The following is a 140286-nucleotide window of genomic DNA, read 5'->3' as shown; positions in this document are numbered from 1 at the left end:
GATCCTAGGAGTTTAATTCTAAGTTCAGTCCCAAAGAATTCATTATGCTATGTCATGACTTGAGTAAAAGCATCTTTGTAACTTCAAAAATATGACGGTAAACTTCTGAAGACGACCCAGTTCCTGATCACCTCTGTACAGTTTGGGTAAGGAGTGATTAAACTCACACCAGCTGTTCCCCTTATTTCCCTCTGCATGCCTGAGCTCTGAGGCAACACGTGGCCGTCCCAGGAGGAGAGTGTCCCAACACAGGAGACCAGGGCCCAAACAACGTTGAGCTGAAGAAACAACCTAAATGCAGGTACAAAGCGATGCTGCCCGCGACAGCAGCCACAGAACGAGGTCCACTGCAGCTGCGTGGAGCCCTGCCCCGGGTCCTGCACGTGGGGGGGTTTGGTGACTCATCTGTCCCAGAGCTGAACTCTTGTCGCTGCCCAGTCCGGTTACACACAGTACCCTCACGCCCCAAAATGTCACGCGCTATCCTCTCTCACGATGTCCTAGCCCTCGCTAAAGGCCGCGCAATGTCCTAGCCCTCGCTGAAGGCCGCGCAATGTCCTAGCCCTCGCTGAAGGCCGCGCAATGTCCTACCCCTCGGTCCTACCCCTCGGTAGTGCCCCGTGCGATGTCCTACCCCTCGCTAATGCCCCGCGCGATGTCCTACCCCTCATTAATGCCCCGCGCGATGTCCTACCCCTCGCTAATTTACCCCATGCCGTCCCATCCTGGACTATGAAATCTCTACCAAACTGAGCTCAGTAAAAGCAAATTTTATGCCATTGATGTGAGAGAACCGCCCCCCAATCCCCCCCCCCCCCCCCTACTCCTGCAACCACCGTCCTGTCCTAAACCTCCCCCCTCCCCCCTAAACCTGTAACCACCGTCCTGTCCTACACCTCCCCCTACTCCTGTAACAACCGTCCTGTCCTAAACCTCCCCCTACTCCTGTGACCACCATTCTGTCTAACACCGGCCCTGTCACACCAATGGCAGCAAATTTACTTCTCTGACGACTAATCAGCTTTTCGTAGGGTCCGCTCGCCGCAGAGGCCCCTCCCACCCCACCGTGCGGGACTCTGGGGTCAGAGGCTTCCAGACGCAGCTGCAGGTCCTCGCTCTGTGGCCCGCTGTCGTTCGAGCAGCATCGTCCTTGTACCTGCATTAAGCTGTTTCCTCAGCTCAACGTTGTCTGGGCCCTGGTCTCCTGTAGGGGGCGCTCTCCTCCTGGGATGGCCGCCTGGTGCCTCAGTGCTCCAGCCTGCGGAGGAAACCAACGGGAGCTGAGATGTGTGTTTATCCCTGAGAAGAATATCTTCATATTTTAGAAGACACAGTTTTCATTTGACCGAACAACTTTTACTATTAAAATAAGTTCAAGCACTTTACTTGAGTAAAAGCATCTTTGTCACTTCAAAAACAGACAGTTCCTGATCAACTCTAAACATTTGTCATACATTCTTACTCTCTTACCCAAACTGTACAGAGTTTAAGAGGGAAGGAGTGATTAAGCTCACACTGTTCCCCTTATTTCCCTCTGCAGGCCTGAGCTCTGAGGCAACAAGTGGCCGTCCCAGGAGGAGAGCGCCCCCTACAGGAGACCAGGGCCCGACAACGTTGAGCTGAAGAAACAACCTAAATGCAGGTACAAAGCGATGCTGCCCGCGACAGCAGCCACAGAACGAGGTCCACTGCAGCTGCGTGGAGCCCTGCCCCGGGTCCTGCACATGGGGGGGTTTGGTGACTCATCTGTCCCAGAGCTGAACTCAGAAAAGCTATCTTGTCGCTGCCCAGTCCAGTAACACACAGTACCCTCACGCTCCATACTGTTACGCCCTATCCTCTCTCGCGATGTCCTAGCCCTCGCTAAAGGCAGCGCGATGTCCTAGCCCTCGGTAGTGCCCCGCGCGATGTCCTAGCCCTCGGTAGTGCCCCGCACGATGTCCTAGCCCTCGCTAAAGGCCGCGCAATGTCCTAGCCCTCGCGCTATGTCCTACCCCTCGCTAATTTACCCCATGCCGTCCCACCCTGGACTATCAAATCTCTACCAAACTGAGCTCAGTAAAAGCACATTTGATGCCATTGATGTGAGAGAACCGCCCCCACCAACTCCTGTAACCACCGTCCTGTCCTAATCCCCCCCCCCACTCCTGTAACCACCGTCCTGTCCTAAACCTTCCCTCCCCCCTACTCCTGTGACCACCATCCTGTCCTAATCCTCCCCCCGCCCTCAAGTCCTACAACCACCGTCCTGTCCTAACACCGGCCCTGTCACACCAATGGCAGCAAATTTACCTCCCTGACGACTAAAGCTTTTCGTAGGGTCCGCTCGCCGCAGAGGCCCCTCCCACCCCACCGTGCGGGACCCCGGGGTCAGAGGCTTCCAGACGCAGCTGCAGGTCCTCGCTCTGTGGCCCGCTGTCGTTCGAGCAGCATCGTCCTTGCACCTGCATTAAGCTGTTTCCTCAGCTCAACGTTGTCTGGGCCCTGGTCTCCTGTAGGGGGCGCTCTCCTCCTGGGATGGCCGCCTGGTGCCTCAGTGCTCCGGCCTGCAGAGGAAACCAACGGGAGCTGAGATGTGTGTTTATCCCTGAGAAGAATATCTTCATGTTTTAGAAGACACAGTTTTCATTTGACTTAATAGTAAAAGTTATAGTAAAGTTTTGAGTTTAAGTAATTTTGACCTATTTACATATTAATTTGTTGATGCTTTGGTCTTAGTGGCACCATTTCTACAAATGTCACTGAAGGATCGTTCAGAAATTGTTCTTGTTCGTGAGCAAAGCGTGGTTATTGTGGCCTTCACTCATGTTGGCGCTGTTCGCTGGCTCAAATGTTTGCTGGACGTTTTCTGCTCCTGAATCCTGTGTGTTCGTCGTCTGAGGGATGAATATTTCTGATGTTCTTTCAATTTCGATGATGAGATGCCTTTCATCCTCTTTTACCACGTTTAAGAGAAGCTCCTCACGTGCTGCAGACTCTCGTGCGGCGCTTTCAAAGTCTTGTAACTGTGACTTTCACACCAACGTCTTTCATTCTCAAATTGCGTCTCTGACCACTGTCGTTCTCTGGCATGAAAGAACGACAGCCAGAGCCGGTCACGCTCCTGCCTCCATCTTTCTCTCTGAAGGAGACCTGATCTCTCCTCTCTCCACTGACACTCTCTGTCATGGAGCTCCTGGATCTTTTGTTTGAGTTTGTCTTTTTCAGAAAACGCTTCAGCTCCTTCTGTAACACTGTCAGAAGTGTCTTCCAAGCGTTTTCCATTTTGCTAATGTCACAAATGTTTGTAAAAGTCGATCAAAACTGTGAGAAAGTGCTGAGCGTTTGCTAAGACGGTGTTGCAATGTGAACTAAACCAGCAGTTTGGCAGAAATGACCTGGACTCACCATAGCAACAGACACAGCATTCCATATGGAGCAGGAAGGAATGTGTCATGACACATTTTGGAATATGACCTGTTGCTAGGTTACAAGGTAGATTCCACTTTCCCAGGTCAAAGGTCATGGTACATTACACCAACGTGGCTAACACTGAAAATTGTAAATGGTCTCAACTTATAAAGCGCTTTTCCACTTACATTAGGCACTCAAAGCGCTTTACAGCAAGGATCATACTCTCATTCACACACCGATGTACGCAGACACTGGGGGCAATGTGTCTTGCCCAAGGACACAACGACAGTGTGCACTTTCAGGAGGTGGGATCGTGAGACGACCCGCTCTACCAGCTGCACTAGTGCAGTAAAGGCAGAAAGATGAAATGTGTTTTAATATGTATTTTTTATACTAATACATTGTATACATTCTTACTTCTTTTAAATACTATCTGTCTATACTACTATTTATACTATCTATCTGGTGTGCTTCAAAATGTCTAATAAAGTATGGGAATTAAAGTGAGGGAGTAACCCTTGGTTTTATTTATTGGCACATGACACAAAGTAATTACTTTAAATGTGTTAGCATATAAACTTGGATTATAAAATTCCACAACTTGGGTCAACCTGGATATGTAGCAAACGTGTTTCGATTGTGTGCTTATTTATGCAGTATGTTTGAGATTAAGTAGGTCTAATCTTAACATATTTCAAAAGGAGCCTCAAGAAGGTGACTGTGAAGGAGAAATGGAGGAAAACTGGAAGAATATGGAGAGAAATTTGTAAAAACAGCCCCATTCATGACAAAACCGATGGTGGGCCCAGTGGAAGAGAGAGCTTGTCGGTAATGAGGTGATGTAACGGTTTACTGCTTTTTGTTTTGTTTTTTTGCGCACTTGCTAATATACATTATTTGTATTTTGTTCTCTGATAAAAGCTGAATTTCAATAAGTGGCTGTAACTGAACTGCTGGCTTCATTTCTGGATGGCTTTGAGGACATTTTTCCCCGACTGCTAGAGCTTCAATAATGTTCTAGCAATTCCTGGAACTCCTGGAATTTCTTGTGCCATGTAAAAATGTAAGTATAGTGGGAAGTTAAGTTATCCTTTATTAATCTCTGAAGAGTAATTTGTTCTCTGCATTTGAGGGGGGAGGGGGGGTCGAGGGGGGGGGGGAGCAGGGATTCAAACCTCCAACCTTCCGATCACAAGACGACCAATTTTACCAACTGCATAATAAATGACTCATCAATTATACATTTTAAAATAAAATAAAAATAATCTTATCAATAATTAAGACTCTGGAACTTCTAAATACAGTAGATGCCATTGTATTCCTCAGTGTCTCATCTCTTCGCCACATAATGAAGGAAAGTTGCTCATAAACAACATGTGTCACTTTTTGCAGAACACAAGAGGAACAGGACTGCTGCTCTGGTGGTGGGATCAGCACTGCCTCCGAGAAGATCCATCCAGTGTTTTTGAATGTGTATATGTGAATGCCTCCAAGTTTGTCTACAACACAAGTGTCGGCCTGTCACAATCACACAATTAAATTCATTATATTGAAAAAAAATATTGCCATGAATGATATTGTTGACCACTTGATGCGACTAAAACAAAATCTCAGAAAGCAGTTGTTCTAAAAGTACGTGTTAAGATCTTCAACAACACGAGTTGCAATTAACATTTACTTAGGTAAAATGCAAAATTATTCTAAACAATAAGTTGATATATATGAACTTTTGTGACAGGCCTACACAAGAGCATACAAAAAATATACATGTATTTGCTTAAATGTGTAAACAAAATTTGTAAGTTTCATCAGATTTCAACATTTGTAACTTCATAAGCACTTGTATATATTTTTTACTGGAAAATTAAAAGGCCTTGACTATAATTGTCTCTTGTCACTTGTATCTGTGTTAACAGGAATTACAAGTAGATGTTCTGTTAACTTACTAGTGTTTGTGCAATTTCTGCCATAAACATTTGAGTTCTTTTAACATTAGACTGTAAGTGGTACCATTATTTTAAAAAGTAGTATTTTGTGTTATAGTAGCAAATATATTTGGTTTCATTCAACTGCAGTGAATGAGTTGAAATCTGTTCATAACTTAACCTGATGTGTTCATTGAGCTCAAAACATTGTTTTCTTTTGACATTCAATTATAAGTCAAAGATGCTTTTTAACTTAGCCTCGTGAGTTTAAAAAACACACACACTTGCGTTAATATGAAGAAGCAACACAAGTTTTTGGTTGGCACAACAAAACATGTTGGTTAGTTAAAACTGAAACTGTTAAGTTGAAACAATTTATAGCAATGCTTTATGGACCATTTATAACTTACTGGTTTTACTTGATTGAAACAATATCGGTACCTTCAATGAGCTCAAATCTTTATGGCAGAAATTTAACATAGAATTTTAAGTTGAACTGCTATATTATTTATTACAGTGCATGTGAAGTCTAATCCGACTGGGCTAAAGATTCGACTCCTATCTATTGTACCCCAAAACCTATCAAACCAGTCTTGTCCCAGTCTACATGACAGCCACCGATCTGAATATCCTACCAGCAGCAGGGGAGCGGCACAACTCCCAGCCAGCGGAGGGCAGGGGGTTGATGCCTATGTGCATCATTTCCATTTCAACTGCTATGTTGTTTTTTCGCAAAGAGCTAGCCCAGTTAGACCGGTTTAGGTGGCAAGGTGCTTTCAGACCAAACTGCTGTTTTGGGGTTAACTGTGACGACCTGAAACACTAAAAAAGAGACCGATTAGCATTCGGCGGCTACCGTTATATGACATAATGCAACGATAGGCTACAGCAATAAATTCAACAAGCACAGCAAAAAAGGCTTCTTTATGTGTAGCTGGTGGTTTTAGTGACTTTATTGGTGCTTATTTTTTGTTTTCATGTGATCGATCGGAGCTAATTTTAGCTGTGTTTCATGGCCCAACACACATTCTCTGCGCTGATGCAGCCACAAAAGTTCGCTCTCCTCTCATCCTCGTTGCAATAGTATAGCACGGCTTTTGGAACAGTGGTAGTCCATTAGAAGCAGCTAACATGATGTTTATTTTGACAGTCTGACAGTTCATTTCCGGGGTAGAAAAGGTTTTGAATCTCTCTTCAAAACAAATTAAACTCTAAAATAAACTTTTACAACTTAAACAAACTTTCTTTTGCCACTTCACAATATACTGTACACTTACTGGTGCAATGTCGCCCCTGCCAGAGCAAAAGATAAGTTCTTAATGTATTTAAAAAGAAAACTTTCCGACTAATAAGCCATTTTGACTGAGCACAAAGCTTAAACACAACAGACCGGCTTACTGTCATTTGGGGCTTAATGTCTCGAACACTTCTCCAGGTTACCTCTCATTTGCCGCCACTGTAAAGCATGCCACACCGGCGCTGGGAAAACAAACGATTTTTTTAATAAATAAAAACCGTTGTGTTCAGCCATCCCAGACCGTATTCTGAGAGCCGGGTGCGGAAAAACGCTGTCCCCAGAGGCTTCGCTGCTAATTTGCTCAAAGTCATTTTCTCATGCTCCACAAAGCAGCGCATCTCCGGCCGACAGGGGATCAGTTAAGACGATCCACTGTGGACAAAACCGAGACAGTGAGAACAGTCAGTCGTAATAAAAGTAGTTTGAAACTATGCAAAGACTGACAAACCCCGACGAATGTTAAATAAGGTGCTCTTTTTTTGGAATAAAAATAATTGCTGTATCATATAGTGAGAAAAACACGTAAGATGTTCTGCAGATATGTTTTAGAATGTTCTGTTTCTCAAAGGTCAAAGGCAGAAGACAAATTTACTGGGACAATAAAGTCAACTGTGATTAAATAATGCAATGTAACGCATATTAACAATTTAGGATGCACTGATCTGACACAGGTATCAGATGTCGGGGCCGATGCTGGAAAAAATATGATATCGGGTATCGGCTACCAATATCCGATACCCAACTGATACCTGTTTTGGCTCTCACCATTTTAAAGAACACAAACTTCACCAACTAAAAATGAGTGAATATGGACATGCTGCAGAACCTGGAGAATTCCGTCAGAGTTAGTTTTAACTTTTGCAAATGTATTTTTGATCACTGCGCAAAATGCCGCGGCTAGCAACAGTATGCTAATGCTAACGGCAACTAATCAAAACTGGGACAGAAACTATGATAAAGTAATAAAATGAAATTAGCCACTGCTGGCCAAGTATTTGTATTTCAGTTTATGAAATGATGTTAACTTTGGGAGTTGTTAATATGTTAATATGTATATGCGACAGTGGCCCAGATGGTAGAGCGGGTCGTCTCATGATCGGAAGGTTGGGGGTTCGAATCCCACTTACTGAAAGTGCACACTGTCGTTGTGTCCTTGGGCAAGACACTTCACCCACATTGCCCCCAGTGTTTGCATACGTTGGTGTATGAATGAGAGTATGAATGGGTGAGTGGATCCTTGCTGTAAAGCGCTGTGAGTGCCTAATGTAGGTGGAAAAGCGCTATATAAATTGAGACCATTTACCATTTAATATAAATGCAATCTAAAAGCCTGTCATGTAGGTTATTTAGTGTAGTCAAGTTCAGTGATCCTTGTTTAATGTTTATACTAGGGGTGGGCATAGATAAATATTTTAAATCTAGATTAATCTCACGGTGATCTTGGATTTAATCTAATATAATCTAGATTAAAATGCATTCAGAATATGTGTGATATCAAAATCATGACTAAAAGTAAGTCTTTGGGAACACTTTTCTCTAGCCAGGTGGCACATTAGACCAGGGTCTCATCTCCTGTTTCCAAAATGCATCACAAACTGCTTGAGTAAGCTGTTCTACTATGATAATTGGTGATGATTTTGCTCTGTCTCCATCTCTCCTGTATCCACTCGACTCAAACCTGACCGTACACGATGTTAATCCCTCCCGCTAATAGATTGATCAATACCCCATTTGGATGTGGCAGAGCTGTGCTGATACAGCGCAGGGGGAGAGGCGAACGCCCCCTCCCCCCCAGCAAGGCACCCAAGGGACCGGGCTAAACTGTTCCACACCGGCGCTGACTGACCGGGCAGTGTAATGAAGAGACTCTGTACTGCTGAGGAATTGGCAATCATCACTTAAGCTATTAGTGAAATGGGTCGGACGTTAAAAGCTAAGGCTGGTTACGGAGAAGGTGTTGGAGGAGACATACATCACTGAGGCGATTAGGAGCGTTTAACTGTTGGATGTCGTGTGTTGATACAGCGAAGTGGCCCAGGTCATCTCTGTGGAAATATCAGGATGGTTACTTAAGAGTATTAAAAAGATTTGTTCAAGCTATAGCCCAATGCAACAGTTCTTCATGTTCCAAGTGCAATCCCTTTTAAGAAGAAATAAAGGTGTAAAATGCCTTAAAAGTGGATTTAATTTGTAATATTTTTTTTACAGTTGAGTTGCTTATATTGGTATTGTTGTAATTTCCTACTCAAAAACTCCTCCTACAGATCCAGACACCCCCGTGTTGTCAGGCCACACACATCATTGACAGCCAGCGTGACTGACTGATTTGCTACCGCTTCGTTTCCTCCGCCTGAGAAAACCGCTAATGTAACCGCGCATGGGCAAGATGTTCCAATCAGAAGTGCATGTTCAACCAAACCGGATAAACAAATATTCCTCTTGTGAAATGTCCAAAGGAGGCAAAATTAAGTGGATTTATTGATCACGGGTATTTCCTTATGAAGAGCTTCAATATCAAAGCAGCGTGAACGACAGCAGGAGCATTTAACCTGATATCAATCAACAACTCAACTGTATCTATTATGATGAAACTAGTCTCCAAACTGGAGCTCTACACCGACTTTCCGGGTGATCACAAGATGGAGAAGATCCTTACAGGCCGCCCATCAGAAGCTAAAGAACTGTTAAAACCACCATTGATGGGGTGTGAACAACCTGTTAACCAAATGTCTTGTCCCGAGCAGTACAGGAAATGTGTCTACCAGCGCACTGGGATCATTCTCCTGATCTTAGGCAAGGATCTTGATCAATTGTGTGTACCCACTTTTAGCCGAGATGGTGACACAAGGAGAACCTGAAATTGAGCCATCAACATCTAAAGAACATCACAACATGACACAGATTTCCACAAGCCTACAGGAAATGTATGCCTTATTATCTCACACAGGACATGCAGCCCAGATAAGCAGCTGATGAGATCTTTAACTCATCCGTGATTATAATAACAAGGCCATGAGCTGCATAATGTATCGAATCCTCATGCACATATATGGAAACACGCTTTGAAAAACGGCGTTGGCTTTGACCACTGAAGGAGGCTTTAAAAATGCACGTTAATTACAACATTCATAAGCCTTGGAGCCCCCCCAAAAAAGACTCCAAAGTGAGGTCTTTCTCTTGGGTTACCGCATATTCTAAATCTATCGAACAATTCTCACTCACATATTTGTACCTAGTGTGGTGGGGTGCCTGGGGGCCCCATTAGTCAGGGAAGTGGGGGTGCACAGGCAGCGCGGTGCTCACAAACCAACCAAACATAAAGCCATTAGTCTGCGCGCTTACGTTCTCCACACAGGCCGGCCCGCTCGGCTGTGACAAGACAATATGCTCCCAGAACTGGAGGGATATGGAGAGAACACACGTCATATTTTCTTAATTATATAAGTACAATAAGACACGGGATTTAAAAGTAGTACAGATCTAAATACGACTGGTCAAAAATCACTGCAATACAAGTCAAAGTTGCCAAATTATTACTTAAATTAAAGTACACAAGGTATTATTAATCCGTGAAATACATGTCCAATATGAATGAAATATAACTTTGCAGCTTCAAAAACACAAAAATCCCACCAGAATCCCCCACAGGTACGACAACACAACAGGGACAAACACTCTTCCTTGTGGTGAGTCAGTGGAACATCTGCACAACGCCACTTCCTGTTCTGGAGTTTGCATGATAAGGCTTTAGAACAAAACACATGGCCAAATTTACTTTTTACTTTGGAGTCTTCATAGAAATGTAGTGGAGTAGAAAGTATTTTACTGTATTTGTCTTTCAAATGTAGTGAAATAAAAGTATTTAGCATTAAAAAAATCTACTTAAGTGAAGAACAGTTTTTTGGAGTTTAGTTTTTTGAATGTTGGATTAATTATATCACTACTAAAACAACTGAAAGGTAAATTTGACTTTTACACTCATTTATTCAATACTTTTGGACAAATATCATTCAACTTTTATAAAGCTTCTCACAACATCTTGCTTTAACTTGAGTGTGATTATGAAGTATCATTAGTCTTTTTTTATTTTTTTTTATTGCTTTATGAAGCTTCAGCGTAAATTCAACCTGGTAGATGTACTTCGGCCTTCATTGATCACCTCATCAATGGCAGCATTCTCTAATCACCCAATCACGGCCCCAGCGCAAGCCACACCTTCGCATCAGCCAATCATCGCAGCTGCTTGTCCCGCTTCTGCCAATCATCGTCCAGGATCCCCTTCTTTAGCTCCCCGGACAATCACGTGGTGTTTCCCAGTCGTGCTGCGACCCTCCTCCGCCTGGCCGGGGTCTGAGCCTCAATCGTGATTTGCGTTCAATAAAACTTTCTAATGCAGTCTGTCTCTGTGAGTCTTTTCAGGTTGAATTGCCATAATATAGGAACCTGGCTAACGTCAGACTGCTGTTTGCGCTCGAATCATTTCGAACTGCACAGCAGCCTGGGGACCATGGCCGAAATTTTCCCATGGATTTGGGAACCAAGGAACCAATCACAGAACGAGGAGGGACGGCAAGACGATGACGAGCTATTCGATATACGGAAGCTTGTAGTTTATTTACGGATTAAAAAATAAAAAGTTTATTTACGGATCAAACGTGACAGCAGCAGACGCGACGCTATTTTTCGATCAAGCTTTAGGCCGTGCTCTAAATAGTTTAGATTGAAAGTTTACAGCGGGTACGTCATACGTCATCTCATGCGATGATACGATTGGCTGTGGCGACGTGCAGACGCATGATAGACATTCATAGCGCCCAATAAACGGCTATGGACGATCGTAAACCACACCTCTCCTACGAGAAAATGAATTGGTGGTCCCCAGACTAAATATCACTTGTGATTTTAGTCTGGCGTTAGCCAGGCTAATAATATAGTAAATATTTTTGACTACTTGAATCCAACCCCCCACTGAGAAGATTTATTTTGATATTGACAAATATGACTGCACCATTTAAAAATACTTCACAAATACTGAAAATATTGTTAATTTCTTAATTTTCTTTCCTGGGGGAGGACAGCAAGACCACCCTCTTGAATTCATTTGATATAGCACACCAGTATGTGTAGGAATTATTTTGGATTAGTTTATGGTTCCAGTGTGATATTTGAGCTTTAGGCTGGTGTGGTACAAAAATCACTCAGACATGCAAGCTTCATAAAGAACGGTCCTCATAGTTCGTCCGACCCGGGACCTTATTATTGTGAGGCAAGAGAGTACTAGCTATACAGACACAGCTCAATGCACTCGCTGCTTCCATTTACGTAGTACATTTTAAAGCCAGGTCTAGAGGAACAAATCTACACAGCAATGAAGTTAAACAGCAAGCGACACAGAATTGGCAGCAAAACAGAGTGTTTGACAGCCGCCGTTTCTCAGAGCAATCTCCCTCCGAGCCGACGGGGGGTGGATGCTGTGCAGTACATAGCGCTGGTTTGTTAGTGTGACGTACGAGGCCGGAGCAGAGAGGGGCCGGCACAGAGGCCCAGTCAGAGGGGGGAGCTGCTCGTGTCCATGTGTCACTTACCACAACATGACAACACCGTGTGGGCCTCGGGATCCCAGGAGCTTCTGCGCACTGTCAGAAAGGGACGCCACTGCTCCTCCTCCTCCGACACCGGACCACACACACAAGTCAGTGTCTTCAAAGGGCGCCTACGTGCATCTTCTGCCTGTGCAAAAAGAATCGTAATTTAAAGGAGCTATATCATGCTATTTTAGCCATTCCAAAGTTAAGTGTAGGCATTTATATGATATATTGTACCTCTACCATTATGGAGCACTCATTTTTGTGATAAATATAAGTGTTTTCTGGAGGTATTTTTCGAACCCGGAAGACACAACGCTTCGATTCAGTTAACTCCGCCCCCTCTCTCCGCACATACAACTTTACCGTAATATAAATAAACAGCAATAAGTGAAGTCACTTCATGATGCAGTTATACGGAGTTGACATCTGCAACACAGCTTCATAAATGGCTAACACACATGCTAATATGCTAACACACAAGCTAACCCGCGTTTGGATTGACTCACCGCTCTGGTCCATCGCTGTTTATATTATGGGACTCGCGTTGGTTATAAAAGTTAATCCACTTTGATTCTGGCGAAGGTTCACCAAAACTCCATCAATGACAGTCACAGAAAAACAATATTTTGGTTGATAGTCGCTGAATCCCGGAGAAAAAAACAGCTGAGTGGTCTCTTCCTGAAAAGGGTTGAATATAAACTCCTCGTCCTCGTAGCCAAACGCGCTTCTTTTTCTCCGTGACATTATCGTTAGTTAAGAATGAAGAACAGATGTGTCAAGAGTAGGTAACGAGCTCCATCTTCAGCTGCAGCGCAAACATGACTGATCTGTTCAGACGCGATGTGTTTGTTTTGGCCACAGCTGACCTGGAAGCACTTCGGGCACATCCTTTTTTTATTTTGTATTTTTTATTTTTTTACTCTTTGTTTCTCTCTTACGACAGAAATAATGAAAAAGCTGTTTTACAAATTAAAATCAGGCCTTAAGCATAGAATTAAGACATTACATTACAGACGTCGAGCACTTCCGTTCCGCTGTTACGACACAACTGAACACTCGGTCGTTCACCAGGAGAGGGAGGAGCAGCTGCTCAGAGAGCAGGATTCAGGAGGATTACTGAGAGCTGCGTGAATGAAGCCACAAACCACTCTGGGGGTGTTTTTGATAAGGAAATAGCAAAACAACATGGCTAAAAGCTCCAAAAAGTCGATTTTGCATGATATAGGACCTTTAATAATCCAGGCTTTTCAGGCCACATATAAATTGGTTCATCTTTACAAACAACAATGAATCCAAAAAATGGGGTTACAAAATTAAAGTCAGAGTAAATACAACAATGTCAGTACTTTTCATAATGGTCTTATATCAGTGTCTATCAAGTGTTGTAAACCCGAACCCATCTGCAACACACCGGCGTAAAACAAGCTCCGAAAGGGCCATTCAGCTCTGGAAAAACAACCGGACCACTTCAATTTCACTTTCATTCAACAATTTATCGACTCTTTCTTTCTCTCTCTCACACACACACACACACAGTGGCAGTAAATTGAAACTACAGCGGCACCGTTTGCTTTTAGGGAACTGGTAATATCGGGGGGTGATTGAATGCATAGTGCGCGAGGAGATGGTAAAAAGAGCTTACTGTAGATGCAGCCGATATACAGTAACAATGACGAACCGCCCGAGCAAAGAGGGGCGGGGTCACAAACACTTTTAACAGGAAGGAAGCCAAGAGTCCTCTCTGACACCACACTTGTTTTTCGGAAGGAACCACTGACGTAAGCGTGCCACTCTTATCTTAACTGGGAGAATGGATGAATTTAGTCTATTTACATCTATACTATTATACTATACAAGCACATTTCATTGTATTTTCTGCTTAATTTTTCCTATAGCCGTCAGACTTGAGCCATCAAACATCTCAAATGATGAACTTGTTAATGATAAAGAAACCTCACCATACTTTAACCTCTTAACTCCCACCTGAACCGAGCACATTTTCTCCAGTTCAGCTTTACTCAAATCTAAAAGTGTCTTAATTGGGGCTTACAGCCTCTAGGTCAGAGTAACGCGTCACTTGAAAGCTAAGACCTTCAAAACTGATCTGAGATTTTTCCTTGCATTGTCGTCACCTTTCCATCGTATTTTCGGTGCCTTTTTTGTTACGTTTTTGTCACGTTTTGTTGCTTTTTCATCACTTTTTTGATGCTTTTCAGACACCTGTTTTGATGCCTGTTTTGATGCCTGTTTTGTTGCGTTTTTTGTTGTTTCTCTGATGCCTGTTTTGCGGCATTTTCATCTTCATTTACGTCTCGTTTTTGTCACTATTTTGACACTTTTAGATTCGGGTCAAGTCGAATTGGAGAAAATGTGCTTGGTTAAAGTGGGGGTTAAGAGGTCAACATACAGGAACTGGCGTCTCCATTAATTTGCTCAATTCAAACAGCTCCGGTAAATTGTTGGCTAAAAAATGTACACATTTGCAAGACTAGGCCCAGAAACTACCTACCTTAAGGCCTTTCTGTGATTTCTATGGTCTTGGGAATTTAGCATCACCCTGCTACACATCATTCTGTGCACAGAGCCTATTGCTGACATAAATCTGCCGATTTTAGTCATAGTTTTAGTGTCATTGACTACTTTTTAATTTACTTTTAGTCTAGACTTAGACGGTAAAAATACAGCTTTGTAGTTTTATCACAGAATACAGTTTATTTCTGCTTGAGTATTATTATTTTAAAGGGGGGGTATTATGCAAAATCGACTTTTTCAAGCTTTACATCATGTTATTATGTCACTCCCTCATTAAAAATATGCCTGATGGCACATTGGCACATTCACGTATTTTTGAGTAATCTGTAAAAACTCTGATGGCAGCCATTTTAGGGATAGCTTTGCCTGAGTCCTCCTAGGAACGCCCCCACCTGGAGACGCCTCCGAGCTTTCGTCACCAGCCGAGTAACCAATCACTGCCCCTCATCAGAACCCCCTCCCCACTGATGCCACAGACAGCGTGTGGAGGGGGCGTGTCTGAAAGGGTCAGAGGTTCTTAAAGAGACAGAGGCCTATTTCAAGACATTCGCTACAGCCATTTTGAGAGAGCAATTTTATACAAGGAAGTTATTCTAATTTACTGCATTTACAGACCAACAGAAGGTTTCGTCATCATTGTAGTGTGATATAGACTGGTGCTATGTGATTGAAAAAAGCATAATACCCCCTCTTTAAGGTACTCTTACTTTAGTAGATCTGTAAATCAAGAAATACCAGCAAAATGCTAGTCTGACATGACTGGATCGTGATTGCTGTCCATTATCTTTTTAAAACAAACATTTCACCGTCCTCTGTATACATACAACGTTAAGCATAAACATGTCATCTTTCCAGTCCTCTTTAAGAGACATTGTGCAGACTGGCTGAGTTCCTGTGTCCACCTGAGAGAGCTGGTCCTGCTCAACGTTACAGCGCACATAAGAGGAGACAGGTGCAAATCATATTAGCAGCACAGATAAGAAGACGCGAGCCAACAATAGACTATAACATCAGCCCACACTGAAGGCCACATGAGGCCTGGGCCCCCAGTAAGGCTACATAAGTGTTTGATTATTGTGGAAATGCATAATATACTATTTTGACAAAGTAGGTTCCATTATTCTGTCCGACCAGTTAGCCTGGATCTCAGCGCAATGATTTCCTTCTCTCCATGCTGTAAACCAATCAACACAACGATTGACAAGTGTCATATGACACGCAGCCGAAATGGTGACCTCCAGTGGACTAATTTGTCACGTGTGTTCATTTGCCCGCTTTTGCATATATTCATCAAGTGTGTGCAGTATTACAATGTTATATTGTTTTAAAAGTCTGTAAGTGAGGTCTGTTTAATGCAGCTCTGTGTCAGACACAGGCCCCGCCCACTCCTCGTACAGTATTGGTCACAGTGCAGTGACGGGTGAATTTAACCAATCCCACTTCACCAATTGTTTATTCAGCAAAAACAGTTTCCAGAAAATCTTCGTGAATTTATTTGGAATTTTCTACCCCTTTGCAACCCTACCATCACCTATGGTCACCATGACCAAAAGAAAAAAGGATAGCGGATAGAAGCGATAGAAATGAGACAGTGTGAGGTGTTCAGTCAGACAAAAGTAGTAGTAGCTCCTTCGTGTCACGAGGAGCCAGCTGAGATGGCTCGGACATTTGTTTTGGATGCCTCCTGGACCTGCCTCATGTTCCACTGGGAAGAGGCAGACAGGAGGACCTAGTGAGCGCAGGATGGACTACGTCTCTTTGTGGACTATAATGTTATTGGATGTCCTGGAAGACGCCCAGACGCCTCCTCTGTGATCCAACCCCGGATAAAGCGGAAAAAGATGAAAGTTCCATTCAGTAAAAATAAAGTTTAAATGGCATTGAAGTCCATTTATTTACAAGAAACATTATCTGAGGAATCAAACTGATACTGCTACTACTATAGTCTTGATTATTATGGATTATTATCCAAAGACGTGGATTGAATAAGAGAACACTATTAGAAGACTAGAAGGTTGAAAAAAGGACCATATACGTTGGTATGTCCCATAAAACAATGTATTATGTAATGCCATGTCCTCAGAAGCACCGATCATTGATAAAGGCAGCCAGACAACACGCTGCACAAACCAATAGCTCGCAGTTCGATCGCTGTTGCCGAGCTGTTCCTCACACGCCGACGGTCGCGCGGTGGAATTAAATGCACAATGACAGGAACCAGGTGAGATTAATAACAGGCTTTGTAAAAAATAAAACAGCTTGTACGCAGCGTGGTGAGTCACGGAGTACAGGGAGTACGAAGTATTTGTTATGCAATGCAAAGTCTACTGATGGCTATATAATGTAACTGGAGCGGTATTTACTGCTTCACAGAAAACTGGATCGCTGCACTGGCTTCCGATGTTTCATAGAATAGATCCCAAAAAGTCTTGTATTGTAAAGTAGTGTCGAGGTTCTAAATATTGATGTTATGAACAGTGGAAAGTTGCTGAAATTGAATCTGTCTTTTATGTTGAAATAAAGTGGGTTAATAATCTAAACATTTGCGTGAACACAGCATGCCGTGGAAGTGGGCCAGGCATGAGGATCTGCTTCTGATTGGAAGGCAGAGGTACACGGAGTTAATTAGGAGGACCTCTATAGTTGGATCTCATCAGCATACACTGCGCCTCCAGAATGATTTCATATGTACAAGCCTTCTATTTTTAGACCTGCCGTTTAATGCAACGGTAATGTGAAGTAATACGAGTTGGGGTCCAACATATTGGCCAGTTACAATTGAGTTTCAAGGTAATAAAGTTCAGAATCATTGACTCGGGTATTGGTGACCTCAACCTTAAAGGGTCAAATGAATGACTGTCAATGTTAATCTATGCTAAGGATAATTTTTTTTATGCATTTGTTTTTGTTGTTTTTTTAATCCAAGAGGAGGGAGCGACCGCAGTTTTTGATTAAAAAAAAGGTTTTTGGATATGTCAACGGGAGTGGGTTGCTTTGAGTTGAGCACGTTTCGCCTGTAATTCGAAAAGTTTTATATTGACTTGTAAACTCTTCTCTTGTTGTGTTTACTCAAAGCCCATTTTCACTCGTTAACCTAGTTGTTGTTGGGTCACTCAAGTCCCATCTGCTGCACCCCCAAGGCCTTGTTCTTTCTGGGATGTATCTGAGGAGACTAGAAGATGACTAGAGGATGCTAAAGAGTAGGGCTGACACAAAATATTCTTTCACAATATATCTTTGTTCCCCTCCCGGAACCGCCAGCTTAACCTGGTGGAGGGGGTAGAGTGCACAAATGTCCTGGGAGCTCTGTTGTCGGGGGCTTCGTGCCCCTGGTAGGGTCTCCCAGGGCAAAAAGGTCCTAGGTGAGTTCTGAAGCCCCTTATGAGAGACCAACAGGCTCGGTTAGAATTGTGAGACCGTCCTTCTGTGGACCCCTCACCTGCAGGAGGAGCCATAAGGGGCTTGTGCAATGTGATCCACGACCCGGCAACGGACAAGTGGAAGAAAATGGATGGATGAATATATCTTTGTTGTGATACCTGTATCGTATTGGAAACAATGTATTGTAATACTTTGATACACAACTACCTACCTAATGGTAAAAATGGTAAATGGTCTCACGCTTTTCAACCTTCATTAGGCCCAAAGCGCTTTACAGCAAAGAACGACCCGCTCTACCACCTGCGTCACTGTCACAAATAATATACAATAATATATGTAAAAGTACAAATGTTTTTCACTAAAACATAGTATTGTTACAGGAGCATTATGCAACTTTTTATGCCAGACCTTGTAGTGACGCAGTGGCGTACTGTATGGGTGGTCAGCAAGGCGTTTTTGATTTCAGTCACGGTGGTCTCTAGGACGCTCCAGGATAGAAAAAAATGGTAGGTTTTCTGAGAGAGAGAGAGTTTGTCAGCCATGAAAACCTTATAAACAATTGATCCTGGAACGTCCTACAGAAAACTGTGTTGGAAAGTAAAGGTGCCATGCTGACCACTCATAGCGTCTGGGTCACTACAAGGTCATCCATCCATCCATCCATCCATCCATCCATCCATCCATCCATCCATCCATCCATCCATCCATCTTCTTCCACTTGTCCGTTGCCGGGTCGTGGGGGCAGCTGTCCGAGCTGCCCAAATCACATTGCACCAGCCCCTATGGCTCCTCCTGCAGGCGGTGGGTCCAGAGAAGGTGGGCCTCACGATTCTCAGGCCTGTTGGTCTCTCATAAGGAGCTTCTGAACCGCTCCTTGTCTGACCCGTCACCTAGGACCAGTTTGCCATGGGAGACCCAACCAGGTGCCCGAAGACCCCGACAACAGAGCTCCCAGGATCATTCGGGTGCTCAAACCCCTCCACCACGTTAAGGTGGCGGTTCTGGGAGGGGACTACAAGGTCAAATATGCACAAATATAAAAAAAAATTCACTTAAAAAGTTGCGTAATGCACCTTTACTACCAGTTTTGGAGCTGATTTGTTAAACAAAGGAGCTTTATTTTTAAAAAGCCCCCGCCATATTTACTTACCCAAATGTTTTACTCAAAATCTAACTTCATATTTCATTTATAACTTTTGGAAACTCAACCTGTGCTTTATTATTAGATTAATTCAGGGTAAAATATTGCAGTTCATTACGATAAATCCTAATACTTAGTGCATTAGAATATAGTATTGTAATATCTATTGTATCGAGCCCTCTGTATCGTAACAAAATTATTACTAATAATAAAGAGTTCTGATTTCCCTTGATTTCCACTGATTTTGTCTTAAACAAGTAGAGATTAGCGGGGAGATTATCAACGCCTCAGTGGGTCCACAATAGTTAAAAAGACCCATGTTGGGAAGGCTTTTATGTCAATACACTTACAGTCGTGCTCACAGCGGGGCGGCTACAAGCAGCTTGTACAAGTGAGACTTTTTGCCAATCGACAGTCCCTAATAAATCCCCGGGCTAATTCTCTGCATTAATTGGGGGCAAGGGGAAATGTTGCCACCTGTTTTGGTTAGGCAGTCTCTTTGATATTGCCGCAAATCAAACGGCAGCCGGGCTAAGTAGGTTAGCGTTAAGCTTGTAATTAGCATAACCTTGCGCGTTGACAAACAAATTGTATATTCCTTTTAATACGAGGCGTCGTGTAAACAGCTCTCAGTGCCAGTTAGCATCTGCTTCAGCACGCCAGGCGGATTCAGAGTCCCATGCATTTTTCATCCACACGTCAGAGATACAAATAGTCGGCCTATTGTGGTTAGTGGGACGTGACATCTTATTTGAAAGGTTCTTGTGTGGATGGTCTGGGTATGGTACATTTGAAACAATAAATGCGATTAGATAAATGGAAATGGAAATGCAATTCTATTCTCGATTGACTTTTGTTCAGCTTTGTTCAGTTACATTACGTAATCTAACCCTTTCACGTATATTTTTCATTAGCTGCAAGTTATTTTTCAATTTCAGACTGTAAATTGCATCGTTTTTGTTGCCTAAAGGGCCGGCAACTTTTTGTCATTAAAAAATTATCTAATTTTAATACAAGGTTTGGCAATGTATGCCCACTCATCCACCACCAGTTGCTTTCTTAAATTGTGACATTATAATTCACAGTCTTTCATTCCTGGGAGTTACCTCGTGATCTGAGTCCTCGGTCAAGTCGTCCAGTCCCTCTTTTGTCCTCAATAAATCAGTGGGACGGGTTAAGAATTTAAAGACTGAAAAGAGAAGAGCCTGTCATCTCCACAACACCCAAAGTTGTCAACACACAATCACATCTAGTTAGCCATTACCTGCTCAATTGAATCCTTTTTTTATTTTAAAGCTATAATTCATGAGAGACTCTCGGCGTCATTGAAAACAATGGGAGATCGCTGGCATTGGGTGGTTGTCATTGGATTTGAGAGGATTTATTAAACTGAATAATTGTCAGATTGTGATGAAATGTCATTTGATTACCACAATAACCAGCCGATTGAGGCAAAAGTCCAATATAAACAGAAACTGGACGTAATTGGTCTTCTAAACCCTAACATAAAGTTACATATTATGCAAAAAGCTTATAAAAGACCATAGGTGCTGAGAGCAGTGGAAACTCTTTTTGAAGCAGCAGCAGGACAGCAGGCTTATATCGCTGTTAGCCTCTGCATTAATCCATATATAGCCTTTAAAGTACAAGTCAACTGAATTACTCAGAATATTGGCAGCGTTCTGTTCACAATTATCACAGTATGCTGCAAAAGTTAATATGAACATGAAATGTACTTGTGGTGACTGCAATGAGGAACCGCAATGTTAAAAGTGCACTAAAAGCCACCCCCGATACAAAAGCATGTCCACCTTTATAACTTTATTCTCAAACAATTGTTAATAATATATTATTATATAACTCAGAAGTCCAGTTCAGAACATAACCAGCATTCTCTTCACAATCATCACAGTATGCTTTTACATTGGTGCCAGGCCTCCCCTATAAGGACATACTTTAATTACAGTGGGACTTTCCTGTTTAAATAAAGGTCAAATAAAAAAGGTTCTATGAACATGAAATGTTAAAATTGACATCTCCTCCAGGGGTTCTTAAAGCCACTGCCTCATCCTGCCCCCAACCCAGTGACTCAACCTAAGCTTCTGGCTAAGAACTCGGGGACCATTTTGTTAACAGGGACAATGCAATCAGATATAGTTAGAAACAAACGCACAACGAGTTTGTGACTAGTGTTAATTCTCAACTCTGTCCCTGATTGGACCTTTCTACAGTATGGATCGGACTTGACACGATGCTGTCCTCAACACGGACTAATTCCATAAATGAGCTGAGAAAAGAGAGTTTCAATATTAAAAGGAGAATTGAAAGCTCTATTGAAGAAAAAATCTGTACAAAATAAGGATATTTTTACTTAGATCTTTATTTCGTTTGTCCTCATTTTTAATTTCGCATTTGTCCAGGAAGTATTTGTTTTACTGAAGCTTATATTGTCGATGACTGGGTTTAGTTGAGTTGAAGACTTTTCGCTTCCATTCCCTGAAGCTTCTTCTTAGTTCTAGTGTAGTGTTATCAGAATGTCAACTATAGCCAAGCTGGAGCGGTCCTATATATAAGTCTAAGGCTCCACTCAGGTGAACATCGAAAATCATCAAACTGGCCCATTATTTGTGACCTTGAAACAAACTCTGGGTCTAACCAACCTTCTGTTGAGGAAAACCTACACAGAGAACTGCCACGCACTGGGCACAGTGCATGAAGTCCACATGGCTAATTTACATGTTACGGTAATGATTGTCTTGCGTGGACAGTCAAGATTTGTGGGTATTAGGGCTGAACGATATGGACAAAATTTCATCTCGATATTCATGCCAGATATCCCGATATCGATATGATACGACAACTATGGGTTAGGTGAAAACTCAGCATTTTTCAGAAAAATATAATCGTAATACAAAAGAGTGCAGTTTTATTGATGAAAATCCTTGTAGCTTTTTCAATTTTAATATTTTGAATGTTCATATCTCGATATCAATACGATAACGATATATCTTTCAGCCCTAGTGGGTACATATGATAACTTTAGAGCTTTAAAATATAAAAGAGAGCTTTACTTTGTATCCATCCTGTTTATTCTGTCCTGTGAGACGGTATAGGTTCAAAACAAAATTATTCATATGTTTTACAATAAATACAGCATTATTTGCAGACTGTTACGGTAAATGAGAAAACTGAGTCTGGACATTTTTCTTTTCCTCAAAGAAACAGTTGTTTACAGCTGGAAACAAACATTTATTTTAAATGTAAATTTAATTACTTTCATTAATTATAAAATAGAAATGTCTAACACATAATCAGGGATTTTTTTCTAAACAAAGAAAAAACGTTTTAAAACATGTCTGGACGCATTACGGTGATGAAATTCTGTCATTAAAATTTCAACAAAATATACATTTTAAATATTTCCTTACCAAATTATAACCTGGGCCATTTACATCGTCATCATCAAGTTTCATCACAAGTTTCATCACAGATGTTGACTTTTTTTAATGTTACCTCTGATATATGCAAAGACAAAATGACCCGGATGTTCCTGCTGACTCTAAGTCTCAATTTGTAAGTTTACATTTTTTTCGGTATTTCAATAATGTGTTTATCAAATGGCAAATAGCAAAAAAATGAAATGTGGCAATTAGCTTACCTGCGTGACCCTAGAGAAGAAGTTAGCCCTAGCAAAGTCACCAAAAACTGCCTTTAGCATCAGGTCCCGCCCACTGCGAGTCAGGTGACACTGCCGAGTTGTATTTTGGGAAAATTTAAGCTACGCTAACCAACAAGCTAACAAGTTTAGCTTTAGGACAAATTAGTCAGTGTATTTATTATTTTGAGGCTATCATTTCCTTACTTTTAGATTCACACATTTAACATGTATCAATCTTAGACTTGCAGTAATTAAAAATAATCTGTTATAACAACACAGCACTCAAAATGACAGGTGATTATTCAAAATCATATAAACTGCACGTCCCTTCATTAATTACATTAGCTAATTGAGCCTTCACAGTGAAATATTAGGCCAAGTGTTCACAGATGGATGGCCTTCTACAATGAGTGGGTTAACAATAGGATAATTGGTGTACACTGCCCCCAGCTTCATTCCCTTTAGCCCTCCCCATCCCGGCTCTCTTCCTCATTTAGATCATCATCAGGAAGACTCGCTGGCACACAAGGAAGAAGTGGTATCAATGTTGTGAGCATTGGTGGTCAAAATTCTAAGTTATCTCAAATGGTAGAGCGGGAAGGCTGATGGTTGACGCTACAGTTCTCCAATATCTTTATGCGAACGATGAATCCAGCATTTTACATTTCATAATCTTCATTGGATTGTTTTGCAATGTGCCTGAAGTCTTAGCGGTTTGGACGACACAATCCCGGCTCTATAGGATTTCTAAAACTCCTGGATGGCGAAGAGCAAGTGTATGCATTGCCCTAGGTATGTAAACAAGATCATAATGAGACCATGACAATAATTGTGAAAGGTTTCTTGGTGTAAATCTATGGCGGCTAATTGGAGGACCTAAGAAAATATCCACATACTCATATACTCACACGAATGCCTTACCGAAAAAGCATATTAATACTATACACAGGGCTGTTCCATTACCTTTGCTTTTCCTCTGCTGTGTTTGTCGCTGCTTCAATGGCTGACCTGAGAACATAGGGTCAGGCAATTATGAAGTGGAATGGCATTTTACTTGGCGTGACTTTGCGGCTGACAGAGATGGAGTGAAAACCAGTAGCTCTGTGGCGCGTTATTAATAGTTTTCATTGAAGGAAAGGCTTGTGCCGCTGGGCTAACATTACGGCCTGCGTGTGAAATTAGATCCTGTTTAGAATAATTGAGAGTGTAATGTTTTACTAGTAAAGCAACAAAGTGGTGCATAGAGACTTAATATAAACTTCACGTTGAAGGCTGCATGCCTTGTGACATTTCAATACACAGGCAGGCGGCTCATAATTAATAATATGTGAGCGATTCATTATAAAAAGAGGAACATTTGGAGGTTACTTACTTGCCCCCTGGCCAACATTCGTCTGATGTCTTTTCCAGAATAGATTAAAAAAACAAATCCAGTGAGCATCCTGGAGAATTGAATAGGCTATATTGAGAAAAAAACTGAAATATGAACTGGTCACTCATAAAAGAATCACATGTTCATGCTTAGCAGGTTTTACACATTAGAAAATTCCACACAGACACAATATTTTTGTTGCAAAGGATTATGCTCTTATGCTTAGCTTAGATAGGACAAAAACTTTGCTAATAATAGCATGTTTTTGGCTAACTTCCTGTTGGCCGGTGTAGGGTAAAGACTACATCCTGTCCACATTTGAACGAGAATTAAAAATAAAAATACAGAAGAAGAAGATCTTTATTTATATAGAAGAAATCTTAAATAAACTTCAAGCCGAGTGCTTCCTATAAAATGTCATTCAGATGGTGGTGCTATGTTAACATTTGTTAGCGTGAAATTAACGTTAGCCTTTAGCTACAAGGCTAAAACGCAGTTATGAACACAGAAGCCTCTGCAGGTGAAGTATTTACATCCTTTGTAAAGTTTTTAACAAGTTGTAAGTGACTATCCAACAGCGGCATGTTTTCAGCCATGTACTGTTTCAATATATCTTTATTTCTGCGAGACCATAGAAATATATACACAGCTAACTCTCTATAGGAAGAAAACAAACAGGAAGCAGCCATGACTCTCCAAACTAAGAATTCAGTATGGTTTTTTTTAATGACTTGAAAAGACTACTTAAAACTTATGGTTTGCTAATTGTGACCATTGAAATTGTTAATTTTAATCCTGCTTAATTTTGCAGTTCAGGACAGTAGGGTTTATTGAGCATTCAGAATTTGTGTTTTGGGTCAGTGTCTGCGTTATTCAAAGTCTAAGGATGAAAAATAAAACAGCCAACAACAAGCATTGTCTACTTAATAAGGTAGGAGTGTTTACCATCAATTATCCCGCTTTATTCCAGGACAGCTCCTCATCAAAGTTCCCGTCCAGGTGACTCAAGAAGACAGCCCCGACAGATAGGCAGAGGAAACCCAATTACCGCCGTCCTGAGTCCGCGGCGGCTCGTTTGGGCAAAGCCAGCGCGGTACAAAGGAGCAGATAATGTCTAATCCACTTAACCCAGCCAAGCCTACACACATTTATGGGAGCCCACGTCATCAACTTATTTAGGCACCATAATTCATCTAATAAATCATGTTTGGAGTCTGAATTTGATTTGGTCGGAGAGGTACGCGAGCTATTGCTAAATTACAGGAGGTGAACGCAGGATTTTGTAGGTCAGATTCCAGGTAGAAGTGCTAACTGGGTTATTCACATATTCTTGTTCCTGGTCCCATTCTGTCCATTATCTAAAAGTTTTGTAGATTTTGGTGCATGTTTGAGGTAATCATGTTCATTTCCATTTGGTTCTATAAATGGTTACATCTAAATATCACAGAAAGTCTTAACGGGACGAGTAAATCAGTTCAGCGGACACACAAGCGCATACAACTTTGGCAGGATATATTTTAATCAAGAAATTATAATAAAAAGGGTACAGTCTAAAAGTACAGTTTTAGGCAATATAATACACCCTTTGATTTATGAATCATTAAATAGTATTACTATCAAACAATACCTAAACGATTAACACGTGAACACAACCCAAAATCAATTAGAAGAAAAACAAAAACATGACAAAATAATATTTACGTGCAATTCATCATGATCTCTTCCTCCAGTCAATATAGAGTGGAATAACTGTGTTTAGCGTGTTAGCATGTGTTGTCGATTTGGTGACACTTGATGTTTGAAATGCATATGACAGATGCCCAAGTATTTTATGAAGTAAAGTTGAGAACGGTTTGAAATTACATTCACATATATTAGGAATTGATTATCCTAAAATTGACTCTTTCAGGGCCCTTATGTACCGTATAGTTGCACGGTGACGGAATGTTTCTTGTTTCATTTCCTGTGTTCACGTCCAAATAGGAAGTGGAATGCACACAAAGAGGTCAAAATAGTAATATTATTATTAGCTTATTATTGAATATGCTTTGGTCAAAAGAAGGCACCCAAACTTTTCAGGCCTCCAGAAATCCCTGGCAAAGAGTCAGGATCCCAATGTGAAAAGTGTTTGTAACACTATCAAGCCAAAAACATTTTTCAATATTGACCATATTCAGGAAATACCTCAGTCCCTCTATAGGTTGCGTTCATGTTCTAAAGAACCTATGGTTCAAAATTGAGAATTGAAAATTTATACGGGTAAATTGAGGTCGACCGATATGGGTTTTTCTAAGGCCAATGCCGATATGCTCAACCGATATTTTTGGCCGATTTTTCCAAATGTCTGGTCTATAATCCTGTAAAAAATATAAATTTTTGGCTGATTTAATTTTATTACTTTAGGAGATTGAAAACGGGAAGTCTCTATCACTTGCAGTCCCGGAGATATCGGCTGCTATCGGTGCTAAATCGGCCAATAGCCGATCGTGTAAAATACCAAAATATCGGCTCGATATATCGACCTCTAATGGCAGATTTCTCTGTAATTCCTGGGCCAATTCACATGAAGCAAAAACTGTCACAAAGTTTAAAGTAATCTCTTCCAGCACATGTGTGTGATGTTGACCAGTAGAAAGGACTTTCAGCCCTGAGGTTAATATGGCAGGTTTGTGAATCCAATCACTATCAAATAATGATCAAGAAAAACATTTTCTTTTTGGAAACTTCTTTGAAAAAATGTTTCTCTCCCATAGAGAGCTGTATTGGCACCTGCCCTCCAACTGAAATAGAATTCTACAACATGGACGTAACCTATTATGAAGTATGAGATCATCTTGGGTCTTCAGTGCGTTTGGGAACCCACCGGTCATATGCACTTTAAATATGGACATCCCAGAGGATACAGAAGAGCAGCATATAGAGAGTAGTTCATGAATAAAACCCATGCATAGACAACTGTACGGTATATCTAAGTGTTATGGTGATTATGAATCTTTCGAAACAAAGCAGCAAACGCGATGTATGGCAGAAAAACCCGCATCGTGTCTTGTTCCAGAGTGGAAAATGAACCACCATGCATATTACTAATACAGTATTTGGCCGTACGTATCTGGATATCTGTAGTTGGTAGAAACTATTAATTTTTTTCTCCACGTTTACATTAAAAGGTCTAAAACAGCAACCGGGATTTACTATTGCTATCAAGTCTTTGACACCACATAAATACAAGGCTCCTACAACCAGAGATAAAGGCAAACGTGTGTAGTCTGTGTGTTGGCCTCACAAACTTAAAGGGAGCGTCTGTGGGATTGGAGGAAAAAAAAAAAAAGACTTGTTTGCACTGAAGCGGTGCAGCAACAGGTTTGTGTCCCGACTTTATGTTGCACTGTTGGCTTAAAAGGTGCACGACCTGTATCAGCCCGTAAAGACACTTCCCATAGCTTCATTACAGCCGCATGAGCCACACAAACTATCCCCCATCTCTTTACTGAAACAGCCGTGCAGCAAAGGGGAGCTGTGGTTTCTTACATTGAGATTGCATAAAAATCAGGAAGTGAGACTACAGTGTATTTTGTTGCAGCTGTTTTAAATCAATATTTATTTTCCTTAGCTTTATTTTTAGGGTGATAAAACTCCAGGGCAAGCATTAAAGTAGCCCCTATTGCTGCTGCTGCTGTTTGTGTTTTGGTGTCTCGGTAAAGCCAAGCAGGGCCAAGCATGTGGGAAAGGTCACTTCATATAAACATTGGCATAATGTTTTTTAATCTTTTGACAATCACTTGAATCACTTTAGTGCATTAATGTTAGTTTGAAAAATGATCAGGTTACTAAGATTACTGTTTTATAAAATAATAGGATTAAGAGCAAAAAAACATGATTGAATGGTTGGATTTTAAACATGCATTGACTAAACCATCTCCCCTGTGCCGTCCCACTCAGTGCAAACCAGCCTTCCTTTACTGTGATTGTAGCACAACTCTGCCGTTTGTGAACCTGGCTTTTGGAGTTGCTCTGGAGCGGGCAGTCCTTGTGGGGCTAATGAGAGTCTGATGTAGCCGAGGACTGGGCTGGATCCTTGGTGTCTGGGATCCCCCCAGCTGCGCCCCGGTGGGAGGAAACCTTCTCGCAGATGAAGCTGTACAGAGTGACGTCAGGGCGAGAGGTGCGGCAGTTCTTACACACCACGCTGGAGTACTGGTTCACGAGGTGGTACAGGCGCCCTGTGAGGGGAGGGAGGGAACAAAATGGCGGAAGGGAGAAGGTGATGAGGAAACATCGAGAGCGTAGAATTAATATATACTGGCAACATATACCGACTACTATACTCTACATAAGAGGAAAAAAAGGGTTGTGCTTCAATTTGACCAGGGCTAAATGTTTTTCCTATTTAAGGAAAACATATTAATTTATTTTGTGTTGAATGGCAGCAAAAAGGTGTATGTTAAAGGCACACTGTGGAACATTTTGGATAATACTGTTAGTGATTCAAAATATGACCAGCTTGACACAGAAAATGCTATTTTTGCAGTGGATAATCAAAGAATGGATTCTGGATGAGGACCTAACCTATTTGAATCTCATATTTGGATGCCTTGTCCCGCTCCGAGTAAAGTTCTGAGGTCTGGTCAGGTCTGAGGAGAGCTGAGCCGCTCACAGCAAACACAAGGGTTTATTTGGTGAATTTTGGAGGCGTATCTGTACAAATATCTGTACAAAAAATAAAAGTATGTATTTTATTCTATCTATTCGGTGAAATGTTAGGCAGTGTGGCTTTAAAGGTGCACTATGCACCTATAAAAAAAAAAAGTTTATAGTGCGTATTTGCTCCTACAGTGACCCGATGACTTTCCATCCCAGTGGCTTCTATGATGCATCAAGATCAATTTTATTTCAGGTTGTTTCGGGTTTCTCGTAGGTTGTCTGAATGGAATGTATACGTAAACATGGAGACGGTTCTAGCATCTGTAAAAACCTACCAGAAATCTAAAAAACAATTGATCCTGGACTGTCCTCCACCAACATGGTAAGTAAAGGTGCCAAGCAGCCGCTGGGTCACTGAAAGGTCAAATACGCACAAATATCTACTTTTTTTCATAAAAAGTTACATAGTGCACCTTTAAAATTAGTTTTAGGCGTTTATGTAGCTCTGTTGTTTAGATAGAGTTTAGATTGTGTCCACTTTGCAATTATTACAAGCGAGAAAACACTTACTATACTATAATCCTATAACTGCTGAGGTTTATGGACACACTAAAGTAACTACAGCTTTTGTGAAAATTGTGAAATTTCAAGTTGCAGTTGGTGCTAAAAAAAAATACTTTTTTTCACCCTAATAATATAATTGACCAAACTATTACAATTGTACAATTCTGTGTAGAATTGCTATCACTAACCCACCATTTTGACTCTTAGCCCCTCCATAGTCAGACGAGCTCAAATGTAGAAGGCAAACAAACCAGCGAGAGGAGTTGTGTTTTAGCGGGCTTATAAATTACACTCTTTTACACACGAGTCGTGAGTCTTCTCTGTATACCTCCACTTTAGGAAATGGATGGCTGCAGGGGAATTTCTGTGAAAGGCTTCAATAAATGTCAGTGGAAGAAAAATGAAAAAGAGCGAGTGAGAGCGTGGAGGAGGAGGATGGGGAGGAGGAGGTTTGGGTCAGCTGAGGCGGTAATCCACTCTCCTAAATGAATGGGGCTGAGACACAGAGATGGCCCATAAAGTGGAATAACTTAACATACAGATGGACTGGCTTGTTATTTATGCGGACAGTCCCGGTAATAACGTCCATGAGGGGAAGTATGTGCGGGACGCCAAACAGGCAACAAGCAGCTCAAGTCAAGCAGCTTCATACACAATCTATGGTCAAAGTTAACCTTTGCGTACAATGATGAACAGTAATCGACAAAGGAAATGCTAGGAGTCCCCCCGGGGTAATGGGTGGTGGGAGGGCGAACACTCTGTGGCCATAATATTAGATAAGCTTAAAGCCACAGTGCGGAACATTCCGGGGTCTATTGCTGTTGCGAAAGTCAAAACATAAACAAGCTAGCAGTAGCAAATGTGTGCTAACGATCAGTGAGACACAGACACCGCTGTTTTTCCGAGGCGTCATCCAAATTCATATTATTATCAGTAATACTCCCAACTAAAACACCTGTAGTTATATAAGCCGAATGCCCATCTCGGGTCGCCCGTTGCATTATGGGTAATGGAATTTGTTTTGGCAACCAAACAATATTGATAGTTAGCGTAAAGCAACGAAGAATGCTATGATTTGGACCGTTTTAACAGCTGGAAAGTTGATGATTTAAAGCGTTTTTGCCGTTGCCGTGGAGCTTGTTACAATATTAGCATAAAGTCCATTTTTACATCCAGGGCTACGTGCGGAGATAGACAGAAACGGACAGAACTGAACGGCCGTTCATATGTAGAGATGCTTCAAAAGTGACCAGTCCTTCAAGTAGTTGGAAAAAACATTTCTGACCCTTGAAGGCGACTGTGCAGGCTAAATCTTTTTTTATTATTATTGTGACCAGAGAGATCCACCACACATATAGGCTAAGCCATCTAAATTTACTTCATTTGTAATCCTGACTTTTCCCTCGATTTCAAGATATTGAAAACATAAATGTTTGCAAGAAATGTCATTACCTGAACTCGCTCACACATTTCAATGGCAGAGTGGTGTGTTTGGGCCAAAATTAGGAGCCTGATTGACACACGCATGCACAGTCGAGATGGGCATTCAGCTTATTAATGCAAGTATTTTTATTCTATTTGGGTGAATGGTACCTCAAAACCATGGCGTAGTGTTTTTCTTTTTTCAACTAGGAAGTAATTAGGAGTAAAACAGTTTTCTTGGCCTTTTATAGGTTGTTATTTCAGCAGGAGATTCATATACAGTTCTTTGCTGTGTGTATCTATGTAGCTCTCAACAGTTTGGACCCAGAAGTAGCTTATTATTGTGTGTGATGTCACACTATTGAGCACACTCAAATACAGTCGGGTCAAAACTGGGTCCATGTCAATGATTTGACACATTCCAAAGACAGAAAATGAGAAGAAGTAGAAGAAAGAAATTGCACTCGAAATCAGACAAATGCCATCTGAGCTTGTTTCTACTCTCTTCTTGAGATATGCAATGTTTACATTGAGCAGGCTAACGAGCGCTGAAAAGTTTCCCGAACTAGCCAGCTTGCTAACTGTCCACATACATTAGGATCGAACATCACATCATCTTTATAAATTGTATGCTCGAAGCTAGCTGCTAGCATGATGTAGCATGCCGCTAACGTCAGCATTCTCTCTTATTTATGTTATTTGGCCGTTTGTGTTCCCCCACGTGAACATGACCGTTTGTGGCCGTTCCCAAAGATGCTGTCTGTATCAATTGGACTCATTGACTTAAATGTGTGTCTATTGGTTAGCATCATGTATTTATTGCATTCTGTGTTCAGTGCTTCAAGTGTTTTGCCCGACACCGTGTCATTTACATGTTTCCCATTTAGAATGCGTCGTGCTGGGTTAGTCACATATAATACCTCCAGGGTTCATCGGTAAAACTGTAAGAAGGAAAGAAAGGAAATACTGTGGCCGTTAAGTCTCCCTCTTACCCACGGTGACGCGCCTCTCCGTGAGGAACTTGTGCATCTCGTGGATGTCCCTCATCAGCTGTGCGTCTCCGAATGTAAAGTACGCCATGTCTCTCCCGGCCTCCGCTGCTGCCATCAGCTGAACGAGCGCTGGAGAAGAGAGACAAGCGCATGAGCGAACCCCGCTGCTAATTGGTCAATAAACCCAATACGCCAGCGCTTTAGTGACAGGTGCAATTTGTATCTGAAGAGTAAATAATCCGCCGTTGGTCGCTGTGCCTCATCACTGCCACTCAGTGCTGTTTTTTTTTTTTTTATCCCTGGTAAATTAGTTTGAGAGCTTTTAAATATTTACAAGAATGGCTATCGACTTGAGATTAATGAGAAACAAAGCAGCATTTGGAAAAGGGTTGTAAGCAGAGCTACATCGCCGGCATCCAAGTTATTGTTATAGCGTTCTAAAAATAGCCAGGCTAAAACAAAGGCGAATCGGCAGGTCGCTCATGAGCTAGTGTTAACCCATGGCAAGTTCGACGTATGCAGTAAAGACCCCCATTAGGAGCCTCGGTCTCGGAGATTCCTGGCTCTCCAAAGGGCTGGTAAGGAATACGTTGTTTTAGAAGTTGGTGTTCCTCCGACCCAGACTCAAGTGTTAAAAGGCCCATTGAGACCAGTACCAGTTAGGATTTATGGCACATTTTACCGTCGAGTCAATCGCGCTATTTGAGGACATAAACCTGTGTCAGCTGATCGATACAGCAGGCAGGGTAAGGCTGAGTGACAGAGGGAGAGAGTGTAAGTTGGGAGGAAGTCACATCCAACATTTTTTGGACAACATTTTCTCTGTTTTGGTGGACCACTGAAGTCATATTAATCATTTTGAGTCGGGTTTTTAGTTTGTTCTAAGGTGGCAATAGTAAAAATTGTGTTTTTCCAGTGCTGGACACCATAATTTTGGAACTATTGAGTGTGCCTAAATATAAGCAGCACCGATGACATTTAAAAAGAATTGTGGCCTTTGGCCGGGCCTCGCTAGTCTCCACATTTGATATTCTGAGATTATGGAGTTATTACAAAGAAATGTCCAGTATAGTCCCTATAACCCGTCACTCAGTATAGCTGTAGACCCGCAGTAAGTAGACCTGTGGTTCCCAACCCATTTCAAAAACTATGGCCACTACAAATGTGTAAAAGAATGAATGCTAAAAATAATTTCAAACAAACTGCAATTGGAGTGTTTGATGCACTCGTACTCCTTTCTTATATACTACATCGACAATATGTTCGCTAAACTCGGGGAATAGAATTCAAGAGACAGTGGAATATTTCTGGATAAATATTAGGGGTTCAGCTCTCACGGTTCGGTTCATGGTGCAGGACCCGTGGTTTGGTCCATCACAGTGCAAGTGCAATATAAAAAGTAATAAGTTGGTTTTGAAATGAAATAACATACATTACGCAGCGCATTGGATCTATAATGAACCACAGCCACGGTCACCTGCAGGAGAAACTTAAACAAAGACGCACAGATGTCATTTGTTTTGGAGGATGTCACTGTACCGGTGCCGAGCGTCTACAGCTGCAGTTTAGCGGTGAGTGACGATGACACACATCGCCCTGTTTGGATGCGCACACACGCACGGCAGTCAGATCTCGTGCACTCGCGTTGTTGTGACGCCGGGTTGTCCTCGGACAGCAGCACCGCGTGGTGGCCCCTGGCCAATGCCCGCGAGCGGAGGGACCGTCACGTGGGGGCCGCCCGCGAAATTCTGGGAAATTAACATGGCGGCGCCCTTATGGAGCTAAGCCCCGCCCTACTCGCGATTGCGTTTTATATTATAGATAGGCCAGTGGGTCAAAACTTTTTTCCTTGAAGCCCCCCCTGCGCGTGCTGTAGTTGGTCTGCGGCCAACCCAAAAATTGCGGAAGTAAACAATAAGAGCAATTGCTCGTATGCACCTGTAGTCCATACTCAGTCATATTTGATGATTTTAGAATAGCATTTTGCAAGGCACATCCCTGCAATCCCAGGTTGGGGCGCCCCCCACGTTGAGAACCACTAGTATAGGGGCCACAGGTCTAGAAACCGCAGGTGTCCATGTTCTTACAAAGCGCAGTTGAACGCGGCATCAGTGCAATGGAAATGTAGGACTTCTCTGTGCGCCGTCAAATATTTCAACAGAAATATTTGTGCATTGTGTACCAGGTACAGGTACACAATGTACCAGAGGTTGGAACCAGAAGTTTCGCTGTGGTTGAAGCTGCTCTGAGAGCGGCAGAGCTGGGTCCACGGTGATTCGTTTAAGGTTGTTTTTTGATCAATTTAGCCTGCTCTTCGCTTTGTCCATCCATCATATTTCAGCGCTGAGAGAATTAATCGCATTTATTTTGCACCTGAAGCCACGTTACAGGCTCGGGAGGGCATCCTCCTGCTCCCGTCCCGGTGTGCAGCAAACACCGCAGACATAGAGGAAGACAGCGAGGGGGTTTGCCACCTGTTATTGTGCAGATGAGTTCCGAAAGGAACCACGTGAGCTCTCCATTGTCTCCACAAGTTTGGAAGAGACGATGGATGATTTATGTATGTTGAATGACACTGAAAAGCTTTCGATTTTTTTTACATAGCTCAATATGAGTCCAGCCCATTGATGTAAAAAATATTTGTAAAACACTGGTTTCAATATAAATTCACAGAACAAATAGAAGTTGAATATGTATATTATTTACACATTCACTTTAAAGGTGACCCAACAGACAGCCTGGGAATCAAACCTGGGGCCGTCTTACTATGAAGCCAGGCGATTGATTACCTGCAGAAAAAAGCGGTTACCTTTTAGCCTGGTGTCTCCGCCGAAAGCGCCGCAGCCCCAGTTGCCCGTAGCGACCGCAGAGAGATGCTGCCGGTTGGCGTGGGGACGGAAGAACCCACAGTATGCCTGGAGGACACACAGGAAGTAAGCAGAAACACGGTATGTTAATGAGATTGGCAGAAGAAGAAGACTGACCTGTGCGCGACATCAAAACATGGTGCATTATTCAGTTCACCCAGAGTTGATCTCACTGTACGGAGGAGGATATTATTATAACGGGGAGTTTCAGAAGTGACGTACTCGAGGAAAGGCAATAGCAATGTAGTTCATGTGTTTCAAAGCGGGGGGTATCGTGCAATATAAACTTTGTAGAGCTTTTTACTGTACAGTTCTTGCTTTCCTCATATTTCAATCTCTTGCTAAACGTAATCCCATCATCCCATATTTGCTCTCATGTGTTTTGTCCAGATTCTTAAGGGTTCTGTTTAGAACATAAATGTTAAAAGGTGCACACAGCAAACCCTCTAATCCTGATGTAGCATGACAAGCTAACACGATGAGAAATTGCGCTCAACTTCCAGGTGACGAAACGGACACATTTGAACATCTTAATATCCAATTTTTGATCATTCAGGTGGGGTTTTTCACCTTATTTTAAGGGGACGTTTGTTATAGGGCTGTCACGATAATTACTATATCGACTTATCGTTCAATAAATCACTGATAAACGATATATTTTTGGGCTCGATGTTTATCGTTATTAGCATTTCCCCTCTTTTCTTTCTTTGTAAAACTTAGATTTCCTAACTGAAGCAAATTGAGTTTCATTATATTTCATGTTAATTCCAGCTTGTGTGGTACTATATGATTATGCACATTTTGAACAAAGCTTTACTGTCATTTTTATGCCTGAGAGTTGACAGTGTCCAGTATCGTTAGAGTCAATAATATCGTTTATCGCGATACTTTCCTGCCTCAATATATCGAACTTCAAATTCGTTATCGTGACAGGCCTAGTTACACTGCTATATTCTGGTGGAAGTAAAGGTGGTAATATAGATGGTAGTAACAACTGATCGATTCATCTATAACTAATCGATTGAAATATTTGACAACTATTTTAGTAATTCATTAATGGTTTTCTGATAAACACAGACTCAAATAGAGAAAATGACATGTAAATGCAGTATTTTTAATGAAAAACTATCAAAGTTAGGGTATGTAATGTTTTGTACATGGTAAATTTCATCTGTCGGTGTCTCATCCAATCAGAAAGCAGAATTAGCAGAACAAACATTCACTTTAAGTAACTCCATCAGCATGTCCACTTTAGCTTCATGTGGCAAAAAGTTTAAACATGGTCATACATTTTTCACAGCAAAGAGATTCATCGATAAATAGTAAAAAAAAAAAAAAAAGGCTCTATTTGATTACCATTAATATCCATAATTGATTACCAAATTAATCATTAGTTGCAGCCCTAGATGGTAGATCATATCGCTTAAAGAAAATAAATTGACATTAATGCAAACAAACATTTGACCGCGTAAGTACCTCAAAACAACTTTGCTGTGGTCTGTTGATCATAATTAAACAAAGCTGCAAAGTGAGGTGGACAATCTTGTCATAATAAAGTGACCTCTGCTACAATACAGTAGCGATCCAATTTAATTAGCTTTAAATGCTAGAACTCACACCATTAAAAATGCCCCTGCCTCTTTCTGACAGCGCCAAATTAGCACGCTTTCCCTTTACGGCTCAGTACGGTTTTCAGATACTAAGCTCCCATTAGTGTCGGTGTGGCGTGTGGAGACGTGGATGCGTGGCAGGTAAGTACAGTATGCTATAGCAGGAAGCCGAATAATAAAACAGACACGTTAGTGCTGAGTAAATAAGGGAGTGTGAGGACTTACTGACACATTTGATTGACTTCCTTTGTTCTTGTATTCACTCTCTCCATCCTTACCTTGGCATAAGTCAAAGCTCTGTCCGGCGTAGTTTCCTTTGCACATTGCTCTCACCTTATTAAGCTCTCTGGTGATCTTCTCCGGAAGGAACTGCTCTAAGAAATGCCTGTATTTGCACGCATCGATCGCCACTATTTCAGTGCACCGCCTCTGCCAGTCATCCCTGAGAGGACGAAAAGGGTTAATGGAGTAATATGATTTCACTTGACAGTTAACTGGATAGAAAGATGGAGAAACTTTTCTTTTCTACAGTGACTTCAACATATCAGGAATAAATACTTCCTATGAGTAATTACCTCGGGGTCTCATCTGTGTAGCTTTCCACCCACTTGTAACTCTCGGCGTAACCGGAATATTTGCTATACTGCTCCGTACCTGCGAAAACACGAAACACAAACCTTTGTTAAAAAGCCATTAGGGAAGTGAATGTGGCCGTCTCAGCGCACAGCGAGTCCGAATCTTGATAATCGCTTTACTTTCCTGATTCAATTTGGAGTATTCTGCTACTCGCGCTTGTACTGCTGCGTTATTGGATTGTCATAAATAAAAGGCATTGATTGAGTAATCCGCTTAGGGGATTGAAATGAAAAGCCTTTTGGGGGTGATACGCAGAAATGGTTCCATGGGAGAACCCAACCTTTAGGACAAATACTTGAAGCAATAAAAGCTCCTATACTTTACAATGCTCCAGATATTTGATGTGTGTTTTGTTTCAGTTGCTATTGAACAGCTACATCGCATCGCACTGACTGGGCTGGTGCTGGGAGGAGTCAACTAGTATGTCCTTGAAAAATGAACTAGTTATAAGTTTCAAGGGCTAAAAATAGCTTTTATGGATCTGAAATTTGAACACCAGAGATATCAAAAGTGGGACTATTATGCAAAATCAACTTTTTAAAGCCTTTTACGACGTTACAATGTTGGGTAGGATTAGATTTGCTTTTGATACCAGTACTTTTAAGCCGGGATGTCCCGTGTGCTACCAGCGCAGTGCCAATAACAAATCCACCCCCAGCTGAAATCTAAAGGCTCTGCTAAGAGCAACTAAACACATATTATTTGTGACGATGCCCAGCAACGACAGCTCATGAAACTCCTGGCAAACGTCATGGCCCTAGTTAGCGGCAGTATTTATCTAGTTCGTTATCGGCTTTGAACAGCCACAAACATGGGAGGATATCCGGGGAATGTCTGGAAACAATGGTTGCAATGACCTGCAAACACTTGCAAATATACTTCAATACATACACATTCTGGCAATTTTACACTGATTTTTACTGTATGTCCAAACTTCTGGTCTCTCTCCAGTGTTTGTGCTGCGTAACTCGACACAACAAGGAATTCCACTGACAAATTGAAATAAGACATAATATCATCCAAAATGAATAAAGCCAAATGTACGATTTGAAATTAAATGCCATATTCAGAAATATCCCAGAAGTAGAAGAAACCCATTCTGACTCCAGGTCTGCAAATGCAATATGCTTATACGGATATGACTCATTTTTACAGATGATAAATGAAAAGACTAAATAATAGCTTTTTTTCATCAGCAGATTTAACAAATCTTTACTCCATAAAATAATCTTTCACTTTTATCGGCCAACCTTCATGGAAACAGAAACGTTGTTGCTAATACCCTCCCAATCAAGGACTTCATGGGGACGAGCGACTCCTAACGTTAGCAAAACAGAATACTTAGCTCTCTCTTTTAATCATGGCCACCCAATTCCTCCTTCACCCCCATCGCATTATATCCTGCCCCTGCCTCTGCCCCATAACGTCATCGAGGTTTCCATCGCGAAATGACGCTATAACCGCTATAAATGTCTGGTCGCTTGGTTAAAAAGTGCGGCGACACCTTTGAATAGAAAGAAATATGATGAAAAAATTAGGAGGAGAAAAAAGAAAAGAAAAGCTTGTACTAGACAGATCTCTCAAATAGACTTTTAAAAGAAAGAGAAAATGCGTGCCGGGAATATTGCGCAGTGTTTTAATAAATCCACGCCGTAACTGGTCCATTCCATTAAGGGACCGCTGACCTTACTTGGGTTATAAATTCCTTTCTGTCCAAATGTAATAAAGTTAAGTGGTGGGGAGGCGGTGGGAGGGGAGACAGAGGGGTGGGTGTGTGGGAGGGCGGAGACAGAGGAGCGGCCAAGTGGCTGAAGGTGACTTGTGTGTTCCTGAGGAGACAACATGGCGCCATACAAATCAGGAGGGGGGAAGGTTAAGTTGTCTCACTGTCCGTCTGCCATCTTTAAGGCGAGACGCTGCAGATGAAGGGGGGGTATATATTTAGAGATATCAATTCGCTGCCATGTTTGGATTACAGAGTCATCTATGGCACCTTTCGTGCTACACGTGGATACCAAGCAGGTCAATATTTTTGAATGAATATGTGTGGAGAAAAACTAAAGATTTCCTGGAAAGCTCTTTAGCAATACTTGACAAAACGTCATAAAATAAGCATTGTAAAGGGTAAAGGGTAAATGTATTTAAAAAAATGTGGGGTGCCTCAGCATTGACATTTTACATTCTAAAACTAAATAATTTCTACATAAAGAAAAGTATGGAGTAAGAAATTTGGCTGGTCAGGATTTCAAATTGACCTGGAGTGCCCTCTGCAGCATGTAGTGGGAATGACACAATTTCATTTTCAGCTAACGGCACACGCTAGCAACTTTGACTCACTTTGAGGGCAGATCTGCTCAAAACGGGTTCAGTGATGGATTATTGGCTTTTAAATGCTGAAGATAGTTTTGTGTACAAAATCCGGGTAGTATAGATCAGAGCACTTCAGGAGAAGGAGAAGAAATACCCAAAGTGAACAGGGTAACTGAAACTGCATCAATAAAGCAAATGTATACTCCAAGTATGTTTTTGATTAGCCTGGAAGTACCTATGCTACTGTGCAGTTTCAAATGATTCAAGCACAAACCATGGCCGAAATCTTCGTATGGATTTGGGGACCAATCACAGAATGAGGAGGGATGGCAAGACGTTGACGCACTATTTTAATCAATCAATCAATCAATCAATAAAATCAATCAATCCATATTTGACATATGGAAGCTTGTAGTTTGTTTACAGATTTATAAAAAAAATTATTTATGGATCCAACATGACAGTAGATGCTACACCATCTTTCGATCAAGCTTCAGACCGTGTTCTAAATAGTTAAGCTCGAAAGTTTACAGCGGGTACATCATACGTTACCGGACACGTTGACACGATTGGCTATGGCTACGTGCTGACACATAATGATAGACATTCATAGCGCCCAATAAACGGCTATGGACGATCGTAAACCACACCTCTCCTACGAGAAATGAATTGGTGGTCCCTTGGCAATAGCCAGGCTAGCTTTTGATGAGGAACATGGTCAAAAGCTAAAAATAAAAGTAACAAATTGCATGATACGTTAACTACAAATCTTTTCTTCCAATAGTTGAATGTTAATTATTACCAGTACCCACCAACTACTGATAAAAACTTGCTGATGCTACAAGCTCCCTGCTTTGTGCTGTCTTGCAGATGCCCGCTCAACAAGACGTAGTCTGATCAAATTGCAGATGGTGTGTTTTTATGTGCGCATTTCGTAGAACACTGACTTCTGTCCTCGTCACGACCTGTGGCTGCAGCTGCGCGAGAGGTTGAAGGGCCGCGAGCGTTGTCGTCATCACAACCTGTGGCTGTCACGACCCGTGGCTGCGGCTGCGCGAGAGGTTGACAGGCCATGAGCGTTGTCGTCGTCACGACCTCTGGCTGCGCGAGAGGTTGACGGGCCGCGAGCGTTGTCGTCACGACCTGTGGCTGTCACGACCCGTGGCTGCGGCTGCGCGAGAGGTTGACAGGCCATGAGCGTTGTCGTCGTCACGACCTGTGGCTGCGCGAGAGGTTGACGGGCCGCGAGCGTTGTCGTCACGACCTGTGGCTGCGGCTGCACGAGAGGTTGACGGGCCGCGTGCGTTGTCGTCGTCACGACCTGTGGCTGCGGCTGCGTGTGAGGTTGACGGGCCGCGTGCGTTGTCGTCGTCATGACCTGTGGCTGCGCGAGAGGTTGACGGGCCGCGAGCGTTGTCGTCACGACCTGTGGCTGCGGCTGCACGAGAGGTTGACGGGCCGCGTGCGTTGTCGTCGTCACGACCTGTGGCTGCGCGAGAGGTTGACGGGCCGCGAGCGTTGTCGTCACGACCTGTGGCTGCGGCTGCGCGTGAGGTTGACGGGCCGCGAGCTTTGTCGTCGTCACGACCTGTGGCTGCACGAGAGGTTGACGGGCCGCGAGCGTTGTCGTCACGACCTGTGCCTGTGGCTGCGCGAGAGGTTGACGGGCCGCGAGCTTTGTCGTCGTCACGACCTGTGGCTGTCACAACCTGTGGCTGGGCGATAAGTTGACGAGCCGTGAGCGTTGTCCTTGTTCACGACCTGTGGCTGTCACGACCTGCGGCTGCGCGAGAGGTTGACGGCCGTGAGCGTTGTCGTCGTCACGACCTGTGTCTGTCACGACCTGTGGCTGCGCGAGAGGTTGACGGGCCGTGAGCGTTGTCGTCGTCACGACCTGTGGCTGTCACGACCTGTGGCTGCGCGAGAGGTTGACGGGCCGCGAGCGTTGTCGTCACGACCTGTGGCTGTCACGACCCGTGGCTGCGGCTGCGCGAGAGGTTGACAGGCCATGAGCGTTGTCGTCGTCACGACCTGTGGCTGCGCGAGAGGTTGACGGGCCGCGAGCGTTGTCGTCACGACCTGTGGCTGCGGCTGCACGAGAGGTTGACGGGCCGCGTGCGTTGTCGTCGTCACGACCTGTGGCTGCGGCTGCGTGTGAGGTTGACGGGCCGCGTGCGTTGTCGTCGTCATGACCTGTGGCTGCGCGAGAGGTTGACGGGCCGCGAGCGTTGTCGTCACGACCTGTGGCTGCGGCTGCACGAGAGGTTGACGGGCCGCGTGCGTTGTCGTCGTCACGACCTGTGGCTGCGCGAGAGGTTGACGGGCCGCGAGCGTTGTCGTCACGACCTGTGGCTGCGGCTGCGCGTGAGGTTGACGGGCCGCGAGCTTTGTCGTCGTCACGACCTGTGGCTGCACGAGAGGTTGACGGGCCGCGAGCGTTGTCGTCACGACCTGTGCCTGTGGCTGCGCGAGAGGTTGACGGGCCGCGAGCTTTGTCGTCGTCACGACCTGTGGCTGTCACAACCTGTGGCTGGGCGATAAGTTGACGAGCCGTGAGCGTTGTCCTTGTTCACGACCTGTGGCTGTCACGACCTGCGGCTGCGCGAGAGGTTGACGGCCGTGAGCGTTGTCGTCGTCACGACCTGTGTCTGTCACGACCTGTGGCTGCGCGAGAGGTTGACGGGCCGTGAGCGTTGTCGTCGTCACGACCTGTGGCTGTCACGACCTGTGGCTGCGCGAGAGGTTGACGGGCCGCGAGCGTTGTCGTCACGACCTGTGGCTGTCACGACCCGTGGCTGCGGCTGCGCGAGAGGTTGACAGGCCATGAGCGTTGTCGTCGTCACGACCTGTGGCTGCGCGAGAGGTTGACGGGCCGCGAGCGTTGTCGTCACGACCTGTGGCTGCGGCTGCACGAGAGGTTGACGGGCCGCGTGCGTTGTCGTCGTCACGACCTGTGGCTGCGGCTGCGCGTGAGGTTGACGGGCCGCGTGCGTTGTCGTCGTCATGACCTGTGGCTGCGCGAGAGGTTGACGGGCCGCGAGCGTTGTCGTCACGACCTGTGGCTGCGGCTGCACGAGAGGTTGACGGGCCGCGTGCGTTGTCGTCGTCACGACCTGTGGCTGCGCGAGAGGTTGACGGGCCGCGAGCGTTGTCGTCACGACCTGTGGCTGCGGCTGCGCGTGAGGTTGACGGGCCGCGAGCTTTGTCGTCGTCACGACCTGTGGCTGCGCGAGAGGTTGACGGGCCGCGAGCGTTGTCGTCACGACCTGTGCCTGTGGCTGCGCGAGAGGTTGACGGGCCGCGAGCTTTGTCGTCGTCACGACCTGTGGCTGTCACGACCTGCGGCTGCGCGAGAGGTTGACGGGCCGTGAGCGTTGTCCTCGTTCACGACCTGTGGCTGTCACGACCTGTGGCTGCACGAGAGGTTGACGGGCCGCGTGCGTTGTCGTCGTCACGACCTGTGGCTGCGGCTGCGCGAGAGGTTGACGGGCCGCGAGCGTTGTCGTCACGGCCTGTGCCTGTGGCTACACGAGAGGTTGACGGGCCGCGAGCTTTGTCGTCGTCACGACCTGTGGCTGTCACAACCTGTGGCTGCACGAGAGGTTGACGGGCCGCGTGCGTTGTTGTCGTCGTCACGACCTGTGGCTGCGGCTGCGCGAGAAGTTGACGGGCCGTGAGCTTTGTCGTCGTCACGACCTGTGGCTGCGGCTGCGCGAGAGGCAGTTGTTCTACATAACCGTCTCCATGGTTATGTATACATTCATTCAGAAAACCTGAAATAAGATTGATCCTGAAGCATCACAGAGGCCACCGGGATGGAAAGTAAAGGCGCTAAGCTAACCACCCATACAGCCACTGTGTCACTGAAAGGTCAAATACGCGCTAATATGAATTTGTTTTTGGCATAAAAAGTCGCATAGTGCACCTTTAAAGATGAAACCCCAAAAAGTATGGCAAAATCACGCAGATGATAATAAACACGGAGGATTAAATCACAACAGTAAATAAGGATGCATGAACGTTTTGTTACTTGTCGTCAATACTTGTCATGAAACGTTCAGACTTGGAGTCATAAATTAGATCCGGTTTTACGGTAAAGTCGGTTCAGTCGAGGAGAGGTAAGTTATAACTTTGTCATCACAGGGAAAGGGCCGATTAATCCACTCGGGTAATCAAGCTTAATATATATTGCTCAGTTTGGTTGAGAGTTATGACACTATTGATTGAAGTCATATTGCAAATAAAACTATTCCAACCCGAATGTAAGCAACATCTTAGCCAAAACCTGTAGGAGCCGCAGATAAAAACCAGTGAGTCGGATGTTGAAAAATAGAGCAATTTTGCGAGAGAGAAATGAAGGATAACTGGGCAGTCCCATGTGAGTCGATGCGATAGATTTACCTTCAGACCGGATGGAAAGACGGGGTAAAAATGAACCGAGCACAATAAACGCACACAGGGCTTAATAAAGGCCGGGAAAATAAGTCAAAGAGATCACAGCGGGGCGAGCTCCACTGGACGCACAGCAACATCACCTCCAAGGGAAATTCTTACCTTTTTTGTTTGTTTGGCTTTTAATGGGATTTTTTCTTTAATTACCTGAAAGCATTTTTGCAATCTGTGAAAATAAATGAGCTTTGTGATTTGGCAAAATTACTGTATATTAGAGCACTTATCACCGGCATTACCTTAGCTGCTGTTGAAATTAATGTCATAACATGAACAGAAAAGTGTGTAGCTGCACACAAAAATATGTTTTATCTTTTGATTATGGCGTTCGACATGATGATGACATATGTCTGTAGGGTTTTTTTCAGCAAATAAAGTTCCTAACAGATTGAATAAAGAAGTGAATTTTGTCTGATTTGATTTGTAAATGTCACAAGAATGGCTACATGACAATAATATAGAGGTAGGAGCTTGACAAACTAGATTTAAAAGCAAAAACATATTGGTAACAAAAGTTTAATTTAAAGTCCATTGAAGCTCTTGGTATTGACATTGGTTTGACTTTAGTTTCAGCCTATTAATATTTTTAAAGTGTTTTCAAGCATCTGTATCACCCAAAAGCAACTTTTTCCTCTAGGTTTTAAGCATGTTACATTCTCACTTAAAACATACCTGGAGGTGTTTCGTTTAATTCGTGCGTCTTTCTATAATCCTGCATTTTAATCCATCTTCTTCCACGCTCAGCCCATAAATGTAGCACCAAAGCGTCTTCACTGCATTTATTCTGGAGCGGCTATTGGTCAAATCCTCTTCCTTGGATTAGTATATTTTCTGGTAGCTAATCATTTCCAAAGTTGACTTGTTTTAGCGCTGCAGCTCAGCAAAAGTACCGTAGTGCGCCCTCTGCTGGTGTTATGTATAAATACGTTTGTACAACTATGGATCTTTTCTCGACATGCATTCAAGTCATTTAACAAAATCCAAAAAGCCAAACATTGGACCTTTAACTAATATACACTGCTCACAAAAACTTAGGGCACACTCAAAAAACACAATGTAGCTCCAAGTCAGTCAAATTTCTGGGATATCAGACTGTCCAGTTAGGAAGCCACGCTTATTGTGAATCAATTTCACTTGGTGTTGTGGAAATTAAACAGACAACAGGTGGAAATGAGAGGCAATTAGCAAGATCACTCCCAAAGAGGAATGGTTTTGCAGGTGGTGACCACAGACCATTTCCCTGTCTTCATCCTTTGTACCGTATTTTTGGAATACTTTTGCATTTGTCCAGTGTTCTCACCACTAGAGGTATCATGAGGAGCATCTACAACCCACAGACGTTGCTCAGGGAGTGATGCTCATCCAAAATGGCACGTCCATTCGTGCTGTGGCATTAAGGTTTGCTGTGTTTCCCAGCGCAGTGTCCAGAGCATGGAGGAGATACCAGGAGACAGGCCAGTACACCAGGAGACCTGGGGGGGGGGGCGACCGAGGCCAACAACCCAGCAGCAGGACCGCTATCTGCTCATTTGTGCACGGAGAAACAGGAGAAGCACTGCCCGAGCCCGACAAAATGACCTCCAGAGGGCCACAAATGTGCATGTTGGTCCTCAAACGGTCAGAAACCGACTCCATGAGGGGGGTATGAGGGCCCGACGTCCACAAGTTGGGCCGGTGCTTACTGCCCAACACCGTGCAGCCCGATTGGCATTTGCCCGAGAACACAGTGATTGGCAGATTGGCCAATGGTGCCCTGTGCTCTTCACGGATGAGAGCAGGTTCACCCTGAGCACATGTGACAGACGTGACAGAGTCTGGAGACGCCCTGGAGAACGTTCTGCTGCTGCAACATCATCCAGCATGACCGGTTTGGTGGTGGGTCAGTGATGGTCTGGGGAGGCATTTCATTGGAGGGCCGCACAGCCCTCCATGTGCGAGCCAGAGGTTCCCTGACTGGCATTGGGTACCAGGATGAGATCCTGGTGCTGTGGGCCCTGGGTTCCTTCTGATGCCTGATAATGCCAGGCCACATGTGGCAAGAGTGTGTCAGCAGTTCCTGCATGATGAAGGTATTGATGTTATGGACTGGCCTGCCCGTTCCCCAGACTTAAATCCAATAGAGCACATCTGGGACATCATGTCTCGGTCCATCCATCAACGCCACGTCGCACCACAGACTGTCCAGGAGCTGACTGATGCTCTAATCCAGGTCTGGGAGGAGATCCCTCAGGAGGACATCCGTGGTCTCATCAGGAGCATGCCCAGGCGTTGTAGGGAGTGCATTCAGGCACGTGGAGGCCACACACACTACTGAGGATGATACAGACTCGTTTGGAGGAATTTCTACAGAATTTGGATGAACCAGTGACCTGATTTGTCACTTTGATTTTGACTATAATTTTGGATCCAGACCTCCAGGGGCTGAGAATTTGATTTCCATTTATCATTCTTATGTTATTTTGTTCTCAACACATTGCCCTACACTATGAATAAAGATTTTCATCCGAAAAATTGAATTGATTGACATCTAGGATGTGTTTTTTGAGTGTGCCCTAAGTTTTTGTGAGCAGTGTATATAATGCGATTCCCTCTTATTGTCGAAGTGCGTTACTGACATATTAGAATGTAGTGTTGAATACAAAGCAAAGTGTGTGTGTGTCTCCCTCACCCGTGATGATGAGGCACTCGTTGCTCTCCAGGGCCTCGGTGAAGAGGCGGGACACGATGAGCTCGGGGTTAATGACGAAGCGGATTTCCTCCTGGACGAGGCCGTGTCCCGTCACTCCCCCTCCCACAAACCTGTTCGCAAAGTCCACCTGAACACACACGAGTACAGCAACTTTACAAAAGGACTCCATGGAGAAATATGGAGACAATGATAATGCCGATTTCACCTGCCGTGCATGAGATAATAAACTTTATTTTGTAACCTATTAAACCCCCACCTGAACTGAGCACACAAAGGCGTCAAAATAGCGACAAAAATAAACCGAAAGCTGAGATGAAAATGCAACAAAAAAACAATGAAAATGTGACAAAGAAGTGACAAAAAATGTGACAAAAACACAAGAAAAAAGCCACATAAGACAAAAATGTGGTGAAAAAAACGTTTAAAAAGTGTCAACGCACCTACAACGCGAGGAAAAGATCAGTTTAGACGAGTTACACTTTATTGTCCCAAGGAAGAAATTCTTTTTCATGTACACACTGCACGTTTGACAAAGGAACCAACCGAACAACAGGGAACAAATAATACGGGAACACTCAGTGGGGCCTGTAGTTCAGAAATGCGATGGCTGACGGGATCAGGCTTCTTTTAAAACGAGGCCTTCCCGCATCTGAGCTTAGTTTTGCAGGTATTAGCTTTCAAATGACACTGGTCAATAGGCTGTAACCTTTAAGATGTGGGTAAAGCTGATACGATGTCAGAGAAAAAATACACTTGGTGAAAACGGGGGTTAAGAGGTAAATTTGAGTAAAGAGCAACACAAACCTACAGCGCTCAGTGTGTGTGTGTCTTGTTGTTCACTGGAAGCATGACACATGCATTATGAAATGTGACATGGCACATTATGCTATCAGATTGACCATAATCAGATAACTGAAGTATTGTTTTCATCTCTGCTTCCTGCGTGTACAGACACTGCAGTAAATCAGGGTGCAATAAGACAAAATCACTTTTTTTTTTCTTTAGGACCTGAAATCTAAACAGGAACACTACTATAACTTTAATTCTGTTAAACTAATCTACACACTGAAAAGCAGACCCACATGATGAAACTGTTGACAGCGCTGTTTTTAATGTAGATCATTAAGTACGATTTTATTGCACTGCATCATTTATTTTTTATCAGTAATAAAGGGCATATTAAAAACATTTCAAACTCCAGCTATTGAACTCGCTCTGTAGAGAAGGAAACCGCTTCACAAGAGGAAAGTGGTAATAGTGGTAGTGCTGCCACCTAGGATGACCAGGAAATCAGCGCAACAGCATTAAAGCAGGCAAGGAATTAACCACATGAAGAACCGCTATCATCTTTCCCAAGGATTTCCTCAGGAAAGGCCCACATTTATTACGTCCCAAATTGCAAAGTGTTCTTTTACAATGGAAACCACCCAAATAAAAGGACATGCCCTTTACTTTCCGTCCAGTTATGGCCTCATCAGAGAAGTCCATTTGATTTCTTAAACCGCAAAATTCAAACAGCTTGTTTTTGTGCTGAGGAAATCCCACTTAGTAAGCATGCCAGTGTTTCCTGTCAGAGATTAGCGCCCCGCTCAGTGGCCCGTATCCGCATCGGCCCGGTGACAGCCCGTGTGTTTGTGTGTGTGTACGCGTCTTCCTCGCCCGGTCACTCATTCACCCCCCCCGCGGTCTTAACCCTTTTGTCCGCTCAATCTCACCTCCTGACAGGATGACAGCCCGCGCACACAACCTCGCCGGGTCACCCCAAAGACATCTCTACTAGTCAGTCTTCCCTCCTTTTCCCAAACAACCCGCCACCCGAGAGTCCTCTGCGCGGCACCCTTTGCCACGCCGAGCTACTCATGCGTGTGCATCAGCTGTCAGCTAGCAAAAAACATGAGCTGTAGTGGACCAGTGAAGGGGTAAACCGATGAGCAGAGCATATGTACAATGCACATACAGTCATTTTAGCCAAAAGAAACACCTGCATGTTTTTAGTCCCAGTGACGTGAACATTGCTTTCTTTTCTGAGCTCTTTTGAACATGTCCGTGTCCTCACTTGATTTGGACGCGGCTGGCCATGTGCTTTGTCAAACGCAGGTGCAGTCGTATTTGGTCCTGTTGGAAAAATGTCCCGCTTGTCCAAACTGACAAAGTGTACAAAGGCGCTCGCACCTGCAGCATCCCGTATCCGTCCTCCTCAATGGTCCCCTTGCAGGTGATGTGCAGACGCGGCAGCAGACTTTGAGAGCTGGAGGACAGAACAAAAGGACTTCATCTTTGGGTGTTGCAGAGGAAGTGACAAGTCAACGTACTATGTGGCAATTAGCATCCGTCACGGAAAATTGGATGGCAAGATTACTTTTGAAACATTCCAATTTTTGGAAAGTTTTTCTGATGGTAAAACTATTCTACCCTTGTCCGTTTTGGTTAACAAAGCACACTTACAAGTATGAGAGTTGTTGTCTTAATAGCATGAAGTGTTCTAAGTGTTCTAAGCTGTACATACCATTCCCATTCTGGAAGTTTAGATAGTGTTTGTCTTGTAAAAGTAACCAGACCCTTTGGCCCTGGAATATAAGAAACCATTGAAATAATCAACAACATTCAAGGGAAACTGAATGTGTCTTAAAAATAACTTGTTTGGACTTACTGTTTTGTGTAACTCTCCTGAAGTAGCAAAACAAGGTTTTTAACTTCTCAATTTTCCGTGTTGAAGAGCCTTCAAATAACCTGGAAAAACAGCAATGAAAATGGGAAGGATTAATACACAGTTAAAGGCTCTATACCTGATATATTTTGTTTACAAACAATGAAACTCGGAGCCAAATAAATATTTTAGTTGTGTCAGAACTCATTTCTAAATTTCAAATTCTTCACAGGGAAGAGTTCATAAGCACTTTTCACAACTTACAAGGTCACTGTAATAGAAATGCTAACAAACTAGCCTGCAAGCTCATGAAATTGATACAAATGCATTGTAATAGTTTACAATATATGAAGGAGGACAAAACTAATTTTGTTCTACAAATATAAATAAAATCAGGCACATGTCCAGTTTAGCAGAATCGCTTTTCTACAGCATTGGTAAAGGCAAAGTCAGGGGGGGAGGCAAATCCAGCAACTCCCTGTGCATGCTTTGGCCCTTATGATGATAGAGAAATAAGACTGCATACCACAGAGATCTATACAATTCTTAAAGTGCACCTAAAACAATGAAGATAATGTCCATTCTTTAAGCATTTAGAACGTGGCGCTTAAGTCTGAGGGCAAACCTCATCACGGTAACCCACGGTTTGTCCTCAGTTTTTCAAATCTACAATTTATACCACTGTATTTTATTCAACGAGACGCTAACATATTCTTCAAAGCAATTTACATTTTCAATTTAATTCAGTATTTCGGCTCATGGTAAACTCAAATCAGCACCGAGTTCTGTTAATAGCACTTTTACCTCATAACAAGAATTCCCTGGTTCGATTGCCAGGTCAGGAGGGGCATTTCTGTGAAGATGTTCTCCCTGTGTCTGCATAGGTCCACTAAAACATGCTCCCCTTAAGCAGGTGGGCTAAATTGGAGGAGTTTTTTGCTACTATAAAACAATCTAAATCGTTTAATCCCATGAATTTATTATCAACCTCAGCAGGTCACTTTAGACACTGAGCACATTACGTGACCAATTCAAAAAACGGCATTCACCAACTGACCACCACCAGTCCACCTCAGTTCAGTAAAGCTCGTGTTTACTCGTGTCATTTTCTTCTCAAACTGAAGAAAACCTGAGAGACAGCGGCTTAGCTTTTTTTTCCAGCCCGCTCCATCTATCCATCACTTACCGGAGGACAAACCCTGACACTTGTGCCAAAACAGCAATCAGCAGATTGCTTGCCGCTCTGCGCGTCCAAGACAGAGTGCTACTGTAGCCGATAAGCAAAGTGATGGACACTCCCTCAATTACAGCGGCGAGGGAGGGGGCGCCGTAACGATCCACGCAGCGTTTTTTACTACGCCGTTGTCCTGTCTCGTCTTCTTCCAAACGTCAAAGCTTGTGTCGTATTATTGTGTATTTTTGTTTTCATAACTGTAGAGCCTTACAAAAGCCTCAGCTCTCACAATACTGTACGTGACCATTAAGACATTTCGTCCCTGAAGTAATTCCTATTTTGCTGCGGGGAGAAATACTGATGATGAAGAAGACTCTGAACGTTGACCCGGTCAGAAGGAGCCGTGCCTGAGCCGCCGCGCACCCCGAATCGATACTTACAACATTACAGCGGCCGCTTGACTCGGGCCGCCACACCAATCTGATGTGGCCCGGGATAGAAGCCACTTATACAGATGACTGATAGGAACAAGGGAACACAGGAACAGGGAGAGAGGAATTCATGTGAACAAGCTGCATGATCAATACGACTGTCCGATCATAAAAGAGCCTCCGGGGAGAAGAGCGGCTAATTGGATCAACCAGAGGACATGCAGATTACGGGGGATGTAGATACAGACGGCATCTCTGGAATCGCCAATATATGGTCAACTTTCTCCAATTATTCAAAAACGACTTTATCACATGCAGAATTATTGTTGATATAGTTTTCAACCCAATAAAGACACAAATACATGGAGTGGTTCAACAGCCCATAATTACATAAATAACGCTTTATGCTAGCGTCATGCTACATGCTAAAGCTTGCCAGCACGAGCTAATACTGCCATTCTTTTCGCTTCTACTGAACAATCTGCTGTGGAAAAAAAAATCCATATGGACTCGATTTAGACTTGACTTTTTTTATTTGTGATAGGCCTAAATAAGTTTATATTCCACAAGAAAATGGCTAAAAAGAGTGGAAAACTGTTTCCCAAAAGATTCTATTTTCCCCCTCGGCGAAGCAGCGCCCCCTCGGCGAAGCAGCGCCCCCTTCTATGACGAGATGCCCGTCTGTATCTATACAGACAGCAACGCGACATACAAGGGGGCGTGGCCTAGCCAAGGGGGAAGAAAACCTCTCATTGGAATCACAGTTTTTCACTCTTTTTATAAATATATTTATTACACACAAATCAAGCCAAAATCTGGTGCATATGGAAACACAGAAAATTGTTCAGTACAAATTGAAAAACCTCATTGCTAATGTTAGCATGAAGCTAATGTAGCTTCCCAGTTAGCATTGTCCGTCGTTTATAGCAACCAGAGGAGGAAAACAAAAAGAAAAATTTGAAATTTCTCCCAAGAAACAGAGAAATGGAGAGGAGCAAAGTGGTTCAACAGCTCATATATATTTAAAACGAACAATGCTAACGTTAGCGATGCGATTCTAACAAGTGCCATTTTTCGCTTCTAATGAACAATTTGCTGTGAAAAAGTCGATTTTGGCTTGACTTTATTGTGTGATAAATATATTTGTAGTTCAGAAAATAGCACACCCTCTCATATGGCTCGTTGTCGTCTGCATCTAGCAAGGAGTGTGCTGTGAAATATGCAAAACACTTCTCTGGTTAGATTTATTTATTATAATTTGTTTGTTTATTTGGTCGGGACAGTGCAAGTTAATGGACATACATGGGTCTCAAGTATGTAAACACGCCACACAATGACAGAAATGATACCGGGCACTTACAAACTGAAATGGGTTGGTAACTAATCGCTTCCATTTATGACATTTTATGGTAAAAAAAAAGGCCACGTGAGGGCCATTTTAATAAAAGGTTTAACTATTGTAACTTTGTGGCGACTCCTAAAATAGCTCCTCTGGTGGTTATAGCTTATTTGTTTCAATTAAATGTCCCAGGGGGTTGTCTCGCTCCACCTCTTCCGAGTAGGCAGAAAAAGACAACAGCAATTTAACACTCCTCCTCTCCCAACCCCCATCCCAGTGTAAACGGCAGTGACAGTGAAAAAACGGGGAACGCGGGTGAGAGGAGTTATTTCAGTTTGCGCTTGGGCAAAGGGAGTTGTGTTTAAATACTGAGTCCAGTGCAGTACCTGTAAAAGTTGATCTCGGGGTAGTTGCAGTACTCCGACTTGCGGGAGTTGCGTCGGGGGAATGTGCAGAAGAAGGCGTTGGCCAGCAGGCAGGCGATCTGCTCCTGAGACAGCGTCAGGGACTGGTTACTCCGACACTTTAATAAGGGAATGGGCTAGAGGGGGAGAGGAAAACAAAATGTAACTTCACAACAGGGAACGCAGATACAGGGGAAACTCGGAAAATTTGAATACCTTGCAAAAGTTCATTTATTTCTGTAATTCAACTTAAAATGTGAAACTAATATATGATATACAGATGTCAAGCCTTATTTGTTTATTTGTTTTATAATTTTGATGATTATGGCTTACAGTCCATTTTAACAAACTCCCCTGTTTGCAGCCGTGCAAAACCAAAGTTGTGTTTTGGTTAAATGTGAAAGATATTGTGTCGTTTGTGATTTAATCGAAACTAGTTGGTCATCTAAATCTGTTCAGCTGTATCGATGGTTTTGTTTGTAGAATGAGATGATGTTCCTCACTTTAAAACTATACAGAATACTGAATTTTTCAAATCCAGGTTTAGAAATGTTTAGACTTTATTTTGAAATTTATATCCTGCATCCCTTTGAACCATGCACGAAACCCATGTGTGTTCATAGGACAGTGCATGTCCTGACCAAATAAACCAATAAATAAAATGAAAGAATAATAAGCAGCTTATTACTACTTTGCAAGCATATTATTAAGCACATTTTCTTCTGTTTGGTATTGCCTAAATTAAAAAGCTTCTTGACAAAAACATCTAAATAGGAACGAAAACTAGAAGAAAAAGAGCAAAAAAGCCACAAAATAGCGAAAGGGGAAAAAAAAGTCAAAAAAGTGACAACATGGCAGCTATTAGATCAGTTTTGTAGGTCTTAGCTTTCAAATGCGGCGTTTCAATGGCCTACAGGCTCCTGTCCAGAAGCTTTAAGATTTGGGTAAAGCTGAACTGGGGAAAATACACTTTAAGGCGGGGGGCAAGACGTTAATGGCCTATTAATTACTAATGCTTGTTAATAACTAATACTTAACGAGCACACCTTAATATAAAGCCTTACCACAATTTTTATAAAAAATGTATGGAATGTAATGCGTTTAATTGGTTCAGCAAATGTTCACAATCACCATATTTTTTTCTCACATTGTCCAACCTACACAGGACCTTCTTGCTGTGAGGAGAGAGCATTAACCACTCTGCACAAATGTAGTCTCCTGAAGCCCAACAACAATGATTCAAAATTAAAACCGAGCATTGTCCATTTTGCTGATTGAATCATATCATGGTGAGCAATGAGACACATTGAGTATGATGATTCCTGGGAGGTCCGTGCGGTTGGCCCGGGGGATAAGCAGATAATTAGTTTAGCGGTCCGGAGCGGAGGAGAGACAAGGCGAGTTCCATTAGGTAAATTGGTGGCAGTAATCAAGGTCCTGGTTTCAGTTAGACCCACAGGGCTCATCCATCTCTACTGATTAGAGCTAAAGAGCCGCCCCCTCAAGGCTGCCCCGTTAGCAGATCAATGCAGCTGCTAATAAAACTTAAACATTAGCCTGGACTGTTAGCGTCGCACCAAAACGAGCTACAGGCTAAAAAAAAAAAGGGAGTTCCATTACGTAACTTATCTGTGGTTTAAAAATATCCAAAGACATTTTTTACTAAAGAAATTTCATTTTCCCTTTGTTCACCCAAAACTTTCCAAAATGCAAGCTAATGCTAATCCTACTTCAAGGGATATTTCAGGATTGTTGACATAGGGCCTCATTTCCTAGTTATCCAGAGGGTTGTTGATTTCTGGAGGTTTTCTTTTTTTAAATTCATGCAATCCTTAAATGTGAAGGGTTTAGTGGTGCTAGGCTAGTGCTAGGCTAGTGCTAGGCTAGTGCTAGGCTAGCGCATGTCTATGGTAACTAGTAGCCTGTATACAGTGCACCTGAGGCAAATCCCTTATAACACCAGAGTGCCGATATAAATCTCCATGTTGACTGAATTGTTTCTACAGCGCAGTAGTTTGTTTATCCTCATAATGAGCCATGTGCTCGACAAAAGGGGAAAACACGTAACATTTGCCAAGTTTTAACATTAACGAGACCCATCGCATGCATGCCTTTCTTTTTCTCTCACACAGACTCGGTGCGATCTGAAACTCCGGTGACTGAGAGCATGTTTGCTTCAGACGTTGGATATGAGGATGGTGATGATCGGAGTACACACATAAGGAGAAGAGGACAGAAGACACCAGACAAACAGAAGACCGAGGGGAATGATGTTTACAGACCGGCAGATGATGAGAGAGAAGGAGGAGAGGACGCAGGTAAACGCATAAACACTAAGAATTGCCTAAAAAATGAAGTTAAATCGAGGAAATAAATGTAAGCTCTTATATTGCATTTGAATCTCCAAAAATAAGCAGTCATTATTGACCTAAAGAAGTACGGACACTGTAAAACTAGAAAGCGTGATTGGACGTACATAAACCAGGCCGTGGACATAACGTACTCGGTGTAAATGAAAACTCAGCAGTTGCCATATTAGCATCGAGTTTCTCAGTCGGGATGCACCGATCCGATACTAGCATCGGATATCGGAGCTGACACTGAAAAAAAAATACAATATTGGCTACAAATATCCCATACTGAACATAACCGAACCGAACATAACTTTTACCACTTAATCTAAGTGAATGTGGGCATGCTGCATATCATTGGGAAGCTTAGAACCAGGAGAATTCAATCGCTGAGTTAGGTTGCATTCAGACCTGGACTTGTTTCGATTGGGAACTAAAATTGCAACATTGTTTCAGCGTTCCAACTGCCGTGTTGGCGTTGACACCTCTTTTTGTCAATCTAACCAACATTTTAAATGCATAGCTCCTCTGCACGCCTGTGGGGGGCGCTGCAGCTCAACAGGAAAAACAGTGAACAAGAAACATGCTTCTCTGATTGGTCAATTAAACTCCACTTCCTGTTCTGTCTTTTGTTTACAAAAAGGAGCAGTATCAAACTGTGACTGTGTTGGTTTTTCTTTTCGCTATTTTTATTATGACAGTGACAGAAGCTACGGTTGGAATGCACAGATCTATTTTCCGAACAAAATGGGAGATAAATGAGCCGATACTCATCATGAGATGAGATGAGACGAGATGATGCCAGCTGAGGCAAAACTGGGACTAAACCAGGACTAACTGTAATATCTGCACAAACGGGCCGGGATTCGGATCAACAGTGAGTTCTTTATAATTTCATTGTAAAATGTATTTATCTTTTATGTATTGTTAACTATATGCTGCTACATTTGTTTAATAATTTAAAAAAAGAGGGATCAGAATGTTATCATTGTAGACAGCTCTAAAAGTTGAATTTGTTAAAATTGATTAGACTCACATGGTAGGATTCTTTTTTGAGCGAAGCTAATATAATCTTTCTTTCTGTTCAAAGCCTATTGTTGGAATTGGATTTTGATATTGATAAGCAGATTAGACAAATGCCAAACGTGAAAGATTGCAAACAGTTTTGATTATAAATGATAACAGATCTATGATAAAGACGAATGGACTTGGCATTTAAGACCTGGAACATTCATCAAATCGATTAGGCAGAAACATTTTGGGCAAGAAAATCAACCAGTTTGCTTTGCTTGTATGTTCTTGGCTAAAAACTACAGGCAAAGCGGTGTGTAAAAAATAATATTAAAAAAGCCCGGTAGAAATCGGCCAAAGTGCACAAGCATAACACATAAAATGGATGACTGGGCAGGAGAAGGACCTCTGCTCCCTCAGCCCTATTTTATAATGAAGCAATTTGTGATGTCGACCGAAAGGGCCTATTCGTTACATACTGGGAGTGAGTCATGAACTGATGCTGTACAACGTCGACCGCTCAATCTTGATACCAGTTTAGACGCCAACTGTACTGCAGCTTTCTCCTCATCTGACACTTCCAAGCATAAAAGTGGGTGGAGAAGGATGGTTTTGAAGCATAAGTGCGGGTTCTTCTGAGTTCATCCCTCACACTGCAGGGTGAGGGTCAAAGAATTAAGAAACTTTTATTATTGACATGTTTGGCGTCCACGGGACATACGTAAGGCGACCGAGATAACTCTGTAATCCTAATATGGTCATTTCCTTTCTGGGAGACAATACGGACGCAAGATTTTAGATCACGTTTTCTCAAAATGAGGTTTTCTTTACTCTCTTGCAACAACATCTCCACATTAGTAGCTCCAACAGACTCTGAACTTGCTAGTCTTGTACTTAATATTTTGATTTTGTTTTTTGGGGGGGGGATTTAGTCATGTTGAATTCCTAGCCTAATTTATTTAGTTTTGAATCCCAAAAAACACGGCAACATTATTAAAAGTTTTCAGAATTTCTCCCCTCTAGAATTTTTTTTTTTTCTTCACATTTTTAACATTTCATTGTCAATCAATAGAAAGACTTGATGATAAAATTCAATAATTTCAAGCCTGAAACTGTTTTCTTCCAAGCACGTACCAAAGTGCAGAGGCGCGGGGCACTGAGGGCCAGCTCCACCATGGCGGGCAGCACCACTTCAAACAGCTGTTGTGCCTCGCTGTGATCCAGCCACTGCAACAAAGGAGAGAGAAAGAGAAAGACAAAACTGAAAATGGCATAATGGGTATAATCAACAAAAGGTATTTTCAAAATGTAACTGATGTAAATATTTTAAACTAAGTTTAACCTCTTAACTCCCACCTGAACCGAGCGCATTTTCTTCAGTCTGGCTTTACCCAAAACCTAAAAGCTTAAAAAAGGCATAAAAATAGCAACAAATACGAGGATAAACACATGATAAAAAACATTTAAAAAAAAAACCTGACAAAAACATTCCGATCACTTTTGTAGGTCTTAGCTTTCAAATGAGGCATTACACTGTTGCTCTCCAGTTGAGAAGCTTTTAGATTTGGGTAATACCGAACTGGAAAAATGCACACGGTTCAGGCAGGGGTTAGCCTGGTTTAACCAGACCCTCGTACTCAGTTTGTTTCGTACAAGGGTCTGGATCTTCACAATTGAGCTTCGTTATCAGGTGTGAGGGGTGAACTCCTTTGAAATGATTGGATCTGATTTTCTCTAGCGTTTGGTCGTGACGTATGTAATGCGCACACGTAAATGAAATTGAGCTATCAAAACTCTTGAGAGCATTCCTTGTGTATTCCAAGGCTTGAATTTTAATTTCTGGATATTTGGGAGTCGAGCCACAACAGATTAAAGAGCTTCCTTTACTTTCATATACGCCGCCATGGCCAAACTACAACCCGCAAATGCTTGACGTCACCTACAAGCCCCGCCTCCCCGCTCGCTGAATGAATGGTTGAAATTCAACCGATGTAATGCCGCCACTGAGATCAGACCCAGACGTACATCGGTGTTAATTTTGACATATTTGAATTTAGTTTTAGTCTTGGTCTTTTGACGAAAATGTCATAAAATTTTAGTTGAGATTTAGTAAAAAAAAATCTTAAATTTTAGTCTAGACTAAAATTGCGAGTAAATTTAGTCGACAGATTTAGTTGACATTTATGATATTCATTCTAATCATTTTTAATCTTGTTCCTCTGCTTCATGGAGCTGCTCCCACTTGAACAAAGCTCAGAGTTGTTCCTTTGGCAGAGAATTTACATGATCTGAGGCTCTCTCAGACTGTCAGTAGAAGTTTGGATGATTTTAGTCTCTCCTTTTCATTTTTATTTAGTCTCATTTTAGTCAACTAAAACATCATTTTAGTCATAGTTTTAGTCTCATGAAAAACTTTTAATTTAGTTTTAGTCTCATTTTAGTCAGCAAAAATATCACTTTGACTAAAATTAAGACTAAGTAATAGTAATAGTCGACAAAATTAACACGGACGTACATGTAGGGAAAATATAATTGACCGGAGTTTACGGATGGCTAAGGCCAGGCTAGGCAGGGGGTAAAAGGTTAAACTAAATTTAACAAAATGTAACTAAGTGAGCGGGACTGTTGAGCTCTGTTGGACGCCGTTAAGAAAATATTTTAAATAATAATAATAAACATTGCACATACATAAATACTCCCGTGTCAACATTTCATAACCATCCTTACATAACGGTGCCATTTTATTGTCAAAAAGCAATCAGACGACACAGATAGTACTTTCAAACGGCTCATCAATGCCAGACAAAAAGTCAATCAACAACTTCACTTTCATTTTTTAAAGAGAGCTGATCTGGTCTCATCCATCTGGAAGTTGGCCCATGCACAGGCTATGCCCACCATACTTCAGCCTACTACTCGCTTACCTCAGCATCCATCTGCAATTCCCCCTAAAATAAACATCCAGTTATTCTATCATAGCCCCAGATTTACAACGCAATTACTTATGAGCGTATTGGCTTCGAATGTCAGCGCTATCCATCACGTGGCGTATTCTATCAAAGTAAGCAAGAGGAGCCCGGGCCTGATTAAACGCACCTTTCCGGGGGGTCAGAAATGCAAATGACCAATTGTGGGGCCGATGCGAGGAAGAGGGAGCCGCTTGATTCGTCTGTAGCGATGGCCGACGGTTATATGCCAGGGGGGAGCGCGCCGCAGCCCCCCGACTAAAAGCTGTCAGAAGTAATGAGCTAGCAGACACCGTAAAGTAGTCCTGGGAGAGAGTAATGGGGGAGGCTGGGGATGGGGCTGGTTGAGGCTGGAAAGATGATGCTCGGCGTTCGGATTGCTTAAACAGCCAGATAGAGGGAGCAGCGCCAAGCTTATGCCGAACGAATTTATCAATGCATGAGCGCGGAGCAGGCTAATACAAGCGCATACTTAATACATTTAGCAGGGCAGGGCGATATGTCACCGGGAGCTTTATGTACTTTGATGTATCCATTCTGGTTAGCGTGGCACGAAGAAGGAATATGTGGGGGAAAGTTGTAGTCGGGTCGGGTGAGAGTAGGGTACTCTAAAAAAAAAAGTTGAAGGAGAAATACAGAAGCTAAATGCAAACAATGTTAAATTGCTAATTGTTGTCCAAAGTCATTCCTAGACGCGTTTCTGACATCTTCGAAGGGATGAGTTTATAAAGCGCAACTTTCAGGGAGCAATACGTCACAATAATGTAAACAAAACAACCAGCAAGATTACAAAACACAAACAGGCTCTGATTAGATGCACAACGGTCTTTTTTCACAAACATTTGATTCCACAATATACGAACGGATAAAATACATCATATTCCACTCAAAAAAAAAAAGGCTTATTGAAAAGCATTGTAGTTTAGACACGTTAAAAAAAACTTTAACGCCTGGTTTCTATTTTTTCAACACTAGACTAGGCTAGATATTCCTCCTGAGATAACGCTGGGTTAGTCACAAATTAAGAAACCAGGCGCTGGTTTTTGTAAGAAGAATTTTAGAAATCTCGTACTTAATGGGAGTCGGACTGTTAGCATTGGAGCAGCGCGAGCTACACGTCACGCAAGGGCCGAGTCTACAGTGAAGATCCCACCCGTATGCCCTTTATAGGAACATGCTTCGTCAGAGCTGGGGAGGGGGAGTCTGTAAATCCGCCATGACTTCTCCCACGACCGTAGTCATTATGGTAAACGAGTGAGCAGAAGCTGTCCATTTATATATACAGTCTATGATTCAGCCCCATTCATAGAAAAGTCCTGCGTCGTCTGTGAAACTTATGGCGCCTCAGACCCCTTCTACGCAGCTTGTTCCTTAAAAGGGCAAAAAGGCGGGAAGCCCTGCGCTCGTGGGGCGGGTGGAGCCTCCGCAGAGCTCCAGAGCTTAATTGACAGGTTCTGGAGCCAGTCAATGCACTGAAAAGGATTCCACTTTTTTTTTGATAAACGAAAACCAGCGTGGTTCAAAATATTTCACCTACCCCAGCATTGTCACATAGGTCTCTCCTTGGAGCCAGGCTTTGAAGCCATTTTTGGGAGGTCGGAAGTCTCACTAGTCCCACCAGCGTGTCCTGGGTCTTCCACGAGGCCTTGTCCCACTAGGACATGCCTGGAACACCTCCCGCGGGAGGCGACCAGGAGGCATCCGGAACAGATGCTCGAGCCGCCTCAGCTGGCTCCTTTCGACGTGAAGGAGCAGCGACCCTACTCCGAGCTCCTCCCGGGTAACTGAGCTCCTCACCCGATCTCGGAGGGTGCGCCCAGCCACCCTGCGAAGGAAACTCATTTCGGCCGCTTGTATTCGCGATCTTGTCCTTTCGGTCATGACCCAAATCTCATGACCACTAGGCATGTCCTAGTGGGACAAGGCCTCGTGGAAGACCCAGGACACGCTGGTGGGACTATGTCTCCGAGCTGGCCTGGTGTTGCCTCGGGGTCCCCCCAGAACAGCTGGAGGAGGTGTGTGTGGACCGGGAAGTTTGGGCATCTCTGCTGAGACTGCTGCCCCCGCGACCCGGCCCCGGATAAAGCGGAAGAAAATGGATGGATGGATGGATGGAAGTCTCACTAGAATCAATGCTCCAAAGTGTCTCTTGGAGTCGCCCCTGGCCACAAGGGGGTGGTATTACAGCAATGTCAGCTCCCCACCATGAGGCCCAAAGAGAAGAGCGTTCCTCGCCCATTGATCAGATCACTCAAAATGTACATTTGGACGTTGCACTTCATGTCACGTATTAAGTGTAGGAGAGTCCTTGTTTTCATGTTTTTCATTCACTGTGAGCTAGGAGGAGTGTGCCAATACGTTTGTTAAGTGGTGACGCCACAGCTCTACTTCCGGGTCCGCAGATGTGCGAGAAACTACAAAAAAGTCTTCAATGCCACAATCAATATTTCTGAAACTCATCAGAGAGTTACCGAACATGCTTATTTATCAGGCCCATTAGCTAAAAATGCTGAACCTACTGCTATAAAAGTAATATTTACCAAAATCGGTACATCTGGGTTAGCGGAGATAAATGCTAATGTTAGCTACACTAACCCCGGAAGTAGTGACTTTAGTAAATATTACATTTTTAGCAGTAGGTGCAACATTTTTGGCTAATGAGTCTGAGAAATAAGTAGGTTCAGTAACTCTTTTGAGTTTCAGAAATATTGACGATTAATTTTAAGAGTTTTTTATGTTTGTTTCTCACATATTTGCCGGTCTGCTAGGACCCGGAAGCGGAAGTCGTGACGTCACACTTAAACTGTATATCGATTTTGCGATACATAAATCGCAATATTTTGCGGAACGATGCAATACCGACACTTTTTATTCCGATATTGCTACTTTTGATGACCCCATGCACATTAATGATCGGGGTCATGCATATTAATGAGGTAGCAGTGCTCTACTGATTTCACAGTCAATAGAGGCCGATAATGGTCCAGAAGTCAGTTACAACAGCGGAGGGCAGGATTACAGTTTTAAGCACTTGGACCAAACATTTTTATGCAAATATATTACTTTTGATGATAGTTTTTATAATTATAACTCAACCCCAACTTAATCTTATTTATACCTTTTAAAATAGAACAATAGTTTATTGCTTATTTAAATGTAAATGAAGAGATGCTTCTAACAGAGACCCATTTTCAGTGTTTTAAATGTTTTAAAATGGCATGTTTCGTGATGTATTGTAGGTGATTTTAGTGCAATAAATCAATTATCACAGTATATGGTGTATTGTAAGGGCATTATCATCGTGAGCCGTTTATCGCGTATCGAATCGTGAGGTTCCCAGCCCTAATCTCTATTGGACCTCTGGAACAAAACAAAAGAGAAAACGATGATCAAATGTACATTAAGTATAGTAGAAAACAGTGAAATGTGCCTGCTGGGTGTGAGCCTGTTGCCTCAGCAGGTGTAGCTCATCTCTCACATTCGTCAGACGGCGACACCCTGACAGTTTCATTTGGGCCGGCAGAGCAGCACTAAGACAATTTATAGACAAGCTCTAATTTGGCTAACTCTTCTTTTTTTTTTTTTCCCCACCTGCAGCTATTACTTGTGGAAGTGCTTGTCAATCACTCGTCCAGCGGGGGGAATGCGTTGCAAATACACAGGCGCTACACAAATCCAGCCACGTATTTAATCAGGCATTGTTAAGATGATACAGCATCTTAAAACTGTTGAGGTTGAGCATCATGAAAGACTTGACAGTTTAATCAAAGTAATTGAAAGGAGAAGCTTGACTTTTTATTTATTCTAACTGGTACAACGTTTCCTCATCTAAAACAACAAGTATTTAACTTCCTTCATGCTGTTTTGAAAAAATTATCTCATCAAAAACATACCTGGGGCTGTGTTTGGAGCCACTCGAGCATCTTTGAGTAATCGTTGACTCTTCCCCAGTGGCATTTTAAGCTTTAAATAATCCTGGAACACCTTCGCACTGGTAAATCTGCCCTTATTTCCGAGCATACAAAACACCTGATGTAAATACTGTTGCTCATGTAAAATGAGGCTGATTTACCAAGTGTGTTTGAAGTTAACAGACATTTGAATGTGTCAGGGCGGGAATAAAGCCAGTGACCTCGAGGTGACTGGGCAACTAAAATCCCAACGCCACATTTAAGTATCAAAAGTAAAGAATAAATTTGAAAAGTTTCAATTTCCAGATAAGTCATAATAATAACTGGCACTTTTCCAGTTTGCGATTTTAAGAGTTTTAAAGTAGTTGAAGGAAGGCAGTTTTCTGAGAATGCACCAAGAGAAAAGGCACTTAGCGGCAGCAGATGGAATTAGCCGCTCTTTGACGGACGGTGACTTTGTTGCTGGCAGTGCTTAGCATCTTTATGGATTTAAAGTGCTCCTTTTAATTAAATCGGAGAAAGTCATAAAAAAAAAAACAGCCAGGCTGCTATTGATCAACAGGCTCTCCGCCACACACTGATATATTGTTTCACACTGGAATCTGCATTTAGCACTTCTTATTTTCAAAAGCTGTTTGATTTCAAGCAATCTTAGACTAACCATGAAATTTACTGTGACAGAGAAAAGCTCACAAACAGAAATATTTCTACCACAATATAACCTTTAAGATAAGATAAGATAAGATAAACCTTTATTGATCTAACAAAGGAGAAATTCACTTGTTACAGTCGGCGTTCAAGAAGATCACTCAAAGTTAATAAAGTGCAGCTGATGCAGAGATTATTGCACATGTTACTTTACAGTCTTATTGTACAGTCTGACAGCAGTGGGGATGAAGGCTTTGCGGTAGCGCTCCGTCCTGCACTGAGGGTGTCTCAGTCTGCCACTGAGAGAGCTGCACAGCTCTTCTACAGTCCCGTGCAGTGGGTGGGAGGTGTTGTCCATGATGGAGGTGAGCTTGGCTAACACCCTCCTGTCCCTCACCTCCTCCACAGAGTCCAGGGGGCAGCCCAGGACGGAGCTGGCCCTCCTGACCAGCTTGTTCAGTCTGTTCTTGTCCCGCTCTGTGCTGCCCGGGGCCCAGCACATGGCAGCGTAGTGGAGAGCAGAGGCTACCACAGAGTCATAAAAAGTCCTGAGCAGAGGCCTGCTCACTCCGAACGACCTGAGTGTCCTCAGAAGGTGGAGGCGACTTTGGCCCTTCTTGTACAGGGCGTTGGTGTTGTGGGACCAGTCCAGTTTATTGTTGAGGTGAACACCCAGGTACTTGAAACTGTCCACCTCCTCAATGTCCTCCCCCTGGATGTTCAGCGGTGTGTGTGGTAGTGGCTTCCTCGTGAAGTCGATCACCATCTCCTTCGTCTTACTGATGTTCAAGCACAGGTGGTTGCGCTCACACCAGTCCACAAAGTCTAGGATGACTGACCGGTACTCCAGGTCGTTCCCCTTAGACACACAGCCCACGATGGCGGAGTCGTCGGAGAACTTCTGGAGATGACAACTGTCCGTGTTGTATGTAAAGTCCGATGTGTAGATGGTGAAGAGAAACGGTGAGAGGACGGTGCCCTGAGGGGCCCCGGTGCTGCAGACGACCACCTCAGACTCACAGCTGCGCAGCCGCACATACTGTGGTCGGTCCGTGAGGTAGTCGATGGTCCAAGCAGTGAGATGTTCATCCACTCCCGTGTTCTCCAGCTTCCCCCGCAGCAGCGCCGGCCTGATGGTGTTGAAGGCACTGGAGAAGTCATAGTCCTTCTTGGCCTTCCTGATCCTCCACTGGAGTTCATGCTGGACTCTCCTCTGCTCCTCTCTGTCCCCTGAGTTGAAAGCCCTTTTCTTTTGGTTCAGGAGGGCTTTAAGTTCAGGGGTCACCCAGGGGTGGTTGTTGGAGAAACACCGTACCTTCCGGGTTGGTACAGTGTTTTCCACACAGAAGTTGATGTAGTCTGTGATACAGTGGGTCAGGCCGTCGATTTCTTTGAATAATGCTTGAAATAGTTAAGTTTGTGTTTAAATGAGAATTTTTATTTTTTTATTTTAATACCTTTATACTGAGGCAGGATGATATTACACCCTGGTATTACAAAGTCCCCTTTCCAAGTCCATATCTCAACAATATATCTTTCCCCATTGTAAGACAGCTCAAGTAATATAGACAGGCAACACACGGTCTCCAAGGAAAAGCTCTCTGAAGGAAGCATTATGTTCAGATAAATATTTTGACACGACGTGATGAATAACAACGCCACTGGGGAGAGGTGCCTTAACCAACAGGTAATTATAAACCTAAACTGTCAGATGATACGGCGCTGAAGAGAGAGACAGCCTCAGGAAAGACATTCCCCTGGTTCACCTGCGCCAGCTGCCACCGGCCCATCTGCGCTGACTGTGATACAAGTGGCCTCCTCTGAGATCCACAGGCAAAAACAGAGAAGACCAGGCTTTCCGCACTGACACAGCATTCACGGAGATATATTCAAAGGGACTAATGGACTGTAAGACAAACCATCTCTTTAAGTCTGTGTATCGGACATGACTATTTGAGATGTGGGAATGCTGCAGTCATAATGAGTCAGTCATATAAAGGGCTGTACAGTTAATATTAGACTAAAGAGCGGGGTCTGGGAGCTCTCCCCCATAATCTTTTGAAGGAATATTGACAATATTTTCAAAATGTATGGAGCATTTTAAAGGGTGGTTAGATTTGTGTTGTGTGCCGTCACATTTCTCAAAGCAGGAGGGACAGATTTTGACGCTGGGCTTGACGTTGCCTAACTCAGGTCTACGGTGATGCAGCCGGTAGACTAACAAGGCTGCCGACAATATACAGTTTACACGGCTGGAGAGTTCAAGTCCATGCTCCAACGAGTGTCTCTCCCAGCTTTAAATCTATGCTCTTCTCTGTCCAATAAAACCTACAGGGCAAATCCAAGCCTTTTAGTTCTTTAAATGCCCTGAAGGAGGTTGCCACTGTGACCGAAACGCGTTGGCAAGTCCCATCAAATAGGGACTTTTATTTAAATGCCTCGGGTTCCTCTCCTTTTCTTCTTGTAGTTCTTTGTTTAATCACTTTCCACACTCAAAAGGAGGCCATATACAACCACCACTAATCACTTAAACACACATCACATTCATGCACATAAGCACGGTTGGGCACGGCGGGTCAAGGGGCTTTGCATGGGACACAACAGCAATAAAAACAAACTATAAACCTTCTGGTTATTCAAGATACATATATCTTTTAGTCATTTCCTTCCTGATTTATCTTGTTTTGACACAACTAGCCAAAAATATAACTTTTTCCCATACATCACAGTGGCCGGAACTTGATAGAACCCAAGTACAACTTTACATTGCAATACAACATGCCCATCAAAGTTATTTTTCTAAAATCACAAAAACATCCAAATCAAAGGGTTGAATAGGTTAAGTCGATGGATTAGTGCCAATTTCCTTAAACAGGATTTATTTGCAAGTGAAAGTTGTCCACTACATAACGTGTCCTTCACTTACCTCAGTACAGAGAAGGTTCAGGGCGGTGAAGTCCCACTTCTTTGAGTGCGCTGTGTTGTATCGCAGAATAGCATCCTAAAAGGCCACAAAAACTTACAGTGAACGGGATGATCTGCTGCCCTGTGAGTTAAGCGAACCCTGCCATCTAGTGGCTATCTATGGAACTTGTATGAGAATATTTATTATACATTTATATATTTGCATCAGTTCTGCAGCGTTTGCCCTCACAAACACACACTTGTTCAAACACCAGTGAAACAGACACGTTCCAAGTTCTACTAAGTCTGAATTAAATCGAAACATCCCTAACATTAAAGCAGGACAAAAGGAACCAGAGAGAACTAGAGTAGAACAGGAGCTCCCCTGCCATTTTGGCATATTTTCAATCTACAGAAAGAAGGTTTTAAAAGGTCACTGGTTATTTTATAAGGCGCATGTATTCAAATGTGGATCAGGGAAAAAACACAACGGCAGCAATTTGGTGCTTTTTGGTCAGTAGGGTCAAGAATCTCATCTACACAATTAAATTAAAAATTGCACAATCATAAGCAGCAACGCAAAGGCTTTTTACATTTGTACAAACACTCGATGGATCACACTTTTATTTGCATTTTCTTTTTGTGGTGAACATGTTGACCATAATTAGACAGGAGTTAAACTGTATATATGAATTGGCTTAAGTAAATTTAAGAAGAAACTCCAGGAAACGTCTTTTTTTTTTATTGTGCTGTGTTGAAACAACTAATCGATTATTGAAAGCTATTATAGTATTAACTGTTTTTTGGAAAACACAAGATTCAAAATGAGCAAAAATGTTTTTAAGTAAAAACTTTGTTTTAAACATAGGGTAGAATGTTTTGGATATTGTAAATTTCACAAATATCACTCTGTGTCTCAGGACAATTATCCAATCAGAAAGCAGGATTATTTCTACTCTTATTGTTGCCAGATCCTATAGTTTAAACCGGTTTGGAAATAAATATAAAAGGCCTCGCTATCTCACCAGGTAGAAAGTTTCATAAAAATAAATAAATTGATAAAAATAATCTTAATCAGATTAATCGATTACCAAAATAATGGATAGTTGCAGCCCTAGTGGAAATACTTTATAAACTTGGTTAAAAACTGTCCAGGATGAGTCGCAGTGTCTTTAAAGCCGAAGTTGCCACTGCCATATTAGCTACGTAAAAGTGGCTCAAATGGTTAAACATGGTTAACCAGGTTCGAGGCCCCGTCTTAATCTGATCTACATATCTTTGTCCTGAAGAATGTGCAACAACAACAACAAAAATCAATGAAGAAACTCAGCAGCATTGTCCCTCACTTACCCGCACATCCAGGCTACTTTTAAACCCTCTACGCAGGGCTGTTTGAATCAGCTCCCATCGGCTCTGGACTCCTCCTCCTTCCTACATAACACAACAGAATACTTACAAAATCTTACAACGAATCCTATTATCCTCGGCAAAACGTGTTCCCACCTCAGTGTCCAAAGGAAACAGGTTCTTCTCCGAGCAGGGCATCTTGACAGACACATCGTCCCAAGAGTCTTTGAACTTGGAGGGGTACGGGACAGGGACCTCGCCCTCCTTAAGGAGATCAGTCTGTCAGGGCAAACGGGCGAAAATAAGAAATTAATATGTATGATACTGACACAAGTCACGTCTAGAGGGAGAATACAATACAAATGCAAAAAAACATAACGTGCAGTGTTTGATTTTGCCATATCGAGCTTTTTAGCCTAACGTGACACATTCAAACACCTGTAATAGGTGTCAAAATACAGATACGAATCATGTGAACTTACCCTGATGGTGATGGTGTGGTTAGGCACGACCTTCAGGTGAGACAGGGGCGGAGCACACTGGGGTATCCTGTTGAGCTCGTCTACGGAGGTCCCCAGCCAAACGCTGTCCATGTGATGCAGGGCAAAGGTTATGCTGCAAAGATCATATGCATAATACGCATAACGTTCATATCAAAAGTATCATTTTACTGACTGACCGGGACAAACAGTGAATTGGCAAATACAGTACCTTTCAGTCTGGCTTAGTACTTGGCTCACACCAGGAGAGCCACTGTGTGAATCCACAGTTCCCATAGAAACAAGGCTTTCTCTTTCTTTGGCTAAACGTCGACAGTCAGTGTCTTTAACAGGGTGAGAGTCCGCACCCTTTGTATTGGCAGTGCCTGAAGAAGCACTGCCCTCATGAGCGCCCTCTGTGTTACAGTCCAGAGTTTTACTCCCTGGGCTGTCTGGACTCAGCATCTCCACATCATTAGGTGTCCTCACACATTTTAAGGGACTGCTACTAAGACACAAGGTGAGTTTGGGATTTGGTGAGTGTCCAGCAGAGCTAGTGCTTTTAACAGGGTTGGAGCCCGGTGAACAGGCAATTGCATTACTTCTGCTGCAGGAATCAATAGATTCAGCTGAGGCAGATCTACAGTCTACTGAGGACTGAGGGGCCGCATCATTCTGTACAGACGCTGTTACAGAGTCACTCTTAGGGTTCAGGAGACCATCTTTTCCATCTGTAAAGTTTCGCTTTGAGATGGCATCATTTGCCAAGTCTGGTTTGGCCTCAGTGGGGACACTGAAACATAGAGTTATACCGAAACTGGTAAGTGTTAGATTACAGATTACAACAGAGAACACAAGCAAAAAGTACACACCTTGTGTGAGAATCCATCCTTAGCTCCTTCTTGTGACTAGTTATAGATAACTGTGGGTATCTACATGAAAAAAAAAGATTCATAAAAATCAAATAGTCCAAAGGCGACAGACGTGCGCCCTCACATAATGGTGTACTTTGTCTCCTCCATGATTATGATCTAACCATTATGTCATAGAAAAAGCTTGTAAACAACCATGAGCTGTCAGTCTATAGAGCACCAATCCAAAACTATCTCCGCTAAATAAAACACAGAGCTAACAAAAATTATGTTTAATAGCAACCTGAGGATAGTTACAGAACTGATCACTTCACAAAACTAAGTAATTTGTAGCTAGCATGACTTGAGGTTAAGGTTAGCGTCGGCATGCTAGCTCAAATGCAAAACAGCACATTTAAATCTGCCGAGAGGAGAAGAAGATGGTACATACTTACAGGCATACCCTCTTATAACTGAGATCCTGACGTGAGTCTATTACATTGTTTTATTGTATTCCGGAATCTCTCACTGGGACAAGATAACGATGTATTTGCAACAGACGTGTTATTGGTTTATTTTCATCTGGTTTGCAGCTGCGGTGCTGAAAAGGGGAACCCCGCAGCCAATCGAATCAGCGCTGTGGCTGAGAAGAGGCGGGACAAAGTGCTCGTATCCAAGCAACGCGGCCGTAAAGTAGCTTATTGTCGCGCCACGTTTAAAGAGACCGCACAAGGAATAAAATACATTAAAATGTATTAACAAACCACAGTATATTTTTGACATTTTATTATTTCATTTATATTTTCACATAATGTTTCATGTTATCTTTTGGACAATATAAAAATACTTAGTGCAAAAATACATTATTAATAACTGAATACTGCTTATGGAATATATTTATCCAGTGAAAGGGACTAGTTTCTTGTTATAGCAGGATTTTTTTTCTGAGGATGTATTTCTCTTTAGGAGAAAGGTTTTACAATCTTCATGGAGATGTAATTCTGTAAACATAAATAATGTTAGAGTTAAAACAGAGAGCAAATCTGCATGAAATATGTATAATGACATAAATAATCGTGAATTTACAGGCAGTGAGTAGAGGAGGATTCCAAAGAACAAGATCACGAGCAGGAGGAGAAGTCCGATGATGAAAATCCATTTGAAGCGGCGCCACAGTATGAACTTCATGGTCTTGCATGGGCTGGTAAACCAGAAGAAGGATGTGTCTGGGCGGCTGGAGGGGCGGAAAAAGCCATAAAAATTACAATAAAATTACCACAAGATATAATTTTAACCATTTATCATTGTAATAGCAGTGACAGTCGAAGCAGTAGTTGTCTTTGTCTTAAACTTACTTTGGTGGTTCAAGTCTGGGATTCATGTTGGGCTCGTCTCTGCCTTTCCCAGCCGGTCTCTCATCCATTTCCTTCTCCTCTACAATTTCCAAAGTCATCTCCACTTTTCCCTGTAACAAAAAAAAAATCCCCACCAAAAAAGTTACAAAATGCACTTTTACTAACGTGATGTTCTGCAAAAAGATAACGCAACGTACAGCCAGCACCAGTTTTCCATCCTGCTCAGCTGCACATGGCCACCAGCCGCGCACAGACTTTTGGGAGAAAAGAGAGTTGGCTGTGGGACCAGAGGGCGGGATGGAGGTGGCCTTTCCTGGCATCATCTTAAGGCTGCACTTTTCGGGAGTTTTAGATGGTGGGATCAGATTGAGGAGATCCAACTCTATGGAACCTAGGAAAGATGAAGGGAACAGAAAAGGTTCCAGAAGTTGGTTCTTAGAAAGTTGTGAAGTATAGAAAAGTGTTGGTTATTGTCCAAGCTAGATAGGAACCAGTTACATTTGATCTAATATACTTGAGTAACTTATCACTCCTACTTCTACTTGAGTAATGTCATTTTGGCTTAGCATACTGGGAAAAAGTCTAATGTTGATATTACAAATAAAAGAAATCCGTATCCTATCCGTAATAACACCTGAAGTACTTCGAAAGTCCGTGCAGTAATATCGTCAAAGTACTCCTGGTGTTATTACGCCTCACAATATCCACTTAGAAAATCGACATGTTTAATTTTGTGTAACTAGACATGGATCGTGTAGTTTTTCACGTAACTGTATATAAATAGGGAAAGCGTGGAACAGCTTGCTAGCGTCTAACTTCTCCCCCGTTTGGAGCTATACCTTTGCTGGGAGAGGCTAAATGCTAACAACATTTGTGTGACTGAGCGCACGCACAAAGACCAGACAGTTTACGCATCAACTCGTCTAAGCTCAGGTAAGAACATATCTCAGTATGGAAAAACAGTTGCCTGTTCCTTTAACCGAGCACATTTTCTCTGTAAAAGCTTCTCGACTGGAGTTTACAGCCTATAGGCCAGTGTAACGCCTAATTTGAAAGCTAAGACTTACAAAACTGATCTAAGCTTTTTCTTTGCGTTGTCGTCACTTTTTTGTTGTTAGATTTGGTTACAGTCGAACTGGACAAAATGTGCAAGGTTAAGGTGGGGGTTAAGAGGTTAAAGCATAAATTAGGCCTTTCTCACTCAGTTAGTTTTTTGTCAAAGACCTTTTTACTCCTATTTGTGTAATTATATGTATGTACTTGCTGCTTGTACTTTAGTTAATTATTTAACGCTAAGCTTCCATCTCTGACTATTGTCACTAGTTCATTGTGTAAGAGTGTGAAGTTTTAAATAAATGCAAATAAAATGATAGCAAGATTTCATAAGTGGATAACTGCTCACAATATATTATATTCGTATTACCTAAATAGTCATCCAGAGAAAATTTGTCGTTGTCCCATATTTGAATTATAATCTTGGGTGGGATTCGGAATTCAGTTTTGTCGAGATTCCAAAAGTGCTCCTGCAAAGTAGAAGTAGACGTCATGAGCAGAAAAGCTCAGAATCCCTTGGACCTTATTTATGCGATTTATAAATCATTGTTGACCGATGAGTACTTTACCTTTCTTGAGACCACACAAAGTTGCTCTGCGGGCAGGTAATCGAAGCCAAAGACGTACCTCCAGTTGAAGTTACCGTCACCATCGAGCGACCTGTAGTGAACGTCGGTCTTCTGTTTGTCGTCCTCCATGCCTGGCATCCATCTGCATTAACCCAGCATTCAGTTCTTACTCCTGTTTTAGTGAAAGTAAGTAAAAGTGAATACCCTTTAACGTAGATGTCGCTCATGTTCTCTCCGGTGATGCTGGTTTCGTCCAGAATGACGTCGGTGGTGTTCCAAATGACGGCTCGCAAATAATATCTGAGTCAGAGTTGAAATGTCAGTGTTTTCTTCAGTGAGGTTGAAACAGATTTCTTACCCCGTCCGTCTTACCTTTTGGCTTTACGTGGGGTGATGTCAAAAGGAGGCCCTGGGAAACCAAGGCTTTTAGGGAAAACGTCCACCCACATCTGTATTTGGCCCTGTAATAGATTTTCAGTCATTTTACCTGTTAATTTTATATACAATAGTCATGGGTCATGGAGTTTGACCTGAGAGAGGTTGGGTTGGTGCGAGCTGTTCAGAGTTCTTGTTTCCACATGCTCCGGCACTAAGCCCTGGCTCCTGAGCACATGCAGGGCCAGCCTCTCTCTCGGTGGCCCCAGATGGGAATGGAGGACAGTGTTCGCTTCTGTAAAGTAGGAATAGAACATGGAATTGTAAAAAAAAAAATTGAAATAAATTCTTCAAAAGGGCTGCCTTTTCCTTTGATTACTGCGCACTTTTGACATCTCCATGGGCTTCACAATCAAGCCACCAGTAATGGTTTTGACCACACAGGTCTGTTGAAAACCATTTCATAGACGACCTCATGATGCTCTTTGAGAAAATGCCAAGGAAACATGGGGGGAAATTTTAAAGAATTTAAAGCAGTACTAAGTAACTCATGCCCCTAGAGGCCATTAGCGCCACTGCAGGTGTCGTAGCATGTTGCGGTTTTTTACTCATTAATTGTCCAAGAGAGTAAATACTACTGCTAGCCCACAGTTAGCTTTGCCCGTTAGCCTGTTAGCTTCTTCTTCGTGATTCCATTAGTGTGTATTGGTGGCTCTTACCCGGAGTGTGGTTTTCTGGCCAGAGACACCGGGGGGTATAAAGGCCCCCCAATCATTCCATTAACACTTGTATTACTCCCACAGGGACTATGAATAGGATTGATTAAGGTAAACAAGTAACATAGTACTGCTTTAAAATATAAAACATATTTTGAGTTATTTGACCCTTTTTGGTTTCCTACATAATCCAATGTGTTCATTCATAGTTTAATGTCGTCAGTGAGAATCACACAATGTAAATAGTGTTGAAACTAAAGAAAAGTTTTGACGGGCACTGTATTAGTTTTTCTTTTCAGAGGAACTGAAAATTGACAGTTGCCAAAGCAACTACCTCATTTTCTCTCATGAGCCACCTTGCTCAGTTTTTAGTTTTACTTTTACTTTTAACTGATGACAATGTAAAGGCAAACAATAAAAAAAAACACAATATAAACATGTCCACATACTGTACAACACTGACAAAGCACAATTAAATCCTGGGAATAGACCTCTCCATTTGGCAAATAATATCCAATAAGGATACAGCTACGACCAGAGAACATAAAAACATAACGTCAAGCCTAGACTACGACGATAGTTGTGACACGTACCAAACTCTTGCAGGGTGTATCTTTTCCCAGCAAATGTCATAGAGGAGCCATCAGCTTCGATACACGGGGCAGACGCCCCTCGAATCTTCGCCACATTCATGAGGATCTGGGAAGGTTTGAGTTGGTCTCTCCACTTGTTGATCCCTGAGCTGAGAATGAAAAGAAAAACGTAGATGAAATACGTGAGAGACATTTAAAGGACAATTGACACATATAATGAAAAAACACTCACATGCAGTAGGTCTGTGGAAGGCCGCAGGAAGGCCTAAACCGCGACAGGAGCCGGTTTTCTAAATCTATAACCGTTTCACCAACTTTTTCATCTCTGCTCAGTAAGTCATAATCATAGACAGCGATCTTAAGGTCCTTATCTTGAGGCAGGAAGCAGGACATTTCAAATACCCTACAAAGAAAAAACAATTATTATGCGGAATTAAACTACGATACACCTTTTAATGTGAAAATGAATAACCACAGCCCACCTGCCAAACTCCGGGTTCAGTGTTTGTGGTCTGTAGTGATCTCTGTCATCCACTGTTTTTCTGCCCAAAGTAATCTTCATGTATGGATCACACTGGAATATAAAGTTAATGGTATATATGGTTCAATAGCCATTTCCAATAACAAAACTACCTTGAAAATTATTGTGTTAACTATGACCTGGTGGAACAAGTAGTTTAAATACACATATCTATGATGTACTTGATTGATACACCCACCATGCCGTTTGTGTCTTTGGGCTGCAGATCAATGCAGCGAACCACGTAGATCCGGACCAGACATTCTTGAGGCGCACTTTCGGGGAGCTCTCTGAACTGCCGCGGCGGAGAGGGCACCCCCGGGTCGTCTGGCAGAGGATAGATTCGGAAGGAGCCCTAAATACAAGGGGAAAAAAATAAATTACATGATATTTATGTAAAACTGAACTCGTCACTATTTGTTTATTGTATAGTATGTTAAAAATAAAGGATGTCTTTACTGATCTGAAATATGGAAATTACTAACTTACTTTATCGAGTTTGTCGGCCAAAGCTACACATTATTTCATTTATAAGTGAAGCTGAAACAATAAACTATATTTTTTTTCATCATGAGGTGCTAAATGATGAATATTGCAATCACATATAAGGTAGAACTCCAGTAACATAAACATTTCAGCCACCAGAGGGCAGACAAAGCCCACTGAAACACTGAATGTTTCTCACGTAAAATAAAGTGGAATAATTACTTGGAGAAACGCGTTAGGAGTAACTTTTGGGGATTTTTGTAAAAATATAATAAATCAGACAAAACAAATAAGTTAACATTATGGCATTGTTTTGTGTCAACATGAAGCTTCTATTAAAAAAAAAAGATATATTTCTGAAGCACAAGTTAAACGTTTTTCTATGATGTAACTGATAAGTCATGGTAAATGTGTTTTTCTTTCCATGTTTTTGAACCTTACCTTGAACTCTCCGACCACAGAGGGATCGTCTTCCTCATCCTCAGTCCTCCCACGCTGCAGTTTGAAAGTGCTGCAGAAATCGGTCAGGTTCTGAAACTGGGCCACTTCCTCCAGTTCACGGTCATACACCTGGAAGCCACATCAGACAAAAATAAAAAAAATGACTAAAAAGGTTTGACTGTAGCAAAACATTTGACCATTTTAACCACAATATTAAACTACAAAACCTACCTGTAGAGTGTCATATCCTTTCTTAATATAAGGCCCGCATTTGTCTTGCCGTCCAACTGAGGCAAAGAACTTACTCCACCAGTCAACGGTCTCTTCCTCCTGTGTGTGTGAAAGACCAAATGACCGTTTTTGATATTTTATGCAGTCTATTCAGAGGACATAATCAGCATAATATCTTCAATGCTGCAAGACACTATTATCTTGGTGGAAGTCTTGTCTCTCGCTTTGGATTAGTAGTAGCCAGCGGTATCTTTTATCCAATAGACTCTAACTTCCTGAGGTAACAACTGTTTCCTGTCTTTGTTTATTCCAGTGGAGAGGTAGCTGTGTCTCGTTGAAATAATTAGATCTTAAGGCAGTACTAAGTAACTAAGTTACCTTAATAAATCCTTTTCGTAGTCCCTCTGGGAATAATACATGTGTTATTGGGATGATTGGGGGGTCTTTCATCTCCCCCTGGTGTCTCTGGCCAGAAAATCCCAATTCCAACTTTGCTGCCTCTGGGTAGGAGGCGCAATACACACTAGTAGAATCACGAAGAAGAACCTAACAGGCTAACGAGCAAAGCTAACTTCAGGCTAGTGCCACTTAAACAGTATTTACAGCCAAGTTTGAGTGACAAAAAAATATCTCCATTGTGTAATTGGATGTACAATATCCCTCTCTCCCTTTGTCTTTTCTGTCAGCATAGTATTTACTCTCACAGACAATGTATGAGTAAAAAACCTCAACATGCTACGACACCTGCAGTGGCTCTTATGGCCTCTAGGGGCATGAGTTACTTAGTTATGCTTTAAAACAGTACGTGGCAGTTGTTTGATGATCATGTTACAAACTTTACTCAGGATGTATGCAAACATTTCACTAAAGGAGACCTCTGTGTGTTTGTAACTGAAGGGTTTTAGCTTTGAAGCTAAATGGTAAAATAGCATCACCATCTGGACATTTTTTTATGAAACACAGGCTTGACCTTTAATGAAGTACTTCTTTATTTTTTTTAAATCTTATTTCTTTTTTTAAATTACATTAAACTGTGGACAGGAAATAGTCCTGGCCAATAGGAAGTTAGCCAAAAACATTCTGACAGAGCCCAGGGCCTGTATTAATTAAACTCTTACCTTTTCCATTTGAATCTGTAATAAAACAAAACACACGATTAGATTTAAACAGTTATACAAATATCAATGCAAATATTTACCTCAGCTGTCACGATAGGTCTGTCTTCCACGTTAATGACGATGTCTCCATGCGCAGCAGCTATCATTGCCACTGCAAAACAAGCGACGGCTTAATGACCACTCGTAGTGCGTATTGTACGGAGTCTTAAAGTGATTTGTACCTCGCACAGACATGACTTCATTGCTGACGCCGTACGGGTCGCAGCGAAACTCCTCCAAGCAGTCAATGGTGCACTGGCCCACCACGGGCTTTCTGCCGAACGGTCGATGGTCGATGATTTTCAGCACGATGGGAGGGGTGTACATGTCCTCTTTGGGTAAGGGCTAAACGAGAACAAAAGAGACATGAGACGTTGATAGTGTGTAGTTATCAAAGTATGACCGTATTTTTGTTGCGTAAAGACAAACAGTGGAAAGAAGCAAAATACCACTTTTAGCAGCAGCACTGATCCGGGAAAGTTGGGGTTCTTCTTGAAGTTCTTGATGACAGCCGTTTGCACAATTTCACCGCCGCATTCAACTATTAGACTGGGAGAGGAGACTGTAGCTAACTGATAGGTCTTCATGTTCCTCAAGCCCCAAGTCAAAACCTAATACATAAAGCAATATGGTTTAAGTCAGAACAAGATAACACTTGTTTGATAATGTGGCACGTTGTGTAAAGTGTACCTCAATGGCGGTAAGTTGCACCACTGGCCTGATGCCCTGGGGGACCATGTATATCTCCCCACGGCGAGCTGGAGCCAGAGGCATGTCTCCTTCATTTGCCTAAAAGAAAATAAATTACATTCATTGTACTGTATGTAAATATTGCTGTAGGATTCAATAGGGAGATCATCAGTGCCACTCCATTCAGGACTGAACTTTATCTCACTTCCCTTCCCATCTCGCCCTCCCATCCGGCATTGAACTTCAAATAAATATGATGAAAACAGTTTTCTCCAGTTGTCAGTAATAGTGCTTTACCGTGTCTTTAAGGAACAGCTCCGCTGCCACAAGGACTTCACCAGCACTACGGCCCTTCTTCACGACTGGGAACCACAACAGCTTTGTTGTCACTGCCGCACCAGGGTGCAGATTTACCACAGGGGGGCAGGTACAGCAGCCCATGGGCTCATCTTTACCCTGAAGGAGGATGAACAACACCGGAAGGATAAAGCTGTATGTATGTATGTATGTATGTGTGTTGTCAATCTGTTATAATCGCATACCACTTGATCACTGTCGTACAGCTCCAGAACCACATCAGGGGGGCCGTGGGCGATGGTCTGGGGGTCTCCATATATTTCAATGTCGTCAAAGATCAGGGTTTGATCCCATGTAGGGTTTAGCGTGGTTCTGATGACCTCTGTAGTCTTGCTCACATGTAGGAATGACACATGTGCATAGGGATCTGGACAAAACATTCGCTTTTAGAATTCTCATACTTAAGTACTTTTCAATTACTTATAACTGCATTTCTTGCTAAATTAAAGCAGGTTTATTTCAGATTATTAAAAAAATAACGTCACGTAGTCATTCCATTGAATGCGTGCTTTTTTACTGAAAAAATAAAATCTTCTCTAGGCAAGGGTGGAAATGTAGGGGCAGTTTTCTTGGTACAACCTGGTTGAAGAAAGAAGAAAGACTACAATATATTGGGTTTGTAACTGATTTAGCATTTTTGCCCATATCAACAAAAAAGTAAAGCTAAATCTTGGAAATGTTTGCCCAATCCGAAATGAGATGTCACACGTGTTGATCTCATGCAAGTCAGATTGCAAAAAAAAACATAGAATTATTATGTAAACCAGTAATCAGAGTCATGGACCAAAAAACAAGACACTATTATGCGATTTCAAATAAATAAAACCTCTTAAATTAGGACAGTCTTTATAGATTTATAGAAGTCTCATAGTCTCAAATGTACATAGTAACGCATGATTTGGACCAGCTCCTCTGGCACAGTTTATTAGCCAGAGAAAACACGTCACTCGAGGCTCTGTCAGAGAGGACTGTGTCACCCGTCTGCGCAGGAGCACTTTTAGTTGGTCGGTGTGGTCAGTGAAGGGTACAACTGAGTGGAATTCAACACATGTAGTTAAACAGCTGACCACTTACAATTTAATGTGGCTTATTAACACCTACTTCTGCCAACATTAATAGTTGTGCTGAGTTGCTTTATTGTCAGTATTGCCATGGTCTTAGAACATGTGTTTTTTGTATAATTTTTATTGTAACAGCAGGTTTAGTGTGGCGTCTATCCTTAAACATCTTGTCATTTATTTGTGGTGATTTGTATGTCGAGGGCTTGTAGTTTTGCCCTATGTAATACAAACCAATTGCATTTTCCTGTAAATGTTGTGTTTCATGAAATTGCACTGTCTCCGTTCAAATGAACTAATCTAATCCTACCAGAAAAGCTGTCCTTGTCCATGGCGCAGAGATTCTTTCCTTGATACACATACACTCTCAGATGGTAACGGTGGGAACCTAAAGCAGAAACAACGGCTTCATATCAAAACAGATAAAAGTTTTAAAAAAACAGGCAACTTGACAAGCACAAGTCTGATGAAACTTTCAGAACTCAAATAAGGCATAAGAGCAGCACCTCACGAGAGAGCATTTTGACAGCTAGATCATGGCGTTATGAATACACGTTATGGGTTCAGTCAGGAAGTGTACTCCAGGGGAAAACATCCTTTAATCATGATCAGGAATGTGCCTTTACTTACGGCTAAAGTGGCAGGAAACCGTGGGCGTGTTGGCACCGAAACGCTTGGCACCCTCTGCTTTGATGGCTTTTTCGTCAACATCAACCCCCTGTGAACAAATTCAAAAAGTCACATTTCTTTGATTACACAACGGGGGGAAAAAAACATCACTCTGAATTACAAAACTATTATGAATATGATGTATTTCCCAACATCTGCTGGTAAGGGCACATGTTGGGATATGAGTCAGAGGGCATAACGGAAGATGGTTGCTATGACTACCGACTACATTTTTGACATTACATGACGGCACTTCTGTTTTCTAGTGGTGTTTAGCAAATGTTTCAACCGCCTGATAACATATTGGCTGAATTTGATTTTTTTTCCCCATGCAAACGAATGCAGTCACTTGAGGCAAAGTTTTTCAAAGAGTAGTCGCCTGGGCTTTTTTCTTCTTGATTTGGAGTAGGCTAGAGTAAATAGCAGACAGAATGTCATTCAGTTTCTAATTTGGACTAGCTGAGACCCGGCCTTTGGCCGGGCCTCGCTAGTCTCCACATTTTATATTCTGAGATTATGAGTTATTACAAAGAAATGTCCAGTATAGTCCCTATAACCCGTCACTCAGTATAGCTGTGGACCCGCACTAAGTAGACCAGTGGTTCCCAACCCATTCCAAAAACTATGGCCACTACAAATGTTGAAAAAAATGAATGCTAAAAATAATTTCAAACAAACTGCAATTGGAGTGTTTAATGCACCCGTACTCCTTTCTTATATACTACATCGACAATATGTCCGCTAAACTCAGGGAATAGAATTCAAGAGACAGTGGAATATTTATGGATAAATATTAGGGGTTCAGCTCTCACGGTTCGGTTCACGGTGCAGGACCTGTGGTGTGGTGCATCACGGTGCAAGTGCAATCTAAAAAATAATATGTGTTTTTTTATTAGACAGTATTTATATCCTTAGAATACAATTGGCAATGCTTTCAAAGCCGCTTTATAAAATGTAAAGAAAAAATAGAAAAGAAATGGTACAGCAGCAAAGTTTAAAAAATTTATTAATTTTAAAAAAAAGCTACAGTGCAGGCCATGCGCCCGTTAAGTGGTAGTTTCATTTTGGCTTTCCGCACACGGAGGCTGAAGCACTCGGAGCAGCGCGTTTGATTTGAAGCTCGTGTTTCTGCGTGTACTTGTTTGCGGAGACAAAACTTTGGAGACGGAATACGGCCAGGATTGGATCTTACGCATTTGTCTGCGCCTCTGACATTACGCAGCACTGGATCTATAATGAACCACAGCCTCGGTCACTGCAGGAGAGACTTGAAAAAAGACGCGCAGATGTGTTTTGGAGGATGTATCTGTACGATCTGTACCTGTGCGGAGCGTCTACAGCTGCAGTTTAGGGTGAGTGACGATGACACACATCGCCCTGTTTGGATGCGCGCACACACGGCAGTCAGATCTCGTGCACTCGCGTTGTTGTGACGGCGGGTTGTCCTCGGACAGCAGCACCACGGTCCATATGGACCCGTGGCCAATGCCCGCGGCCGGTGGGACCGCCACGTGGGGGGGCCCGTGGATTTTTGGGAAATGAACATGGCAAGTCTTTTTCCAGACGCTCGTCGGTGTACAATTTGATGCAGTATTCATTCACTCCATTGCGCACATCAGCCCCCACCACCAACCACGCACACACTCACTACTGTCGCCAGGCTTCCTGGTGTTCCCAAACGGTCTCCCATTCCAGTCCTAACCAGGCCCTTCCCTGCTTAGCTTCCGAGGAATGGTCTCCCATCCCAGTCCTAACCAGGCCCTTCCCTGCTTAGCTTCAAAGTCGGTATGGGAAATAAACATGGCGGCGCCCATGGAGCTTATGGCGGCGGCCATTTGAGTTTGCAGTTATTATAGATGTGTGTTACTCACTAGCGCCCCCTCCAGTTTAAAGATGGCAGAAGCCCCAGTGGAATCCGACGGGATCATTTTCCTCCTCCAGCGGCGACGGCGAAAAGTGTCAGAAGAGCGCTCTTTTCGGTGAAACTTCCAGCCAATCAGAGAAGAGTGTTCCCATCCTTCCCCTTGATCTCTTTTCTTAAAAAAAAATAAAAATAGTTCCAACAGGTTTCAGATCTTTCAAAGTCAGTATATGTTCCAGTATTTGCAATCTTACTTCGGCAACAAGCTTTTTATTGGAGATTTTTGTTCTTCTTCGTACAAGTCTCTTTCGACGGTGAACATGGTACATCTTTTCAGCTGCGACCCAGGATTTAGGTTTGTCATCAGGGGGGATTGTAACGCCGTATTCCCAGCCTGGGGCAAAATGAAATACACCGATGCAGTAGTCGATCAAAAAATTGATTATTTACTCCGTCGCCGCAGCCTTACCTCTCTCGTCGACGGCTCGGTTGATGTCAGAGCTCCAGACGTCTTTCCAGCTCCATCCCGGTGGACACTCAAACTCTGTGAGGCTTTGGGATTTTTCTCCATTCTGTGCAAATAATGAGTGATAAAATCTGAAACATTTGAATGGACTTCTTTCACCATCAGAAAAGACAGTTCTCAGACTGCTAATTCAGTAAATAAAATTAATCAAAAGAGATCTGAAAACTTTATGAAGCAACTCTAATCTAAGATATCCCTCAGCCTTGTTATCTTCCCTGAGGAATTTGGAAGATCGTCCCACAGTAAGATGACTTTTTTTCGTGCGTGTTTGTGTGTGTGCCGGTCGTACCACATCAGTGTATTGCTCAGCGGCAGGCGTCCACTCCCCACCGGGAAAACGCGTCTCATTCTCAAAAACCTCATCGGTAAACTCTGAGTGGCCCTCGTCGGCTCCTGTCAATAGGCTGGAAAACAGACAGGGGGGTTAATGTAGTGACTCACACATGAGCTATGCAGCAGAATTAGAATAGACAGGATGGCCAAGTCTAAGCAAGAGAATGTAAGCACTTGAAATTAAGATAACTAAGGAAGGAAGTGTGACCTCTTATAAACAACACATTTGATGGCAGCAGAATTCCTTTCAAAAATCAAGTCAGATAAATGATGGATACTTGTGGCTTATCAACCTGCTTTTGGGCACCTAAGCAATGATTTTTCACATTTAAGACACTTTATTAGCAAGAACTCCGCTCATGTTTGTGCTAGCAGCATGGTAACAAATCAATGGCACCATAATAACTGCAGTTTGAGAGCAGAAGGACTGGTTTATAAAACAATAAATGTATTTTACATGTGTGTAGATGGGTTCAATGTGTTTATAAGTCAATCAAAAAGTAAATGCACAAATGTGACTGTTTTTAAACAAATTTGACTCATCAGTCGAAAAGTAGGAAACTATTTCGGAGGCTGGATTCCTGCAGGTTAAAGACCCCAACTACAGAGTAATTAAATCTAAACAGAGAAAGAGCCGGTATTGGCTTAAACAGTAAAATGATCCGTCCTGAACATACCATCTCTCTGGGTCAACAAACCAGTCGTCCTCCCACTCCCAGCCCACAGGCGGCAGGAAGCGCTGTTGTTTTAGTTTGACTTTGCCCGTCACGTCCGAGTATTTGTGGCGCCCGACGAGCCCGGTGGTTCCCCATTTTCCTAACACCTTTGCTTGGTTCTCGTACTGCAAAGACAGAGACACTAGAAATATCATAAAACCAGAGAATAAGGGTTTTTTAGTGGTGTGGTGAGCATACCATCTCGGCATAGACGCTGAAGTTTCCCTCCGAGTAGCTGTTGAACTTCTTCTCATGCACAGACAGGCCGAGCCACATGTTTAGGCGCACTTGCACAGGGATCTTAGAGCCTTTGTTTTTGTCCATAGGGTACTGAGTAACAACAATGGTTTATGTGAGAATTAGGCCCAGTTAACATTCTGTACATTACAATCATGTCTAATTTTACCTGCATGAAGATAGTTTGGGTTCTTCCACAGTGTTTGCCACATGCTTGTTCGCTGAAGTTAGAGTACAAAACCTGGTTGGCTGGGACTCGGGAATAGGCCACTCTCTTCTCTCCTCTTAACATCCATATAATTACGTCAGGCAGGCTGCTCTGAGGCTGCGGGTTTGCGAAGTGAAATGTTCAGTTTAGCCTTCATAGTTTGAAATCGGGCAGCATAGTTTTAAAGAATATCTAAGACCTCTTCTGCCAGTTGCTTGATTTTGTCCAGCCACTCTTCGATGTCAGAGACTGTGGCCTTGATGTCAGTGGCCTCCTCCTTCATGCGACCTGCCATCTGCTTGATGTTCTGCAGGGCGGCATCACGCAAACCCTTCAACTGCAGGTCCAGTGCAGTCAGATTGTGCTGTCCCTCCATCCTTGGTAACTGGACACCGCTGGAACAATAAAAGATTCTATGAATAAAACTTCACATTTCATTAAAACAGCAAATTATTGACTCATGAAAAATTGTATGTCCGATAGCCACAACAAAAATGTCACTCTTGTAACATTTCACTGTAAAGCTATATTTTATAACATGTGTTTGATTGGGGTAAAGTGCCTCAAAAAACACATGTGTCTTGACTGTGACCAGGCGCGTCTCCTCAGTAAGTAAGTAAGTGCTTTATTTGTCATTGTACCGTTGTACAACAAAATTACATTCAGGTGTTGGGTTAAGGTCTATTCATACTCCACAAGACCCGAGAAGTTGGTTCTTGCATCTTGTGGCAAAAAGAACAAGAACAAAGTTCTTGCATCTTGTGGAGTATGAGTTGGCCTTTAGTCCTGAGCCGCTGCGACTGAGCGCACCGCCATTGTGAGCCAACCTGACCAGCATGATTTTGGAGGCCGGGGAAACAGTAGCCCCTGGTGGAAACCTGGCTGGCTGCCTTCAGTCTCCTCTGAAACAGTGCGCCACGTCCTGGGTTTGTCCCTGTTTCAGAGCATGGTGTCCTGCACTGGTCAGCTCCTCCTCCTTCCTCTTCATCCTGCACAGCTTCCGCCGCTCCACAAAAGTCTTTCACCATCTTCTGGGAGGAGCGTAGCAGACGAATATAATCCGTCTTATTCTCCAGTGAACGAACATTAGCCAGAACAATAGAAGATGTGTGTGGCTTAGCTGTGAATCTTGCCCGGATACCTCCTCGTTTGCCCCTTTTTGTTTCCTGTAGCACCTCTTGTGACGCCTCCACTGTGCTGCAGGTGTGGAGGCTCTTGGTGCCTCTTTCAGAAGAAGAAATGTGTAGGTCTCAAATATCTTTAGCTCATATGCTGTTTGTTTACTTAAAAAAAAAAGCTAGGCTTCATGGCTAGTACGACCTCTCTGGATTAAACAATAATAAAAATCTGCTGAACCTCACAAAAACACGGCAAAGATGTACGAAAGTATCCAGTAAAACAATGTGGAACACAGAAACCACAAATGCAGTTCACAGAAAAAGGCTAATATTTTAGCAAAAAACTGTTTGTTTTCTAATCAAAATGTGACCACAGAAATGATCATGACCAACTCTTACCTAAGATCGTCAAGCAAGTAGTTAATCAGTTTGACCCAAATCTCTGCCAGACGTGTCTCTGGCTCTTTTGCTAAGAGGGCTCTCTTTAATGACGTTAGATGGGATTCCTAAAAAAACAAATGAGACACTTTGGTTGTAACTGAAAACCATGAATAGACTGACATTTGATCTTTCCCTCACCAGTCTGTCGGCAATGTAGAGGAGTACGTTCACTGTGTCTAGACGGTGGCTGATGTCTTCCCAGTATGACGTGAGGATCACTACGGGCTTCGTGTCGGCCCATGGTAGGTAATAGTAGTGATTACCTACGGGGTACAACGTAATTATACAGTCACTGGCAAAATCACAGGCTGGAGAGAAGGCATCAACAAACACAACACCTGTATGCCGATTTATTTAGGCCTTTAACGCTTTTCTTGTTATAATGAGTTATAATAGAGTGCCCGACTAAGACGAGTTGCACAGGATGAAATAGTAAAACCAACCCTACATTTTTAGTAGGGTTGTTCTGATCACTACAATATTATAATACGTATATCAATACTTTGGTTCAGTCTAGCCAATACTTATTCCAGTCTGATATTACAATGTGAAGAAAAAATACCTAAGTTGATTTATCAAAGGAAAGCTTCCACTCTAAAAGGGGAAATGAAGGCATCAAAGAGATAACACTCGTATTTTTCTCTGTTTTCTCTCTCTATCCTTTCTCTCTAGTCAATTTGTAAGCTGTTTGGAACATGAATGAATTATGCTTATGTGCCATCCATGGTGTTGAGGTGTGTTTTTCGTACCATCGAAAACGCCAAAGCTGTACTGCGTGGTCGAGGCCAGCGGTTTGCAGGTGGAGTCCAGCTTGTTGCCGTAGTTACCAATGCTAACTTCAAACTGGATGGGCTCCCCGGGCTCCTGCAGCATGCACGCACTGTGGAACACGGCGCACAGAGAGAACCGCCTCCTGCGCTGGTATTTCTGAGGAAGCATCAAAACCTATTTTTACAGTGTGGACTATTTACTTTATTTACAGGAAATCAATTTGGGTTGTTTAGTTTAGAAATGAAGAGCTGTCACCAGGCCGCCATGAGTTTACATGTAAGAGATACTGTGGTCAAAACCTTTCACACAAATTAATGTCAATCAGTATGACTCTTTTTATAGTTGAGTAAAACGTGTGGCTTGTTTGGAGTAAATCACTATTTTGTACAATCAAATATAAAAAAACATCATAGACCCAAATACCCCGCCTGGAACCACCTTAAAGTGGTGGAGGGGTTTGAGCACCCGAATGATCCTAGGAGCTATGTGGTTGGGGGCTTGTTTGTTTTGTTTGTATACTTTATTGTCCCCGTAGGGAAATTTAACCCATCCTTCGATGCCGCTGGGGCAACCCGTCCCAATAAAATAGCAGTTCATACCTGAGCCACCAGGACGTCATCACTACAAATGTCATCCACTGCCTTATCGACCTTTGCATCCAGCTGTGTGGATAATTCCACCAGGACCCGCCCCCTGTAGGCCACGCCCTCACCCTGCAACAGAGGCACCACAATGCAATACTCGGAGTACATTATCCCCATTAAAACTGTGCGTGTTACCTTTCCCATGTTGAGTTCCTCATATGGGTCACCAAGAGCACTGAACTCTCTGGGGCTTCCATACAGGTTGACGTAGCAGGGGCCAAAAGCAGGAAGAAACCCCACCTCTGACTGCGCTGTGTTCAGTAAACAAATGATGTTCAGTAAGTGACTCTCTATTCATCACTGAGAAAGAAAAAAATTGCGAAGTAGAAGTATTAATGTTTGGTAATCACTAATCAGTATAGAACATAATGCTAACTTCCTGTCATAGTTGTATTCCCATGGAGAGTTAGCCGTGTCTTGCTGAAATACTATTTAAACTGTATGTGGAAGAAAACATGCAGCTGTTGGATTCACTGGAGGAGATTTATGTGTTTATAACAGTAAGTTTAGCCTTGAAGCTAAAGTCTAGCAGCACGGTAGTACAGCGGTTAGCACTCGTGCTTCACAGCTAGAAGGTCCGGGTTCAATTCCCACCAGGGACGGGGCCTTTCTGTGTGGAGTTTGCATGTTCTCCCCGTGTCTGCGTAGGTTTCCTCTGGGTTCTCCAATTTCCCCTTCTACTAAAGACATGTACAATTGGCCAGGATGAATGTGAGTGCGCAAGGGGAATGACGGAATTTATTAATTTACTTACATGCATGAGACATGCACTGTCTCATCAAATAAACTAAACCAATAATGTTCCACACAAGACAAGATTTTATAGTCAGATTGAAACAATAAAATGGTGGCCTTCATACTTACATTCTGATATATTGTTGCTGTTAGAGTCTATAAAAAGCCAAATAGGTACCGTTATTTTCAGTTGGTTGTTGCGCCCCCCCCCCCCCCCCCCCCCCCCCCCAAAAAAAAAAATGAAATACCTTCAATTTCTTCACCAGAGGAGGACATTTTATTAAGATTTAAAAATGTTGTTCCGATGGCATCATCTTTTGATGCACGGTCCCTGATAACACAAAGTATTCACCAAATACTCAGCATGAGACATATCTGTATATGTGTATACAGTGGGGAAAAAAAGTATTTGGTCAGTTTCACATAGACATTCTATTGGATTTTGGCCAAATACTTTTTTTCCCCACTGTATATCTAAATAACGTCCATTATACTGTATGTTGTTACTTACCAGTCATACATGGTGAGTTTGATGCGTTCACACATTGACGGAAACTAAAGCCAAACAAACTGAATTACTAAGTGAGTGAGATGGTACTGTATAAGTAAATTTGTATTTTCTCATGCATTAATGTTTTTTTAATAACTATTTTTTATATATATATTTGGCGTATGAAAACAGAATACTATACAAATACAGTAGGACGATAAAACATCATGACAAAGACAAAAGGTAAGCGCTAAATCGCTATACTAATTCCATACCTTCACTTGAAGATTAATCAGCTGATTCCACTCTGGATTGGCATTGTGTTCTACTATTTTGGTGCGTAGCTAAGAAAAAAACAAAAAAGAAACACAGTAATTCCACGTTTTAAAATATGGCAAAGCGAAACATGTCGGTTTGGGACTCTCGTACCTTCTTTCCAGCAAAACTGACTTCTAGATACGGATCCACAAGGTTTTTTCGGTCCCCCTCTCCTCCCAACACTTGTTTCATTGGCTGCAAAAATGCAACGTCCACTGCAGAATGGGTGGCACGTTTTATTAATAACAGGAACACATTGATATCAGTTACATGTTGTTTGTTCTCTCCATTCCTTACTCTGTGGCATATCTTCGGCGCGGTAAACTTTTAGAGTGAGGGTGGCCCATCTCAATGTCACTCCGGCGGGAACCAGAAGATTACTTTCTATGTCGTCCTGCTCCTCGTTGATGTCTCTCCTCTCAGACTAAAGAAACATTGGTAAGTGTAAGTATACAGCTTCTAGAAAACAATGCTTTAATGTTTCACTGTACCGGGGGCTCGTCTCGAGTTGCCACAACAACCAGCGTGACTTTGAGGTAACCTTTGGCTCCGGAAGTTACGTCATCTGGATCACTCAGCAGCAGCCATTTTCTCATGACAGCGTGGCCTGCGAGGTCAAGTGGAAACTACTTTGAACTTTGCTGGAGCCAAACTCAGCGGAAAAATGGCATTGTCTGTGTTTAAATGAGCGTTAGGATTGCTATCGCTGGTTTTAGTTGTTCTCTTGACATAGCGGTATGAAACCTGGAATATTCCGCAGTGTGGCTTTAAAGCACCATAAAACTTTAAACTCTATTTGCAGTGGAACCAAACCGCTTTTAGGGATGTAAGAACTTGAACTTTGGCATTGAAACACTTACCAGTTTCGTCGTAAATGTAGCCGACATCCAACTAGAATGAAAAAACAGTGTATTTTAAAGTATTTTCTTGTATGTGTATGTTTTTTAAAGATGTGAGTCATGAGTCATGCTAAGGAGCTCTGGGGATGACAAAGACACACCTTGAATTCTCCCAAGAGACTGTCCGATCTGAGGGAGTAGGAGTCATAAACCTGTCCAAAATAAAGAGGAATTGCTCGTTTAGCCACAGATAATATAGTAATGACAGAGGCTCGGTTTAATATCGTGCAGACTTGTACAAACCCGAAGGACGATGCTCTCGTCGAACAGCTCAGAGGGAAGCATGTTCACATTGTAGAAAAACATCTGGGGGAGGGGACAGTTGTTAAAAAAAAACTACGTTTCAAATAAATGGATCGATAAATAAAATAAAAACATTTTAACTCTTAACCCTCGCCTTAACCGAGCACATTTTCTCCAGTTTGGCTTTACCCAAATCTAAATGCTTCTCGACTAGAGCTTACAGCCTATAGGCCAGACAAAACTGATCTAAGATTTTTCCTTGCGTTGTCATCACTTTTTCATTGTATTTTGTCGCCTGTTTTTGTTGTTTTTCATCAGTTTTTTGTCACCTGTTTTTTTTTGGTTTCATCAGTTTTTTGTCATGTTTTTGTTGCTCTTTTGTTATTTTCATCACTTTATGGTCGCTTGTTTTGTTCCTTTTTGTTTTTCATCACTTTTTTGTCATCTGTTTTTGTTGTTCTTTTGTTATTTTTCATCACTTTTTTGTCGCCTGTTTTGTTTTTTGTTATTTTTACCACTTTTTTGTCGCTTGTTTTGTTCCTTTTTGTTTTTCATCACTTTTTTGTCATCTGTTTTTGTTGTTCTTTTGTTGTTTTTTCATCACTTTTTTAGATCCTGTTTTGCTGCGTTTTTGTTACTTTTTCATGACTGCTTTTGTGTTGTTTTTTCATCTCTTTTTTGTGACTCTTTTGATGTTCCTTTTTTTTTGGGCTGTGTTTTCAATCCTGATTTACGTCTCGTTTTAGTCGCTATTTTACCGCTTTTTTCAAGAAGCTTTTAGATTTGGGTAAAGTCGAGCTGGAGAATGTGCTCGGTTAAGACGGGGGCGAAGAAGATTTTTTTAAAAATAAATAGAACCAATAAATGTTATCAATGTGTTTGTACCTCATCAAAGAATGGGCTGTTCCCTCTCCTGATCCTCGTCCTGTGGGTCTGTCCGCACACACTCGCCTTCACCACCGGCTTTATGTTGTTTCCAGGAAGTTGACGGGCCTCAATTATTCGAACGCGAATCTGGGCACAGAAACGTCATTTCGGCGGGGTCGTCGTCTTGGCTCTGCAGCAGCATTTTCAGAACAAGATGAATAATTGCGTTCATAAATAAAAACAATACCTGGAAGTCCTGGGGCTTATTGGCCAAGGCCCGGTGCCTCTTTCTGCTGAGCCGCACTGGTTTCTGGCCGGGTTTCCCAGGCTGCAGCGGCGCGGGGCAAACACCTGGAGTCATAAGAGCAACCTCTCCGTCTGAGTCGCCCCCATCTGCCTCCTCAGTGTGCGCTACAAACACATGAACAAAAACAGGTCAATCGCACTCAGCAGGAAACGTTTGAGCAAAGAATTTAGTGAAATCTGCTGTGGAGTGTGAATTGGATCATATTTTTTGGCTTGTTGATAAACTTACAGAGCAATAAAAGTCAAGCAGTGCCATTATTTTGGACTTTTAATTCTCTGCGGAGTGTAAAAACATTTGTATTGAGCTTGTATTTCTTATTTCACCTTCCCTTTTCTTTATTTCCTTTTTTTATGGTACTTTATTTTCCAATTCTATTCGATATTTGATCGAATACAATGCAAAAACATAATTCGTCGATAGTCAAATAGTCATCAATACTCTTATTTTCTTATTACAACTTGTTTGAATACCTTTTAGGCAAGGCAAGTTGACTTAAAGCACATCTCATGCCAGAGACAACTCAATGTGCCTCCCAACAACACCAAAACACACAGAAATATAATGAAAATACAATAAAAACAAATCAATTGATACAATTACAATTAAGAAAAATATACACAAATATATAGTATCTAGATAAATGATTATATTATTATTTGTCAAAATACTTCTACTTGAGTAAACACCCAACTTTGATGAAAAAATACATAGGAATCAGACAGTGTTCAGAAGATCGGCTAATTCAATAACACATGTAACTGCTTTGATTTGGCCGACTGTACGTAAATGTCACTTACCTCCATCAATGTGCGCTGCGTCTCCATTGCCTGCGTCGTTCATGTTTGGATCACTGTGGGGAGGTGGCTCATACCCAACGAGCAAATCAATGGTTGCCTTCAAAGTTGAGGAAACAAATATTGGGTGTTAATGTGAGTGTAGCACATTAAATATCCAAATAGTTTAAAGGGATATTTTACATTTTTTGCCAAATGGCCTAATTTCCTAGCTATCCAGAGTGTTGTTGATTTCTGTTCATTTATTTTATTCATGCAGTCCTTATATTTGAAGAGTTTAGTGGTGCTAGGCTAGTGCTAGGCTAGCGCATGTCTATGGTAACTAGTAGCCTGCATTAAAAACCTCTTCAAAATCATGGGGTAGTCCTCCAAACATTGCCATATCTGATTTGTAGAAAGCTCCTTTGTGAATTCCACATGTAGTAATGCCAGCAGCCGGTACATAAACTATGATAACCTACCAGATCACTCCGCCGCTGCGTAGCTTGCAAACAGGAAGCTGATGCTGCTCAAAAATAAGTTCATGCAAAATGGTTATATTTTAAAAAAAAGATGATTCAGTCAACACAGACATTTATATGGGTAGTCTGGTGTTATAAGTGATTTGCCTCAGGTGCACTGTGCTTGGGTCAGAATGTTTTTAATGCAGGCTACTAGTTACCATAGACATGCACTAGCCTAGCACTAGCCTAGCACCACTAAACTCTTCAAATATAAGGACTTCATGAATTTAAAAAAATTATATATCTCTAGAAATCAACAACCCTCTGGATAACTAGGAAATGAGGCCCTATGTCAAAAATCCTGAAACATCCCTTTAAACGTATTTAAATACATGTGGATATTCACCCCAATTCCCTGCTGTTTTTCATTGACCAAGGGCAGGTTCCTGTACGGGAGAGCCTTCACCTGACCACAAGCCAATTCTCCCAGACTGACTTTTGCCGAACCAATAAATCTGTAAAGAAACCACTTACATTTGAACATAGAAACAATGTAAATACAGTTACAGTCATCAGTCATGTGAGTGAATTATTCCACAATAATGTTGTAGGTAAATAGAAATGATTGAATGATGATTTTCGCTTCCCATTTTCACTTCTTTATTATTGAAGCCGTGGGCAGCAGGGTGTACTGTATGTGTTGCCAAACAATGGCAACCACCAGTCGTGTCAGATGGCGCAAGTGGCTCTTTGAAGAAGTTTAAAGTGAATCAGCTATGGCAAGGAATGATACAACCAATATAATAATAATAACAATTTATAGTCACTGCCATAAGTCTTTGTGGTTAAAGACCATACACTATGACAGTTTTAAATCCTTTTGTAATTAGGACTTAGTGTGCTGGGTAACATCTGTGGTAAGTCTTACTCATGATTTTATTCCAGTGACGTGGACGAAAAATTGTCTATATTTAGATTTTTATGTTTGTGACTAAATTATGAGTACCAAACAACTGTTAACTGGTAAATTTCCGACCTCCGATTAGGAAAAATGCCTCGGAACACCATTTCGGACTGGTAATTACAACTTGTAAACTCGGAGATGATCAGAGCGCTCCGAGTTCTGATGTGAGACACACTGGAGAAGCTAAAAATGTTTACCTCTACTAATGTCACTTCCTGCCAGTCTCCAATAATTTAGTCAAAGTATAATTAAGTATATTTGTGTCAACTATGTTCTTCCAAAAACTGTGTCTGATCTGTCGTAGGCACTTTAAGCGAGCAACTAAGCGCATATGGAAACACTTAGCTACAGTATGCAAAGGGCGTTTTGCCCATTTATAAACAAAAGGATGAGACCACAGCACAGCATTCATGGGCAGCGACTAAATCTTTCTCCTCCACATCCACTTTAGCTGTTCGCTGCCTCACTATCAATCTGACTCCAAGTAATGGAATGTTAACCCACAGACATAAACACACAGCAAAAAGCCACATGAATCTTCTCACTGGAGGGAAGGAAGTGCAAAAAACTTAGCAATGACCTTTTCAAACAGGGACATGGCTTTCAAATGTTGACGTTATGAGTGAAACTGTTTTTTGGTTTAAACGTGGAATAAAACATTTTCTCACGGATGGCGCAGTATTGTTATTCATGAGAAAAAGACGGAAACAAAGAAAATATACATAAGACATAAAATATAGGGCTGCATAATTTTGTAGTGTAAAAATGAACCAATTGCATTTTTCTATTCTGACAAACAGGCTTGCATGATATAATCAAATGTATACTGTATTACGGTATTCGATTATTGTCCAAAAACTATATTATTGCAATATTTTACTTTTTAACCATGTGAACACAGTACATTGAGCAACAATTATAAGACATGCATCCTTTCATCAAATTGTGTCAAAACAAGCCCTAGAATCATATTAAATCATAACCAAACACACTAAATAAACTGAGCATTTAAATTTTAAAAGTTCTGATAGATTTTTAGGCTGTGTTCACAAAAAAAGTTCAGTGATTCTGCGAAATACTGTGGCTTCTTGTGATATGGATATAGCGTCACTCAGAATAGCAATTGCGATTAAATATTTGATGTATGTTTTAGTTCAGATTATAGCGGATCATTTGCGAGAAGTTTGAAATAGGAAGTTTGATACATTAGGTAAAACTGTGTGAAAGTGTTCATTTAAAGAAACAGTGTCAGCAGCAGCACATAGCTAAACACGAACATCATTCCAGACAATGAGCTAAAGCTAAGACCTTTTATTTTTTTTTATCCTACAGCATTCTACGTCCTCACTGTGTGGCTTAAAAAAGACTGTTGTTTCTCAAAAAGTGATTGCTGCTGATGACAAGCCAGCGCATGCTTTCTGGCTCAGCCCCCTGTTGCAGGCAGCGACAAGGAAAAAAGATATCACAGAGCACGCAAGACTGACTGAAACGCCCCCATCACCATCAAACAATGGCTTCCCTAAAATAATAATAACTGTGCATCATGACGAGGGGAATTTCTTTTATCATCATACTTACAGTTACTCCCTTGCAAACAAGAACAAAAAACAAAAAAGTACTACCAGGGTTAGGAAGGCAAAGTTGATTTAAACATGAGTTGGGAAATTCTTTCCTTGAGTGTAAACAGTCCAGGAGTTCTTTTGTGGACAAGACAAAGTAGTGAGATAGCGCAAGTCGGAACAACGCGCCAGTGAGCAAAGCTGTTGGCATCCTAAAATTGTGAGAAAAAATGACCTATGTTGAAAGACATTACTCAAAATAATAAGATAAGTGAGTATGAAAATGCTACTATGTGTACTGCTACTTTGGAATGTCCTTTGTATATAGCTAGCTGACTATACCAACAGAATACTGCTAATATCAGCACAGCAGTTTCTCATGAACTTGAACAAACCCACTTCTCCCACAAACTAATTATATATGCCAGGGTCACATAACATCCTTCCTGTAAGTACCATTTAGGTTTTCACTTACCTGACCACACAGGTAAGCATATTGCTTGTATTAAAATCGCTTTAACACTCACTTGTCTTTTCCAATAGTCTCACAGTCTTTCACCACCACGTCAACAAAAGCGGACGCGTCCAACGGTGAGCCTTTGAGGTCAAATACAAGCACCTATTCAGAAAAGAGAGACATAAAAATGAAAGTCTAGGGGGAAAAAACGACCTATGTATTTTGCCGACAGACCTCATTCCAAACAGGATTCAAATTGTTGTCAATTGCTTTGGTTTTCTTCTTCTCACCTGCAAACACACGGGGAACTGTTATGAAGCATAGCCTAAAGGTAGCAATATGTTTGTTTGAATGAGTGGTACAATGTTTAAAGCAGCTGTTCCAGTTGCTCTGGCTAGAAAGGCAGTAAAGCTAATACCTGACCTTATAAGGGCATTGCTTCTCAATGAATCACAGACAAAATATTCACTGTAAACTGTCAGAGAAGTCGTACATTATATACTTTTTTATTTTACATTGATGCAAAACCTTAATCTACAACACCCTATTAAAAAGACAGGAAAGAGAAAAGTGATTTAAAGCATGGTCAGACGAACAGTTTTCTTACCTCTGAATACAACTCCCACAATTGGATCAGGGGTTCCCAGTTTCCTTTTGGGTATCCCGCTGGCGGACTCCACAGTGACCCGCAGCATGTTGGCAGAGTCAGCTTTTCTTGTTCATAGATGAAGGAAAGCAGTCGGTCGCAGCAGCTGGGGGGGAAGTGAGAGAGGCGCAGATGTGAGAGCGCACTGTAGTTTACCCTGGGCGAGCGGTCATGACTGGTGTGCGGCACTCACGCCTGTTGAATAGAAAATTAATAAATAACATATACAATTCGCCATTTCAATGCTTCAATATAATATAGTATTAAGAATAATTGTCCAGTTTTAGTTTTTACGTTTTTTATATTTTCTTCAAGTCTCCCGTTATCCCCATCTATTTATTTTATAAAACGGCGACATCTGGTGGCGAATAATAAAATGGCATACATGTTTACCTCAAATGCATTTCTTATTTGTCAAATGTAACCAATCATGATGCATTATTCTAACATTTTAAATACTTTGAGACGCCTTGATTGTGGTATTGCACGTTTTATGGCTTAAAAATACCACTTCTTGCCATTTTAAAACATGTTTGTGTGGACTTTCTATTACTGTGTGTCTGTTACATTGAAAAACGGCGACATCTGGTGGGGAAAATTAACATTTCATTTACACCAAATGAATGTATTTATAAAACCTTCATTCAAAAACTTCATTTTTTTACTTTTTATATGCCTTTGGAATTTATGACATAAAACTCTCCAGCAATTTTAATAGCTAATCGAATTAGCATAAATGTCACTTCATCAGTGAAAAGCAGCCCCAGACCAGACACATCTTTGGTACGTGCGCGTGCGCCCTCTTCATTTATATCAGAATAATTTATTATTTATTATTTATTATGTTTGTATTGCCTAGATTTTTATATCATTATTTTATTTTTGTTTTTTTGTCAAGAAAACCGGCCTAAAACTATAAAATACGACCAGCAACAAGTTGACACGTTAGCTTAATTGATTATGCTAATTCGGCTAATTAGGCTATGCTAACGTTTCTCATAAAGATTGCGGTTTCTTGTCAACAAAGCTAACTAGAAGCTAAAATAACTCTATATTCTTAAAATAGTACAGTGTTTCATTACTATCATTACTATCTGTTGTATGCAATAAATAGAAAATGATCTACTACGTTATTACACATTTATTAAAAAGATGAAACAGACTGGATGTGTTGCATAGTAATCCAATGTTTACTCTTGAAAACTAACTAATTTTCTTTTAATCGACTTGACAGTGAGTTACCGTACCTTTACAGTCACCTTAGCTGGAGTGTCACCACTTTTACCAGGAGATGTCTCTTTCTAGCTTTAAAAGGACCTTCGTCAAAAGGCCCTCTCCCACGACACGTATTATGATAAGAAATTTGAAGAGAGAAAATGCCTTTTTGTTGAAGAGCCTGAATGAGCTGGCTCGTCACCACAAAGACCACAGCAGGATCACAGAGGTAACTCAATCAATCAATCTTTATTTATATAGCGCTTTTCATTCATTTCATGTAACACAAAGTGCTTTACAGATTTAAAACCATTATCTCACACCCACGTCCTCCCACAAATACAAACACACTGTCGCCTGCACACTCTCCCCACCCACCTCCCCAGACACACACCACACAAGCACAAGGCTAACTGCAGTGTTTGCTGAATATGTAGCTAATAACTTTTTTTTTTTTCTAATAACATTTTTGTGCAACTTTATTCTAAATTTGTTGCTTTTTTATTTTTGTTTGCAGAAATTTCTTGCTCTAGTACCCCTCAGGCCCTCGCTCCACGACACTGATGATGATGATGACCCTGGGTGCAGACAGGAGCCATGTAGCCATGAGGAAAACCAATCTAATGTGTCTGAAGTGAGTTCCCGAAGAATCTCCTGTTACACCAAAGAGATCAACGAAATAAAGGACGAGCTTGTGAGCATCTCAACTAGGTGTCAGTATCTGGAGGACAAACCTGAAAAGGTACAAAAACATTTTCATTTGCTGCTATTGACCATGAGCTTATTGTGAATATTATGTTTTCACTAAAGGACGTTTAACTTACATACGTCATTTAGCTTTTCTGAAAACGTATCACTAAATGTATGACACTAAATAAATTTTACTTCTCTGTGACCCCAGATATATTTGAGACGACAACATCTGAAAAATGTATTTAACCAGGTTTAAATGTATGGGTTTATTTTGTTGACTTTTTTCAGAGGAGATTTGGAATGTAGTTGTTACAAGAAACATTGGTATTATTTAAATGAAAAAAAAACAAAAAATGTCAATTTGGTTAGGGAAAATCTATAGTTACCATGGAGATCTGCCATGTTTGTGGCTGTTAGCATACATTTCCATAGACTAACATTGGCAAAAAAAAACAGTATTAAAAGTGGAAGAAAAAAAGCCTTGGAACAGCTTTGTTAGCTGTTGAGTACAACTGGTAAATCCATCTAACTCACTGTAGTGTTCAAGTGTTTTAATGTGAACTATAACTCCAGTATTTGTACCTTTTAAAATCTCCATTGGTTTATTATTGCTGCAAATCCCATGATGCTTTGCAATATGACATCACATTCCTGAACTCTATAGTTTCTTTTTAAAACCCTAATTGTCTTTGAACCTTTTTTTTTACCACTAGTAGGAGAAATGGATGCTCACAAACATATACCCACGCAAATCTTTGCAAATTATGTGCAGTGATAAAAGGTGTGTGTAAAAGCAGTTTTATGTTTTCCCAGGAACGATCTGCTGACGTGCAGGTTACTGATGCCATTGTGACCGAACTCAAACTGAAGCTCGAAGACGTAGGTCTTTTTTTGTATTTTAAACATGTCTTTCTCGTGCTCTGGAACGTGTCCATGTGACCCTGTGAAACTCAAACTTGTCGAACCCTTTCTAGGCCATGGTGAAGAATCAGCAATGGGTGGAGTACGACCAGCAGAGGGAGAAATATGTGAAGGAAACACTGGCCAAAATTTCGTGGTTGGAGAAACATGTGCAGGACATCAGCAATGCCCGGGCGAGTGATCGCAGTGACTTCTTACTAAGTGGTGAGATGCACAGTGGAGACAGAACTCACAGTGGCAAAGTATTTAACATGTCAGAGCACCGATATTTCATATTGATATGTCGTCTTTGAGCTTTTAACCATGTTATATTGTTGTGCTGTCATCAAAGCCTTATTATTGTGATGATATTTTATGTTTTATCATTTGAAACATTTATAATTTAAATAGCACTTTTCTGGACAGTCAAAGATGCTTCAGATCTCACAAAATCAAATAACCTCTTCCTCAAAGTTTGCTGCTATACATATTATTAACTTTACTTAAACCTCATCTTTCCCTTTGTGCCAACAAAAACGGTCCAGCCATTTTGTCTGCAGAGAATTTGGGGCTGAATTACAATGTAATACTTATCTGTCTACAGAAAAGAAGAAGATCAAACAAGTGGAGCGATACTATGAAGGGCTCAAGCGGAAAGACAACGAGGAGATTGAAATCCTCAGAGAGCGAGTCAGTCTCACTCAGCAGGCCCTGACTGAAGCGCAGAGAGAGTAAGCACGATTTACATTGATCAGTCATTTCCTTATTGTCAGCGTCGTCATCATTGCACTTCTATGCAGGTGCAGACAAAAGCAGCATGAGCTGGAGGAACAGCAACTTCAGAAGGAACGTGATGAACAGAACCTCTCGCAGATAGCGAACGAGGGCGAGTATTTGACAATTGGGGCTGAAGATCTCCAGGATAGCCTGAACAGGGAGAAGCGCAAGTCGACAACACTGGAGCTGCAGGTACAGAGGCATAAGGCTGAACAAGCTGCAAAAGCTATGCTCGATAACAAATAAAAACTAAAATATGTGTGTGTTTCAGTCGGGTCATCTCCAGAAGTATTACCTGAATGACTACCACAAGGCTCAGGGGCAGATATCCACACTTAAACGGGTGGTAAGAATGTTTTTTTTAATCGTTTTATTCATTTGAATGGTCAAAATGTGCAGCAAAAGGGCTTCAGAGTTCAAAATGTTGGAAATGTATTAGATGAGACAAAATATGTTCTTTTGTTGCACTGGAGCATAGTAGTATGTTTAAAAGCCTTGTATCTGCTAAAGCACCGTTCCTGAAATTGTTCCTAGAAGTGAAATGAAATATTTTTTGTCAGGAGCAGGATAACAGGAGCATTTATATTATGCTTTGAGTTTTACTACAGTTTAGTTGTAATGGTACATACTGTGTCAGCATATAATCTGGAATGTTCTGCATTGTGTCTTTATTTCAGTCTTTCCTCAAATACATTTTTATTATTATTACAAATGTAATACAGGCATATCCATTAAGTACGAGGTCCTCACTGAAGAACAACTAGCCAACATTATCCTGGAGATATTATGCAAACTCTTATAGGCTATAATGACACACTGACTAGTGATTCGATAACTTGGGCAAATGCATTGTCTATTTTGTGAGAGACGTAACTGTCACATCTGCCATTCTGATTTTCAGATTGAGATTTTGCTGCTAGATCTTCATGATGAGAGGGAGAATTGCGCGTATCTAAAGCAGCAGCTCGAGCTGCCCCAGAGAGAAGACACACAGAGAGAAGAGACAGGAACTGTCAAAAAGGTTTGAGCAAGCGCAACGCGACCAAATCAACAGCTTTTTATTCAGTTCACCAATAAGACAATGTTTATTTTATAGGCAGAAGACGCGCTCCAAAACCCAACCGACCCTTCAGACAAGCCCCCCCTTCCTCACAAACTCCCGCACCCTCGTTCGCCTCGTAAAAGCCTGTTAGATGACAGTTACATGGAGTGCCCAATGTGCCAAGTGTTGTATCCCGCCAGCCAGTACAATGAGCTGATCGAGCACCTGGACCACTGTCAAAACTAGAAAGACCGTTCATTAACGTCTGAGTTACATTACATTTGAAATGTAAGAAATAAAAATGCAGCTGAGAACTGTCTCCACGTTTTTGAATAAGACTAGTAATGGCCTTCCAACTCCATTCAAAACTGGTTGTGTAAGTAATCCTTACTATTTACAGACACGAGAACTGGGTCTCGAGTGCTGACCTGTGCTATTGGCTTAAAAGATATTAATATGGTTTAGGCTCAACTTAACCCTTTCAGGAACGTTTCATATCTGGAGAAAGTTATAATAGGAGCTGGCTTAACCTGTCTGAGACCTGGAGACTCTTATCCAGGTAGATAGACGCCGTGTGACCAGTTTAAAAGTGTAAAATGAACAGATTTTCGTCATTTTGTCAAGGATACGGCTCGGTCGGTCTGAAGAAAAACACACTTGAGTGGACAGAGTAAACAAAGTAATGTGATTCCCAGATAACTGTGTATCTAATCAGATCACGACAGCTAACTTGTGATTAGAGTTAATTACCAGCCCGAGCACAACGGGATTACCCAGCAGGTTGTGTGCGATCTTTGATTCCCACAGCATTTGCTCAGAGTTTAGCTGTCGGCTTCTGAGCTTGTTTGACTCCAGCCAAACGGATTGTCTTGTCATCTTGTCAACGAGTCACTGTTGCAATTACACCCGCGCAGGTTTTTCCACTCTCTTTTATTTGGTTTGCATGCGTTTCTTTTTCCAAAGCAGTGCAGAGAATTCTTGCATTTGGCTTGATTTTGACTTGACTATAAGGTCAATACGCATACATTTCAACAATTATTTTTCACATTAAAAGTTGCATAATTCATCTTTAAAGCCACACTGCGTAGGATTTTCACTTATAAATAAAATTTAAATACTAGCATTTATTTTATGATAGATCATATCATCACTGGAAAAATACCTCATAAAAGAACAAACAAACATGTGTTTTTGCTGTGAGCGGCTCAGCTCTCCTGAGACATGACTGTGACTTTACTGGGAGTGGGTGCGTCTCCAGCTCGTCTCCATGGAGATGTTCACTAAAGTCAGTAGATTTTGAGATTAAAATAGGTTCGGTCCTCATCCAAAACCATTCTTTGATTATTCACTGCAGTAATAGCATTTTCTGTGTTGAGCTGGTCAATAGGAGCATGTTTTGCACTGATGACAACAGTATAGTCCAAAATGGTTTGGAAAAGATTTGAATTTGCATTAGAATCAAAGTAATTCAATGATCGGCAGTTCGATCCCAGCAACAACCAGACCATTTAGCCTACCATTAGTTTGTGCTTGCATAATTATTTGATTCTATTTACTACTTTCTGCTCTATTTGTATAAGAAGATACCCTCCCAATCTGTTGAACTACTGAACTGGCGCCCTGGGACCATCCCATTGTGTCTTGAAGCTTCTCAGAGCCGGCCTAAGTCACTTTTATCATGTCACTGATCCTCAGGTGACCCTCTTCACCACTTCTGCTATAATCCTCATACTCAGAATTAATATCTCAGAAATCCTCTGCTCCCAATAACAGATTTATTAAGAAAGACAACCAAAACATTGTAGTAGTTATGGCATAACGCTCTTCACTGCCCTTATGTGTGCAGAGTAATGCACATCCATACCATACATGAGTTTATGAAAGTTATGACCTCTTGCTGCCCGTGTCCCAACAGTGCAGGTCATATGTGCCGGTGATGGGATTTGCCTCGCTGAAATGACAAGTGAATGGATTTAAGCTAAGAAAGCTCAGGGGCTTTGTGACTTTTGCGTCACACTCTTATGAGCCCCTTTGGGATCCCCTTACCCTTAAGCCACTCTCTACCTCCTGCTGGCGGAGAGTCTTTGGTCTTTTCCCTTTCGGCAGCGGAGCTTAGGTGATGCGCCTGTAGTGATCCTTGGGAATACATTTTTCATTCCTCCATCTTGGATATTCTATACTTCAGAGAAAGCAACAACCAAATTCAAGATGGGAGACAAAGACACGGTGGAGAAGTTCTTGGACAACAACCCGCAGATCGCCAAGGACTATTTTGAAAAGAAGATCAAGGCCGATGTCATCAGCGCCGCTTTCAACACCAAGGTCCAAGTGAAAGATCCGTCGTCCTACAAAGATCTCACCTCCATCCAAGAAGCCGAGTTCATCTTTGAGCTGGTGAAGGAGATGCAGGACAACAACAATATGGAGAGGACCCTCCACAAGGTTCTCCAGAGGATCGCGCTGCTCATCCAGGCCGACCGCTGCAGCTACTTCGTGTTCCGCAGTCGGAACGGGGTGCCCGAGCTGGCGACCGTCCTGTTCGATATCACCCACAATTCCCCCTATGAGAAAAATCTGGTCAGTCCCAGCGTGGAGATCGTCTACCCCACCGACATGGGGATCGTGGGCTACACGGCGCACTCAAAGAAACCTCAGAATGTGGCGGATGTGAAGAAGGTAAGTCACAAAGCGGCACAAGAGATGAAGAACACTAAAATCATAAGACAAAGTACTTAAATTAACAGATCAAATGTAATTAAAATATGTTTTTTTCAATGTGCAGCACCAATCGATGTTACTTGTGTCATTTTTAGGACCCTCACTTCAGCGACTTTGTGGACAAGCAGACCAAGTACACCACCAAATGCATGATCACCGCGCCCATCATAGTCGCCAACGAGCCCATCGGCGTCATCGCAGCCCTCAACAAACAGGGCGCCAATGAGTTCTCCAAAAGCGACATTGAGGTAAGTGCTTTCCAGTGTTGTATTATATCCATCTGCCCTGAAAGAGAACGGAGGTGAGGTCACATGACTTCATAAAATTGCCAAATTTAGCTCGCCATCTTCCTGCCTCTGACCTGAATATGTAAAGGCTTGAAGCTATAATCCGGTTATGAAAGGGGGCAGACGTTTTTCTTTGACCTTGTAACACTGAATATAAAGGTTGGCTACTTTTTAATAGAAAATGAATGAAATAAATGAAAAACTACATTATTGCATTAAGAGATAACACTTGTATTATTGTTTTTAGCTCTTCACCAAGTATATGAACTTCGCCACTGTGGTCGCCGTTCAAGCACACACCGCTTACATGTGGGATATTGAATCCAGAAGGAGTCAGGTATTTTATTTTTAGTAACCTTTTATGGCAGTAGTATTGCTTTTGTGTCACTTTTGTTTTAAATATGTCTTCACAGGTTCTGCTGTGGTCTGCCAGTAAGGTGTTTGAAGAACTGACAGACATTGAGAGGCAGTTTCACAAAGCCTTGTACACAGTGCGGACGTACATCAAGTGCGAGAGATACTCAGTGGGCCTGCTGGATATGACTAAAGACAAGGTTGCACTAATTCTGCACTTTGCACTTACATATAATACATTATCTCCATTTAACCGTATTTATTACCTTTTTCTTAATCCCATTCGGTGTTGGAAAAAGTAGTGAATATATATATATAAATGTGCATTTACTTAATTATTTTTGTCAATGGGAAATAAAAGAGTGCAGTACTGGGGTAGGAAACAGGGAAATACCTGTCTAAGTACTCCAATAATACAGATAATATTGTCAAATTTTAGAACATTTTCTGGGGGAGGACCTCCAGACCCCATATCAGATCATGTGTAGCATTTTGTTGAAAGTGATGCTTGACTTTGGCTCACCAATGGGGACCTTTTGCCAAGGAAATAATAAACTACTACTGGTTTATTGGGTAACATCTTCATTTGTGTGTGTAGGAGTTCTTCGATGAATGGGCAATCAAATTGGGAGAACAAGAGCCGTACAAAGGTCCCAAGACTCCAGATGGCAGAGTAAGACCTGAACAGCTTCCAAAACAAACCTATAAACCTACTTTTGAGTCTGCAATGCAACTCAATGTGTCTCTTCCAGGAAGTGATCTTCTACAAAATTATTGATTACCTGCTGGAGGATAAGGAGGAGATTAAAGTTATCCCGTAAGTTACACAGAAGCATTAGGGCATCTTATATAGAATAGCTTTTCTAAATATGTTTTTTTCCCTTTTTTTGTGCAGCGGTCCTCCAGCGGACCACTGGGCTCTGGTCAGCGGACTCCCATCCTACGTCGCAGAGAATGGATTTGTACGTTCCTCAATATAGAATGGATCAAATGAATAATCGTTTTACATCGGAGACGCTAACCTTCACATGTTTCTCTCTCTCAGATTTGCAACATGATGAATGCTGCCGCCGATGAGTACTTTCAATTTCAGGTAATTATTGTTGTTTTTGTTGTTGTACTGTTCTGCGTAATTACTGTTACTGAATAATCATTTTTATTAATACAGAAAGAAGCTGTGGATGAGAGCGGATGGAAGATCAAAAATGTCCTGTCTCTCCCCATTGTCAACAAAAAGGAGGAAATCGTCGGCGTGGCAACTTTCTTCAACCGCAAAGATGGCAAGCCCTTCGACGAGAACGACGAACAGATCACAGAAGTACGATCAAATACACAATATGAGGGATAAAAAATTCAAATCAATTAAAATGTGTTCTCGTGTCTTGTTTCCTCCCCAGGCTTTGACGCAGTTCCTGGGTTGGTCCACACTGTGCAGCGACACTTACGACAAACTCAATAGGACCGAATGGAGTCGGGACGTTAGTCAGGAAATGCTCATGTACCAGACAACGGCCAAACCAGAAGAAGTGCAGAAGATTCTGGTACGATGAAGACCGTATTTTAGGACTGAAATAGCAGTTTAAGAAAGAATAACTCAGACGAGACGCGATGAGTTATTAAAGCAGTACTAAGCAACTCATGCCCCTCGAGGCCATAAGCGGCACTGCAGGTGTCGTAGCATGTTTCGGTTTCTTACTCATTAATTGTCCGTGACAGTAAATACTACGCTGACAGAAAAGACAAAGGGAGAGAGGGATATTGTACATCCAGTTACACGATGGAGATCATTTTTTTCACTCAGACTTGGCTGTAAATTCTGTATAAGTGGTGCTAGCCCGCAGTTAGCTTTGCCTGTTAGCCTGTTAGCTTCTTCTTCGTGATTGCATTAGTGTGTATTGGGGCCACCGGCTCAAAGGCAGGAAAGTTGCAAGAATGGTTTTCTGGCCAGAGACACCAGGGGGAGATGAAAGACCCCCAACCATCCCATTAACCCTTGTATTACCCCCAGAGGGACTACAAAAAGGAAAAGGTTACTTAGTACTGCTTTAAAGTCACACTCTGGAACTTTCACTGCAGATCCCAGGTTACGCAGTGTGACTTTTATTGACTTGATAAACAGGTGTAATGGATTTGTTTGGAAAAAAAATATCTCTCTTGGACAAAAAAATGGATGTTTGAGGAGAGGGTTGAGGTGGCTAATGGTTGTGCTGCTGTGGTGGAAGGATGATTTGTAAAGTAGATGTCGCAGAATGTGATTAACTCGCTGGGCAGTACTGCTGTTGTTTCTACACAATCCACTTGAGGATAAGTAAAGTGCTCCTAACTGAACTTCTCCCACTTCCATAGAACACTAAGGAGAAGTTTGACTCAGAGCCAGAAGACTGCGACCAGAAGGAGATGTACAAATTGTTGGTACGTTTACAACTAGTTTTGAATCCTTTTTTGAGCTCCCATTTTTCCAGTTTTTAAATGTTTTTTTAATTTTTTTAATCTATAGCGAACCAACATCCCTGACACCAAGAAATTCGAGCTGCTGGAATTCCGCTTCAGCGACCTCCCCCACTCTGAGTTTGACCTCATCAAGTGCGGCCTCCGCTGCTTCTTTGAGATGGGGGTGGTGGAGAAGTTCAAAGTCCCAGCAGAGGTACAACATTTTGTCCCAGGTTATGTCATTTGCCCCCCAGAAAAAGGTGTTTTTTGAGTGTTTTATGTTCTAACATTGCCTAAGTAATGCTGTTTGGTGAAGTCAAGTTTCCATGCATAACAAGGAAGTGTTTCAGAGTTTTAAAACGTGTCACACACTGAATACTTTGGATTTAAATTGAAGTGAAAGTTGAAACGTGGACTCTTCTTAACAACCAGATGACGAAATTAACAATCCTTCTCTGTGATGGAAAACTCCTGTATGACTAAGACTTTACACAAACACTCTCTTTCTTTCTCTAAAGCCAGTTTTTTGAGTGTCATTGGCCGTGTGACTGCTAGATAATAGATCCAAGTAACCTTCTAGAGCCACTGTTTGCAGTATTTATCATAGCAAATTATCCTAACTCTTTGCTTTACAATTGAAAACTGTGCATTAAAGGGGCTAGATGCAAGTTGGCCATTTTATACTCACTACTGCCACCTCAGGTCATACGTGTAACTGCACCTTCTATATTGAGCTTGTGCATGACGGCAATTCTGACCCGAATTAACACCTTTCTGAGAGACAGTGTAGGATTTTAGAGGCAGTTGTGGTGAACAGGTCTGAGCTCATTCTACACATTAGGACCTGGCTGGAACATGTAGGGGGGGGATACAACATTTTAGCATTTTTAAACTCCCTATAGTCCCTTTAATGTGTCTTTTCTTGCAGATCCTGACCAGATGGATGTACACTGTGCGCAAAGGTTACCGCGACATCACCTACCACAACTGGAGGCACGGGTTCAACGTGGGACAGACCATGTTTACTCTGCTCCTGGTGCGCCCCATCTCCGCCGCATCTGTTTTTGACATTTCTGGTTTGTGAGTTTACAGCGTTACAGCGTTAGTCATATAAATCGTTCTTTCTTTTCCACAAACCAGACAGGGAAGCTGAAGAAGTACTTCTCGGATCTCGATGCCTTCGCGATGGTCGCTGCCGGATTCTGCCATGACATTGACCACAGGGGAACCAACAATCTGTACCAGACCAAGTAAGTGTCCGAGTGAGAGATGTGTGGTCAAAGGTGAGCGGACCCGATCAAACCGAATGGAAATATCACATGCTTTTGTAAATGCGTACAGTGTCATTGAATATGTTTATATTCTCCCTCTAAAAGGAGCGCATCCCCTCTGGCAAGGCTGCACAGTTCCTCAGTCATGGAGAGGCACCATCTTGAATACAGCAAGACACTGATGGAGAATGAGGTGGGATCAGTAAAGCATTTGTATTAAAAGCTGCACTGCAGAACATTTTACCTTCCAGCCTGTCCTCCTACCTCACTGGTAATTTTGTTGGGAGCATTAACATCACATTATCGTCTCCATGAAAATGTAGCCTGTTGAGCTTTGACTATAGAAATAAAAATATGTATATGTATATGTATATGTATATGTATACATACAATCACATTCATAAAATGTCTGCTTTTTGTTTGTGAGGTGGGATTCATGGCCCTGAACCTCATCTTATGATGTGTTAATGATAAAGAAACAGACATGCCATGCCTCACCATACTTTAATATAGGGACTGGTTTCTCCATTCATTCGTATGAGGAGTGAGTGCTCAATTCAAATTAACAGAAGTATTCATTGTAGGAACAGGCTCAAACTGCGTTTCTGCGATTTCTATGAGTTTTGACTGCCGAGCCAAACATTTGATGTGAATAGAGAAAATGTTCATTCTTTAATTTTTGTATTCAAAAACCTAGAAGCCCCACTTTTCTGGAACTAGGTGTCAATAATAACCTGGCAAGAGCCAGATTGATCGTACAGTGCAATTGTTGGATCTTGGATCGCTCAACTTCATCGCAAATCCCTTTGAATATTTAGTCACGTTGTTAATAAGTATTTGGCCCAAACTACTTTGGTTCAGTTTTGATTGGTGAAAGCCGGAGTGGTTCAAGATGGATTCTCATATGTTTGTGAACTCGCAAACACCATGGGAATATGCTGTAGCTTTCAGACAGGGTATTGTCAAAACAAATAACAAATCAACATGGTCACTCAGTTGGCTTCTGTTGCTTCACTGTTGGCATGCATAGGACTAGGTCTTCTTCCATTGACATTGATATATAAGCATATGTTGTATAGCTGCCATATTTATGTGAATGTATAGAAAAAGCATGCAATATTACGCAGTGTGGCTTTAAATGTTGTTGCTGTCAATTTGTTGAGATTAATCCAGTAACACATATATTTTTCTCCTCTCTCACAACCAGAGTCTCAATATCTTCCAAAACCTGCAGAAGCGCCAGTTTGAAACAGTGCAACATCTTTTTGAAGTGTGCATTATCGCTACAGATCTGGCCCTGTATTTCAAGTGAGTCATTCTTTTTCACGCCGAGTAGGGCTGCATGTTTTCAGAAAATTATCTTTCTCTGAGAAGTATCGAGATGAGATTTCAAATAAAGATTCAGTTCAGGGTGCACTTTTTAAACACATCCAGCAGTAGCGTGAATTATGAACTGACAAACTAATACTTCATGCTAGGAAGAGAACCATGTTCCAGAAAATTGTGGATCAAGTCCAGGACATCAAAGACGAGAAGGAAGTCATCAGCTACATCTCCAACAACCCGACACGAAAGGAGATTATTATGTGAGTCTCTACATCAGCAGCCCGAACACTGTACACAATATGGCTTTTTATTGCATGGGTTTCTGTCTGTTCCAGGGCAATGATGATGACCGCTTGTGACTTGTCGGCCATTACTAAACCATGGGAGGTGCAAAGCAAGGTAGTTATATGTCAGATTGTACCACATAGTTCACTAACATTATCTTAAAACTAGAATGATTGGACTAAGACGTGTCGTGCTGTAGGTGGCTTTGATGGTGGCTGCCGAGTTCTGGGAGCAGGGAGACCTCGAGAGAACAGTGTTGGAACAGCAGCCTATCGTAAGACCTTTGCAACTGTTCACAATGCGTTGATATAAAAGTGGTGCAAAAACAAATGGTATTGTGTCTTCCCACAGCCAATGATGGACAGAAACCACTCTGACGAGCTTCCCAAGATGCAGTGCGGTTTCATCGACTTTGTCTGCGCTTTCGTCTACAAGGTATCCACTCATAAACACAAGCAAAATAACGTGTCTTCTGAACGAGAGCATAGTTTTGTGTTAATGTTGTGTTTCCATTCTCCCATAGGAGTTCGCTCGGTTCCACACAGAGATCACGCCCATGTTCGAAGGCTTGAACATCAACAGAGGGGAGTGGAGAGCTCTGGCGGACGTGCACGAGGCCAAGATAAAGGCCATCGAGGATGAGAAGAAACGCCTGGAGGGAGGTGGTAATGAAGGAGGTGAGTGCAGCAGAGTCTCACCTCACAAGTTTATTTGCAGAGGGCAATTCGAACATAAAGTCATTCAAAATGTTTTACAGAACAAAAAGGATGGGTTAAGAAGAGGCTGCATGAAATTACAACTAGTAATATGACGCTTAGGACCGGTTTGAATCTTTTGAAGGGCTTTTTCACATGAAAGCTGTGAACGAATCTCATTTGTTAAAACTACTATTGTCAAGGCCTGTAAAAAAGACTCCATGACCATGAGCACACGGCTTATTATGTACAACAAACAAAGTCCATGTGCAAATAGCTTCTGCTTTCACTATGAATGTTAAATGAAGGCATCAAAGAGGTGACATGAATACTTTAATTGTGATTATTATTAGAGTTTTTTGATCCTGTAAAGTCTCCACAGCCAGTATTAAGCTGCTCTGCCAGTGATTGGTGGTGGAGCTCATCTGTGGGTGGTTTCCAAGAAAAATACAGAATGGCCTCTGTCGCTATAACTTCAAAACTTGAGTTTTTATTAATGTGTTTCGTGTTTTTCTTATTTTACAGATAATGGAAAAGCAAAGACATGCGTGATCTGCTAGAAGAGACTGTGAGCATGAGTGTATGCAAGTGAACGGAGGTCAAAGGTCGGATGCTACGGTGAAGCAATTTATGGACATTATTTCAGAGCTATAGAGCATAGGCCCTAACCCTACGGTGGATTTGTTGGACTCCTTTATAACTTTTTTAACAATCCGTATTGTTTTCTACATGAAGCACCCATATGCTAAAACTCATGCCATGCATCTTCAGTAGACAGGAAGAATTTTGCTTTATTTTGTATGAATTGATCAAACTAATCAACCTCACATCATGTAAAGAAAATGAACTTATTTGCCAATATTATTATTTTTTAATGTAATTCAACGGTTAATCCAGAGGTATAGCACTCATGTTTGTTTTCAGGTGAGGTGACAGTTTGCAGCATATGTTGCACTGAGAGATGTAAGAAGATTTGACCTGTGTATATTGGATTTAGTTATAATCCAGTGGGAGCTCCCTGGCTTCCCTTTTAAGTCCTCTGCTTACATAAAGGAACAACGCTGTCACACTGCAGGCAGGGGGCCGGAGGTACATGTGATTCCGGAAGTGGACAGGTTATTACAGTACTGAATCCATGAAGCGTGTCTGCATGTACTATGAAATTAATGTGAGGAATTGTGAAGTAAATGTACAGTTTTCGGTTTCACCCACACGTGTGACTGTCTCTACACAAACTATTCATCTCTCACACTCCTCTGTTTATGCTGCAGTTAATATGTGCAATAGTTGAACACACTGAATATTTTATTGTAAATAAAGTTTATTTTCAAATCAACTATTTTTTTTTTATCTATTGTAGTTGACTCTAAAAGTAGTTGCCTATGTAATGTATTAAGTAGCAGAAGGTATTAATAGATATCAGTTGGTAAAAGCATATTGTTGCCAGTTTTTTAGACTTAGTTCTATAGTAAATGCCAAAGAGATGTTTCTTCAATGGGGTGGTGTTTGTGATGTTTGAGCCTCTGCTGATGAAGGCTAATCAGCCTTATGACCCACATCACCTCTAAACAAGCTAACAAGCTTAGGCCACCAGGGTCCAGGACACCAGACAAGTTCATTTTTATGTCTTACCTTTAGTTTTGTCAAAGAAATAAAAAAAACTAGGCTGTTTTGTGGATAAAACAGTGCTATTTATCCCCCCCCAAAAAGTTCATTATATCTATTTGAGGTTGTTCCCAGTTAACTTGAAACTTTACATAATGCAAAAACTGAGCAAAATATAACAACGGTGTTTTAAGAAATTAACTGGTCACGACAAATGAGTTGCTGTGTTATAATGTTAGAACTGTGAACTGTTAGACTGTGAATGGTGACAATTGTTCACCCGTCTCCTACATTGTGCATGACTTGTATAATTAAGGTATACAAGTCATGCACAATGACAAGCTATGTGTGTCTACTGTAGATCAGTGGTTCCCAAAATGGGGGTTGGGACCCCGTGGTGGACCGCGAGGCCTTGGGTGGGGGTCCCCAGGTGATTTCAAGATATGACACAAAAAGACAAATGCTACTGTTTTTAGCATATTATTTTGTGCTAAACAGCCCATAATTTGTGAAATCCGTTCTATTCATTAAAAAAATAAACAGTTTAATACAAAGCCTATAAACTTGATTTTTTTAAATGTTCTTCTGGCCTAAAGTAGCACAAGCGGCAATAACTTCATACAATCCCGAGTTTTGTGTCAATTTTTGGGGTCGCAGCCAAAAGATATTTGTGAACCCCTGCTGTAGCTAATGATTATTTTTTTTGCCAACTATAATGCAGACAGACAGCTGTTCTCTAGAGACGTCTGGCGCTGCGTAAACAGCGATTATCCCCTAATATGATTGGATGACAGAGCGAGACAGGTCGCGTGCCAACTTCATAGCTTCATACGTGGAGCTGAGCGTGAGTTCACAGCGGCGATGGCGTCAGAGCAGCGCAGGTAGTTTAAGCCAGCTTTGTATGCGCGAAAGAGGAGGTTTAAAATCCGACCTTAGCATGTCCGGGGTCGGGCAGAGCGTCACCACGCTCGTGTAGGTCATTAAACATGATATTTATCACGCCTAATTTGTAGAAGCCATGTTTCTGCTCGCTTAGGCAAACCTATGTCTCGAGTTGGCTAATAAACAGTCTTTAAAATAGTGTTTAGTGTGTAATTCTACTTGATAGTTTAAATGAATACTTCTGAGACTCATGTCCACACTCTTTGACAACATATTAATAACATTTACGATTAATATGAATATGTTTGTTCTCTTGTGCTAGCAGGAGTCGTATGGAGCAGCAGGCCATTGATATTAAGCAGCCTATCCGGGCTGTTTGGCGCCCTCGAGCGGTCAGAGCAGGTTGTGCACACGCGGGCAGCTCCTCTTTCTCACACCGAGCATCACACAGTATTTTACTGTTTATTTGCCGGCTGTGTTTACCCTGCTGTGACGTGAGTATAGCCGTAAGGAACTGTGTGTCGATGTTAACAGACTTATTAGGCTTTAATTGACAGCGCAAGTTTCCCTTTGGATCAATAAAGTCTAAGTTAATTATTTGAGAGTATTTATGGCGGCTATATGCCTTTTCATATTGCAGCCCTTTCTACCAGTTTTGATGCGATTGTGATTTTGATTTGATAACGATTCTTGCAGCATTAATTAATAGCCTGCTGCAGTGTTTCTCAAACCATGGTGTGGTGGCTCCTTCAGATGGGACAGGCTTCTCTGGAAAAATCTGGAAAAAATGTCAACAATTTAAATCAAAAAAAGGAAAATACAAAATCCAATAATTGAAAGGTGATTTTGAACAAACATGGATCCCATTTTTTTTTTTTTACCCTATAATAACCTGTACAGAATACTACAAAACTGCAGGACATGCCACAGCATTTCTCAGAAGCCAAAATCCAAGGCTCTGAGTGAGAATAACTGTTTAAGTGTGAGCATGCCGCCCCCGGATCGAGACAACCAATATCTGTGAATGCCACTCGACATGACAGCTAGTGTGGCCAAAGAGCTGTGGGACACTGCTCTGTTCTACTCATGAATGATGTCCTTTATGAAGCACCGAAAAATACTCATGATGTCCCCCACACAACAATCCGCTCCACTGTTCGCCGTTTGCTCTCAAAAATAAAGCGTCTTGCGGGAATTAGGGTTATAGGCATCTTTATTTCTTTACGTTTCCGCCCATCAAGTAAAAGATCTCCTCCCGGCCTTTTATTTTCGCAGGGCCAAAGTGAATTACGGCTGCAAACAGACACTGGATATCGGAGGCGGTAATCACATCAGGGGAGCTTTTAGATGGCCAGTAGTCTACGCGTCACAAAGGAGGCCTGGAAAAAAACATGTTCGTCCTACAATAACAAGTAAAAGGACAGATAAAACAAATGGAAAAGGAGAAAAACAAGAAATTTAAACCAACCGCACTACTTTAAATTTGTTGATGATGTATATAATGAGTATATAAATCAGGTTGGTGAATATTAACATGATTTCCAAACGGTTCCTGACATGTGCTGTAAGTATGTGTATGTGCAAAGCCATGATTAGGACAAAAATAGGATCATTGATTAGTCAAATATCCTCAAAATATATATCATTATCAAATATCTTAAATCAAATATATCGTACTGGCAAAATATGCACTTTGACCTTTTTAGAGGTGTTCTTGTAATGCATGAAACAGTGTTTATGTATTTTGGTTGTATTAAGTCGTCTATATATAAAAACATTTTTTTTTTTTCTTCTTATATTGTCAAACATTGTATTGTGAGTGCAGCCAAATACATTTTGTATTGTGGAAAAATTGTTTTTTGTAATCCTACTTAAAATGGCAACCATCACAGGGAACCAGGTCCGGCCCAGACTATAACTGAATGACATGTTACGGGCCCCAAGGCCACCGGGAGGGGGCCCACAAGAGTGCTTACATTTGAGCTGTAAATAATAAAAAAAGATAATGTACGGCATTGAAGCTGTCAACTCTCAACTGTCTAAATCAGGGGTGTCAAACTCATTTTGGGTCGCGGGCCGAAATTCAGCTCCCATGGGGGGTCGCGGGCCACATATAAGAGAGAAAATGTTTCCAATAAATGAATAATAATAAGCTGTGATTTGATCAAAGCCCCAACTTGACTGTAGCTTCATCAATGACAACGGCTTACACTTGTATTGCACTTTACAAGCCTGTGTCACAAGTTCCTGAAAGTGCAGTAGTCATTATTCATTCACTTGGTGGTGGTAAACTTTTATTGAAGCCACAGCCGCCATGGGGCAGACTGTCCATTTACCACATGGCTATATAATGTGTTGTTCATATCCTGAGCTCTTTTTATGTCAGTGCCCTCTGCTGGACACGTGTGGAACTCTATCCTTTTTTTTAATTTAATGCCCCCTAGTGGCTAGAATGAGCATTCTGGTTATTCTTTAAAAATTCATAACTCCGCACAGGAATGGGCGAGAGACTTACTTTTTTTTTTACATACTCTGGAATTTATGCTCTACAGGACAGGGGCCGGATTAAATCATCTCCATATGTTTGACACCCCTGGTCTAAATGTTTATTAATTCACCGAGCCAATCTGCATTTATTTGCTATTTGCTTTTTTTTTAAAGAAGCATAAGTTACAAAAGTACTCACACACACACACAAGGAATTGACTTGAGCTCAGGTCCATGCACCAAGAGCACAATCATCAACAGTTGAGTCCTACTGGCACAAGTGTTATGAGGGGCCCCGCGTCACATTGTGCTTAGGGCCCCATGAAGGCCTGAGCCGGCCCTGACAAATAATCATGAATCTCTGTTCAAGGAGGAGGGCAGCATCTTGGCTTCTGTGCCTTGCATTTCCTTTAAACCACTGAAAAAGACGCAGGCCTGTAATATTGGTGTATTACTGTGAAAATGCGCGAGGCCTATAAAGAGGGAAATGTCCTTCAGTCATGATGGAACCTGTTCTGCCTAAACTCTTATGTAAAAGCAAACTGGCTGCAGACTGGAACAACAGCTTGTTAAATGAAATTGCTTAATCTAGAATGAGTTGTAAATGTTTCCTCTGGTGAGAGCTCTAACCTCCTTTGTGTGTGGAGGGGGGTACTTGGGGGATGGGGGCCCATTGAAATGGCTCTGCATCTGTCAATATCTCAGGGCCCACGCCCCCATCACGAGGCAATCACGTTTATTATGTGTCCCAGATGATCACCATGGCAACCGCGAGGAGACGAATCAGCGTGTGGACCCTCGTCACTTCACTTCACTTCACTTCAGTTCAGTCAGCCCCAGATAAACCCCCTCACAACACCAGCAAGCGCCTCTGCCGTGTCATGTCGGGGCTTCTCAAGAAATGACTCAATAATCCCCGTGCCCATTGGGGTTAGTCTTGTACGAGCTCGCTCTCCAGGCTCTGACACTGGTGACTTGCTGGTGAAATCACATGGGCGTGGTTTTTGGATGGAGATGCGCTGCTCCGTCTGCTCCCGCTGGGATCCCCACCTGCCTCCCTCTCTCTCCCCCCCCCCCCCCCTCTCTCTCTAAACCCTCCTCCTCCTCACGTTTGTCACGGCTCCAGCTCCACAGTGGCATTTTTCCTCGACCAAACCCCTGCAAATAATTAAGTGGCATTTTTGTCATCGTTTTGCCACCATCACACTGCGGTGTTTTCAGCGAGCTACTCCGCTGTCGACGCGCGCGGTTTGGGAGTTTGACGCGAGCGCCACATTTTTTTTCCCTTTTGGGTGGGGGGAATTAACAAGTGAGCGCCGCGGAGCAGGAGATTTTGGAGACGTTGTCAGTCCATGGTCGATGTGCAGGATGGAAAACACCCGAAGAGGAACGCTGCCACCACCGAGGCTCGGGATCGTACTTGTGTTGCTGCTCGCACTTGGCGGAGTGAGCGCCAAGAAAGCCAGGCAGCCGCGCTGCCCGCACTCCTGTACCTGTACCAAAGATAACGCGCTGTGCGAGTCTGCAGGGCTCATACCTCGCAGCTTTCCTCCAGATGTCATTTCACTGTGAGTCTTTAAATATGACCCTTAACATGAATGTTTATTGCGCTACTGCCGCAGAGCCACGCTACTGCGTTCTCTAGCTGTTCCTCTTTTTCCACAGATCATTCGTCAAGTCCAAATTTACAGAAATCCCGAAAGAGAGCTTCATCCACACGCCTGCCCTGCACCTCCTGTGAGTATTTCAGTCATGGTCTGTTCTTCGCTAACAAACCCCAGAACTTCCTGCCTCCCTTCAAAACGCTCCTGTCTCCACATATGTGCCTTGGATACTGTTGGTCCAATAGCCTATTATGCACTTAGTGGCTAGGTGTGGGCCTGATCCAACATACAGGCAGGGGAATCCCTTGTTTTGTGCAGGGACAGGGAATCCCTCAGCCCCAGTCTCACAGGGAGCAGTTTACACTGAGTCATGGTGCCTTTGAAAACAACATGTGAAGATTTGAGGAATCCCCGCCACGCCATTGATCCTGATAGAGTAGTGTGTGTTTGTGTGTGTGTGTGTGTGTGTGTGTGTGTGTGTGTGTGTGTGTGTGTGTGTGTGTGGGAAGACAAGGCTAGTGTTTCTGATTTCTGAAGCAGGGCAGATGTAGGCCGACTGTGTTATGTATGAGCCACAGAAGGACACCACGGTGACTGTTTTCTCCATGCTGCAGGCTCTTCACGGCCAACGAGCTGGAGTCCATCGATGAGGACGCCTTTTTCGGCCTTCCTCACCTGGAGTATCTGTGAGTGCAACAGTGTTTTCAGTGTTCATGGATATCGTCACATTGGAAAACCAAAACCACTCTGGTCCTTTCCTTGCAGATTCATTGAGAACAACCAGATCAAAGCGATATCACCGTTCGCTTTCCGGAGCCTCAAAACTCTGGTGCACATGTAAGTGAGAGAGAGTGCATGTGACAAGTCGACAATGTTTAAAAGTGGATAATCTTGCTGTTTTCCATTGCAAGCGTGCTCTGAAATGCGTGGGATTCTTTAGCGGTTTGTGTGCCATTCCTTTGTCAAGATAATGCAGCAAAAACGTCATTGCAATCTCAATTCTTGTGAGAAAAAATTCCATTAGATTTGTCCCAAACTCGTACTGTTAATGTTTAGGCAAACCACGGACAGGAAAACATAGCATAGCACAGTGGAACAATGTATTATCATGTATAGCCGGGGTGTGGGGTCAAAAATGGTCAACATAATGGTCGTGGGCCAAAACGGACTAAGTCTATTTTGATTGAGTAAATATGAATTTGACTACTTTTTATTATTCGATATAATATGCTTTTAAATAGACTGCACATAAGTTTCAAAAAACAAATCTTCCTTTTCGTAAGCTTCCATGGCTTGAAAAGACTATTTGTTGTGCTCAATTTGTCGTTTTTGTAAAAAGCTAGCAAATAATGTATTACTAATTAATGACAAAGTGACCTGCAGCAGACTGGGTATTTCATTCGGAAATGTAGTTTTAACATGTTTTATCGGTGGGGCAGGTATAATATAAGTTCACAATCATGCTGGGGGCCAACAAAAATCATCTTGTGGGCCAGATTTGGCCCGTGGACCTTGAGTTTGACATGTGTTATGAGTAGGATAGTGCTGCGCAATACCTATACTTTCCAGATCGTTTGTTTACGTGTTTGGCTTATGTTCCTCTGTCTCCTAAAAGTTTGTGCCGCCGCCTCTTCCTGACACTGGTGTTGCTGTGTGACCAGTGGTTTTCCCTGTTGTGTTAGCGACAACCAGCCACACGCAGTTAGCACTGTAGTTCACACCATGTTTTGTCATTGCGGTCAGTACACAATCTGAAGCCTACTAAAGCCTCTATAATCACTCCCTTATCATATGTTTTTGATCTTATCTGTCTAAGACATATAGAACAGACCGGTTCTAGCTATAAACACACCATTTGCAACTCTAGTTCCCCACATTCACAAAGGAGGCTAAACCTTTACCTAAATCTGAACAGAATGTAAGCAGTTTTTTTTACAGGGCTGCAATCAAATCAAAATGACAATTTTCCATTAAACACATCACAAAGTTTAGGTAACATAATGTACTCTGAGAACAACATTGGGATTGATCATGTTTTGAAAAGCCTCGGATTCATGTTTAGGTATTATCTCAAGCGTCAATGCAGAAAATATGCACTAAGAACTGAATCTGGATTTGCAAACATAAATCACTTATATGATCATAATCAAAAGACAAAAGTGTCAATATAGTTCGCCTTTGTACTTTGTATATTTTTGTTGAATCAACTTTGGCCATTTTTCTCCTGAAAGTTAATAGATTCCTTACAGGTAAAATCATTGCCAAATACTATTCCCCAAACAGACATTTCTAACGTTGGTGTAAATGCTTTTCAATCAGCGATTTGCTAAAACTCTCTTTCTTTCCCAGGAGCCTTGCCTACAACAACCTGGAGACTCTGCCTAAAGATCTGTTTAAAGGCCTCGATGCTCTGACTAAAGTGTGAGTGTGAAATCACACAGATAGCATGTACAGCTCCTGTTAGTCCTAATGAATGTGGACACTGTGGGTTTGTCTTCACACCGGGCTATTTATAGAAGACTGTATCATTATTTCTCTTCAGCTCAGCCTTGAAAAAGTGTGTGGGCGGCTGGTGCTTTCAGAATAAAGTCATTAAATTTACATGTGCTGCTGCTGCCGCGGCGGAGGAGGATGATGAAGACCCGTTTGCAATTTATCACCCACAGAAAATGTTCTCTTGCCTGTAATGTCGTTTTACATTGATGAGAGTGTGGTCAGTGGTCATGTTCGGTGTAAAAGTGGAATATGGTGTTAAAGGCTAAAGATGAGGTGTAATTGCGTGTTCCCAGAGATCTGCGTGGAAACCAGTTCACCTGCGACTGTAAGCTCAAGTGGCTGGTGGAGTGGATCTACAGCACCAACGCCACAGTGGACCAGATCTACTGTAAAGGACCGGCCTCTCAGCTGGACAAGAAGATCAACGACCTCGCGCCGCAGGCCTTTGACTGCATCACCACAGGTACACATATGGTATTACTGAATAGGTAGCTTTTTATTTATTCTATAGCTATCATATTATCCTATCATATTACGCAACTACTGTTTGTGAGGCACTGTTTTCAAGTATATAAAAATGCCCTGTCACTCGTACACGTACATTGCTAAATACACTGACCAAAAGAAAAGTGTGCACGTGGACTGAACTGACTGTTCTGGGGTCTCTGCAGTTGGTCAGGTCTAGGTTCAGCATCACAATGTGCCCATAGAATAAGTTTTGCTGACGACCTGAACATCTGGAATGACCAGGTTATTCCATCAATGGATTTCTTCTTCCCTGATGGCACGGGCATATTCCAATATGACAATGCCCTGGATTCAGCATATTGTGAAAGAGACATCATATTCACACATGCATTGGCCACCACAGAGTCCAGATCTTATGGTGTGAACTTGTTTTAGTCAGGCAGTGTTTAAGACTTTAAGTGCATATGACACATATTTTTTACTAAAACATAGTTAACACAATTATATTTCATATTATATTATATTATATATTTCATATTTTGCTAAAGGTTTTATCCAGGTTTTTTTAGTTCGACCATTTTTGTGATGTTTATAGTGTCACTTCTTTATTGAACACTGACAGGAAGTGACATAGATGAAGGCAAACAATTTTAAACTGTTGCCGTGCAACCGTGTTATGTCAATGGGAAATGAGTCAAAGTGCTGTGGAACGTTTCCGTCTATCTACAACGCGTTCCAAATTATAATGCAAATTGTATTTTAAACACCTTTAAGGGTAAAAAAAAAAAAAGTTTTTCAATGAAACTCATGGATGGTATTGTGTCTCAGGGCTCTTTGAATCACTGACTTTAATCTCAGAACCTGGGATGATTAGTTGTCAGGTTAAGCCCAGTTAAGGGAAAAACTACTGAAAAAGGATGTTGCACTTTATTAAGTAGATCATCATTTTCAAGCAATATGGTAAAGAAAAATGATCTCTCTGCTGATGAAAAGCGTGAAATAGTTGAATGCCTTGGTCTAGGTATGAAAACCTTCGATATTTCATGAAAGATTAAGCGTAATCATCGTACTGTTAAGAGATTTGTGGCTGATCAGAGCACACACGGGTTTGTGCAGATAAAGGCACAATGAGGACGGTTTCAGCCACACAAATATGTCAGATGAATAGAACAGCTGCTACAAAGCAGCAGACAGGTATTTGAAGCTGCTGGTGCCTCTGGAGTCTCCTGAACATCAAGGTGTAGGACCCTCCAGAGGCTGCAGTTGTACATAAACCTTCTATCCGGCCTCCCCTAAACTGTTCATTGAAGCTCATGAACCGAAACGGCTGCAATGGGCTCAGAAATACATGAGGACTCATTTTCAAACAGTCTTGTTCACTGATGAGGCCGTGTAACCCTGGATGGTCAGATGAATGGAGTAGTGGGTTGTTGGTGAATGGCCACCATATGCTGTGGGGCTGTGACGTCAGTAAGGAGGGGGGCGGAGTCATGTTTTGCGCCAGAATCATGGGGAGAAAGGATTTTATTTTCTACACTTGCTAAAATGTCACTTTAATATATAGTCTGTTGGGAGCATTCAAGCATGACCTTTTCTTGCAGAGTTTTCGTCCTACCAGACCCTGAAGTTTGAGTCCATATCAGTGGAAGCATTCACGTTTGGACAGGACCAGTATGTGGTCTTTGCTCAGCCCTTCATTGGGAAGTGCACCTTCCTGGAGTGGGATCATGTCGAGATGGTCTTCAGGAACTTTGACGACATTAACAGTAAGGGTGAAGAAGAGTCTGGAAGAAGTACCTCTAGGTAAAGGTAAATGACTTTTCTCTTTCTCTTTCACCAGGCACCTCAACAGTGATCTGCAAACCACTGGTGATAGACAATCAGCTGTTCATCATTGTGGCTCAGCTGTTTGGGGGCTCCCACATTTACAAGCGCGACGTCTCCGCCAACAAATTCATCAAGTTGCAGGGTATTGACATCCTGACGATCCGCAAACCCAACGATGTGGAAACTTTTAAAGTTGACGGAGAATCCTTTTTCATCATCGCCGACAGCTCCAAAGCTGGTTCCACCACCATCTACAAGTGGAACGGCAACGGTTTCTACTCCCATCAGTCTCTGCACCCATGGTACAGGGACACAGACGTGGAGTACATGGAGATCTCCTCCAAACCTCATCTGATACTGTCCAGCAGCTCACAGAGACCCGTCATCTACCAGTGGAACAAAGGCACCAAGTTATTCGACAGACGCACAGATATCCCAGAAATGGAGGACGTCTATGCGGTCAAACATTTCAAAGTCAACTCCGACCTCTTCATCTGCCTCACCAGGTTCATTGGCGACTCCAAAGTGATGCGCTGGGATGGGGCGCTCTTCAGAGAGCTGCAGACCATGCCCTCCAGGGGCTCCATGGTGTTCCAGCCCTTTTCTGTGGGCAGCTGGCAGTACACCATCCTAGGCAGCGACTACTCCTTCACCCAGGTGTACCGATGGGATGCAAAGAAAGGGGAGTTTGTCCATTTCCAGGAGCTTAACATCCAGGCACCCAGAGCCTTCTCCCCAGTCCTAATAGACAACCGGCAGTTTCTGCTGGCATCTAGTTTTAAAGGGAAAACACAGATTTACGAGCATCTGGTGATTGATTTGAGCAATTGAAGGAACACATTGACTTTTGTGACTGGGACAGAATAATCTCTAGAGACTATAGAAATATGTTCATATCAATGCATGATCCATCATGTCAATGTAAAGCAACTGAATCTGCCACTTTTAAAATAAGAAAGTCATCTTTAAAGAGTAACCCACCTTCAAGCTCATACCTTTTTCCACTATTACCAAAGTGGAAACCGTCCTGGACCAAGGCTAACAGACTGGAGGAACAAGGTCTGGTCTGCACACTGCCACAAGCCCCAAGAAAGCCAGGGCTGTTTCTTTCTTGATGGAGGCTCAATGGAAGATGCTTCCTTATTTGATCGAATCTATACCACTTTGTTTACCAAAACAGTTATCAGGCGTAAGTAATGAAACAAAGAATAGAAGGTCTGTGAAGGGAATCAGATCAGGAACCTTTCTACATCTGCAGCGGCTGCATAGAAGGGATTGGAACAAGAGCACAAAAACAGGGTCAGCACAAGGTAACTTTGAACCAACGTGTCAGAATAATGAATTGCAAGTGTTACTTCATGCCATACTGCGCAACATTCCAGATTATGTGTTGCTACGCCACAGGAGCAGCTAAACTCGCAAAAGTCAAAACATAAACAAACATGCTCCTAATGTGCGGCGAGACACCGATACAGCTATTTTTGACCGTGTTTGAAATGAAGCGTTTGGAGAAAGACTTGTTGTCAAAGCAAAGCAGTAACATCTCAGTGGAGCTGGTGATGTCCCGCTCCCAACAAAGGTACGAAAGGTACGGTGGTCTGAGAAGAGGCAATCCGCTTAGGCTAGGGTTTTTTTTTGCATTAAAACTCGCTTTTATTTTTAATATGTATACTGGCTAAATGCTATATAGTATGCCTTTAATTTGTCTATTCTTCTAAAATGTGTTCAGTAATTCAGTAGATTACTAGAATTATTTCAATACATACTGTATTTTGCACAATATAATATTTATGTAATTTAAAGTAAATTTTGATTTCCATATAATCTCAGAGCTACAGCTGAAAAGTGACTAATTCGGAGTCAGGTTTGATGGGGTGAGTTACTCTTTAAACTCGTGATATCAAGCTATGAGTTGGTCCATGCATGACATAGGCCCATTCCTTCATCAGTGTCGGCCAGTAGGGATTGACTTGTGTTTAACCACTGTCCAATGACTACATTTGTAATCTCATTTATCTACTGAAGGTAAGAACAGACTTTTTAACCAGATCTGCCAAAATGAAATGTTTACAGTCTTTGCACTTCCTGTGCTAAATGATTTTTAAATGACGCTTTTGTAAGTTACGGGGGGGCCGCGCCCGACACCATATTTACTGAGGAAAAAGGAATAGCAAGCTTTCAAATCGTTGCGACTTACATTTTTATTGTCAGTGGTTTGTACGATGTATAAAGTATTGAGGAAATGTTTTTCAAAGAATGTATTGGAGCTTGGAACTATTTTCAGAGACTTTAGAATGTGATCGTCAAACTTGGACTAACAAAGCCATTAAGTCATGATTGTTAAGTTATTAATACTACGTTGTTTAAAGTCAATAAAGGTTTACATCATAAACTTATTGGCCTGTCTTTGTTTGAACACGACTGTGCAATAAAACATTACACCTTCGATTGCCGTCTTTAAGGAGTACGAATCGAGCAGGACTTTTACAAAAGTGCAAGTAATCACCATCATAAAAGAACTATTGATTACCTAAAATGTAAGTGTTTGTTTGTTTGATCATGTTTTTCAAATGTGACTTCACCATTTTATATAAAGCTGCATTGCGGAACATTCCAGGCTAAATGTTGCTACATGCCATGAGTAACTAGATTTGTGAAACTGATAGGCAAACAATGAACAGCTCGGTACAGACAATGCTATTTCAGCAGGAAAGGATAGAATGCACTATTGGCAAAAGAAGACTTACAAATCTATGTTATTTAAAACTATAGGAAGAACGTAGCAGACATAACAGTTTATTACACTGTTGTTTACAGCGTAATATACCTCCACACAAACCTCACAATATGAAAATCACTGACAGCATTTTCAGAGTTGCCGGGACTTAGAGCATTCAGAGAACATCAGCTGTGCGGATTTTAACCCAAACAGTAAAAATGCAGTATCAAGCAGCGACAACAACTCTTATACCAGTGAGGCCTTCACCGCGGGACGGTGGCCCAGCAGCCAGCACTTGTGCCTCACAGCTACAAGGTCCTGGGTTCGATTCCCACCTGGATGGGGCCTTTCTGCGTGGAATTTGCATGTCCTCCCCGTGTCTGTGTTTAGGTTTCAGATGCAAATTAGCCTAATTAGCCAATAAAGCGTGGCGTGTTTACATGCATGAGTCCCATGTATGTTTATTAACCTGCACTATACCCTCCAGGCCTTCTCCAGCTCTTATCTGAGGCCCTGGTGTTTTCCTGGTTTCTCATGTTCCTTTTTACTGATGTTGAAATCACTTGGCATTGCAGTGTCAGCCACAACGGCTTTCCTCTTCTCTATTAATACACACACATTGTGTGATTGTGTGAAGGGTGAAAGCTTAAATTCTTCCAAATGCCACCCTTTATTCTGGGCATTTTCGCAACAAGCTGCATAAGGTCGTCCTCTGAAATGATTCTGGTGACTACATCGTGAAGCACATTGAGAAAATTTGTTACTTTACACTTTAGCTATTTTTCGCCATTAAAACGCCTAGAACAAAATAGTATTTCATTCTAATTGTTGAGGTGAAATGTTTCGCAGTAAGGCTTCTTTAATTAAAAGGAAATCTAGAAATCACAACTTAATAATTGTCAATACAATATCAGCCTTCAATGGCAATACAGTTTGATCACAAACATGATAAAAGCAAATGAAATAATCCAAATACAAACAAATAAAATCCTTTTATTTTCTCCAACAAAGTGCACGCCTCAATTCTACAAAGCAGCACATTACAATGTAATGGAATAAATACAAGAAAATCGGCTGAAATGATCAAATGAACACAAGTGAGGAGATACACGAGTACCTGCACAGTCACACTGGTGGAGGGGCTAAACCAGTCTGCTTAAAGACACTGGCTTCACTTCTGCAGAGGTTCTGAACTTTACAGACTTTTCTGAAGTGAACAAAGTCCTCTATAAATGTGCCACTGGACATTAATGCAAACCGCGGGGTACATCTCTGGTTTTATTTTAGTTTTTCTCCTACCCATTTCCTTTCATCATCATGTTTGCCCAAGCACTAAGTTCAACAAGAGTTTCCCATCATAGGCTAGCAAAGGTTTTGAAAAAGTAGTCATCTTTACTGGGTTGTTCACAGATGTCCACAGTACCACAAGAGCTGAAGAATGGAGGCAAAACGTCTTCAACTGCAAGGACCCAGCTGTACCATCAAGAGCAGGTATGGGCAAACTTAGTGATGCAAGAGCCACTTTAGGTTTTCGAACTTGCCAGGGAGCAACGCAAGTGCACTAAACACCTAAAAAAAAGCAACAAAAAAGTGTGGAGAGTGGATGAAAAATGAGCAATATTGCGTAACATTGCGAAACACTTCGGACAGCTTTGCCTGGCTCAATCAGACTGGTTTGGCCCCTCGCTTTGTTTGTGTAATTGAGGTCTACCGGACTAACATGAAAGGAACAGGCGCATACTCTCATGTCCGTACACTTTCACCTGGAAAACTTGTGCAATGGCGGCAGGCTCCGGGGTCCAAAACCCGCCGCTGAGAAACAAAAAATCAAGTCAACACGTCAGTCTCGAGGCGACTGCACTACTAAAGTCTATGGTGCAACGTAGTGTTTTGTTTTTTTCTTTTCTGTAGGCAATGTATTCAACAACAACAAAAAAGGCATGTTTCACAAAATAACTTAGTGCTCTTTAAATTAAATTTAAAACACTATTTTCATGTGGTGGCTCTTTTAAAAGAATAAAAAAAAAAAAAAAACTCACAGACTGAAAGGATAATGCTCTAAAAGACGTCAATAATATTAGGAAAACAATGAAACTCCCATGAAAAAAAAGACAAATATCGACCATTCTGTACATAACGCAAATATACAATACAGTACCTGCAGATGTTAATGCATACAGTACAATTCTCTTTTTACATAGTTTTAGTATGGGCTCCAGCCTGATCTATATACTGGTGGAAAAGCGGCTAATTTAGTAGTTTTTTGTTTTGTTTTTTTTAAATTTCGGCGAGAAGAGAAAGAGCATTTGGAGGGAAAAAAAGGAGAGAAAAAAAAAAGTCAGACTGAAAACATTATTATTGCGGGATGGGGCCGTTGGGAGTTGCATACTGCATGTGTAGAACGTGTCCTATGAGCGAGAGCAGACAGCAGAGCCAGAGGGGTGGGGGGTGGAGGAGGTGGAGGTGGGGGGGGCGTAGTGGTGGTGGAGGTGGTGGTGCAGTGGTTCAGTCCGTCTACCCCTGTACAGTTACATTCATGGCCGGTATTGCACGTCAACCGGCCGGAAAGTTACCACCCTGAATGAGAAGTCTGTGCGCTGAGGGCCTTCAGTGCTGACACGCGCTCGCCGGACGCTTCGTTAGGCGCGACTGGGACGTGGGTTTGTCTGAATGGAAAACGTTCATTGTTTGACAGCGAAGCCCCGCGAGGCATCTACTGCCGTGACATCGGGCTGTGGAAGTATAAATGGAATCATGCACCTGGGTGAGGCTTGTAACATATTGTGCCCTCTTTCGGTTTGTGAGCAAATAAGTCAGTGGTGCCCAACCTTTTTTGAACATAACTCCAGTGTCAGTGTACTTTCTAAAAGGTAGGTCACTAAAGTATCTGTCATTATTATTATACTTAATTATTTTGATAAGATATGTTCAAAATCATCCTGTTAAATGAGTATTTATATGCTAATAAGAATGCAGCGATCTGAACAAAAACATGGACGTGGCATCGCTATTAGCTGCTGAAGCGCAATAGGAAATTTAGGCAGGGTGCAGCCCCTTGCTGTAATTGACTTTTTTGGCTCTCTTTATGTCATTATTGAAATATTCCGACCTCCACGTGTTTGTCTTAACACGCACTTCATTGTCCTATCTTTTCACTTTAATTACTCCCGCCCTATTCTAAACAATGGAGCTGGCTCCAAAAACCCAGTCAAATTGCAAGCATGAACGCGCTTCAGTTAGCATGCGCAGAACACTATGGAGGAAGCCATCCTGACTTAGTCCATTGCTTGTATACAGTCTATGGATCTGAAATACCCCTGCTATGTGCTCATATACTAGCGAGGGTTGCCAGTACCCCTGGTTCTGTATCATAAATACACAGAAATATCCATCTGGAAAGGCTCCCATTTAAATCATCCATGACCTCATTTCAGCCAATCACAGCAAAGGTTCAAAACTTGGCTAAACAGCAAAGCACTAAAGTCATTGTAGTTCTTAAAAATATTATTTGTGATTTTAAGTACTCCTTGTTTTTTTCTGACTTCACCGAGTTGCCAATTATCATCAGTACATTTTGTTGTTGTTCCGTTCCATTCCAAATGTAAAACCTGAACTAAAAACTGAAAGACATTTTTAATATTCTGCACTGAATTTGTAGCTTTGCAAATGTATCTTATTGTGTTCTACCACACTGCGTTTACTTTTTCCATTCCATCCAGAACCACTCGCAAAGTCGTGCCTAACAGTGCCCCCAGCGAGCGCTTTTGTCCGTGTAACGTCAACGCTATAATCCAGTGACGAGAGCTCGCGCCCGCTGCCCCAGTGCCCGCCGTCCGCCATCTGCCATCACAGTTTGAGCTCGTTGGCAATTTTACAGGCGATGTTCTTAAACGCTATGGACGTGCCCGATATCCTCTTGAAGCGCACGCCATTGAGGGACAGCCGGGGCAGTTTGCACACCTCCATCTCCCACTGCACCAGGTTGTCCTGCCGCGCGTCGCCGTGCACGCAGAAGAGGAGGAAGCGCTCGCGTTGCTCGTAGTCGCAGCTGTTGGCGTCCAGGACCTTGCGGATCTCGCGCATCATGTCGGCTGGCTCCATGGAGGACGTGGTCTTCATGCTCCAGGTGAAACGCAGCGAGCGGGGCTTGGAGTCGCGGCCGCCTTCATCTTTGGTGTCGCCCGACGCACTTCTGGGGCAGGGGAGAGTTAGATCAGCAAGGCTTAAATGAACATTGTTTCAAACTCTATTCACCTTATTGCGTCCCGTCCACTTTTGCCCTTTTATTTTGCCTTCTCTCGGCACTTCCGTTGTATTGACACTTTCGTTAGAGCGCGAAGCCGGTTCATTTAAACGGAGAACGAGCGAAAATGTTGGCCGCAAAAATCTGATGTTTAGTCGATTGATTTGTGTAAAATGTCCAATATTCATTTGCACCAACATGTCAACACTGCACCGTTTCTCAGCACGGCCTGAAAACGGCTTTGTTTTGTGTAGTAACTAATTGTATCTTGACTTCTCCAGTCCCATGTTAACTCATAGGAGAAAAGGGGCGGGCACAATTCATGGTGGCGCCCATAAGGTGAATAGACATTAGATAGAGATACAGGGGAAATAGGCTGTTTTTGGCTAACTTCCTGTTGGCAAGTACAGGGTATTGCCTACTTCCTGTCCACATTTTTAACATAAATAAAAAAAACCAAAAAAACAAAAAACTGCTAAAAAACAAAAGAAACTTTAAATAAACATTAATCCTGGTGTTTTTTTTACAAATTATTTTCTTTTAGATTAGTTTGTGACGCTATTTTAACAGTTAGCATTTAGCTTCAAGGCTAAAACACCTACATTTATAAACAAAATGTCTACTCAGGTGAAGTATTTACGTCCTGTGGAGTTAGCCGTATGTAGTTGAAAGAACTGACCGTTGGCATAAAACCTGCGGCTGTTGGATAATTACTTACAACATCTTTAAAACTTTACACAGGTTGTGAATAACGAAAGCTAAAGGCTAACGCTAATTTGACAGTAACAAACATCCAAATATCGCCACAATCTCAACTAATGCTTTTGGAAGATCAATCAGCTTGATGTTTGCATTGTCTTTTGTTTTTTTTTAAAACATATTTTCATTTTTTATTTACTTCAAAAAGGTGGACAGGAAGTAGTTGTTACCCTACACTGGTCAACACGAAGTTAGCAAAAAACATTTCATGCACTGAGACTATTTGAAGATTTTTTATTTATTTTTTACATCCCAAAGAATTATTAGCCAGATGTGCTGTTCTCTGTGGGTTAGTCTCCACAGAGAAACAGAGTTACTAACGGCAAGTACAGTTTTTGAGGGGATTATGTGAGTCACCTGCCAGGCCTCGCAAATTATGAGGCCATTTATTACTGCCACAGCATATTGCTTACATTAGTCGCAGTAAAACGGTCGCCTTACCCCTACCAGCTCCGCCACATCATTATGTGAACTGCTAGTAGTTGGAAAGAATTTGGCACATACTCCACCGTGTGTGTCTTGTAGTCAAATGAAAACACTGACATGTTTGAAATGCTATTGGAATTCTGTAGCTTTAGGGCAGCACAATAGATGGCCAAATTCTCACAAACTCAGTAAATGCAATCGAAGTAACGCTAAACATGTGACTCAAATTATCTTTTTACATAAGTGCCCCGCAGCCCAGTTGTTGACAGGGTTTATACAGGCACTATAAGCCATAGTCAGGAAAACATCTTTTGGTCAGTTGAGCTTTTCAGTGAGGGCGGCTCACACCTGGAACACTGTCCCAACTCACATCAGGAACATCCCAACACTGAGAACCTTCACTAGATCAGTAAAACTTTGGCTCCTGGACAATCAAACCTGCAGTCACAGTGTGAACATGTAGACTGTTTACCAATAGTGTTTAAAATCTCTTATTTGTCTGTGTCGTTTTGTTTATAATGTCTTTTTACTAATCTTGTCTTTTGTTCATGTCTGTTGGGCTTGTTGTTCTGAGAACAGCAACCTGCCCTGGGACTACAGATGAAAATTAGCCATTGTGGCTAACTCTGGCATATTTACATGTGGACTTTGAGGACTCATGTTAATTAATATGCACTGTCCCATCTTAAATAAATCAATAAATAAATAAATAAATAAATTAATTAATAAATAAATAGCACGTAGCAAGTCAATGCTTTTGAATGTCATCTTAACGCTTAATATATTAACAATAATTTTTATGCCACATTTATAATTTATAAAAAGATTTGTATCCATTCCAGTACAGTTAAAGCATATTGGAAATAGCAAGAAAGAAAAAAAGGGCAGAAAATTAACATTTCCTTAAACTGCATATTTTTAGCATTTTTGATGGAATTCTGGTGTAAACATATTTTTTTAGATTTGTTGGAATTAACTTAATTTTAGCATGTTCGTCCATTGACCGACCCCGTAAATGATTAACAGTACAATGTTAACAGAAAACGAGAAGAAAAATAAGTAAATCAGTCTTATGAAGTGGCATGTATGGAAAGATTTGTTCTTAATACATTGTCTTTGATCTGTACCATATGATTTTCTGCTTGGTAAAGCACTTTGCAACACCGTTTAGAAACTGCAGTATCTCTCACCTTGGGGTTTCTGTTCTGGCACTGGCCTCTCCCTCACTAGGCACCCTGAAATGAATAGGAATAAAACCGTTAACTTCCCCAGAGCAACAATAAAGCACGTCCAACCCAGACACCCACCCTCCACCCTCTGCCCCACCATCACTGGACAAAAGAGAGGAGGGGCTGTGGGGGCTTCATGCCAGGAAAGAACCCACACTCCTGGGTACACGGGGCCAGCACACCAGGCGGGTGACATTTTTGTGGCCTGTAAGTTTCTAATATGCATCCTTGCTTTAAAAGTGCATGTTACCTTTCCTTAATCTCCACCAGTGCAGCTGACATACAGTGAGTTCAGGAAGTATTCACACACATCTGTTTGTCAATGTCATTATGTTGAATTCTGATACTGAAAATGTATGTAATGTAATTCTATATTCTAAAGCTTACAATTGCAAAAAATCTGAGCATATTTCATTCCTTAAGATTTGCAAACATTCCATCAAAACAAAATTGGATGCAATGGGAAATTCTGAGCGAAGAATTGTGTCCAAAACTGCAGCTGAATGTGTTTTAAATACAGTAATTGTTTTTGTATTCGACAAACGTATGCATTATTCATTATTTTCAAAGTAATTTTAATGTAATGCCAATTGTAATACAATTTGAAGCTTTTTAATGACATTTTAGTTTTGTGCACGGAATGATTTTAGCTTACTTCCTGTTCACCAGTGTAGGGTAAAGACTCCTTCCTGTCCACAGTTTAATGTAAATAATGATAATAATAATTACAAAAAAAAGAATTAAAAAAAACAGAAGGAAATTTAAATAAGCGTCAAGCGAAGAATGTTTCATAAAATTTGGGGTTTGGGATGGCGGTGCCATTTAAACATTGTTAGCATAAAATGAACATTAGCCTTTAGCTTCAAGGCTACAACATTTATAAACACAGTCTCCTTCAGTGAAGTATTTACACCCACCAACTTTATCCTACAGTTTTTAAAATAAGGCTAAGTGATGCTTGTTTTTTGCCACATACAATTTAAATATGTACATATTTCAGTGAGATGCAAGTATTGAAGCTAAATGCTAACATACATTTGACGCTAACAAAAGGTAAAATAGCAACGTCTGGAAAAAATAATAATAATGCAACACACTCAGGTTGACATTTATTTAAGTTTTATTTTGTTTTTAAACTCTAGTTTTATATGTAAAATGTGGACAGGAAGTAGTCTTTACCCGACACTGGCCAACAGGAAGTTAGCCAAAAACATTCAGTGCATAGAGCCTATTGAAATACAGTATCAATACTGTAGGGAGATGACATTTTATCTTATTATGAAAGTATTTGACTACAACATAATAAATCAGAAATTATGTTAAGTGGTCTGAAAGCTTTCTGTACCCACAGTAAAACATGGAGGCTTAAGGAGAGGAAAATCCAGCAACCATGAAAGTTTACACGAAGGCGAGTGAGGAAACAGGAGGATCAAATAGCACTGCATAACAGGGGTGTAAGTCGAGTAGGCAAGGATGTAGTGGTTCGGGTAAAACAAGTGGGTGTTTTGTTTTTGTTTTTTTTAGTGCAACAAGCGTTAGCGTTGTGGCTCCTACCTCCGGGTCGACCTGAAAGACATAGCTCTATGCGGGGAGAGAGAGGAGACAGAGCTGTGAGCGTGAAGGTGACAGAAGAAGCTTGTTGGTAAGACTTTGTAATAACTTCACCCGGTTAAGGATTTGTAAAGCATTGGCAGATACTTCATTCATCATTTACAAAGCTTTCCTCATCATTTGCAATATCCCAGTGTCTAGTTTATGTTCGGTAAGAAATAATGTTAATCACTGTTTTTAAGCTAAATAAATTAATAGGAGAGCTTTGTATATGTTTACAAATTGATTATGTAGTATTTCCCAATGCTTTACAGATGTTTAATAGTGTGCAGTCATTATAAAGTGCTGCCAGCTGCTCCTTTGCTGAGTATAGTAGCAGCAAAGGGCACTAGTTGTAATGTAGTGGCGAGACAAAAAGTATCCAGAAGCAAATAGATGGAAGCAAAATGAGTGTGAATCAATGTGAAATATTTTATAAATAGCAGAAAGGGCATTGTCTACTCAAGCTATGTGGGTTTAGCAATATAGAAAGCTTATCTTGAAGAAGGAAAAAAAATAGTTAAAGCAAGACGCCCTTTACATGGCTAAAGAATATAAATATATATAACAAATTGAATTTGAGAGTAACAGCCGACTTATCGGCCTGAATTACCTGCGCACAAACTTGGAGGTGATCTTGCTGATGATGCCCGTGGACGTGCCCCTGCGCTGCTGGGCCAGGGCGCCCGTGTCGTGGGACAGGGTGGGGGAGGCGGGCGGCCCGTTGTAGGTGGCGCTGCGTCGGTCTCGGAGCTGGGCTCCGTGGAAGGTGCTGCGGCTGGTGGTGCCCCGAGGGAAGCGGTTCTTCTCCGGGGTACTGATGCTGTGGGCAGAGGGCGAGGTGGAGGGGCCCCGCGGAGACGAGCTGACGGGACAACAGCCATTTATCGTCATTAATGAATGTTTACGTTAACGGTTTTATTTTACAATCAAACCAAAAAAAGGCTTACATTGCAATAATATTAAGGCTAAAACACTATATTTAAATGTTTCGTTACATTTATTGTCAGAAAAACAGGGTGATTGCACAATTGCTACAATTGAATGCTGCGTGGGGATAACAGTGAGAGCTGTATACATTTTTCACCACTTGAGACAAAAGGTTTAAAGGCGCTTTATGCAACTTTTTGTGAGAAAAAAAAAGTTTATATTTGTGCGTATTTGACCTTGTAGTGACCCAGCGGCTGTATGAGTGGTCAACATTACTTTCAATCACAGTGGTCTCTACAATGCTCCAGGATCAATTGTTTTGTAAGTCTTTTGGTGAGGGCACCAAACTAAACATGCATTCATCTGGATAACATCCTTACAATAGTGGTCAAAAATACGAATGACTGGCATCAACATTCGAATACTATTGTTATTTGTTTCACCTGGCTTTGAGCTCTGTGTTGTCGTCTATAGGGGGCAGTGTGCTCTTGGAGGGGTGCCCTGACGAGGACATGGACTTGGTGTGCCGAGGCCGCGTGGAGCTAATGGCAGTCGACGGAGTGCTGCCTGATACTTCGGTTAAACTGCGCACAGGAGAGAACAACCGAGGGTTTATTAGCACGTGTGATTTTACATTCTGTACCACAAGATTCCGGCTTCCACGGTGTAAAACCCACACAGAAACACTGGTGTGATCTTGCAGTTACTTTAGAGCTAACCCTCTCTCATACATTTTCCTCTTTAGAAGAACTAGCCGGGACACATTTTCGTTTCATCACTGCTCCCAGAAGATTCTTGTCGCAGTCAGCTATAATGTGATTAAATGGTTTTCCTTAATTAGAAGGGAAAGTGCAGCCTGCATGCGGAACGTGGACTGAAATACTAATCACTGGAGTAGGCGGTCTCACATACCTGCTGTCTTTGCCGTTGGGAATAGCAGAGTATCGGTCCGTGGATCGCTCACACACATAGGTATTTCTACGGGTCATGGATCCATTGGTCTAGTGTAAAAAAGAGGATATAGTCTTGTTACCAAAGCTTCCTGGTTCGAAAGATGTAATAAAGAGAAATGAGGGGTCTCCAACATTTTTCACCCACAAACTAACAGACAAAACTGTAGTACATTCATCGGCAAACATAAGTTCAGACGCCCTGACGAAACCTTTGCATCATGTAGCGTTCCCTGGAGCCTGTGCTGGAGCGGCAAGTGAAAAAGGAAAAAGCTGAAACTATCTTTCCTTCTGGGGGCACCAAGAATTAAACTATTACTATTAAACTATTACAAACTCATTTAATGAAATTGTACAGTTATTTTTGGTGTGATTTTGAGAGGGCTGATTGATTGTAATAAGCCTAACCTCCTCCACCATCAAACATTTGTTTAAAATAAACCTATGGCAAAAAAAAGGGTTTTCCCAATCATCAATATATCTTACTCTTTGAATACATTTTCGAAATATGTATAAAGATTTTGTGCAACGGTAAAAATAACTTATTACTTCCTTGTTCCATTGTTTTTCTATGAAAGATGAGCTTGATGATAATAATAACAAACTCCTGCTTTAATGAGCACAGACATATCCTCCAGTGAAATATTTACACCTTACTTAAAGTTTTGAACACATCTGTGATTATCCTTAAAGGAATAGGCCACTGTTTTTACATACTAAGATATGTTCTTACCTAACCTTAGACGAGTTAATATATACCTGTCTGGTCTTTGTCCGTGCGCTCTGTCACGCTAAAGACTTCCCCCCGCTCACTTCCGTCAATAACCTTTAGGAGTTACTGCGCGGATGTTTTGCTCCTCGTATCATTACGCCTCACAATATAGGACCCCTTTTTATCTGCTTATAAAATCGACATGTTTACATTTCTGTGTAAATATACTTCGCATGAAAACACTTCACGTAACTTTATTTAAATAGGGAACACATGGACGAGCTTGGTAGCTTCTATCGTGAGCTTTTTTGGAGCTATATGACATGTGGGAGAGGCTGCGTATGTGCTCCGTTTGCGTGACAGAGCGCACGGACAAAGACCAGACGGGGATATATTAACTCGTCTAAGGTTAGGTAAGAACATATCTCAGTATGTAAAAACGGTGGCCTACTGCATTTAAAATAGTTTATGATGATTAAACTTGACTAAAATATTAGTTGATATTTTTTATTGGCTCTTAAAGTGATAGTCTGGAAGGCTAAATGTTTTAAATGTTTTAAAACGTGTAAAATCGACCGCCTTGTCTTGCAGTTTGACGTAAAGTAGGTTATATATATGTTATTTTTTGTCTTTAGTCCCTCCTTCCTGGATTTCAGCAACTAATCAGAGTCTAGTATCCTCCCACGTTAACCAATGAGACGAGCTTTTCCTGTGAACCTGCCTGTGAGGTCCAATCAGGAGGAAGGGGAGGAGCTTGATCATTTAATTTTTGGGCTTTCTGGACAAAGAGAGGAGTTACTTTCAAATGCCACTCAATCTCTCCTCACTTTGCAAACTTACAGACTATCACTTTAAAAACTAAATAGAATTGAACAGAGGGGTCTAAAACATCTGAACTTCCACTGACACAGAGCCTCCTCTTATGTAAACTCACTGCCAAAGGGACAGGTCTGAGCTTTGTTTACGTGGGAGCAGTTCTGATTCCCTCCGCACTTACCCCGACAGCACTTGTGGTCTTCTTCCTCTCTTGCACCCCTAGTGGCGAGGCGGGCACGTCTCCTTTGGACGTGCTGAGCTCCAGTCTGCGCGCGCCGTCCCACTCCTCCCTGTGGTCGCTCTCCACGCTCAGCGCCTGGCCTCGCTTGGTGTAGGACACGGCGGGAGGCACCGACGGGCCCACTAGAAGAAGAAAATCATACGGTTCAAAAGACAATTGTCATGATATCACCGGGAGCGCATGAAAAACACAGGGGGAAAAAATGCAAAGGGCAAGCAATAACAAAACAAAAGATCACTCGACCATCACCAACGACATGGTTTGATATAAAGTGCACAAACTCAGGCCAAGTACGTAACGCAGGGCCCCGTACTACAAAGCTGGGCGAGCAGTTTGACAAATGTACAAATTAGAAGAATTCATTTCAGATGAATAGAATACAATACAGGACCAATCGTCATCGTAATGTCAATGCAGGGCCATGTTAGTACAGTTTTCTACCCCAGTGCCAAAAGCGTGCAAGTGTGAATAACTGCTATGTCTACTCATAAAGTTTGTTCCATAAGAGGCTTAAACAGGTTGTTTCCCAAAGCCAAGGTAGCTCTTCTCAGGTGGTCATGCATCCACTTCATCACTGCCCAAGTGCAGTTCCAATGTTCCTGTCGTCCGGAGGCACGGGTCCCCCTTTGGTGTTAGCATGTGTCTATTTCCCCATTTCCCCCAAGGATACAAGCCCAAATCACCCACCACGGCTTTAAAGAGAATTTAAAAAACAAAAAAGTTGGAGCTGTTTGTGCAACTTGTAAAAACCTTAAATTTCACTTTTAAAGAAGAAATATGTGCTTTGACTTGTTTAATGGCTGTGCAGCCAGTGTTCTTTTTGATTATAATTCAGTGTTAGTCGTCGTCTTCTGACAAAAAAAAGCAATATAGTTTTTTTCAAGATTTGGCCAAATAATTCCTTTTAAGCTTTTGTACAATAGAACTATAGAAACGGAATCTATGATTTGTTTTGTCAACTTTATATTTAGATTATTTTATACAAACATTTTAGCAAATTGCACTGCTTCATAGATCAACAAACAACCAGGTTTGTTTATTGGGCATTATTGACTTTCACTATGTTATTCCCCCTTTCAATTTTTATTCAGTATTTATTAGCGAACAAAAACATTTGGAGATTTCAGTCTTGGTTAATCTAACGCTTTTTATTTAGTCGGCGTCCAATTTAAAGTCAGTAAAAATCCCCCCTGGATGAAACATCTCTTCCTTTTTATTTTGTGATGTCACTTCCATTCCCTCTGAAGTGTGTTCCGTCAGCAGCTCTTTTTGGACCAAGGCGGGACACTTGCCTTGGATCGAAAGGAAGTGACTTCGGAGGCACTGCCTTCTAAAGCAAGGCAAGGCAAGGTATCTCCGCTTTGGGAAACAGCCATTGTTGTTATCACTTCCTCCTGTTGCTGTTACAACTAAAAAAGCTTTTACCATTAAATTTAGTGAAAACTGAGCTTCAAAAAGACCACTGACAGACTGCCCCTTAAACTCTTTAGTTTCTCAACTATTGTAATAACAACAAACTGGGTCAGCCCATAAATATTTAGAGAAATAGAAGACACTGTATTGGGGAGTCTGAGTAATACTATTAAAAATAATAGCTTGCTCTTAAACATTCACAGTCTAAAAATGCTCTACTCTAAACAATAACCATATCTGATCAAACTGGTCGAGCGATTGCATTGTGAAAGGAACTCGTCTGAGCCGTCGGTTACACAAGCCTTTGTAGTTCAGGGCCCAGGTCTGAAGTAAAGCAGTTCCCTCCTCATGCTTTGAGGTGCTGCAGGAAAGCAGCCAGCAGATGGCGCCAGACACAACGGCCCCACATGAAACAGGAGGAAGCTGCTACACTCCCAACAATCACTCCAAGTCAGTTATGAGCGCATGTAAGGTGACACTAAAGGTGCAGCATGGTGGAAAGGTTTTAAGGAAAGTGTGTAGTTTTTAAATAAAGTTCTGGGTTATGAAAACACACTCCCTTTTATCTAACATTTCCCATCTTCTTTTATGTGATTTTGATTAGAACTACAGATATGGTGCAGTGTAAATTTCGACTTGTAGCCAATTGAACCCTCTTTCTGTGCCTATGGAGCAGCTTCCCCCTCTAGAGGACGCAGGCGGCAGCACGCTCAGAGCCGGGGGCAGGACGCCGGGTTACTTTACTTGGCTTCTCTACGACCCCACCACCACCACCTTCCTCATCCCCACCATGATCGCTGTAGCGCCGCTGCTTCTGATTGGCCGAGATGCTGCGGGTGACTTTGGGGTGGGCCGGGGAGATGCTGGAGCTGTTGTTGATGTCGCTGGTCGGCCGCTGCCGCTGGCCCAGGACGCTGTTGGTCAGGGGCTCGCTGCCCTCGAACTGAAGGAGACAGACGGGAGAGAGGGGTGTGACGATTTTGAAAACTGTTATTCACCGGTGATGGCATCAGGATGACTGACCTCCGGAGCTTTCCTTCCCAGCAGCAGGTACGTGGCCATGACCTCGTCGTACTTCTGGTTCTGTAGAGACTCCGTGATCTCATCTTTAGGGAAACCCATCGTCACCATCAGCTCTGAGGACACATGAGCAGTTGATATGAGTATATAGTCATTGTAGATAGCATTAGCAACATTCTGCTTGCTGAAACGCACCAAATACTCCCACAAAAAACTTCAAACCACTAGTAATGTGAACCAAAATGGATAATCAGTGCATGACAAGAGAGACGGTTTTGTGAATTTGTAGTTTCACTTCCTGATTTTCTAAAGGAGATCAAATAAGCCCCATCCATTCTCCCCTCATCTTTCTCTCCTTTGTTTGGCATCTGCTTCAATTAAGAGAAAAATAAATTTAAATCCCCAGCTTGGCGCATGTTTCTTTAGTGAAGCTATGTTGAGTTTTTACTTTGTGAAGAGAGAATTAAGCTTTGGCAAGATATCAAGAAGTCAGGAAAGTATCCCCTAGAACCTCAGAAAGAGCTGTTTGGGAGCTGTCTAAGAATAGCCACTGGTGAATATCCAAAGATCACTGAAAGATGCACAAGCAGCTTGAAACACAACTTCAGGCATGTTTTTGATGAGAGAATAACATTGTAACATGGTAAAAAAAAAGTACATTTTGACAACAAAAAGAACCTACTTTGAGGAATAGCACTTACACACAGCGCTGCAGTCTGACACTAAAAAAGTGCACGAACTGAATACTTTAATACTTTGAGCAGAACATCTGTTTCCAGTCACGCTCCACTTGTGCTAAATATTTGTAGTCAATGTTCTAGAGTTGACAACTACGGAAGGAAGGTATGCTCATAGATTTTTTTTCTAAACACAACCCTCTCTACATACGGACTGTGAAAAAGAAACAATTAAAAAACAATCGACGCTCATTTGGCTTCGGTTGCTATGCTGTTGCCATGCTGGTGTGTCATCTGTATTAATAATAATTTAGGATATGGCAATTTAAGAGAAAGGTTGACATGTTGTGTGCAAAGCAATACTGTTTCCCTCATACTTCACAGACATACTAGACAGAAACAACAGGCTGCACCCCCAACATTGTCCACAGCAGCACACACCTATCCTGGATGAATCACTGAAGTCCGCCTCTGGCTCGATGTAGGGCTTCAACTCCTCCTCCTCGTGACCCACATTCATCCAATGGTCTTTCATGATTTGCTGTTGAAAAAAAGAAAAGAAAAAAAGGCCCGACACCACACACATAATTAGCCGTCATTAATGTTAGCGGACATGGCTGCCTCCTGATGCGCACACACAGAACAAATCTCATCACATGTAATTAAACCAGGACCCAGAATGCTCTCCCGGGGCCAGACCAGTGCAGTGGATGACAAGCAGAGAGCGGTAGAAGTTCAGCTGGGGGTGGGCGATAACGATAGAACAATCAATTTTTATCTTCGGTGGAGAAATCTTTAGCATTGAGCACTTTTAATGCAGGGAAATATTGATGATGAATATGGCTGTTTAATGGCCACATAATATAAACATAAGAGCTGCAGTAAAAGGCCATTGATTTGCAGAAATGAAATATTCGATCTCAATGGGTCTTCCTGATAAAATTAAATTATTCAAATTAGAAAATAAACAAGGCAACATGTGTATTTCTTTGCATTACAAGGTTTTTACTCAAACAATCATGTAGCCTACATACAGCATGTCTGTGTACAAGCAAGTGGGCAATTTTGTGGTTTAATTACAGGAACATTAATATCACATAACTGACAAACAGTGACAAGCTTTTATGTTTACCTAAATTGTTGTTTAGTTCTAAAAGCCTTGAGAAGTCTAATGAATAGGTTACAAATAAAAATCTTCATCGCCTAAAACTTTTGCAAACTTGGAGACACAATATTGTTGTGTCACAAAATTGCATTTTTTGTCCCCAAAAAGATAAAATACCTTGTAGGCAATCGGCTAAGCTAACCCAAGATGCCATTTCCCTGGCAGCTACGTGTACATGTGAGGTCAAGGAGAAAACCAAAGACTTGTAACATGTAGCGATTAGCTTATGTTATCACTAATTGCCTCGTGCAAAATAAATAGCTCATTAGCATGCTATATTTTCATTACCCCGGCTGTGACATTTATCAAAAGTAGACGATTTGTTTACATTTGTCAAAAACAAATTGTTTATTCTAATGCTAATGTCTTTTTTGCCAGCAATAAATTGCACACTGCTGCATGAATGTCCTATATAAGAAATATAATTTTATTCACAACTAGGCTCTTCAGAGTCTTCAGAGGCACAGACATATAATGGTGCGTTCCAGGCAACTGGTAAATTTCCCTCCTCCCACTTGGAAAAAATGTCTTGGAATGCCGGTCAAAGTGGTAATTACAACTTGTAAACTCGGAGACCTCAAGACTGCTACGAGTTCAAATGCGAGATGAAGGCAGTAATGGCGGCCTCTGTGGAGGAGCAGCTAATGAACAATGTTACATTTGGTCACAGCTTTCAACATAACGTTATGTCGCAAGTTTTTAATTGTATCTGGTTTGGAGAAACTTTTATATAACGTCAGTATCGTATAAGCTAGGGTAGCATTAGCGGTTTTGTTTACAGTTTATTCACCTGGAACGCTGAGGTCATAAGTCGTCATTTTCAAGTAGGAAAGACCAGTTGCCTGTAACGCACCATAAGTCAGTATTCTAGAAAGGTTTTCTGTTTTTAAGATATTTGAACAGGCTAACAGTTAGCCTAGCTAAATGCTATAGCTCCCCCTCTCGCTCAGGTCACAAATGATCTTTCTGCTGCAAAGAAATGCCCTTCACGGGACTAATAACGTTTTCTCATTCATTCTCATTCATTCTCATTCATTCTCATTCATTCTCATTTCTACCGGACAAATGCAACAGTATTCAATACGAACCCGAATTAAAGTGATGTTGGACAACTTTTTGATTATAAATATTTCAATCATTTAGGACAATAAAGTGCAAAGACTTAGCAATTGTTGTTTTACTGACAATTGTCAGCTGCCAGAGATCAGGAGGTGACAGACCCTTCCAAACAATGCTAATGCAGCTAATATGAAAGGA

The 140286-nt window shown here is 42.0% G+C and overlaps 6 protein-coding genes across 8 annotated transcripts in view; 3 read left to right on the top strand and 3 right to left on the bottom strand.

Moving 5' to 3' along the window:
• Nucleotides 1–28196: 28196 nt before the first annotated feature.
• parga (poly (ADP-ribose) glycohydrolase a) lies at nt 28197–69449 on the bottom strand. The gene is made up of 19 exons (XM_079559912.1): nt 69386–69449; nt 68952–69011; nt 68841–68872; nt 68312–68810; nt 68083–68215; nt 67757–67879; nt 67604–67684; nt 66276–66350; nt 56959–57051; nt 52445–52599; nt 49118–49197; nt 48974–49034; nt 48640–48715; nt 46447–46594; nt 36959–37037; nt 36717–36825; nt 34716–34821; nt 31907–32035; nt 28197–28507 (listed from the first exon to the last, which is right to left on the bottom strand). The coding sequence occupies exons 2-19, from the start codon at nt 68966–68968 to the stop codon at nt 28323–28325; spliced, it is 2181 nt and encodes a 726-aa protein (XP_079416038.1). The 5' UTR covers nt 68969–69011; nt 69386–69449; the 3' UTR covers nt 28197–28322.
• Nucleotides 69450–69822: 373 nt separating this feature from the next.
• On the bottom strand, nt 69823–94826 carry myofl (myoferlin like; the record flags this gene model as incomplete). Its single annotated transcript, XM_079559994.1, has 53 exons — nt 69823–69931; nt 70017–70164; nt 70286–70395; nt 70483–70676; nt 71709–71808; nt 71908–72049; nt 72112–72207; nt 72280–72368; nt 72438–72577; nt 73592–73740; nt 73824–73994; nt 74074–74165; nt 74311–74466; nt 75039–75167; nt 75270–75368; nt 76388–76402; nt 76468–76538; nt 76609–76771; nt 76876–77037; nt 77117–77215; nt 77414–77572; nt 77659–77840; nt 78842–78919; nt 79162–79249; nt 81072–81236; nt 81316–81455; nt 81531–81633; nt 81877–81991; nt 82598–82761; nt 82835–82966; nt 83043–83198; nt 83281–83476; nt 84599–84705; nt 84779–84903; nt 85390–85567; nt 86011–86124; nt 86191–86345; nt 87039–87121; nt 87302–87345; nt 87556–87624; nt 87710–87813; nt 87896–88022; nt 88090–88205; nt 88459–88489; nt 88599–88649; nt 88741–88803; nt 89626–89754; nt 89855–90018; nt 90712–90808; nt 91558–91666; nt 94202–94293; nt 94366–94421; nt 94739–94826. 53 exons carry the CDS (start codon nt 94824–94826, stop codon nt 69893–69895), a joined length of 6144 nt encoding a protein of 2047 aa, XP_079416120.1. The 3' UTR covers nt 69823–69892.
• Nucleotides 94827–96128: 1302 nt separating this feature from the next.
• LOC306965133 (centrosomal protein of 55 kDa-like) lies at nt 96129–99650 on the top strand (the record flags this gene model as incomplete). The annotated part of the gene is made up of 9 exons (XM_079559375.1): nt 96129–96221; nt 96510–96734; nt 97499–97564; nt 97660–97810; nt 98190–98316; nt 98386–98554; nt 98634–98708; nt 99264–99383; nt 99459–99650. 9 exons carry the CDS (start codon nt 96129–96131, stop codon nt 99648–99650), a joined length of 1218 nt encoding a protein of 405 aa, XP_079415501.1.
• A 1962-nt stretch (nt 99651–101612) lies between these two features.
• LOC306965132 (cone cGMP-specific 3',5'-cyclic phosphodiesterase subunit alpha'-like) lies at nt 101613–109330 on the top strand (the record flags this gene model as incomplete). Its single annotated transcript, XM_079559374.1, has 22 exons — nt 101613–102080; nt 102218–102370; nt 102657–102746; nt 102823–102963; nt 103362–103436; nt 103516–103580; nt 103659–103725; nt 103809–103856; nt 103932–104081; nt 104161–104304; nt 105110–105175; nt 105261–105407; nt 106122–106229; nt 106334–106443; nt 106570–106657; nt 107672–107772; nt 107943–108050; nt 108126–108189; nt 108275–108349; nt 108427–108510; nt 108599–108752; nt 109296–109330. 22 exons carry the CDS (start codon nt 101613–101615, stop codon nt 109328–109330), a joined length of 2541 nt encoding a protein of 846 aa, XP_079415500.1.
• A 5383-nt stretch (nt 109331–114713) lies between these two features.
• On the top strand, nt 114714–121706 carry LOC306965478 (leucine-rich glioma-inactivated protein 1-like). Its single transcript, XM_079559944.1, has 8 exons — nt 114714–115312; nt 115410–115481; nt 115963–116034; nt 116114–116185; nt 117698–117769; nt 118138–118307; nt 119914–120078; nt 120153–121706. Exons 1-8 carry the CDS (start codon nt 115104–115106, stop codon nt 120968–120970), a joined length of 1650 nt encoding a protein of 549 aa, XP_079416070.1. The 5' UTR covers nt 114714–115103; the 3' UTR covers nt 120971–121706.
• A 2125-nt stretch (nt 121707–123831) lies between these two features.
• The window catches only part of mark1 (MAP/microtubule affinity-regulating kinase 1), a 69542-nt gene continuing 53087 nt past the window's right edge, over nt 123832–140286 (bottom strand). The window contains exons 10-18 of one of the 3 annotated variants that reach the window (XM_079559905.1): nt 138306–138405; nt 137191–137303; nt 136912–137110; nt 134695–134876; nt 132948–133036; nt 132479–132619; nt 131719–131970; nt 129477–129521; nt 123832–127047 (exon numbers count right to left, since the gene is read on the bottom strand). In XM_079559905.1, the coding sequence (XP_079416031.1) occupies nt 126705–127047; nt 129477–129521; nt 131719–131970; nt 132479–132619; nt 132948–133036; nt 134695–134876; nt 136912–137110; nt 137191–137303; nt 138306–138405 (1464 nt within the window). In that variant the 3' untranslated portion in view covers nt 123832–126704. Of the gene's footprint in view, nt 127051–129476; nt 129522–131718; nt 131971–132478; nt 132620–132947; nt 133037–134694; nt 134877–136911; nt 137111–137190; nt 137304–138305; nt 138406–140286 lie in introns of all 3 variants that reach the window. The other 2 variants (XM_079559904.1, XM_079559906.1) reach the window with 2 other exon arrangements.

This window comes from Gobius niger (assembly GCF_951799975.1).
Source record: "Gobius niger genome assembly, chromosome: 7".
NCBI classification, from domain to species: Eukaryota; Metazoa; Chordata; class Actinopteri; order Gobiiformes; family Gobiidae; genus Gobius; species Gobius niger.
This window is presented reverse-complemented; position numbering and strand designations above follow the sequence as displayed.

Bases quoted from the DNA above. Each gene is read 5' to 3' on its own strand.
- parga (XM_079559912.1), bottom strand. The intron at 49,198-52,444 runs GTACTGCACTGG...CTGTTTTTCCAG, and splicing joins CCCGAGATCAACTTTTACAG to GTTATTTGAAGGCTCTTCAA. The intron at 36,826-36,958 runs GTAATTACTCAT...TCGTCCTCTCAG, and splicing joins TACACAGATGAGACCCCGAG to GGATGACTGGCAGAGGCGGT.
- LOC306965478 (XM_079559944.1), top strand. From the start codon at position 115,104: ATGTGCAGGATGGAAAACACCCGAAGAGGAACGCTGCCACCACCGAGG. The intron at 115,313-115,409 runs GTGAGTCTTTAA...CTTTTTCCACAG, and splicing joins CCTCCAGATGTCATTTCACT to ATCATTCGTCAAGTCCAAAT. The intron at 120,079-120,152 runs GTAAGGGTGAAG...CTCTTTCACCAG, and splicing joins GAACTTTGACGACATTAACA to GCACCTCAACAGTGATCTGC.